Source organism: Misgurnus anguillicaudatus, chromosome 22 (assembly GCF_027580225.2).
Source record: "Misgurnus anguillicaudatus chromosome 22, ASM2758022v2, whole genome shotgun sequence".
NCBI classification, from domain to species: Eukaryota; Metazoa; Chordata; class Actinopteri; order Cypriniformes; family Cobitidae; genus Misgurnus; species Misgurnus anguillicaudatus.
The window spans coordinates 31862364-31973176 of NC_073358.2; the positions used below are offsets into that span (position 1 = coordinate 31862364).

At 37.4% G+C, this 110813-nt stretch overlaps 3 protein-coding genes across 5 annotated transcripts; 2 read left to right on the top strand and 1 right to left on the bottom strand.

Moving 5' to 3' along the window:
• Positions 1-2133: 2133 nt before the first annotated feature.
• ntmt1 (N-terminal Xaa-Pro-Lys N-methyltransferase 1) lies at positions 2134-80917 on the top strand. 3 transcript variants are annotated; one of them, XM_055199527.2, is made up of 5 exons: positions 2134-2277; positions 57538-57739; positions 79557-79731; positions 79833-80085; positions 80183-80917. In XM_055199527.2, the coding sequence occupies exons 3-5, from the start codon at positions 79570-79572 to the stop codon at positions 80437-80439; spliced, it is 672 nt and encodes a 223-aa protein (XP_055055502.1). In that variant the 5' UTR covers positions 2134-2277; positions 57538-57739; positions 79557-79569; the 3' UTR covers positions 80440-80917. The 3 variants fall into 3 exon arrangements, with proteins under 3 accessions (XP_055055502.1, XP_055055500.1, XP_055055501.1); XM_055199525.2 differs by lacking the exons at positions 2134-2277; positions 57538-57739 and adding an exon at positions 61150-61308; XM_055199526.2 differs by lacking the exons at positions 2134-2277; positions 57538-57739 and adding an exon at positions 61339-61486.
• A 64-nt stretch (positions 80918-80981) lies between these two features.
• Positions 80982-88336, bottom strand: ndor1 (NADPH dependent diflavin oxidoreductase 1). The gene is made up of 15 exons (XM_073861017.1): positions 88122-88336; positions 87767-87908; positions 87435-87512; positions 87244-87341; positions 86952-87050; positions 86733-86834; positions 86360-86563; positions 86143-86270; positions 85792-86009; positions 84677-84784; positions 84389-84503; positions 84108-84258; positions 83221-83335; positions 82475-82569; positions 80982-82006 (listed from the first exon to the last, which is right to left on the bottom strand). The coding sequence occupies exons 2-15, from the start codon at positions 87899-87901 to the stop codon at positions 81862-81864; spliced, it is 1791 nt and encodes a 596-aa protein (XP_073717118.1). The 5' UTR covers positions 87902-87908; positions 88122-88336; the 3' UTR covers positions 80982-81861.
• A 497-nt stretch (positions 88337-88833) lies between these two features.
• On the top strand, positions 88834-105694 carry gpr107 (G protein-coupled receptor 107). The gene is made up of 18 exons (XM_055199524.2): positions 88834-88991; positions 89210-89332; positions 89546-89596; positions 89870-89961; positions 90154-90293; positions 93672-93700; positions 93812-93868; positions 93962-94084; positions 94494-94627; positions 95610-95685; positions 95913-95986; positions 96079-96196; positions 96529-96659; positions 96828-96871; positions 99813-99862; positions 100974-101057; positions 101627-101748; positions 104768-105694. The coding sequence occupies exons 1-18, from the start codon at positions 88893-88895 to the stop codon at positions 104856-104858; spliced, it is 1638 nt and encodes a 545-aa protein (XP_055055499.2). The 5' UTR covers positions 88834-88892; the 3' UTR covers positions 104859-105694.
• The last annotated feature ends 5119 nt before the right edge of the window (positions 105695-110813 follow it).

Here is a 110813-nt window from a genome sequence, read left to right on the forward strand (position 1 = left end):
CCTCATTTCCCCCTGAGAGGAGAGATATCTGCATTTTGGTTCTGCAAAAAAGTCCTCCGATGATGCAAAAATCGTCATATTACATCATCGGAGGACTTTTTTGCAGAACCAAAATGCAGATATCTCTCCTCTCAGGGGGAAATGAGGGAGGGAAACATGGTCATTCAGTAATACTGCCGGGTTTCTACAGATACAAAGCTGAATGCTAAATCGGTGAAGTATCCCTTTAAGATTTCAAATAAATCTTTTGTGTCCCCAGAGTACACAATTAGCACTTTATAGGTGTGAGCAAAGTGTGCTGTTTTGTGTGTGTCCTTTTAAATGGAAATGAGCTGATCTCTGCACTAAATGGCAGTGCTGTAGTTGGCTAGTGCAGATTAAGAGGCGGTATTATCCCCTTCTGACATCACAAGGGGAGCCAAATTTGAATGACCAATTTATTCACATGCTTGCAGGGAATGGTTTACCAAAACTAAGTTACTGGGTTGATCTTTTTTTACATTTTCTAGGTTGATAGAAGCACTGAGGACCCAATTATAGCACTTAAACATGAAGTCATGTTTAAGTGCATGAAGTCAGATTTTTATGATATTTCCTCTGTAATAGTGCATACAAATTTCCTGTATTTTCTGGTGTATTCTAAAAAAACTGAGAAATAATTATATATGATCACTATACCATTACAAAAACAAAAAATCTTATGGTGGCATGGTGGCCTAAGACGTTTGCGCAGAACTGTATACTCTGATCAGCTATAACGTTATGACCACCTGCCTAATATTGTGTAGGTCCCCCATTTGACACCAAAACAGTCCTGACCCATCGATGCTTGGACTCCACTAGACCTTTCTATCAGAACCAGCATTCAATTTTCAGCAATTTCAGCTACAGTAGCTCGTCTGTTAGATCGGACCACACGGGTCAGCCTTTGCTCCCCACGTGCATCAATAAGCCTTTACAACTTATGACCCTATTGCCGGTTCACTGTTTTTCCTTTTGTTGGACCACTTTTGATAGGTACTGACCACTGCAGACCGGGATCACCCCACAAGAGCTGCAGTTTTTGAGATGCTCTGACCAAGGTATTTAGCCATCACATTTTGGCCCCTGTCAAAGTCACCCAGATCCTTACGCTTGCACCATTTTTTCTGCTTCTAACACTTTAACTCATATGTCCTCAAAGTTGATGTGTTAGAAGCAACAGACGAGCTACTGTAGCTGAAATAGCTGATTCTGATAGAGAGGTCAAGTGGAGTCCTGTCTCGACAGGTCAAGGCTGTTTTGGTGGCAAAAGGGAGACCTAGACAATATTAGGCAGGTGGTCATAATGTTATGGCTGATTGATGTATATATTGTACATATATTTCCATCTAAATTTCTAGCATATTTAACATATTTTATTCTATAAATAAAAATTCTGTCTTAGGGTCGATTCACATTTCGCGTTTTTCCGCGCGCTTAAGTTCGTTATTTCAAATGTAGCCATGCGGTATGTGCATTTATAATGGATGCAACACGCTCGTTTTTTCCATGCGCGTCCGCACCGCATCGAGTTAAAAACATTTCAACTTTCTAGAATGCTGCAAGCACACCACAGGTCATGTGACAAGAACCAACAGACAGTCGCGTTTTCCGCATGGATTTAGACGCGAAATGTGAACCGCCCCTTAAGTAGATGCTAATATTATATTCCTAAAGTGATTTTAGTCTGTTATGAAATTAATTGTATTGCTGCCCATTTTGGCCAGGTCACTCCTGAAAAAGAGATTTTTAATCTCAGAAAGTCTATCTGGTTAAATAAAGGTTATATATGAAGAGTTTCGTTACAAAACTAGATAAATCCGTTTTTTTAATTGTTCAGAAATCTCGTTTTTTGGTTGTGCATTCCAATTAATATCAATTCAACTGCAGTTGGTTTGTTTTGATTTAAACCTTCATTACTTAAAAAATACAGCTAAGTAGCACCATAAAACAAAAATAATAACATGATAACATAATAATAAACATGTTTTGACAAAAATGTTACAAAATGGATTTATCTCGTTTTGCAACGAAACTCTTCATATATATTTTAGATAACAGGACTGAAGTATTGCACTGTACAGTAGTATTATATTCCTATTTTCTGGTTAGCCTTTGTCCGACGAGACCTGCAAGCAGAAGGCCGGAGAGGACAGCTATTGATTTGATCAGGAGGTCAGGGGGTAGACAGCTGCAGGGCAAGAATGGCGAGGGGAAAAACAATGCAAATGTGTTGGAGGATGGGAAGGCCTTCAGGTGAGCAATGTAAATGAATGGTTTCTTATTCAGACCTTATTGGATATATGAGCAGGTGTGGTTGTTAAAAACACTAAATAGTTTATTAAGTTGCTCTGGTGATTTAGGGTGCTTTCATACTTGGTTCATTTGCCTGGTCCGAACAAAAGTTTGATTGCTCCCCCGCTGGTCTCCGTTCACAGCATATTATTTGGTTCTGAACCGCGGTACATCTGCGTCATTAAGCTGCAGCCGTGTACAGATGTTGCAAGACAGCGGGTATGAGCGAGATGACGCCAAAATGGACGGAGTTGTTTGCATTCTCTTTGTTCTTGAACCTTTGGTTTTGTTATCCTACAGATACCCACTTGCATCTGTCTGCAGCAAAACTACTTAAATTGCACCACAAAAAGTAGGCTGTCCACCAATGTTTGCGGAGGCAAAATTATGTTTAAAACTTAAATTATGTTTAAATAGCAATAAATTTCTGGGGCGAAACCACACAGAGTTTTTCCCTCCTTTGTAAAACAAATCTCCGCATCCACACAAACACGCAAAAACCCGGGAATGAAGTGCTGTCAGGAGCATGCCAACGTTTGCCGATATATCCCTAACCTTAAAGTCATGTTGGACAATCAGAAGCCATGTCTCGTCTCGGCACGAACAACAACGTCAAAGGTCAAAAACTCCGGTTTCACCGGCTACACGACAACGCTGCGACTAGAGTTTCTAAAAATCTTAACCCTGGCAGGAGTTTTCATAAAAGTTTGGCACAGTCATCTGATACTGCGTCTGTGTGTGGACAAATGGCCAAACCACATAGAAAAAGCTACGGTTTTGAAAATAACTGTGTACGTGTGGACAGGGCGTTAATGAGTCACAAACATGCCTCCACGTGTCATTAATAGTGGTTCACTTCTGCAATGTAGTTTGATTGGGTTCATATCAGCATTGAACTGTACTGCAGTCCACACAAACCGCACCCCAGGCCACCCTTTTAGATGGACTCGGGTGCAGTTTGCTTGGCACTTGAGACGAACCAAACTCTGGCATCAATCAGACCCCAAAGTGCTAGTGTAAAACCCCCTTTAAACAACACACTATATTGTGTGAGAAGTCAACTGCTAATAGCCGTAAAGTCTCTTACCACCACAAATAACAGTTCAAGAGTTTACATTAAATAGTCTACATTGCAGGGTCTACATTAAATATTCTACACGGGCAACAAAAAGCCCATTACAATGAAGCACTCTGAGCCGTATGAGTGCCGGGTTGCCCCGGTCATGTGGTGGAACGGTAAGTGAGTAATGCATGGAGGGATGTCGTCTCAACCTTGAGCCAGCCCTTTTCTCCGTATTATTGGAATATTAATCCATGAAAGCTGGAAGGAAGGCTGACGTCATGCGTGGCATCTGCAATGGCTGCCAGCGTCATCCTGTGTGCTTTGCTGCGAATTCAGCTGTCATGGCTAACAGAACCATTTCTGTGATTAACGGTCTTGCCGACCCCATCAAACACCCAAGCGCACTACTTCCTGCCCAATATTCTGCCCTCCCCCTTTTTTCTCTCTTTTACTGAACGTCCCAGCTGGCTGGTATGTCATTTTAGATAGGCAGTCTATGTGCAGAGGTGTGTGTGTGTGTGTCTGTCTGTGTGATTTGTATGGAAGAGAGTAGATGGTTGTGTGTGTGCAGAAAATGAGCATGTGTTTGTCAAGGAGCATGATAGAAAGCAAGAAAGATAGAGAGAGAGAGAGCGTGTGTACGTGTGTTTTCTTGCATGCATAGTATGTCTGATTGGTGTTCAAGGAAGGTGCTATTCATTCTCTTGCGGTCTTTATGGAGACTTCTTATGTTTCTCTGGTCTTCGGTAAGTTGTCCTTGCCGAACCAGCACAATGGCTTGCTTACTTCCAGCCGTCACAACTTAACAATAAAAGTGCTTGCATATTCTTTTGTCTTTTGGAAAGACGGCAATATCAAGACTCCCACACAGTGTTGGGACAGTTACTTTGGAATTGTAGCTTCCCAAATTAAACTGTACTCTTGTACATGTAAAGTAGTAAAACTACAGTAATAACTTTGGAAAATATATATTTTTTTCTATCCGAGTTAAAATCATTTTGAAAAACCCAGTAAATTGTTTTAAACTAGTTCATTTACATAAATGACCTGAATAAACTGAATTACTAAAACGAATCACCTCTCAATGCTAAAAATAAATTACAGTTATTTTTTCTTTCTAGGCTGCCAAACTGTGTGCACAATAATACATTGCTACTTGTTGGCAAAAGTAGCTTTTTATTGTAATTTTATTCTAACTTAATTTTAGCTAAGATAGTAGTTTTTAAAGGGGTCATATTGTGAGATTTTTTTAATATGTAAAATAAGTCTTTGGTGTCCCCAGAATACATATTTGAAGTTATAGCTTAATAATAGTCAACAGATAATTAATTTTAACATGTTAAAATTGCCACTTTGTAGGCCTGAGCAAAATGTGCCGTTTTTGGGTGTGTCCTTTAAAATGCAAATGAGCCGATGAAACGCAAACACTGATCGCAATGATGGTGGTTTGTTGCAATTGAAACTCAGTTGTGCTGTCAAATATTTTTTCTCTCTCTCTCTTTCTCTATGCATTAAATGGCAGTGCCGTGGTTGGATAGTGCAGATTAAGCGGTGGTGTTATTGTAATTCGCCTTGCTACCTACCTCACAAACAGGCGAAATCCGAACTACCTATTTTTTCACATGCTTGCAGAGAATGGTTTACCAAAACTAAGTTACTGGGTTGTTCTTTTTCACGTTTTCTGGGTTGATAGAAGCACTGATTTTCACACTATGACCCCTTTAATTTTTACTCCGGAATACTTGTAGGTTATAGACTACAGTAATACTGGTGTTAAGGATATTCAGTTTCCTGGATTCTTTTCAATACTACTTCAATACAAAAAAATTTAATGCTAAAGGCAGGGTCCATGATCTCTGAAAGCCAATGTTGACATTTGAAATTAGGGCTGTGACGGTGGCAGTTTTTTACCACCGCGTATACAATGCTTAACAAACGTGCGTGTTCATATCCGCCAAATTCTTTCTCCGCCGGCGGGTGCTCGTCACAGCGTCAAGCAATGCTTATTACTTAGCAACGAAAGACGGTCTGAAGCGGCTACGTCCTTTGAGGTCATGGGATCGGCACCTATCTGCATGTTTATTGTAGCACTTCCATCCGTGAAACTGTCTGGTGGTGTACTGGTAGCGCAGATTGATACTTTTTTGCAACTTTAAGTGACCAAGAGAGAACGAACGTTTCTCAATCCGAAGGCTGCAGCCTCCGGAGGTCGCATATGCAGGCTGATTAACAAAGAATAATAGTCCAGGGCTCAAAATTAACTTTTTTATTTGGTAGCACTGGTGCTCCCAATTTTAAAGAGTTAGGAGCACCAGCAAACATTTAGGCGCATCCATCCAAAAATTATAAAACACCACAACTACAATGTAAATGTTAATAAATTTATTCTTTACACATCCAGGCTTTACACATCCTATGGCCAGCATTTAAAATGTGGTCTTCTATTTTATTTTTTTGCTGCATAGTTTCCTAAAATAATACCCAAATGCTGTTGAAATAGTATAGCAGCAATAATAATTTAACAATTACAGGTAACATGATTAAGATTACAATAGAAAATCTAGCAAACACGTAAAACACTGATTAATTGTGACATTACAAAAGTGACCTTAATATAGAAGGCTAATATATATTGGTATTGATAACTGCATACCAGGATGCTATTACTACTAAATAGGCAATGTTTTAAAAATACAACAAAAACATACCATCAGCATTGTCGTGTTCCACATCAACATGGGCCACAAGGATGTTTGTCGGATGTCCATTCACCAGCGCATGCGCACATACACTATCAAACACTCTTTGACAGACAGGTCGGTGTCTCGAACACATTTGTCACGACACGTCTTGAGTTTTTGGCACTTTCGGCATGTTTAATCAAGGTCTGGTGCTTAAAATATTTAGATTCCGCCACCAACACAGTTTTACAGGATTTACAATAAAACACAGTAAGTACAACGAGCCATTTTCATAGCGGAGCCACTCGTAATCTTTAAGCCACTCTCTCCGAAAGGTTTAACGTCAAGTCTTATCTTCCGGTGGTGGAGTCGCATTTGAATACGGATCGTCGTCATTAATTACAGTAGTAACATTGGCTGTAATCGGCTCGCTCTCGTCATGCTCGCGGTTCGTCTTTTCATATTTCCGCGCTTCACATACCAACGTAGCACGGCAACTAGGAATGACTGATGCTCATATTAGCCAATCTGCGGTCTTCATTAAACGCAAGAACTTAATGGTGAAATTTGATTGGTTATGTAACGTTGGAGAGAACACTGAACCTGGGACAGCACCAGCACGCAGCATCTCAATCTAAATCAAGTCGCACCACAACAAAATGGGCAGTCGCACAAATGCTCCCAAATATATTTTAAGATCGCACAGATTCAATTTCGGTCGCATATGCGACCAAAATGGTCGCAATTTCGAGCCCTGTAGTCAACTTTATAATTGTTAATGCCCTTACCACGCCCTTAACCTAATAGAATCTGGACCTTTTTTTATAAATTCGCCCCACACACATGCAACCCAGGCAACGATGTCAGTTAGTAGTCACGCTCCTTACTGCTGATTGGCTGAGGATTACTGCTGAAGTGTGTATTGGTAATTGGCTCGACTGTTTTCAAAAATCACGCACCTTGCCTTTAATGTGTTATTTTTAAACATGATGCCATGCATATCTGTTTTAGCCTGCAAATGTAATGTCCTTTAAGTGAAAGCTTTGTACACATTGATAAACGTGATGAAACCTTTTCCCCATTTGAGTGAAACTACAGCTCTTATGCAAATAGTAAACAACACAATTGAAAAAAATATAACATCCATCAATGTTTTCCCCACTGGCACAGAATGCCATTAAAGGAATATTCCATTTTCTTAAAAGAAAAATCCAGATAATTTACTCACCACCATGTCATCCAAAATATTGATGTCTTTCTTTGTTCAGTCCAGAAGAAATTATGTTTTTTGAGGAAAACATTGCAGGATTTTTCTCATTTTAATGGACTTTAATAGACACCAACAATTAACACTTAACTCAACACGTAACAGTTTTTTTCAACGGAGTTTCAAAGGACTATAAACTATCCCAAACGAGGTATCTAGCAAAACGATTGTCATTTTTGACAAGAAAAATAACAAATATACACTTTTAAAGCACAACTTCTGTTCTAGATCTGGTCGTGATGCGCCAGCTGACCCCACGCAATACGTCATGACGTCAAGAGGTCACAGAAGACGAACGCGAAACTCCGCCCCAGTGTTTACAAGTGTGTTGAAAGAGGACCGTTCCTAAGTTGTTGTATGTCAACTGATACTAATTAATGTCTTTGTGTCAGTTTATTGTTTACAATGGTCCGCAAATGTGCGTTTTATATATGTAACGCGTGACCTCCCTACGTCAATACGCATTTACGTTAGGTCGCGCTGGACCGGACCTAGACGAAAAGTTGTTGTTTAAAAGAGCATATTTTTTATTTTTCTTGACAAAAATGACAATCGTTTTGCTAGATAAGACCCTTATGGCTCGTTTGGGATTGTTTATAGTCCTTTGAAATTTTGTTGAAAAAACTGTTACGTGTTGAGTTAAGTGTTAAATGTCTATTAAAGTCCATTAAAATGAGAAAAATCCTGCAATGTTTTCCTCAAAAAACATAATTTCTTCTCGACTGAACGAAGAAAGACATCAACATTTTGGATGACATGGTGGTGAGTAAATTATCTGGATTTTTCTTTTAAGAAAATTTAATATTCCTTTAAGATAGCTGTCGAAAAAGTGGACTATTGCCCTCCTAAGGCAGGAGTGTGAACTGTAGCAGCATTTAAGTTACTAATAATTTTTACACAAAACTAAATTAGTCTTTCTGTACTATTATTAATACATCAGTAATAAATGTATAATATATGTATGTATAATATATAAACACAAACACCGAACAACACAATGCGAGGTTCTCTTGAATCCGTGACTGTATGCAGAGAGATCTACTAACTGAATTTTCTCACAAAAGCATTAGCATAATATTCATCATCAGAGAAGGGCAAAGCGGAAACAACTAAACGAAAAATGAAAACGAATGTGAAACTCAGTGACCCAAACATGACGGGGCTTATACTGTCAGCATTCATCTGTGCCAGCCTCATTCTGTGTGACAGCAAAAACATTAGCTGAGGTCTAGGTGTAAACAAATGTCCTAAAACGGTTTATTTCGATATTATCATTATTTGAAGTGATAAACCATGTGTAGGATATTTAAGAAGTTATTATCACGAGCAGTTGAGACTGCATTGGTAGACTATTCTCCGGAGATCTGGTATGCTGGTGGTATTGGATCTGCATTGCATTGGCTTTGCAACCAACATGTTTTTCATCATTGTGAGGTCTGTGAGATCTTTTAGAGGCGACTGTTGGGTTTAAAGGGTTCTTTCATTCAACCAGCCTGTGTGCAAAGCTCAACTTTTTTCCCCATTTCTTTCTTTCCACATCTATTCCAGCGCTCCTGCGTCCATCCTCCGTCTCTCCATCTCACACTCCTTTTGCGTGCTCTGTTCGTTATCTAACCAAACCCAGCGGATTCTCCTCAGTACTGCTAAGAGAAAATCAGTTTGCTTTTTTCCTTCTCTGCTTTTTCTTGTCTAGGTCCCCACTGCCTCGCTCTGCTGCTCACCAGTTCTCCCCCCTCCCTCTCGCACGCTCCCTTCCTCCGCCTCTCTCTGCTTTTGCTGGCTCCTCTTTCATTCTAACCTCCCCCTCCTCTTCCCTCAAGGGAATAAAGGTCATTGCGCAAATGATTACTCAGACCTCGGTAGCCATGGAAACGCGGTCATGTGACAGGGACAGGCATGCATCGAGCACAACAAAGGAGCCGATTAGTAAGCCAGCGATGGAAAGCTAGCGCCCGCCTTTGTATGCCCGCGTTCTCTGTATTTCGCTCTATCTCTCCCTTTCTCTCCCTCTGTGTTCGACTTGCTAGGGGAAGAAAGGAGGGAGGGAGGGAAGGAGAGCGCGAAAGAAAGACTAGCGGGCTGCTTCAGCCAGCGTATCGCTTTGTTTAAACTAGCAGTTTGTCTTTGGGGTTTGTTCATTAGAGATTAACACGGACATTTCGGTGTGTATGCACGTGTTTGACACATCCGTTGGACAAAGGAAGTGTGTCCTGACGTTTAGACCTGAATTGAGAGGATGCTTATTTGGCATTACCTACCCTTAAATGTGTTAACAAACTATATATTTTAATATGAAAGAAGGAGTCAACAACTACTCGTAATATATCCAAAAATTCAGAGTAGGCCTGTCGCAGCCCTCTGACGATTGTGATGGTTTGGTTAAAAGGTGTTTGTTAACATAGACCAACACCATCTCATAGCGAAAAAGTATCTCATAGCGAAAAGGTGGCTAATTTGTATACATTTTATTATGATCTTCTTTTGCTGCAGTGATTTTTGAGTTAGTATTGGTCATTAGTGCTTTTTTGGATAATCGTATCGTTTACTAGCGTCATACAAATTTATACAAAATCGCCACCATATAGGTTGATTTTCGAGTGAGATCATGTTGTATAGACAAAAGACTCAAACTATTATTGTAATGACATTCCTAGCTCTAAAGTCTTCTTAAAGGATTAGTCCATTTTCTTAAAAGAAAAATCCAGATAATTTACTCACCACCATGTCATCCAAAATGTTGATGTCTTTCTTTGTTCAGTCGAGAAGAAATTATGTTTTTTGAAGAAAACATTGCAGAATTTTTCTAATTTTAATGGACTATAATAGAGCCCAACATTTAATACTTAACTCAACACGTAACAGTTTTTTTCAACAGAGTTTCAAAGGACTATAAACAATCCCAAACGAGGCATTAAGGGTCTTATCTAGCGAAACGATTGTCATTTTTGACAATAAAAAAACAAATATACACTTTTAAAGCACAACTTCTCTTTACGTCAAGAGGTCACAGAGGACGAACGCGAAACTCCGCCCCAGTGTTTACAAGTGTTTACAATTGAAAGAGGACCGTTCCTACGTTGTTGTATGTCAACTGATACTAATTAATGTCTTTGTGGCAGTTTATTGTTTAAAATGGTCCGCAAATGTGCGTTTTATATATGTAACACGTGACCTCCCTACGTCACTACGCATTTATGTTAGGTCGCGCTGGACCGGACCTTGATGAAAAGTTGTGGTTTAAAAGTATATATTTTTTATTTTTCTTGTCAACAAGGACAATCGTTTCGCTAGATAGGACCCTTATGCCTCGTTTGGGATTGTTTATAGTCCTTTGAAACTCCGTTGAAAAAACTGTTAAGTGTTGAGTTAAGTATTAAATGTTGGGTTCTATTAAAGTCCATAAAAATTAGAAAAATTCTGCAATGTTTTCTTCAAAAAGCATAATTTCTTCTGGACTGAACAAAGAAAGACATCGGCATTTTGGATGACGTGGTGGTGAGTAAATTAACTGGATTTTTCTTTTAAGAAAATGGAATATTCCTTTAAGACATACAATGATAGCCAAATAATGGGTTTAAAGAACCTTTAACATTTGTACCAGATATACTCATTTGACTGTTCCTCTTTCTTGTTGAAGTGCCGATCCATACTTGACTTATTTAAAATGCATTCTGTTTAAAAGGTCACAATGCTTGAAAAAAATATCCAGAGTCAACTTAATATGCTACACAGTCTCAATAAGGTAATGGGGGCATTTTATATTGACTTCATAAGCATTTATATTCACTATTTCATATTATCCCATTATGTAAAATGTACAGAAAGTTAATGTGCTTGTTTTCTCGGCAGATTAACATGTCAAAAACAATCTGTTTAAAAAATACAGCAGGATGCCTTACCTTTGAATGGAACGCCACACTATATTTTCTGGTGGTTATGTTTAAAGAGCACCTATTTCTTTGCTAAAAAAACAACGTTATTTTGTGTATTTGGTATAATACAATGTGTTCGCGTGGTTTATGGTTAAAAAACTAATTATTTTCCACATACCACAAATTTTTTGTAGCTCGAGGTTTCACTCTCTTCCTGAAAAGCGGGAGGAATTATGATAATGTCGGTCTTGTCTCACCAATCCCAGGAAGTAAACCTTTGCCTACAATCTGTGTATTTGTTGTAGTCCAAGAAAAGAGATTTATGTTGGAGACGATAACTTGCATCATCGTTTAATTTGGTGTATGTTACTTTTGAATATCATTAACATGTACTAATACACACTTGCACAACACACGAAATGTAAAAACGTTAATCGGACAATAGGTGCGATTTAAATGAAACTGTCAGTGCTTTAAAACATCAGCACATGCTTATATAATCCAATCTGCTGTTAACATAAACCAATCAACACTGACACTACTTTTTTGAAAGAGAACTCATGTAAAGTCTAGTATAGCCTGTTTTTTACGTGTACACAAATGTATGTGCACAGTCGAATGCACAGCCTTGCTGGGCATAGTTTATTTGACTCATACGTGTACACAGACGTTAGACGCGTTCGCATTGCGATAAAATGCAATGCATCTACTGGGCTACATTCTTCACTTTTCTGTAAGGCGCTTGCTTGTATGCGGATCCTTGCATTGCAATGCAATGTTTTTACCTCAAGCTTAATTAATACATACCTATCTTTTTTCAATGCGTGCACTTTTAATATTTGTACCGCGCGTTGTGAATGTGTTAGCATTTAGCCTAGCCCCATTCATTCCTTAGGATCCAAAAAGGGATGAATTTAGAAGCCACCAAACACTTCCATGTTTTCCCTATTTTAAGATTTTTACATGAGTAGTTACACGAGTAAGTATGGTGGCACAAAATAAAACTTATAGCCATAGGAATGAATAGGGCTAGGCTAAATGCTAACACATTCAAGAAGCGCTGTACAAAGATTAAAAGTGCACGCATTGAATAAAGATAGGTATGTATTAATTAATCTAAGTTGAGGTAAAAACATAGTAAAATATTGAAAAACTGTGGTGTTTTCCTTTAAGCCTGTAAATGAATCGTATAGAAATGTGCACTTAAAATTTACTTAAAGTAAACTTACCACATATACACAATTTTCTTCTCATTTTAACATTTCAAGCATGTTGAATAATTCAAAATTTTCAATATGTCAACCCATAATGTTTTAGCACTATAAAGCAGACTCATAAAATAGGCCTTTTTTTAAATTAAGCATGTTTTCATTAGCAACATGATCACAGTCAGCAAAGTATGATTTAGTCTGCACCTGATTTTATATTTTGGCAAGACGCAAAAGTGGTATTCTAAACATTTCACAATAACACAGTTTGAGCACATTTTAAATGTACATGTGGGCATGCATATGTGTGTGCCTCAGTGTTTCTGAAGGGATGGTGTATCAGATTGCCTTTGAAGCATTAAAAACATGAGTTGAGTCTGGGCACATACTCTGTTATGACTGCACAGCTGTTTCCAAAGCTCAGCAGCAGACAGAAAGACCTGCTGGTTAGTCTGAAGGGGATATGGGTGGGGGCTGATTGGCACGGCTGTAGCCAACAGGCCCTCACATTTGGCCTTCTTAGTTAAGGACTTTGGCTGAGTTGGGACAACACTGGACGGACAATAAATGTGAACCGTGTACATGTGTTTGTAACAAAGTGCAATCAGATGTGGGGCTAGAGGTGACTGCATTTTAATATATTAAAAGTCTACCATGGTACTCGACAACAAACTGTGAGTGTGTGTGTGTGTGTGTGTGTGTGTGTGTATACTGAGTTTATTAACACTTCTCCTTTATTTTCTAGGGTCACTTGTAGTAATAAACCTACCTCATCATCGTTCATAAAAAAATATGCTTTCGCCATCTTAATTGTTCATGTTTATCGCTCTGTAGAAGAATACATATATGAACAGGCGCATATTGTTCCTCTACAAAGTTACATCGCCAACTACTGGCCCAGCATATGTAAACAGTGTTTTGGTCATTTTCACAGATCTGTGTAAACAGGGATCACTTTGACTATGTTGTGGCGTGTGTGTACATTTAGCAAAAACGCGAAATAATAGTTTTTTTTGTCATAGTCGTTGTCATGTAAACATATCCTCACTATCAAAATAGGATTTTACAAGGATACTTAATATGATGCCATTTTTGCTATCACTCAGAAAAGTAATTTGTGTAACATACCTGTATGAAATTATAGTAAAAAATGTTTTAGATATAACTAGAAACACCTAATAGCTTCAACAGTAATTTAGTATTTGTTTATTTTTACACGAAAGTATGGGCACGTCGAATGCATAGCCTTGCAAAGCATAGTTTATTTGACTCAAATTTTTACGCAGAAGTTAGAAGCATGCGCATTGCGACAAAATGAGCTTCAATATACATTACAAAAGTCTGGTGATGCACGTACTATTCTGATGACAAAAATTGCTATCACATGCACTGTATGCAAACCCTTGTGTATGCGTAAAAATGCAATTATACTTCTAGCTTAAGGATGTGTTACTGTGGGTTCACACCAGCCGCGTTTGAGGCGTCAAATTTGCGTGTACAGCGCCTAGTTTGGCGCTTGAACAGTTTGAGTTTACTCGCTTAAATCGCGCGTGAAAGCCGCGCAAGAAATTCTAGTCATCGAGACATTCATGCAGAAATTCACATCATGGGAGGGGCTTCTGTGACTCCGCTTGCTTCCTGTAATCACGTCACTACTAGAGCAAGCTCCTGATGGTTAATGCGCCAGGTTTTTCTGCCAAAGTTCAAATTTTTCAAATCATGCGTTTGACGCGGCAACGCTCAAATCACGCCATTTGTGCAAACTAGACACGCGAATGAGGCGGAAACGCATCTACCGCGCCGCACTAAACGCCTCATTCGCGCCGCGAGACCTCCAGACGCGCGTCAACGTGTCTTCACATTGACTTAACATTGAAATCACTCGCGCTTGACGCCTCTACCGCGCGGCTGGTCTGAACACAGCATTATGCAGCACACCTTTGCATTTCAAAGGGTGCAGTTCATGTTCATGGATCACTGGACTTTAGTGTCGGAATGATGCTGTACAGCCTCAGACAATCTTGGTAGTCTGCTGCATTCAGAATGGGAATTGCCCCTTGCAAGTTGCATGAAGTATAATTTCTTGGCCGTTGTTTGTGCTGTTAACTGATTGCAAATAAATTGCTCTTTCATTGGCCGCAATTCATTATTAATGATTTTTCTCTTAGTGTTTACAAAATGCCTAATCTGGCAAAATACAGGACATTGTGGTGGCCTATTTGAGTCAAAACACAGTGAAATGATGTTGCCTTTCTGTGCGTCTGTTTGTGCCATGAGGCAAACAAAGCAGACAGGCAGAGTCCCTTGGTGTCCCTGGTGAGTTCCCTGATTGACTGAGTGCTATAGTGACCGGTCTGAGATCGGGTCTTTTAGGGAAACAGGCAGGGGGAGGCTCAGCTGGGGTACAATCCATCTAAAAGCCAATTTACAAATGAAGTGACTGTAATAGGGGCACAGTGAAGGCCAACTGAATTTTGGCTGCAGAGTTTGGACCCCCGTTTGTTGGTTTGAGACGGTTTATCTGAAAAAGTCAGCAGTGGTACGGTAATCTAGGTTTAATTGGATGATGGGGAATTTATGTTAAGGACGGGGAGGCCAGATGAGGCTGGCTCCTGTGTCAGCTTTTGGTTGGTAGGACACTTAGAAAAGGTCACTATACACTGATACAGATATGCATAACAACAACTTCTAATGTACTTTTATGACCATTCATTTATAAAACCCTAAAATCTGCAATAGTTAATGCAATTATGGTGAATAATTTAATTCGACTTACACAAGGTAACACTATGTGTTGTCACATAGTCACGGCACTGGAGATGAATTGTGACCCTGCCTCTGAAAACCCAGTTAAACCATTGTTTGTGGTTTACTGTTTTCTACCAAAAATCATACATAATGTAAAGAATATTATGTGAAAATGAAAGCTGCGTCCCAATTCGTCTACTTATACTATGCCTTAATAGTAGGTAGGTTTTTGTGTTAGAATATTAGCCTACATACAGTTGAGTGTAGACACTGAGACATACTAATGCAAAATGGAAGTGACGACTGTTGGCTGGACGACCCTGTGATCCTTAAGAAACTCAAACATCACAATACAGTAACTCATCTTTGCATTTAAGCATTTCTTTATTCATTAGTTTACATGTAATGTTAAAGAGCCGTTCACATTATAACGTTAACTATAAAACATATAGGGGTGGTTTCCCGGACAGGGATTAGACTAGTCCTAGACTAAAACATGTCCAAACTGAAAACAACTTGAACTGACATATCTTAAAATACACCAGTGCCCATTGTTTTGCCTCAAAATGCACACAGGTAATGTTTTTAGTAAGGCATGTTTGTTAAAACTAGTTATATTTCCTAATTAAACTAAGGCCTAGTCCTGGATTAAGCTAATCCCTGTCCGGGAAATCGCCCCATTGTTTTGAAAATCGTTTTATATTAAAGAGAACCGCAGAGTTCACACCACAACTATAACGATAATGATACAATAAACGATATCGCGGAAATCACTTTCTGGGCGATTTTTTCCCAGCTGATGAGCGATAAACCATTGACAACCAATCAAATCTATTTGAACTTAAAGTGCATGCGCACTTGAATACCAGTGGAGAAGCTCATTGCTGAGGTCCATAACATAAAATTACCTCAGGTATCCAGCGCTGATGCAGTTGCTGTGTAATGTAATGCTTTTTTTCCTCCCACACTGACCAAGCCAAAAGTTAAGATATTATTACAGAAACTACTAGATTCACTGTTTAGAGAAGAAATATGCAATATTAGTTAATGCCATTAAAGGCAAGTGATTTGCCCGAGTGCGCCGCGCGTGAGCGAATTAGCATATAGTTATCGTTATGACGTGGATGCTAATATAATTATCGTTATAGTTATCGCTATAATGTGAATGGCCCTTAGGTCTGTAGTTTAATTTATTGGTTCAGTGACGCATTATTTATTTAATTTGTTAATTTTGTGTTGCACACTTAAACTCGGCCCTCTCGCAGTGAGTTGTGGCTAAAATCAACCGTTTGAGAGTCCATAGATCTATACTTTGAAGTTTCTAAAGCAGCAGACCATTTGGGAACTTTATGGATTTATTTTAAAATGCATATGATTTGGGACATTCTAATTCTAATTTCAAATACTATCAGGGCTCAAAATTGTGACCATTGCTCCTAAAATTCAATTGGTGCAACCTCAAAATATATTTGAGAGCATTTGTGCAGATGCAAATAATTGTTGTGGTGTGACCTGTTTTAATTTCTTTACGAAACGTTTGCATATGCTGTGGAATAATTAGCGAATGTCTCATAGAGATCAATGTTCATATTCAGAGCTGCAGTCAGAGTTCATGCGGATTTTATTGTTTCAATGAGAAATGTCGTCAAATGCACACTGACAACCCATCAAAATAAAAGTCATTTAAAAGTAATGAAGCTGACAGAAATTTATTACGATTGTATAATACAATCTACTTAAAAAAATTATTATTTTATAATTGTTTTTATTTCTTAAGTAATATAACCACACTCAAAATATTTATACTTTCATTTTATTTTAAATAAAGTTTTGTTATGCAGCACTTTGACTTAAAATAAAATGCAATGTTTTAAAAATATATATAATTTTTGTTTTTATTTGATTATTTTAGAAAATATTAATTATTACATTTTAGGAATACAGAATCCAGAAAAAGTTAAACAGAAAAAAATGGGATTTGTGAAAATAAATTTGTATGTAACTTAATTGAATTAAAAATAAATAATTAAAAATAACATTAAATGGTCTTTATAGGGCTCCATGAATCTACACATTTTAAGCATAAGAGCCAAGCGCAAGTCAAGTGTGTGACAAATAATTTAAAATCAAGTTTTAATTGTTCAAGCTTTTAATCTTGAAGCAGGATGATGAAGTTGTGGTGCTCCTGTAATTTTCAATGGATGCTCCATTGCTGGTGTTCCTTACTTTAAAATTTGGGAGCACCAGTGCTACCTACTAATGGCGCTTTTCCATTGCATAGTGCCCCACGGTTTGGTTTGGTTTGGGTCGGGTCAGCTTACTTTTGGGAGCTTTTCCATTAGGTGCAGTACGTAGTACCCGATACTTTTTCGTACCACCTCGGTTGGGGTTCCAAGCGACCCGAGCTTATAACAAACGTGACGCGAAAACACAGTAGATCACTGATTGGTCTGAGAAAATCGTCACTACAGCGTCATCGCTATAATATAGATTACCTTTACCTGTAGCTTGCGCTGTGTCGAGCAAACATGTTGTCATCTGTGCTCTGCTATAAGTTCCCAAACTCCCTTTTAGCGATGAAAAACATCCAGAGGTTGAGAAACAGGAACACCATAACAGTTTTTTCCAAACTTGCAGTTTGTAGCGGAACATTCGCGACGAGCACGTCAGCATTATATGCTTAAATGCAACTTCAATGAGGCTTAGCGGAGCGCCGTCGACTGATGCCGCGGTGTTAAACAGAAACTGTCATGTGAGACAGAGGTAAACGCGATGTGCAAACATCTATTTGTGGTGGCCAATTTTAATTTTGTGGCGGACTGAGAAATAAATAAATGTATGGGAATGTACAACAATGCTCTCACTTGTATGATGTCACAGCAGTATGCAGCGCAAATATAACGACACACCTATAATCCCTCCCACTGCGAAGTGATACCAAACTTGATGGAAAAGCTAACCACGCCAAAGTGAGGTGAGCTGACCCGACCCAAACCAAACTAAACCGTGGGGCACTATGCAATAGAAAAGCGCCATAAAAAAGTAAATTTTGAGCCCTGACTATTTAGGATGGATGGTACACAGATTGGGAAGCAGGGATATCTTTAATATTGACTGAGTAATAGAGGCCACCAAAGATTCAAGTCTATGGGAAATCAAACTTTGATGCTCCTCATCTCATATTTATAATAAATTGTGTGTTTATTATGTGCATGTGCTATGTTTGAGTTCATGTGATGTGTTTGTATGACACCTACTAAAATGGCCAATCACTAAAGAGATGAAATGTATGTGTGCGTGTGTGTGTGCAGCAGGCCATGGAGTGTGGGCCTATTTTGTGATCGGTTCAGAAGGTGATGGGGCAAAGGGTTCAGTTCAGTCGGCGAAAATGTTCCATTATGTTCCAATTACCGTTGCGGGCTGTGTGTGCGGCGGCATCAGACCTCGTCCAGGTGATAAAGTAAACGGGAGGTGGGTTGGGGGAGATGGTGGGGGTTTGCGTGGCAAGGAGAGTATTCATACTCCCTCATTTCTCAAGGGAACTCTCTCACTGTTTGGAGAGCAGGACACATAGGGGTCGTCCTGTCCCCCAGAATCGCTGCGGTATGTGTGCTCAGCATTCGCTCGTCTGTGTTGGGAGAGATAAAGAAAAGAGATGGAATTAGTGTGTGTGCGTTTTAAAATGTTGTGGTATTCAAAGTCACTTTTTGTCTGGGTCATAGATAAAGTTCAGTAGATCATATCCAAAGTTGAAGTCAACGGGGACGCTTCTTGTCTTTAAAAGCAGTGATTCCCTGCCTGGAATGTGTTTGTGCTTGAGAGGGGTTAGAAATTATGTGTTTCCCAGTAAGCAAGTGAGGGATTGTGGGAAAGACGAAACGAGATTCATTGTGACTTTCCCAGAGTTAGATGAAGAGTAAAGGAACGCTTGAGTCAATGGTCGACTGCCAGACGATGGCTGTCATTTCTGCCTGTTTGCGTCACATGACTAGACTGCTCATTAAGACCTGAAATAGATGGATTTAGTCTCTGGGCTATTTTTAGCCGAATTTAAATGCTGACGAGCAGTGCCAGGCCCTTGTGTCTGACTTTTAGACCTCGCTGTCTTTCTCTCTTCATACAATTTGCCAAAGCCAGAATTAGACCCGATTAGTTGGGAATAGCAAAAAGAAACGCTAGTCCCGGGTTAAAAACATTATGCCAAGTTGTCAATGTTGTAACTCTTTTTTAAAAGGTCAATAAAACTAGCCAAGAAAAATCTAAATTTTTACAACATTGTCCGGTTAAGGCAGTGATGTAAGCAATGAAGGGGAATGGAGTGAAATGAAAATATTAAAACAAAAGGGAAAGAAGGGAGTGAAACGGAGGAAAAATATTGGGTTCTGAAAAGTCCACCCACAGCTGCCTCTTTAAAAAAAACTTCATTCTGGTTTTCGGCCTATGCTGTGTGTGTGTGTGCGCGCGCGTGTGTGTGTGGCTCCGTCGGCTTTGTCCCTCAAAGAGCTTTTTTTCTTGCTTTGCTTTTTCCCCACTCTCTTTTTTTCCTGGAGAGAGAGGCTGGCGCCAGCAGTCTGGAACAGAGCTGACAGGATTTGAATTATAGAAGCTGAACGGGAGGGGTGGGGGGACGGGGGGTTGGTTTGGTGGATGGAAGAGAGAGAACGAGCAAGAAATAGGCGAGGAGGGGGAGCAGAGAGATTCGGTTTGTGTGTGTGTGTGCGCGTCTGTGTGTGTGGGTGATTGAGTGTAGCAGAAAAAGGGTTGTTATTTCAAAAGCGACAGCCACACAGGCGAATCGGGCGGAGGTGTCGGGTGTTTGCTAAGCTAGCTATCTCGCTTTATGGTCGGCATAAAAAATGTTTAATAAGTAAATAAAGAAGATACTTGTAGCTTTAATCATCACCAAAGCTAACATGCTCACACTGTGTTAAATAGTAATGAGATTTTGGATACCCCAGTCTAAGTTCATTTTTTTATTTCACGGAGAGTCTTTTCTGTTATGCGGCTTAACCAGCCCTCCTCGTGAAGCTCTGTATTTGTATACTGCAAAATCTTTTACATTTCAAAATGCTTGTAAGAAATTCAACCACAAACACAACGATAGGTTTCACCATTTAACTACCAAATGTTAAATCCACATTCACCCCGCTTCTCAGGCCATTCGTTCCTCTCCACCCTAAAATTGTTTCAGGCTGCAGAAGACATTCCAGACCCAAGCATCTGCTTTCCCCCCATTCATTTCATCACCCATCATGCACTGATGGAGCAAACATGAACACAGTGAACTCAAACTTCACTGCGAACCTCCAGCTTCTCTGTTATAACTGCACTAGAACTAGCATGCAGCTAACTTAGAGAGTCTTTTGAGCGAACAACATAAACAGAATAAAAACAGAGCTATGTGTGCTTGTGAGGATGTGTTTGTGAGAAATGGTACGAGAGAACAGCCTGTTCTGGTGAAGGGAAAGCACAGAGTGTTTTGAGTGTGAAACGCCCCGGACTGGAAGTGATTCCAAATGTTGGGCTCGGACCGAAGAAAACATCGATGTGGAGGGAGAAAAACACACAGGCTGACACACGGTGATTGAGACCAGAGAAGAAGTGTTCCTGTGGATCTGTTGATCGAGTATTGCGTTAGCAGTGCTAAAGGTCATGGGTTTGATTCCCAGGGAGAGCAGACATGGTGATGAAATGTATAAATGCATCTGCTAAACGCATAAGGGTACTTTAAGTGCCGGAGTTCCCGCTGTTACGGAAAACCTGGCAATATTTGGGGAATATTAAAATTGGGATTTCCAGGTCTGGAAAGTTACAGAATTTCATGGCAAAAAGTTTTTTAAATTGTTCATAGCAACTCTCTTAATTTTTTTCTTATTCAGTAAAGTCCAGTTTATAGTCGTGCGCAAGGTCTACGCCGTAGGTCTGCGTAGCCTGACGTGCACCTGGCTAAATTTTTAACAGGGTGTCAGTTCTACGCGGACCGCAAGCACTGTGATTGGTCCACTAGAACCAGTGTTGTTTTCGTCAACGATGACGATAACGAAATAATTTTGTTGACGCACCTTTTTTATGACAATAATGCGACGATGACTAGCTAAAAATAGCTCTAAGCTGACGAAAACATGACGAGGCGCTTTCGAGTTTTCGTTGACAAGACGGAACGAAAAGGATTATAAGTCTGACGTTCACATTTTGCCTATTTTGCGTGAAATCTGTCTGTTTTTAGCTAAAACGTATCAGCAATGCTGCCGCTTCCTATCCGTTTTTTTGGGTACGCCCACCACCCGGCTGCCAACATTGCTGCGCACGCGTGCACCAGATTTCACACAACAACAACACACCTGCGGCTGTGGCGAGTTCAAAGGACCGGTGACGCCAATAAACGTAAACGACGAGACTATCGTCGTTATATATAATCCATCAGAAAGAAAAACAGAATGCATATTGGGAGACGGCGGTAAACATGGCCACAAACTAGGTGGGAAGAATACCACCAACCTCAAGCGGCACCTGAAGCCTCATCACCCTGATATTTTTTTAAAGGTAACTAACAAGTCACGCTGTTAACATATCATATACATTCAATTTTACTCGATAAACGGTTTGTGACACATTTCATGGTAAGCTTAAGGTTATACATGTATCTACTTGTCAAACCTAAGCCCATTTCCAATACTTTTTTATTTGTTAAAGACTACTTCTTTTACTAAAATTTTTCTTAAACTTCACTAAAACCTTTTTGCGTTTTCATCGACTAAAACTTGATGAAAACCTTTTTGTGTTTTCGTCAACTAAAACTTGACTAAAACTATCAAGTTTATAAGTGACTAAAATGTGACTAAAACTAAAAAGCATTTTCGTCCAAAAGACTAAGACTAAAACTAAAAGGGCTGCCAAAAACAACAATGACTAGAACCCCTCCCGTCAGGTAAAAAACTGCGTCATTGGTATTTCCATTTGCGATGGTGAGAACAAAGATGGACCATGTTGAGGAATGAGCAACATTAGTCGCTGTTTATTTACTTTCATCACTGCTGGTCATCTCAAAACACACAATAAGTCTCCTTCATTTGTGGGTTAAACTTGCCAAGCTGCTTCTTCATTGACGTTCATGCTGCTACTGTGGTAACATGCGTAGATACTGCCGACCAGCGGTCTGCATGTATGTTTGCACACGGCGAAAAAGTATAAATGAAAACCGGCGCGTAACCTACGCCGTAGGACCTACGCACAACTATAATGAGCCCTTAATCTGTGACTAGAAAAGTCAAGGGAAGTCAATGGTCAAAATATATGGAGACTTCAAATAGACATAGAAAAATAGCAATAAAGGTTGATTCATAGTTACAACACAAAGACACATATGCAGATGTAGTTGTATGTATAGAGGAATTACACTTTATGCCTGTTCGCCTCTTTCTTTTTACTCTGATACCTTCACGTGCTAAATGCATGTATTTGCAATCCACATTACTCACTTATTATTGCCTTTCTTGTGTGGTGCACTGCTTGTGTGACAGATATGCATATTAAAATAGAGAGTTGGGAGGAAAAAACGAAAAGGGGCACCTGATGAAAAAAGAGAAAATAAAAACAACTGGGGACTTGGTGTTTATCTCTCTGCCACTAGACCTGCTGTGGGTTATATAGAGCTCTGGTGTGGCCGCTGTAACGGTCTTGTCATGGTTATTTCACTCTAATGAGACAATAAGCGGTCCCCTGTCCAAATCAAGGGTTGATGTCAAATGATCACCATTACTTGTGTGAAAAGGACTTCAGCAGGTCAAGTCTGGCTCCGTGCACCAAGGTCATATTTCAAAGATTAAGATGAAAGTTAATACAAGATAAAAATTTTATCTCGCTGGTGATTTAGGCCATGAAGTGCCTAATGCAAAGTTTAATCTTTTGAAGTTTACACCAGACTAAGTTAAATTAAATGCAGTATATTTTATACAATGCTAAAAATTAAGGTCAAAAGTGGTCTCTTGCTGCCACTGGGGCTGTACCCTTTCAACAAGTACACCTAATGGTGCTTTTCCATTGCATAGTACCCAACGGTTTGGTTTGGGTCAGGTCGGGTCAGCTCACCTCACTTTGGCTTTGTTAGCTTTTCCATCGCGTTTAGTAACACTTTAGAGTGGGATGGATTATAGGCGTGTCATTATATTTGCGTTGCCTACTGCTGTGATATCATACAAGTGAGTGTGTCGTTGTACATTCCCATACATTTATTTATTTCTCAGTCCGCCACAAAATAAAAATTGGCCACCACAAATAGATGTTTGCACATCGCTTTTATCACTACCTCTGTCTCACATGACAGTTTCTGTTCAAACACCCGTAAGTCGACGCATTTATGCGGACGTGCACATCACGAGTGTGCCACCACAAACGGCAAGTCTGGAAAAAAACAGTTATGGTGTTCCTGATTCTCAACTTGTGGATGTTTTTCATTGCTTAAAGGAAGTTTGGAACCTATAGCAGAGCACAGATGACAACAGGTTTGCTCGAGACAGCGCAAGCTAGCATGAAGGTAAAGCTAATCTTTTACATTATAGTGATGACGCTGGTAGTGACGATTCTCTCAGACCAATCAGTAATCTACAGTGTTTTCGCATCAGGTCTTGGTATCAGTCGCTTGGAACCCCGACCAAGGTGGTACTAAAAAAAGTATCGGGTACTATGTACTACACCCAGTGGAAAAGCTCCCAAAAGTACGCTGACCCAAACCAAACCGTGGGGTACTATGCAATGGAAAAACGCCATAAGGAGATCATACCATTCATGAATAATTTAAGGAAAATGTTATTTGTGTCTTTTTTCATTTATTAGTACCTCAGAAGTTTATATTGGTACCAAAGTGTAGATCTTAAGACTTTAAAGGCATATATTAGTACTAGTGCTGTCAAACAATTAATCGCATACAAAATAAAAGTTTGTGCTTGCATAATATATGTGTGTGTACTGTGTGTAATTTTTATGTATATATAAATACACACACATTCATGAATAATTTAAGGAAAATGTTATTTGTGTCTTTTTTCATTTACATAGAATATAAAATATAAATATATATATATATATATATATATATATATATATATATATATATATATATATATATATATATATATATATATATATATATATATATATATATATATATACATGTACATGTTTCTTAAATGCATACATGAATATGTGTGTATTTACATATATATATAATAATTATACACAGGACACACACATATATTATGCAAACACAAACTTTTATTTTGTATGCGATTAATCAAGATTAATCGTTTGACAGCCCTAGTACCTAAATGTACCTATCGGTACCAAATGAACAGTATACACTCTTAAAATGTCTGGGTTATTTTTGACCCATGCTGGGTAGATATTGGACAGAACACACCGCTGGGTTAAAAGTGACCCAGTGCTGGGTTGTGTTAACCCAAACCATGGGTTATCATAACCCATGGTTGTATAACAACAACCCAACTTTGGGTCATTTTAACCAAGCATGTGTTCTGTCCAATATTTACACAACATGGGTCAAAAATAACACGGCCATTTTTAGAGTGTACACAACTGTACCTAAATAGTACATTTTTGGACCTTTTAAAAGGGTGCTGCCCATATTACAGCTCGTGACCATTTTGGACCGTTTTTTTTTGGTAGTGTAGTTAGTACATATACATACATTTAGTACATACTTTTTTAAATTATATGTTTAAACTTATAAAACGCTGGCGTTATAACAAAACCAAAATATGCAATGTACAAAGATTTGTTATACAATTTATTTTTCATTATATTTACTGGAAGGTTAAAACATCTAAGCAAGTATTATATCATTTAGGTTATAATTTTGTTTGTTGTCATTTGTCATATTGCGTAATGTCTGAAGTCTGTGTCTACTGCCATTGATCTTCAACCTCTACAGCTGAAAATGTTGCAGTCATTTCCCTTGTCACACTGTGGTGCCAGAGACATAAATGTTTGTCCTTGTTTTATTCTTGACTAATTAGAAGAATGAAAAACTTATTCAATTCTTAATCTATGGTTATATATAAAGGGAATATAATGACAGCAGACTTGTCCCTCTCAAAGACTTTCTTTGCTCTCTGTGGGGTTAAAAGTTCTGAATCAAGAGTTTAACCATAACCCCCTGCTGTAAGAGTACAATGCCCCACGTCCACACACAATTGGAAGTAGTCTCACACACATGCATTTATGCTCTGCAGATCCAAAGTTTGGCCGCTCTCTAGGACCTTATTTAAACAGGAAATTTCCGTAAAATTCTGTGTAGACACAAACACGTCCCGTAAATGTCCTGGGATTGCTTCCGTAAAGAGGACTTAGTAACATTCCGTGAAAGCAGTCTGTGTGAACAAGACACAAAAACAATGCCGTAAGGGGCGTGCCGTAGTGAGGATGCGCGTGTTATTGCAACACAAAGTTATGGTTTAGCTCTTTAAAACGAGGCATTTACATGCAGATTAACATTCACAATGAGAAATGTCTGCAAACTGGACTGAAGCAGAGATCAGAGAGCTTGTCACTATCCGTGCTGAAGCTGAAATCATTCAGCAGCATAAAATAATAGCGCGTTATATGCTCATATGAATAATAAACAAAAAGGCACATGCGTCATTGCAACAAGATAAATCTCTCAGCTCTTTAAAACGGGGGTTTTAAATACACATTGTTGTACTGTTTTCATTTAATTTGAGGTGAATCAGTCTCCAAATGCAATAAAATATAATTGTATCAATTTTAATTATTATTGGATGATTGACTTTATTTCGGTAACACCTGGAGAAAACGTAAAAAAAACATTATGAAGAATATTCATGACACTGTTATAAAACTATTTGACAGAGTATTGACACTTAATGACATTTTAATGACAAATAATATTTGTACAACTGTAGTTGAGGTCAAGAAAAATATTCATGATGTTGTTATAAAACTATATGATAGATAGAGTATTAACACCTAATGACATTTTAATGACAAGTTCAATTTGTATCACTGGTAAAAAGTGGTCAGTTATGTTGTCTTGGTAATGTCAAGTTGTCATGACAAGTTATGATGTATTGGTTAAAGCTACCGTTCTGTCTGTGATTTTGAAGCTTTAATTGTGTTTATAGTGGGCAATATAACATGTGTTCATGTTTCACGTGTAAAAAAACACGGTATTTTTCACACAATTGACTTATCTGTGTAGGGCTGTTTTCACTGTCCTCAAAACAGGCTGATGTCTTCCTTGTTCTGTGAAGTCCCTCCTTCAGTAATACGTATCAAGTTCTGATTGTGTAGTTTGTTTAGTGTGCTGTGATTCGATAGCAGCTTAGCTTAGCAGAGCCGTTTGAGCCAAAGCTGGTGACTGACGTATTCTTGTGAGCGGAGTTTAGTCAACGAACCGTTCTAGTGACGTCATTAAAGCAGGAAATAGAGGGCTGTTGTCCAAACCGGCCGTTCGTTGTACGCTTTTAAAGAGGAATTCTATTGAAGAAAATATATCGCCTGGCAGTGAACTTTGAGCTTTATCATTTTACAGGTATTATTTATGCTATTATAGCAACATTACACACTAACTAGGGTTTAAAAAATGGTATCAGGAAGAACGTGACCTTTAATGTCAAGTTGTCATACCGAAGACATCTCAAACAATGTCATCTTTGCATTAAAAATGACATAACTGAACAAATGACACTTAGGGCCCTATCTTGCACCCAGCGCAATTGACTTTGTCAGTGACGCATGTATCATTTCGTATTTTGCACCAGCGCACAGCGGGTTTTTCCCTCCACAGACGCACGTCGGCAAACTAGGGAATGAACTTGCGCTCCCTGGGCGGTTCAGCGCAAAAAAAGGAGGCGTGCTCCGGCGCAAACCATCTCTTATGCTATTTTGCAGTTTCAAAAAACAATTGGGCTACTAACCAAAAAAACTAGTCTAAAGCGTAGTTCATTATGCTATTTTAAGGGCGCATGCTTGACCATAATGTATACCGTGCACAAGGCGCATTGCTTATCTAATCTACACAGATGCAACAGTTATTTTTGCAAATCATAAATTGCTACAATAAAAAAATATTAATACATGAGATAAGGGAAATCATTAAATCTTAAATTGTTACAATAAAAAAATATTAATACATGAGATAAGGGAAATCATTGTGTGAGCATTGTGGTTTTTATTTATTTTGTGTGGCAGCGTTAAAAAAATTCTCATGCAAATAACGATTAAAATATTTTCAGAAGTTTGTTGTGTGGCTGTATTACGTTTATTTTATCTAAATGATAATTAAATTGTTTTCATAAGAAACCTTAATGTATATGAACTTGATTTGTAAGTGTACTTTGGGGTTGGACCTTGCTTGCGTTTCTTGGGTCTGATTTCAAAGCCCCCAAACCCTTTCAGCGGTGAGGGTGGACGCAGCGATGTCCTCCTGTGTGCCCGGCGTGCCCGATTTATGCTGGCAAGCTTGGGATCCCCCCGTCTCCTGACATCATTGTAGTGCTTGGCGCAGCTGATGAGACAATTGTGGCTATATTTCCTCTCACGCCTGTTTAACCGATGCTGATTCGGGCGGGTTTCTCCCATCCCCATACAAAACAACTTCTCTGTCTTTGACTGCTCTTACAAGAACGTCGGCCTCCTCAGCTGTGTACCGCACCTGGCATGCGTCTGGTAAATTCGTCATAATAATAGCAACCCGCCATGGAACTTGCGCCCTTGTGTTTAAAGGGAATGTTGGATAGCGTTCTGATTGGTTTATTTGTAAAAAGTTTGTGTTTACGTAACGCCCAAACCACACCTATGAATAATGAACCTACTTCAGACCAACCCCTTATTGATTTGCGCCTGGCGCAAGAGTTATTTCTCCCGCCGGGAAAATAGCAACAGCGCCCAAGATCCGCCCACAAAGTCCCTTGCGCTTTGCGCTTCGCACTTGCGTTTCAGATCGTTAAAATAGGGCCCTTTATGACAGTTGTCATAAACATGCATAATATCTCCTTTATGTTCATGACACGTGTCAACACCCCTTCAAGTAAAGTGTTACCAAAATGACACACTAATAATTTAACTCAATAGACTTTGAGTATCATTGATAAGTTTGAGAACAGCTTTACCACACAACTTAAACTTACAGCCTTTGACACACTTAATATGCAGTGGCACGTGATAAACCTTCAGCACTACTGGGTCTGTCATTGATCCTCATTAATGACTGAACTGGCCTTTGGGCCCGAGTCTTAATTGCTGTTGGTGCATCAAAAACTGTTTTTTGGGGAAGCAAAAGTGGGTCAAACAAGTTACCTTGACTGCAGGCAGCAAAAGGTCTTGCCAAGAGCGAAGCCACCATCCCATAATGATTGGGTTTGAGTAAGAGAAGAATGAAAAGATGCTTGGAGGAATGCAGAGTCTTTGACATGGCATACATTTTAGATGATTAAATGTTCCCTGGAAGCATTATGTCCAAAAATGTTCAATGAGTGTATAGCTGTAAGTGCTGAGCGTATTTTTTGAATTTACCAGATTTACCAAATTAATTTAAGCTCTGAGGTTCGTTTGATAAGTTGTTTACTAAAAGATATGCATCATTTGTTAATAAGTATGAGGGTTCAAAATAATTTCTACTGTGCTTCAAGGATCGTAGAAGCAGGAAGTCTTGTAAGATCAGAATGGTAAAGGTGAGTGGAGTGACCTGTACTGCTTTTAGCTTTACTTTAGGCAAAGAAAAATAAGATAAGACTAAAACTAATAATTATAGTACATCTCAGTGTGTTTGCAATATTTTTAATAAAAAAAGTGAAACAAAATTAGTTCCACATTGGGGGCAAGCTGTGTCATGTCAAAGGATAAGTCGAATCAACTGGGAATGCATTAAAAATATGATAAATGAGAAAAAAATAACCTGCAAGGGCACAGTCCCATTTCAAAGTCATATTACTCGCAATTTCATAAACCAGCTAGGAAATATTCAGTATAGCTATTTGAATGTAGTGAAATCCATTTTCATCTTTTTCTGAGAGTTTGTGTAATAATGTTTATAGATGCATTTTCTGAATAAATAAATATATTTGCAGGCAAAGCTCATCTCTCAATCACAAGATGCTCTACATAATGGGCCCTTTCTAAATATCTGGTCATGTGACAATAAATGTGCACAGATACCTAAATAAAGAGATTGAATATCCTTATACTATTTATATTGCATGTTTTTATGTTATCATCTTGTTTTTGATTGTGTCTTCTGTTTTTTTTAGAATTCGGCAAATAAATTTGTGTGTGTATGTGTGTGTGCGTATGTATGCATTTTTTCTTCATGCACGTGCGTGTGTGTGTGTATGTGTGTGTGTGTGTGTATGTGTGTGTGCATGTTTGAGGGCAAGAGGCTCTGGGAAAAGGAGGGAGTTCGAGAGCAAGCAGAAGGAGAGAGCATTCTTTCCCGCTGAAGTCACTCTGTCTGTGGCGATGGGAGAGCAATGTTGTCCACACACACACACAGCCGTCTCTGCATGTCAGTGTCGGTGCGAGTGGGTGGGAGAATACCACTGCAGGGGTTTTGGGTTGAGATAGAGAAAGGGTGAAAAGGATGGATAGGGAGAAGGAAACACAAATAAGAGTAAAATGAGAGATAGTGGCAGTGAGAGGCTAAAACAAGTGCAGGTGAGAGGACTGAAAATAGAAAGGGCTGAATGGGAGAGAGAGAGAGAGAGAGAGGGAGAGCATGTTCCTGTCTTACAACAAGAAAATAGGGATAAGGCATTCAACATAAATGAGGGTGATAGTGAGAACATGAGAGATAAGAATAGGTACCAGTGTGACTTTTTCTTTACACATGTATATTTAGTAGGTCTAAATAAAGTCTGAGACATAATTCGGTGGAGAATCATGAATATTTTTTTGCATGATCTGAACTCTTAAACTAAATATTACAGTATATCTAAAAAAAAAAAAACATGTACTTGAGTAAAAAAAAAATTGGTCACAGATTGCACAAATTTGGTACATTTTTGTTAGTATCTTACACTAGAAGAAAAGATTAGTTACCTGGTTCAAATTTTGAGTCAACCTAAAAATAGAATTGTTGTCTCAACTAATATTTTTAAGTTCAAGTAACTCAAAATTTTAAAGAGCACCTATTTCATTGCTAAAAGGTTATTTTGTGTATTTGGTATAATACAATGTGTTTGCGTGTTTTAAGGTTAAAAAACACATTATTTTCCACATACCGTACATTTGTGTAGCTCAAGATTTCACGCACTGAAACGCATAGATTTGAAAAGCGCTGTGTCCCTGATTGGCCAGATAATCTGTACGTTGTGATTGGCCTGAATACCTCTGATGTCAGCCGGAAATGTGATGCTCTTTACCATGTTTGAAAGATTCGCTCACAATACAATGCTATCAGGAGTTAATTTACAGGCTGTGAGTCCAAGCGGAGGAATTATGATAATGTCGGTCTTTACTACATCACCAATCCCAGGAAGTAAACTGTTGCCTACAATCCGTGTGTTCATTGTAGTCCCCAAAAAATTTTTGTTGGAGAAATAACTCGCGATATAGTTTACTTTGGGGTATGTACCATTAACATGTACTAATACACACTTACACACCAAAGAAAATGTGAATCGGACAATAGGGTGATTCTCACGAAATCCAGATTTAGAAGATGCACAACATCAGAATTTTTAAAAAGCCCTTGAAGCCATTCTTTTTTTGCACATATAAGATTAAGGTCTGAACTTACTATAACCATTATTTTTACAGGATTTAAAACATATTTCCTATAGAATTATTTAAATTTTTTAGATTATCATTGTCAAAAATTATCATTACCGCAACATGATATTACATCAAATATATGCATTAACAAACTCATGTTTCGGTAATGAGAACTAAAAAATTGTCTAGGTACTATGGCAAACAAAATGTCAACTTTTATCTGGAGAGAAAAAATAGCCATCTTGATTGTCACAGTCAATTATGTCCCTTCCAACAAATAAAACATTTTTTTAGTTCCTTTAGGGCTTAAACAATGATTGAAAATTGTTGCAGAGGATGAGAACACATTTATATTCCTTATTATTGACTCTACATTTACCAATTATCACCAAATACCACATGTTGGTACATGCACTAAAGCTTTTTATTTTTTATTTTTTTTAATTATAAATATTTCCATGTCAAAGAACCCAAATCCAGTAATGGACACGTTGCGGTAATGAAAATTTTCCCCTTAAATGTTGAAAAAAAACCAAAGTTGGTTTTTATGATGTCATTTGAAATCATGTGCAAAATAGTACATGAAGAGATGTTTGTAACTGTATTCTTCTTATTTTGATAGCATTTACTTTTTTATCAAAATGTTTCATGACACCTCATAAGTCTAATTTCACGAGAATCACCCAATAGGTGCTCTTTAAGGCAACCAGGCAACTTACTTTTTTAAGTTGAACCAACTTTTTTACAGTGTAGTATTACAGTATGATTTGGTTAAATATATTGAATGGACAAAAGTTTGCATGTCCTGAATGCAACATGTTGCATAAAGATCTCAAAGATAATTTCGTCTCATCAATAAAATGTAATTTTTTTTACATTTCAGGAGGGCAAACATGTGAACCTTAAAATAATGTACTCTTCATTTTCTTTTGTATTTGTAATTAACACCTTTGTCTTTCTGAACCCCCATGATGCATTAAAAAGTAACATACACCATAAAAAGACCCCTTATGATTTCAATGTCTAGCATAACTTTAGCCACAGTTAGCCTTCCAAGTAGATGATTTATAGAACAATGAGAAGCTTTTCTTCCAACCATACGAGAGAAATTAGAGGTTTGGGTGATAAGGCCTTCCAGTAAAATGCTTCACCTTTTCCTCTCTCTCTTTCTACTGTCCGCTGCTAGGACAGTCCCAGGGCCTTCAAACGTCAGGCCGCGGCAAGGCGCTCAAGCGCTGTCTGTAATTGCTTCGGTCTAGACGTTGTCTGGTATGGGAAACCGACACGCACATTGCGCATGGGGGGGAGTGTGAGGGGGACCGAGATAGAAATGCAATGGGATTAAAACGCATTGCAAACGCCTGGAAGCCTCTAGTGAAATAAAGGATGTCAGAGGCTGATTGCAGTGGGTGGATGATTTACAGTATGGTAGCTGTATTAGATGGACATGTTTCATTCAGCTTTGGCTCTAATGTGGTCTATGATGCGGATAAAATCAATTCTTCTAGCCTGTTAACCTACAACCAGCATTGTTTACACCTAGATAAATTTAGTGTCTGGGAATTGAACTGGGAATAATGGTTCTTAATCAGTCTACTGCAGCATTTTATATAACTTCCAACAGTCATGGTTACCCTTATTGATCACTCCTTTTTTAGTTTTGAATAGGCATGTATATGTAAAGTATTTATATAGTCATGTATATATAGTTTATTTAACATAATTAACTATTTACTCAAGTAGACACACCTGTTAAAGACAAAGGAAAACAGCTTTCTTATATACTTGTAAGTGTGCCAGTTTTTCGGACAATGCGTGCCTTGCAGTGCTACACTGTACTAACCTCGTAGTGGGTGGCTGAAGTGGTGGATCTCAGACATTAGAAGTATTTCAGGGACAATAACTTATAGCTTTTCCTTTGCATCTTTTTGTAACTCTTTCATTTTCTCTCACTCTTTTATAGAGGAAGACAGCCAGAATGAAATATTGTTCAAGAGTCCATCTATTTCATATTAAGTTCAACTTGTTTACACTGACACTGCACTTCCCCATGAGTGCACACAGTTTATTTTTGGTTTGCCAAGTCTTTTGAAGTTTCCAAGTCCCACCAGAATTTAACAGTGTTCTTGTACTGAGTGGGCAGGAGTGGGAAGGGCGTGGTTTTGTCATGGGATTGAATAGCAGGGATGTGCAATTGAGATTGACTTTTAAATCCCAATTCAGTTTGAAATAAGGTAGCAGAATGAAAAATTCTAATATAAATTTGGAATTTAATTTAACTTTATTGAATGGGAGATGGTAGATGAACAATTTATTTCACGAAATACTGTTACATTTTACTGAAATTATTGTATTATGTATGTTATTCCAATTCAAATTTTAATGCAGCTTTTTATGTGGTGTGTCCAATTTGATTCAAGTTAATTCACATTAATTTAAAGATACTCCATACTGATTTTTGATATACATTGAGCATGTATAGTACATATATTGTATGCCTGGATTTATAAATGTCATCATTGCCAAGATCTGTAGGATCAAATGGTCAGTTTATGTGTTGGTGGTTGTCTATCTTTTGCACAGATGTTGATAATTTCATGGAAGGGTGTGAGAATATTAGAACATATCCACAAGTACATTTGGTCCACATTGCAGCTCATACTGGCCAAAAGCCACCCACTTACACCATTGTGCCAGTTAGGGGTGGGTGAATCTTACAGTATATCAATAATATCAAAATAGTAGTCCAGTTCTTAAAATTGTATTAAAAAATGCACTCTTTAGGTGGTTGACCAGAGAAGTATTAATTATTTCATATACATGAAGGCAAATGCTTTAATCCAAAGCAATTTACAAAGCTTATAAGCTATACATTTAGAAATTGGGAATATACAATTGGGAATTGAAGCCTGTGACTCAAAACTTAATACAACTTAACCTTTACTTTAAGGTATATCATTCCATGTCATCAAATACCTCTCAAATCTAAAAAAAAACTTATACCAGTATTATCTGGGCACAAAGTGTATATAAAAGAAATGTCAAAAAAAGTAAGGTCATATTATACTATTTAAGAAAATAATTGTTTTTTTAATACGCTTTTGTTTCAAACCTGTGCACTTCCATAAGTAATGTTGCAATAGAACAATCTAGTTGGAGCTTGAGATTTTAACAAGTACTTGTTTGTTTTGTGTATAATACAGGTATGGATCAGGCTTTGTCAACACTAATAAAAAAACCATTTTCTACATTTTGGCCTTTCGTCCATGCTGAGATTCAGTTTTTGTCAACAAAAAAGCTTTTTAAAAACACTCTCCAAAGTGTGTAGATTTCCTTATTCTAGTGTGGACTGTAAAAATTGACTTTTTTGAAAACGATGACATCTTTTTATGCTGCGCCAATGCTACGAATTTGTACATATTTTACGAGTTGGCTAATTCGTATGAATTCATATAGTTTTTGTACGATTTCCCTTGACCCCTGTGACATTGGCGTTAGTTGCTTTGTTTGGGGTTGGGTTTTGTTGTTGTTTTATTCAGGAGAATCGTACGTTTTTGCACGATTAACTTCGTATTAACTCATACTAATTAGCCACCTCATAAAATATGTACGAATTCTTGTGAAATCAGGCTGTGCGTACACACCAAATGCAAAGAAACGCATTCCTCGCTCTAGCTTACTCACTGGAATTTAACTCCGCGCCATGCAAATTTTCCACTTGAGGTGAATATTTTTGACTAGCGCAGTAAACAGTATTGTCATTTTCCCGATCGGGCCAGTGCCTCACCCTCAGTCACTAAAATATATTTTCTGCCTGTGGCCATTTGTCCGTATGGATTCTTATGCAATGTAACCATCTAGACGCATTTTAAGCGTTGTGAATGTTTACTTCTCAGCAATGTCATGAGGTTTCTCCTACCTTATTGGTTGTTGCGTGTTACGTTAACTGGTAGAGCAAAAAGTTAAGACGGCGACTACCTTTAATTATGGGGCCAAACGAAAACATAATAATGAAACATCTTAAAGGCAGACATTAATCTGGGTAAAACACGATGAAAGAAACAATGCGATGTTTTGTACCGTTTGCCATCAGTTTCCAAGTAAAGCAGACAAGTCAGGAGTTTTTTTTTTACGTTGTAAAAAGCAAATACCGTAAACAAAACGAGAAACTCACAAGAAAAGCCGACAGCACATAGCTTGCATGGTGTCAAAAGGGTTGCTGATAACCCTTTATCTGGTTCACTGAACTTAATGGCAAAACGTATAAATGAAGAAAATTTTAAGCGCATTGAAAGATATTAACAGCATATTAATAACACTTTCAAATGATTAATAAAATGTATAGTTATACTTGACTATATTTTACTTTTGAGTTATTATTTTAAATGTGTGACATTGTAATATTTTTTGGTGGGGCCAGTAAACATTTTGGCAGAGCAAGTAAAACCCTGAACCACTGGCCTGACTGGGCCAGTATTAAAAAAAATTTATGTCGAGCCCTGCGCGGGCAACATGTTTGAGGCGAATTCTGCCCACTTTGCGTCACTCACATTGCCCAGAGCATTATACGCATCTTTTTGCGTCTTTACATTGACTTTGTATGTAATCTTTTCGCGCAGATAGTTAAATTCGCTTTTGGTGCCTACGCCCGATAAGACATGTGACCCATTTAGCTCAAAGGACGATGTTGGACGACAGTGCACCCAAGCTGTTTTGGCTGCTGTCCAGTATTATAGCATCGTCGCTACGTGTCGCCCAGATCTTTCAATGAGGTCATTAGGAGGCATTTCTTTAGATAGTTTCATCAGAGGCACCTCCGGTCTATTTTTGTTATTTCTGGCAAGTGGCTAAACTGACCCCTGGAATATATTTCTTCGGTTTCCTAAAGATGAGGGAAGGCGGCGAGCATGGATCACTGCGTGAAGAGAGGTTTGGCAGCCAGGCAAGAATACAAGGGTCTGCTGCTTACATTGTATGCATTAATTCTACACAATAATGTTAGCTCAGTGTAGTAGTTGATACGCTTTAGCTATGATTTGAACTAAGGTAATTTACTTGTTATTTATTGTCCTTGCTATCAGAAATAATCTACTCTGAGGGACTGTTGATGCTTTGCGAAAGTCTACCGGAAGTTAAGTTCGGGACACAAAAGCCGTTGTTGCCGAAACCATGTATTTCTGCAGTAACTTGGAAGACATGAGCTTCACTGCTTCACTCTCATTGGTAGTCAATCCTGAAATTCACTCATCATTTGCATAAAGTTAAACTTTTCTCCACTTTGTCAGTTTGTTGGACACGCCCACTTTCTGTCACCAACTGTCACTGGAATGAATGATTGGGTCTCTCTGCAGTTGCGTGTGAAGTAAATAAAATATCTTTTTTTTCGCCACTGGATCATCATTCCCAACCAACTAATGAAAAAAGTCTAACTGACGTATGTAGTCAGTTGTGTTTGTGAAGTAGGCCTTACTTTGCTAAATAGTCTTTTTACCTAATCACTGACCAATTTTGCTATGCAGACACTATTTTTTATCTCTATCTTTCTATCTCTGTCTGTATTGTTGCTCTATGTTCTGCTATACACGTGAACCAAAACAAATACACTCCCCTATTCCCAAAACCAGCCAGGCAGCTTTTGCCACTCACACTTTAACACATTAACTCATACATTACCAATGCATACATGAACATACACACCTATACACACCAACTTCAAGTGGGCCAGATTCAAACAACCTCCTGTGGCCCTTAGCTAGCCTCCCAGAAGCCTGTTTATTTCACAAACGCATGGATGGGAGAAAACGGAGGGAAAATGCAGCTCGCGAGGAGGAGGGGGCCGATGCGGGGGAGGGACCGAGGGGGCGTGGGGAGGATGGGGTGTTAGGCAGCATTGTAATGATGGAGAGCAACTCGATACTCTTGCATGCTGAATATTCCCCTGGAGGGCTTTTTCCATTACCCGAGCACAGCAGAATGGTGGAGTCGTTTAGTTTAGCCCAAGCTGCCTAACGCTCTCTCAAGCTCCCCCTCCCTTTCTCTCACCCTATCTGTTCCCCTGCCGCCCCTCCTCTCTCTGCTCGCTCCCTCTCTCGCGTTCTCTCCCCGCTCTGTGTTTTTCCATAGGCACATTGTGCAAATGTAACCTTTCAGTAAGCCCCTCCCCTCCAGGAAGTTGGCTGGCCCCTTCGCTGCCAGGAAATATGAAAAACTGGCAGGATGCCCATTTAATCTCCAAACAGAGATGGAGAGAAAGAAAGAGAGCGAGAAACGGCGAAGTTGAGACTGAGAGGGAAATGTTACAGTTTGACTCACCACAATGGAGAAAGGGAGGGGGAGAGAGAGGACAATTTTACTTTAGAGAGTCACATTAACTAGATAACTTAAATGAGAATGCTAAATCAGAAGAAACAGATTAACAAACGCAAAACACGCTAGCACTGCTACGCCCTCAAGAGTCAATTATAATAGTTAACATGTCACACCCTTCACGGAAGATGATATTGTCGTAGTTGGCCTACGACAAGCAGGTTCTTACAGATTGCTCCATACAGCTTTTTGTGAAAGATGGAATAAATCTTATGTAACGGCCCACGTCTTCTCTTCTGGTAAACGAGGATTGTGCTGCTGTAAAGATACAGCTGTGGAGCCAAAGAGGTTTTCACAGCACACGTCAATGGTAACTCACAGTGGCTATTTTGCCTATAAAAAATAGCCATCAAGTTGTTCCTCATCATGACTTTGCATGAATGGCACCTTTAAGTTGAAGACAGAGAAACAAGGAGAAATAACGTGATGGTTTGAGCTGACCTTCTACTTTAAGGCTTGCGTTCATAAAGTTCCTCTGAGAAAATAGTTTGAACAAAACAGCCTACTTGGCTCAAACTACTTGCGTGAACTGAACCCTTTGGTAAAGCATTAATCGATGGTTCCCAAAACTAATGCTATTCATGCTAGACAGTTTCAGCTGGTTAATGGGAAAAACTCTGTTTTTTTTTCCACAACATGTACTGATCTACTCGATGATAAAAGCATGAGTAGGCTCCAGAGTCCTGCTGAGGCAGATGAGGTTGACTCACCTCCACTCTCTGCCCTATCTCCTTTGCCATTTCCAGTCAGTGAACTCAGCCCGTGTACTTTTATGGGCCAAATAATCCACTTCATCTCTTCCTGTGCAAGCAGCATTGAGTACCTTGCTAGGGCTGGGTCAAGCATACTGGGAAGTGCCCTAACTAACAGTGCCACCTGATGGCTAATGGTTGCTACTGCGCCGATCACATGACAGTAAATAGAGCACTCCAGAGGCTAATTGCCACAACTGCACAATTGAGATTTCGCTAGACTTAACCTTTACTTCACAGTAGGCCATTGCATGTCATCAAAAGTATTCAACTCAGTTTTTCTTTTTGACATTTGGTACGAGATGTAATCTAAATGTAGTACAAATTTGACTGAGGTAGGCCTGAAGATTTGTATTCTAAAGTGGAGCAGCAAAATAAATGGTAATTTAATAAGAGTAAAAGCATGTTTACTCTTATATGAAATAAATAAGCAAAAAAGAAGATCATCTTTAGCATATTTATATCCTCTATCCTTTTTTGTGCTTCTGGTCCATTTCCCGGAAGTGTTTCCTTGGTTATGACGCACTTCCTATTGGTTGCAGTAGAGGAAAATGGTGGGTGGAGGAGAGAAATCGTGGAAGGAGATGACTGTTTTCCTGACTTACATTTTCAGACTCCATTACTATTATGTGATGGGAGAGACGGTTAGTCTCAGAACAATAGGTGACATGAACGTATCTTGCAAGATGTAACTCCCAGGTCCCCAACAATGAACTCTTTGTGGTGTCTCATCTCGGCATTGAGATCAGACCTAGATATATGCTGTACCATTCATGGCTATACCAATATATTCAGCTTTCATATATTTATGGGCTGATTATGAAGGTTATTTTAATCTAAGAGACATTTTAACAATTTGTTTTTGTGCACCTTGATTTAACTTTCTTAAACCTTAAGTGTAATACAGATTTTAAAATAATTCAAGACCAGTAAATTGATTTATTACCAATGTGAATGGTTGGCATTCCTGTTTTGTAGGAAAGACTCTTCATTGAAGGTCATTTCTTTCATGGAATGGAGTGAAAAGCTCTTCTTCCATGTAGTTCACCAGTCATCGTATCCGTATAAAAAGGATAAACACCATTTTGCTCATTAAACAGAGCCTGCAGTCAGATGTACCCGTAAGACTTTTTTTTTTTACGGAGCTGGATGCCAGAAGTTAATTTTTATTCTTAGTTAGCCATGAGAGCAGCTCACCTACTTGGAACTTGGTTATAGGTTTACCATATTGGAATTTAGGGCTCTAATGGACTTTACACCAAACATGCAGGTTTCACTATATTATAACGGACATCCTTTTGTCCATTTGTTTATATCCAAAGCAATTTTTACAGTGACTCATACTATAGTATGCTTACTAAGCCATTTGCGTTGCCAGGAACAGTTGGGATGCAACTGAACAAACTATGCTATGAGGGAGGTTCCAGGAAAGGTTCTTTTTCCATTTGGGAGAGCAAGTGGGGGATCCCCTTTCGCCAACGTTATAGTGTAAACATGCCGTTCGCCTCACCACGTCGCTCTCGTCATGACCCTAACACACCCTCATACCACATCCAAACATGCCTGGTGAAGACCCTTATCTTACCACACCCCCTCTAAAGCCAGGCCACATGCAGCCCCCGCATGGCAGAGCCCTGACAGATGCGTTGAAAGGCGGGGGCTGGGAGGCCCTTTGGCTGAGGGATTTCAAACAGGGGGAGAGAGAGGGGAGGAGGTTGAGGGGTTCCATTTAAATTCCTGCTTTGTTCCCGTGTGCTCCACCAACCCCCTTTACTAGTCCCGCTCCTTCTGTTTCTCTTCCTGAAACTCCTTTTCCCAGCCTGGTAAGATCAGAACAGACTCCGGTGAGTTGGAGAGTATGCAGAAAGAATGGGGAGGCCTGTGCCTTAATTGACCTGAGGTGACTACTTTCTGACTATATAAGCTCTGGTGTTTCTCTGTGGGGTCTGCCTTAAAATGGGACCAAAACTGGACGGGACGATCTCTAATATACCTTCGTAGCCCAGTGCCCCTCATGCCATTATGAGCCAATTTTTTGTTCATTGCACTGAACACTTTATATGCCTCTAAGACACTTTATATATATATATATATATATATATATATATATATATATATATACATATATATATATATATATATATATATATATATATATGGGTTAGGGATGCATATCAATTAATCGCGATTAATCTATAGCAGAATAAAGGTTTTTGTTTACATCATATATGTGTGTGAACTGTGTATAATAATTATGTATATATAAATATGCACACATGCATGTATAATTTTAAGAAAAAAATATATTTATATACTAAGTATTTATATTTATATATATATAAATTATACATAAATATACAAATGTATATACATATGTAAACATTGCTTAAATATATACATGCATGTGTGTGCATTTAACTATACAAAGTTATTATACACAGTACACACACATATATGATGTAAACAAAAACTTTTATTCTGCTATAGATTAATCGCGATTAATTGATATGCATCCCTAATATGGGTTTATACTGGGTTTATATGTATATATATCTTACATTTTTGTATGTATCTTATAACTATGCATATGTATGCATATACTGCCAACCCATTTTCAAACCATGTTTACTGTACACTTTTTTCTATATTCACCCTTTGCATATGCACACATTTGCAACTAAGTAATTTAGTACTGTGTACACTAAAAACAACCGGTGCTAAATAGCACTAAAAGTGGCTTATTATAGAAGAACCATTTTTAGTGCTATATAGCATCGGTGAAGACGCAAATGTGGGTCATATAGCACAACTATAGCACCACATATGGTTCTACATAGCACTATATGGTTCTACACAGGTGCTTCACCGGTGCTATATAGCACTAAAAATGGTTCTTATATGATTACGAGCAAAGAAACACTTTTAGTGCTATTTAGCACTGTTTGTTTTTAGAGTGTACTTTTGCGTTTTGTGTTCTCATTTATATATATATTTCTGTAAAACACACACCTAAACAGCCTTAAAATATAGATCTTAAAATAAACAAAAGAGCAATGTTTGTGGCATAAGCGCAATAATTGACTCTGGTCCTTGAATTATTTAAAAATTATGCACACTCAAGGTGTAAAGGTGTGCATTATTTTTGAATAATTAAATGGCCCATCGTCAATTATTCTTTACATAGATAAAATATGATGGCACGCCAATAATGTTGAATCTCATTGGTTTTGTTGTGTGTCTGTGACATTGATAACGTACAATGTCATTGGTTCTTGCTTGTGTAACTAGTTGCCGTATAGCCTATGTTTAATCACAATATGCAAACAGTGACATTTTATGACGTCACATGCTCCAGCAGCACCGTCGTTTTGGACAGCATACGTGCGTCCGCTTCTGCGCTTTTAATTAAAGTCAGGCACTGTTTTTTACAGCGCGAGCTGCATGCTCATAAAGTCATCCCTAAAGATAACAGCTCAATATATTTTGTTTATTTATAATATGACATTTATAGATGTTTTACTATTTAAAAGCTGCACAAACATTTTTATTTGAGGCTTAAAATAAAAAATATTATATTAGTAAAAGTCAATGTGTGGCTTTTGCACTTTTGAAAGTACACTTCTACATGTAAATACCCTAATTTAGGGTTTTATTAAGTTAGAAATATGTAGATATGTAGGTTTTTATCCGATTAGTTGACTAATAAAAAAAAATATACAGATTAAAGGTAGGGTAACACATTTTGAAAAATGCTAACGGTAGCCACCTAGCAATGAAAACACGATCCCACCCTCAAGTCAAATCGCCATCCAAAGTCACGCCTCTTTCAAAACACATGAACACGCACAGATCAGACGGTCACATCTCATGTCTCATTCACCAGTGAGAAAACTTTGCAGTACAAAGTAAATAACACTTCCAAAATAACCAACATAAACAACTGGTTTACATCAGAATTAGTTTAAGCACACGTTCGGTTGTGTAGACGTAGTAACTATATCGTTACGCTAATCCGTAAACGAGCACAAATTTCATAAGCAACACAATGTTTCATCAAAGTAGAATATCTGAATCCATCTCAATACAAACATATCGCATACCTACCTTACCAAAATAAACAGTGCAACGACCCTTTCAGACCCTTTGCCTCCTGCAGCTGTTTGCATCTCGTGATAAAGCAGTAAAGTTACCGATGTTCATTTGGGTTTGGGACAAAAAAGGAAACGTCCGTTCGGACCGAAATCTATGATTGGTTTAACATTTTTTGATCCTACGCCTTTCATAGATAAAATAAATTGCTACAAATACATTTAAACAACTTAACACAGTGATTGCTATCAGGATGTGAGGAGACTTTTAACCAGCATAACTAAAAATGTTTCAGGATCAAATCTGTTACCCTACCTTTAAACAGTTATGAAAATAAAAAATAATCGTTCGTTGCAGCCATACTTCTAAGAACAGTTACAGGTATTTTCACTTGAGCCTGGTTTGGCACGGCAAGATAACAAACCGTTCTCGGCCCGAAATTGTCAGTGCGGTTATCTAACCAAATTGTAGAATGCGTGTAGTGACGTCACTGCTTAGGGTTGGTCGCTTGTCTGTTGCGTAGCTACAAGTTTCTCTCTGTAGCTGTTATGAACAATACTTGAACAAAAAAAACCCCGATCAGGTAAAAAGTAGTCCTAAAAAACAAAAATAAATGATCGTCTTTCATAATGCACTCGCTATTTACATTGCATACTATCTGTAAACTCTTGTGTTACCAAGGCAACGCCTTGGCTTGGCTTGTAGGTTATTACATTCCATAGGATGCTATTATCAACTCCACAGTGGAAAATGAAACTATAACTGTACTAACTCAATTGGATCGACTGGAATATAAATATAAAACAAGAACAGATTGCCACAGTAATGGATAAGTGCTATACTGTTTCACTACACAAGATGTATATTAACCTAACAAAGTCATGTTAATTACTTAATATTGGATGTATGTGGTTATGTGTATGTGGCATAATTGCATTGTTAACATGACAGCAATTTAATACAAAATGCTTGTGTGATTAAAGAAGGGATAGGATGGCATGAGAGTAAAATAGTGAAATATGAGATAATTTTCATGTTCCATTAATGGGCATACAGCACAAGAAATATGTCTGAGTGTTATAAGTATTCAAATAAAGGGACATTTCCAGTCAATAGTTGAAATTACTAATAAACAACTGGTTTGAATATCTTAAATTTCAGTTTTTGAATCTAGGCTTAAAACACTTATATTTATTGGCTTTTCCAGCATCTTAACCTGATGCTAATGTCTTTTTGTTCTATTTATATTGGTGGATATGTAATTTTATTATGGGTTGTCTACAGCACTTTGGACAGTGTAAGCTGAATGTTAAATGTGCTTACCTATTTAAACATGCAATTACAGCCTGACTGATTGGACAGCTGTTTTGATGACCAGATGCATATGACAAGGTCATTTGAGTTGAGATTTTGGGGCATTCCTCTGATGAAATATGAATCAAAGGAAAGCCAAAGAAACAGGTTAAAATGCTGCCATTTGTGTTCAGATTCAGCTAAGGTTGTTTATTTCAAAACTGATGAGTGTTCATTGACAATAATACAGGGAGAAGTTTAACTGAGACCGATGTCATGAATTGTGACAGAGGACTATTGGACTTCTTGAAAGAGAGGGATTCAATTCTTAGGGGCAAAACGAATTAAAAAGGTTGTCTTTTTGTTTGGTTGTACACGTACAGCCGAGTTGTGCAGTACAACGTTTTCCTTTGATTTTGATCCCTGACAAGCTTGAATAGACTGTTGCTTTTTTTCAGAGCATTATGGATTTCGTACCCAAATGGCAGTAGCAGGATAAATGAGCCGATCCCTGACTGAATCACCTTTAAGGGATAGTTCACCCCAAAAAAAATGAAAATTCTGTTATCATTTATTCACCCTCAAGTTGTTACAGACCTATGAATTTCTTTCTTCCTTTGTGTTCCACAGAACAGAGAAATTTATACAGGTTTGTAACAACCTGACGGTGAGTAAATAATGACATAATTTTCATTTTTTGGGGTGAACTACCCCTTTATTTTTTATGGTACATTTTTGACACTTTTATCCAAAGCAGCTTAATGGATTTACAAGGTACATTTTTAACATTGTGTGTGTGATCGAACCCACAACCTTTTGTGCTGCTAACGTAATGCTGTAAACTACAGGAACACTAATTTTCTGATGTAAATGACTAATTGTAATTACTCCCAGTTCTTTTTGAACTATATGATGTGAATTGAAAAAGAAGTGCAATCTGTGAACTTAAGACAGAAACTTTGGGTTGGAATCTTCTGATGTGTAGTTTCGAGCTAATCATGGTGCCGGATGTAATTATTGGTTTAGTGTTCTCTGGTTCAATGGTGATGTTCATGTGACTGAAGGAATGTCTGTTGAAGTCATGTGAGTGCTTTTCTCAGTTCCACAAAGAGAAGTAAAATAAAGTTAAAAAAAGGAAAGAGAGAAAAACAGATATAGGGTTCTATCTTACACCCGGTGCAATGCGCAACGCAAGTGTCTTTTGCTAGTTTTCACTCTGCGCAATTATCATTTTCACGTTTAGCGCCACGTTGTTTAAATAGCGAATGCATTTGCGTCCCCTTTTGCGCCCATGGGTGTTCTGCTCTGAAAATTAGGTGTGTTCAGGCGCGTTGTTGGCGCGTTGCTATTTTGAGGCAACTAAAATAGACTACGCCATTGACCAACAAAAACCTGGTCTAAAGTCAATGGCGCAATATGTTTTTTGTTATTTAAAGAGCGCATTAGTAATATGCACCTATAAATGGGACGACAACACGGGTTTGCTTATCACATACATACATGAATGCGCAGCAGCACAAAAACGCTTTTAAATATGAAAGATTAAAGGATTGAATGTAAAAGATTATTATTGAGTCTCTTGGACATAAATGAGCATCGATTATGAGACGTTAGAAGGCACAAAGAGCTGCTTCACCTGTAGCCTGGTAAGTAAATAAATGCTTTGCTTTAAACAAATGCATCTGTTTTTAAATGTTTTTTTAACAGCTACCTCACGGATTTATTGTATATGATAACTGACTCTGTACCTGTGGATATGGTGAGATGAGAAACATTTTTAAGTAATGCTTAAAAAAATCATGAAATCAAGTGCCGAAACGTGCGGAGAGCTGTTTGTAAATTCTTTATTTCCTGTTTGTTACAAATAAAGTATTTTTAGAGTACAAACGTTTTCTTACATACTTGTAAATTATTTTTTTAAGATATTGCATAGCCATACATTTAAAGCAGTTAAAAGCCTGCTTTTTACTTCCATGACTAAAAGAAAACGGGTTTTAATAAAAAAAAAACAATTTCAATACAAGTGAAAAACAACACAATTATTTAACATTAATCTTAAACTGGGGATCTTCTTTCTCCGCTTAGTTTTTCAGTTTAACAAAGTCCGTCATCTAAATAGGGATTAGACATAGCTCCAGCACAACTAGCTTTTAAAGGGGACGAGAGCTGAGACTCTCATTGGTTTATTGCACGTTATGCCCAGAATACTCCCATTACTCATTAAAAAAATAAGACCAACCCTTTTCGACCATGCGCTCGACGCACAAAACATTTTTCCTGTTTGTGGGACCAAAGTGCTGTGTAAATGGGGTATATTTGAGTACCAAAGCACACTTGTAGCCAATCAGCAGTAAGGGGTGTGTCTACTAACCGACATTGTTGCTTGGGTTGCGTATGTGTGGGGCGGGTCTATCAACAAAAGGTCCAGATTCTATTGGGGTAGGGGTGTGTTTGTTTAGGTGATTTAAAATATCAACATTGGCTTTAAGAAATCATGCACCCCGCCTTTAATTCAATTCTGCTTTAACATACTGTATTAAATGCACAACTAAAAATCAGATTAAAAGTAGTACAACAGAATTTGACTAGGCTTTTAACATGTACCATTATTTGTTTTGTACTGAAAGATACAGATAATAAATAATTTCATAGCTCATGAGACACGATGAAATTACAGTGTTTTTTTTTGCATCTATTTAGCTATTTATAGTGTCTTCACACTACAAAGCTGGGTATTGCGTGATTCTTGGCTGTGTATTCTCACACACAGCCTAAAGATAAGGAGACACACACTTGTCTTGACTCGTGTGACAACTGCACCGCAGTTCAGACACAACATTTTATTTATACGGAAACCAAAGGTTACCTTAAAATGTAACAAGAGTAGTGCAATGTAAATGTAATCGTGATATTTTCTTCATCTAGTGTTTATTTCAGTCTTGGGCCATAATTTTATATTTGTATACAAGATGCTACACAAATAGTATTTTTGCTTGTAATTGTGTATTGTGTGTGTGTGTTAGTATAAGAATGCAGATTTTTTTGTGTAAAATGTGTTTATTTTCTGTTTTGGGATTATGCCGTAACCATTATAGCACATTTTGCCGTTCTTTTCACCTCACTGCACCAATTACATCTCCATTTATTCATCTCTCACTCTCCTTTAAATTATAACTAGTGTGTGCAGCTGACTGCAAAATTGATGCATCTGAGCAAAAGAAGGTGAAGACGGGAAATAAAAAGAGAGCAATGAAAGAGAAAGGGGCACTGGTGGATGACAAATAACAATGACAGAAAGATGGCAAGAAGTTGTAGAAGAACGGCATGGGCAAGAAAACATTTAAAAATAAATAGTGATGGGTAGGCAAAGGAAGAACAGAAGTTTAGGAGAAAGAGAGACAGTGAGGGACAGTAATGTGTTGAAGGTTAACCAATCAAGAAGCCACAGACGAGAGAGAGAGAGAGGGAACCGATCAAAATATACTGGAAGGCTAGTTCCAGGAAACAAAGGACTGCCACCGTAAAACGTGGATGAATGTATGGTACGAAAAGAGGAGAGAGCCAGGGAAGGAACGAGAGAGGTGAACAAATGAAAAAGAGCAGGAATCAGCAGAAGAAGGTTTTGCGGTCCCAAAGCGGAGGGTGGGGGAGGGCGCTCGGTGATGGGGAGGCAAGATCAATAACTAATTTCAGTGCTGAGCTTCAGTTGGACTGTTTTCCAATAAGCCCTGGACATAACGAGTTAGCTTGAATAGCACTGCTGCTGCTATTGCTGCTCTCTCTCTCTTTCTCTCTCTCTCCTTCCTCCCTCCATCCCCCTCTCTCTCTTACTGCCTCATGTCTCACAGGGTTCTGGTGCTAGCGATGACTGGATCAATTCTCTCTACACACACACACACACACAGGCCTGCGTTTTGCAATAGGATGCCAAGGCATGTCCCTACCACCGCTGTATAACCTCTGTTTCTTTATGTTTGTGTGTGTGTTTTTTAAAATTATGTTATAAACAAATATTATAATACTTAACTAAGTCATTCATCCGAACTAACTTGAGAAGCTGCTTGCAGGACAGCAGGAAGCGGCAGCTAGCATGTGAGGTTATTGTTATGGCAACCGGCTACATTGCGAGGTGATATGCTGAAAGTCGTTTTAGAATGAAAGTTTCAGCAAATCTTTCATGGAAAAGAAACAGCTTGTAAAAACCACAAATGATGATTGGGATCAAGGGCATTTGGGTGATTCTCACGAAAACTTGGTTTTAAAAATGTCAAGCATGAAAATGTAAAAATTGCTTAAATTTACTTTTTTTCCCACCAGACATTGAAAAACAAAGTCTGGAGTAAATGGGAACATTAATTTAAAAACTTTTACTTATCATTTAACACTTTTTGTAACATAATTTAAAAAAAAATTGTCCCTAAAAAATCTCATTACCGCAACAGTCAGAAAACATCAACACTGACATATTTTCAAAATGACATGACAAACCTGAAAGAACATAATTTGGAGATTCTGCACATGCATTTAAAATCAAAGTATTATGCTTCTATTAATTAAATTAACATTTAATAAGCATCTGTTGCGGTAATGATAATCAAAATGTCGTGTAAGCATTCTGACAAGACAATATTTCAAATTAACTGTAAAAAAAATGATCTTACCTGGTAGCCATCTTGAAGTAACTGGTCCATGTGCTTGATCACTCAAAATCAAACTTTATTAAAATTCTGTATGTGTGCTTAAACTGTTCTCAAAAAGTGTTGCGGAGGATGAGAACATCAGGCATGCACACATCATTTTCCTAATTTTTCTTCATTATTATTATACATGAATATTCAGTAAATATTTTTTCTGTCATCTAAAGTAGTCTAGCAAAACATCCATTTATTTTTTTTCTTAATATTTTGTGTTAATTTGATTAAATTACAACATAACGCATGTTCAAACACAGCCGGACACATTGCGGTAATGAGAATTTCAGCAGAAAATGAGATAAAATTTACAATTATAAATTCTTATGTTGAAATCACACATTGTGCAAGGTAGAACACAGTATTGTGTTAATTCTGATACTTTTTAATGTTACTATATTACACATTTTAAAGCTAAAATCATTAGTACCGTGGTGTTTCAATGGTTTCGTGAGAATCACCCATTTAGTTTTCAAGTCTATGAGCTTAACCCATAGGAAAATGTGATGTTTCAGAGGTTACTCTTTCAAGGTTGACTCGGTTATGTCAACACAGCCTACTCTCAAAATTGCTCCTGAGAAATGATGTATCGATGTATAGAGCTGTGATAGTTATGTTCACCACATATCGGGTTCATTTTGAAGTTCGGTCAAAGATTTTGATTGTAGTTATCCTAGCAAATAGTTGAGACAATGTTGAGTCTTTAGCAAGTGTCTGTTTGTCTAAATCAGTGAGATATTGAATAGATCTCATTGTCATTTATATTTACATTTTGCCTTCTAAAGTCAGTTTTGTTGTTGACCACTAGATGTCCCTGGGTCATTGAATTTCACTCAGACCCAAATAAGTAGAGTGTGATGTCATGTGTTTATTATATATATATAATACTGATACTAAAACTGTGTTTGACCCCTTTTCGCCTTCAGAACTGCCTGAATTATTTGTGGCATTGATTCAACAAGGTGCTGAAAGCATTCTTTAGAAATGTTGGCCCATATTGATAGAAGAGCATCTTGCAGTTGATGAAGATTTCCAGGGCCGAAGCTCCCATTCCACCACATCCCAAAGATGCGCTATTGGGTTGAGATCGGGTGACTGTGGGGGCCATTTTAGTACAGTGAACTCATTGTCATGTTCAAGAAACCAATTTGACATGATTCGAGCTTTGTCACATGGTGCATTATCCTGCTGGAAGTAGCCATCAGAGGATAGGTACATGGTGGTCATAAAGGGGTGGACATGGTCAGAAACAATGCTCAGGTAGGTTGTTTAAACGATGCCCAATTGGCACTAAGGGGCCTAAAGTGTGCCAAGAAAACATCCCCCACACCATTGCACCATTGCATTAATGAGAAATTGAACAGGTGTTACTAATTATCCTTTAGGTGAGTGTGTGTGTGTGTGTGTGTGTGTGTGTGTGTGTGTGTGTGTGTGTGTGTGTGTGTGTGTGTGTGTGTGTGTGTGTGTGTGTGTGTGTATGTTGAATGCTTCATTCTGATTGGTTGAGAAATGTTTCACGGGTGTTGATTCTTTTTCAGTAAACCACACACCTAACTTGTCAAATGTCTTTAAAATAGGCACCAGCGCAATGTTTGTGGTAACAGTGGTATAAGAGAAATAATTGACTCTGGTCCTTTGAATTATTTGAAAATAATGCACACCGGAGGTGAATTACCGCCTTGTGTGTGCATTATTTTCTTATAATTCAACAGCCCGTTGTCAATTATTCCTTACATTAGAGATGCGCGGTTGGCAGTTACAGGCGCGGATAAACTGCGGATTGGGCGGATGACGTGACGAAAAATTTTATTTTAATTCAATTCGGGCGGGTGGCGGATCGACTGCTTGTTATTAGCTGTGTCCTTCTAAGCATGCAACCTCAAAAGGTGAGCACTCTGTCTTTTAAAGTGGCAGCCTCAGAATTTCGCAAAGAGAAATGAAATGAGACGGTCTAGCCTTCTGAGGGCCCACTGTGCCTGTCAGCAAAAAACAGCGGAGGCATTTCTGACTTATTAACATCAATATGGAACCAGAAAAATATGTATTTTATTTTACAAAATATGACACATTGATGTAGATTAAACTATTTAACAGTATATCAAATTAATCAACCTTAGAAATATACACAACATAAACAGAATAATATTAACACAAAACATAACTTATAATACTAAAACAGTGACAAGAAAAAGTTTTCTAATAAATACACACTTTTATTTAATAAAGGTTTTAATAGTTTGGGATAGCATCGGCTGTTAAGGATCCATTCGTTGTATCATTAACAGCACGGAAAAATGAGGATGCATTTTGAGGCTTCATTCTAAGCACCCTTTGAATTGGGAAACAGCTCTTCTCAACGCTGGTGAAGGAGGTACGTGGCGTGGCAAACTCGAATAAAAACGAAGGAATTAGAAGGTCAGAAAAGGGTTGCCTGGAATAAGTTTTACAAAGTGGTAAATCAGGATGACACCAGTGCATGCTATGTAATTTTTGCATTTAATTTAGGCTATTTATTTATTTATTTTTGTCCCTGTTCACCGATCGGAGACCACTGCTGATATTCTGAGAGCTTTCTAGTCTCATGGCTGTCAACAGCAGCGCCTTGCATCGCCCAGTCAGCGGATGGCGGGCGGGTGCGGTTTTGAAAACTGGTCAAAAACGTTGGTGCAGATGGATGGCGGACAGATGATGAGTTTTGTGATGCGGTTGCGGATGAAATAATAGCCCATCCGCGCATCTCTACCTTACATATAGTAGCATATATGCTTAGATATAGCACTTTCTATCAGACTCTTATGTTTATGTCCAGTAATTTCACTTTAATGGCAATGAAAAGGTTATTAGGGCACACTCACACTTAACCGCGCCTCGGCGTGTTTGACCACTAAGCCTGGTTCGTTTGACTAGTGTGATGGCTCTGTACTGTGCCCAGGCCCTGGACGGCTTGCAGAGGTGGGCTCGAGCGCGGTTTACTTGGGCTCAGGCACGAATTGCGCAGTGTGATCGGAAATCGCATCAGAGCTCGGTTCAAAAGGAGAGATGTCAATTGCGCGACCACCCAACTTTATTTGCCTTTGGAAAACCTTCTGATGCTCGCAGCAGGGTTACTTGAATGTCCGAGCTGCGCACGTGACAGATCAACTAGGCAATATGATGGCATATAAGAGGCTGTGTGTGTCATCATTCACCAAACAACTTCGAATAAAAAACACAGACTTAACATTACGATGGGTTCCAGTTTTAAGAGAGCGCTTTACTTCCTGCTTTCTTCAAACAATCACATCCTAATGACGAAAGCGTGCCCGGGCTTGGATTGATAAAAGTACAGTGTGAGTGCGTGCTTCTGGGGGAGTAGGGAGGGGGACAATCGCGCTGGGGCACGGTTTGGTTTGGATAGTATGAGTGCGCCCTAAGTGCCCTTAAGCACTATTTGGATGGGATTAGTTTTCCAAATGGCGTTTGTCCCCCACAACGTCTGTGATTTTATGTACCGATTTGGACGGGACTCAAATTCTCAAGCTATTCCAGAGATGGTAGTGTCTGTTTTGTGTGTTTGGCCATTGCAGAAGATCACATGCTCTTTATATAACTGTCTGCTTATAATAAACCCAAAGAAATTAAGAAATCATGATTAATATTAATGTAGGAGCCATTTTGTTGATGTCCACTAGATGGCACTTGGTGAGCTATATAATTAAGCACAAGTCTAATGACTGACAGGTGTGTAGTTGGGGAGGAAGCATACGGTTTTTTACCGTGACAACTGGTAGCGTGCGTGGGAGATAAGTTGCATTGTTTGTCTTTGTTGAGATGGCGTTTTTGAAGATATGGATTATAAATGGCTGTTCTTAAAGAATGTTTGGATGAAGCAATAAAGACTTTAATCTTATTCCCGATTGCATGGACCTTTTAATCACGCGTTAAATACCTTCTACATTCCCCAACGTTACAGCTTATTGGAAGCCGTATCAATTAATATAAAATGTATTATCTTTATTAAATAACATTACCATTTCAGAGTGAAACAAAATAAGATTGAGTTTCTTACCTTGACTCTTAACAGTGTTTGATATTCGGCTCGTCTTGATTTAATGATTTTATTCCGCCGAATGGAAAAAAACATCCATGTCTGAATAAATGTGACTCAGTAAGTAAAATATGCGCGCATTAGTAAGACCTTACGGCAGATCATGTTAGCCAAAACACAAAAGAACCGCGTTTTCAAAAGATATGGCTTGCAAACCAGGCGGGATTAAATTTCTCAGAGGATCTCTGAGTTCAGCGAAAACAGAAGGTAAATTGCTCTGGAATTTTTATGGAGGTCATCAGAGAAAAACACAGACATGGCTGATTCGGAAGGGATTAAAAACACAGAGGACCTCTGAGAGACACGATTTTCTCAGAGGTCCCCCTCTAAAACGAATTCCATCCTAATAGGGCTTTAGACAGTATTTGAAATGCCTTATTATCACAATTCTCACTTTAGTAATTTAACTTCAAAACCCTCTCAGTGGATACAAGACAATTGCAAAATCACTAAAGATGCAACTAGAAACAATGCAAATAATGAGTAATATAAAAAATTACTAATTACAGTAATGTCCAAATACTCACAAGAATGTGATCCGTGCACTAAGAGGACTTTGCTGAAAATTCATTTAACGGATTCTACCAACAAAGCAGTATTTCTGAATTGCCTGAAGCCGGGATTTAAAGCAAAGGTATTCGATGAACAGAGAGCATTCGTTAAATAACATTATTTTTTATTTTTGACAGGGGAGGTGTTTAGTGGCTTTTGCATCTGAGCTTCTCATCCTGTATAAATAAACACATTTTCTTTCCTCACATTGTTTGTGTGCCTGGTAGCAACATGCTTTTGTTATCTGTGTAAACTTTATGCAACTACTGGCTAACTACAATTACTGCAATTAATGGCAGTATTACTATGATGCAATACAATGCAAACATTAAAATGCAGGAAATGTATTCACGATTATGACAAAGATTTGGCTCTGTTGTATCATAATACATTTTAATTTGCTTGTTATTTAAATGTATTGTGGTGAGATAACTGAGACTATTTACAATTTTCAACAAGATTCACCATTCAGAATATGTGCAATTATATTTGACCCACAGTATACGTTTTAACGCCATCCTTGTCCATTTTTTCCTTCTCCTTTATATTCCCTTAGCCTCTTTCTCTCCTTATCTCTCTTTCTCTCTGTAGTGCCTGCATGGTTACAGCTGCACTGTTGATAGGATGCTTACTTGTGTGAAATATTAATAAGAAAATGGCTTATGCATTTTTAACAATGTGCCAGCCAGGCATAGTCTCGCACTAGAACCAGATTGTAAATTCTCCTCCAGACCGGATGAGGAGCTCCTCAAAATCGAAATCATACTGTCTGAATGACACCGCACTGTTTAGCCTGTTATTTTACACATGTATTATAATTATTCAGAAGTATAATTAGCATTTCTTCCCACTTTACTTTTACATTATATTTACATTTATGCATTTGGCAGAACCTTGTATCCAAAGCGGGATGGAACTTTTTACGCTGCTAATACAATGCTACCAGTTGAGGTACAGAAACACTACATTTATCCATAACTCATATTTATTATCTCACTTATTTGTTCATTTATAGCTGACATCAGGTATGGTGACAGACCTTTAAAGCAAACTGTCCTCATAACAACATCTGGCATCAGTGAAATGCACATATCTAATATAATATACTCTATATACGGTACTATAGATACTGTATGGTATATTGATATACCTATATACACTTTAAAAATGTGGGGTTGTTTTGGGTAAATATATATATATATATAAATATATATAAATATATATATATATATATATATATATATATATATATATATATATATATATATATATATATATATATATATATATATATATATATATATATATGTATATATGTATATGTATATATATATGTATATATGTATATGTATATATATATATATATATATATATAATCTATCTATCTATCCAGCAAAATCACTAGTGTTAAATGTACACTGCTGGTGTTTATATATGAGTACCACCAGACCTGGTGACACCTATATATACACCGGCATTGTACATTTAACACTGGTGATTTTGCTGTGTATCTGTCTGTTCATCCATCAATCTGCCCATCTCTCCGTCTGTCTGTCTGTCTATTTATCTACACATGCACTAAGTTTGAAAGTTTTTTATTGACATGATGCTTTAACGCAGTTTAATGACATTTTATAAAATACATTAATTTATCATAAATTATGTGTAATTAACTCTTTCCGTGCCATTGACGAGTTCTCTCGTCAATTAAGAGAAAACATTTGCATAAAAACTTAATCCTGATGAATTTTTATGTTAATCTGTAATACCGCGATCTTTCACTAGATGGCTTACCCAATTTATAAAAAAACTGAAGCAAAAAAGTTATTTACTAATTTTAAACTCTGTGTTGATAATCATTCTGAATCTGATCTCTAACAAAATTCCTTCACAGAAATGCAATTATTCCAGCTTTTTGCTAAAAAATTTTTTTTAAAGAAAAATAGTCCTCCCCAGAAAAAATATAGATAGGATGAAACGTTTTTTCCCCCGTTTTGTTTGTTTGTTTATTTTTTACAGAGGGTCTGTTCTTTCATTTGATATATTTGTATGTTTATACATTTTTAGAAGAAACATTTCCTGGAAGGCATTTTGTAAAACTTGTGAAAATCACAAAAATGCTTGCGGTCAACTTTAAAAAAAGGCTGGCGGGGAATGAGTTAAACCTCATAAAAATAAGGCTACTAACCAACAGCACTACCTTGTATAATTTAATTTCAAATTCTACGTTTTGAAATATTTTATGTCATAAATTTTTTTGGGGAGGGGCCATGAAGGGATGCACCGTAAAAAAACGGGGCTGCACGCCGAAATAGTTTTAGAACCACTGTTTAACGTACTATTTTAGGACATACAAAAGCATAAGAAAGCATTAAAGGGTGTTTTTTACACCTAGTTCGTTTGAGCCCTCCAAATGCTTTCGGAGCAGTGTGTATATACAAACCCCCCCTAAAAGGACCCTAAAGCGAACCATACTCAGACCACCTCTGGATGTGGTGTGAGTACGGTTTGCTTTTGGGTCTTTTGTGGTTCGATTTCTTTTTGAGATGTGAAATCAACGAGGTCCCAGTCCGCTTTGCATGACGTTTGGACACTGTATCAAAATCAACTGCTGCACAGAAAGCTGGGGTCTGAGTTCTTATGAAGTTGCGATGTGAATAAGAAAGGGTCTGAGATCACATTAATTCTGAAGAGGACCAAAAAAAGAACTGGGTCCTCTTTTGAGTCCACTATATTGTGAACACCAAAAAGACTGGTCTTTCGGCGTGTCCCTTTTTTGGTTCACTTTAAGTGAACTGAATTTGGTTCTTTTAAAATAAACTATATGTGAAAACACCCACAAATGCCTTCTATAAAATAGCAAGACAGAAAACAAACAGTAAAATGTATATTTAAGCAAAGTGACTGTAGTAATAACAAAAGAACTCTTTCTGTTTCTTTCTGACTCTCTGTTTCTAGGTCAGGGATTAGGCAGAGAGTCAGTAGAGAGAGCATGTGCTCATGCTGTCCACCTCAATCTACCCAGCCAGGGCTGATCTCACAAAATATAGATACCATGAGAGAGAGTTGCTGTTGGTGTTGACGTGGGGGGGGGGGGTTGTCATAGAGAGAAACAGTAAGTGTTTGGGAAGCACATATGGGGGAAAACGGAAAGAAGAGAGGAAAAGGAAGAGAAAAGTTCTGCTGGGTTATTTTTAACCCAATGCTCAGTAAATATAGGACAGAACACATGTTGGGTTAATAAATAAACCTATGCTTGGTTGTTTCAATGCATGGTTGGGTTAACAACAACAACCCAGCATAGGTTTATTTGTAACCCAACATGTGACCAATATTTACCCAGTTTTGGTTTATAAATAACCCAGCCGAATTTAGAGATTGTGTAACATTCTGTCGCTTTGTTCTGTAAACACAAATGCAACAATCCACAAATGCAATGCAGTGCTTTGGAACCAGAAACCACATCAGACCTTCAAAGACTGAACTAATCCTGCTCTCGCCCAAACCTGATTGTAATTCAGTCATTAACCATTCAGCTTGACGCCCCGCAGTGCTCTGGCTTCGATTAAGATCCTGGCGTGGACTGAAGCTTTATACAATTGAAGTTTGCTGCGTTTTACAACAAGGTCTATAATGATGAATAAAAGGTCAGATTTCAAGATATTGCCTGCTAAAATATTCCAGTTTATATCAAAAACTGCATACCCAGATCTTTCAATTCTAGTGTGTTACCCAAAAATATCGATGATTTATATAACCGTATGAAAACACCCAGCAGAACAATCATTTTGATACAGCCTCATAATGCGCTGGTATGTTGCAAATTGAAATTCGTGAGAATCATAACTTCATGCCATTCTGAGTTAACATCTAGATGGCAACCACAAAACAAACAAAACACTTTTATGATACGAGGACATTCAGGACGGATATTTTTACACCACACAGTCTTAAGGGGAAATCTTAAAACAAGTGTGTCTTTTAATTTCCTTCTGCTTCCAGGAGACCTCAGTCCAGCTGTCTTTTCATGTGTATTGTAGCGTTTTTTTATTTTTTATATCACAATACAGGTGCTCCTATCCACGGTACCATGATGTAATTCAACCGTAATCCCAAACATCAAAGAGCCGTACAGCTGTCATATGTCACAAACGCATATTCCCTTTAAAGACATTGAGATTTGTTTTAGTGTGGCTAAGTTTTTATCTTTTCTTTTTTTCAAAAATTATTTGTTTTTAAACATTTGTTAGTGATCTTGTTTATTTTTGCCTTTTGGCACTGTGACAGTCAGTCTGACCATATGGGTCAGTTCTTATAAGACAACCCTCTTGTGACCTTTGCATACCCATATAGCCAAAACACAATATGAATGCTTAGCACATGGGAGAAAGGAATGAGAGTTTGTCTTTATTTTACTCTCTGTAATTATACAAATACATGTACACACACAAATGCAGAAACAATGCTTGTTTTATTTATTTATCAATCTCAAAAGCACCCATTACAGTTACTATTGATCCAATGCTGAATAGACACTAAGAGTAGCCAAAACCAAACATTACATCATGCATCCAATACTGGTTATTATTATAGTGTAAACTTGCATTATCATCCATCTGCTGAAAAATCCCTTATAAAGCTGTACGATGCAGGCTTGACATTTTAGTCGTCACAGTTAACTTGTGTGTAGCATATAAACTCTGTGGTGACAGAAACTTAATAGCAGTCTCGATAGTGTGCAAGCCATTCATTGCGCATTCAATGATATTTAAAGTGTTAACTTGTTTTTTGTTTTCTTTCTCTTCAAGGTACCAATGCAGAATACAAGTAGGAAGAAAATGTGCTAATGTTGTATCTGAAAGTCTCCAGTCAGTCATCCACTGTGTTGTGCACCTCTGACCACTGTGTGGCATCGTCTTTATTGCTGCTTTTGGTTGGCAGCTTTTGCTTGATAAGACTACAAGATTCCCAAGTGCCTGAAAGTTCACACCTGGAGAAGTGAGTGAGGGGGTGAGTAAATGAATTAACGAACAAACAAATGTATGGATGAATGAATGAATAATCTTAACATGAAGCTTTCATGCTTAGACACTCGTGCAGTACAACAGTGCCATCACATGGCTACATTCATTAATGCACAAGTGCTCCATTCTTTCACATGTGGTGGTAAAGTGGTATATTTTGAAATTATAATAGTGCAACTGAAATGACTCTAGGTACATTTATGCTTTTATATTGCTTTTATATGTACAAAATACCCTAACATACTGTAGGCCAGTTGTTACAAGGGCTAAATCTCCATAACTATAAGGTTTGGAGTCAAAACCTCTCTATCAGTGCTTTTATATGTTGATATCAAACACCCAGTTTAAAACCCTCTTTAAATAGAGTAATTTCCTCCTAATTTAAATAGAATCACACATTTTCTATTTGGCCAAGGTCAACAATACAATGAAAGCAGAATTGACTGAAAAGTTGAACTGCATGGACTTTTTTTATGGTATATACAGTAACAAAATTACTTCAATTTGTAACGCCTAAAATCTAAAAGTGAGAAAATTTATTTTAGGCGTTACCAATTGAAGTTATTTTTAAGATCCAACTTTTACCTTTTACAGTGTATTTTTTGTAATATATAAAAAATAATTGTAAAAATGTTAAAAAGTGCATTTAAAAGGGACATTCCACTTTTTTTGAAAATATGCTCATTTTCCAGCTAGAGTTAAACATTTGATTTTTACTGTTTTGGAATCCATCCAGCTGATCTCTGGGTCTGGCGCTACCACTTTTAGCATAGCTTAGCATAATCCATTGAATCTGATTAGACCATTAGCATCGCGCTAAAAATAACCAAAGTGTTGCAATATTTTTCCTATGTAAAACTTGTACTAAGACCGACAGAAAATTAAAAGTTGTGATTTTCTAGGCAGATATGGCTAGGAACTATACTCTCATTCTGGCGTAATAATCAAGGACTTTGCTGCCATAATATTGCTGCAGCAAGCGTGATATAACGCAGTGCCCGAAAATAGTACCCTGCCATTGAAAGTTACTAAGGGGACTATTTTCGCAACTTTTAATTTTCTGTCATGATGTAACTACAGAAAAGTAAAGTTTTAAATTGGAAAAATATTGAAACTCTTTGGTTATTTTTAGCGCAATGCTATTGGTCTAATCAGATTCAATTGATTATGCTAAGCTATGCTAAAAGTGGTACCGCCAGACCCGGAGATCAGCTGAATGGATTCCAAAAATGTAAAAATCACATGTTTAACTCTAGGGGAGCTTGAAAATGAGCATATTTTCAAAAAAATGAAACGTCCCATTAAATGTATGGCCATTCACTGTCCATTTCTTTCTCAGGCTGTCTGTATACTCCCAACTCTTGTGTAACTTATAGATCTGTTATTGTTTAATGAAGGTCTACATGTCATGATTAGGGTAATTTCCACATCATGCAAGTGTCATCTATGCACACCTTTCCCTCAACCACCCTTCTCTGATCCAGCTGAAAAACACAATAGAAACCCAAGCATAAGTCTTTAGTCACTGCAATCATTCATATGTTCATTGTAATTATATTCTGTTATCATTGCTGTATATTTTAATACAGTGTGTAGATGTAATTGTTAAAGTGTAAGAATTATGCAGAAGATAGATATCCTTAAACAAAGGGTAAGAGAGGTCCACACAGGCATAGACAAGGAGGAGAGCCGGCCATTCCTGCTGACTCTGCACTGTTCAGAAGTGTTGATTTCCGCTCCATTTCTCCGGCCTCTTTGTAATTCTAATGAGAGCGTAAAAGGTGTCAGGAGCCAGAAAGGGAGTAAGACAGAAGAAGATAGGGTGAAGGAGAGCAGATCAGATTGAATATCGACTGACTGCAGGCTGTCCGATGCAGGCAGACAGTATACTGAGTCATCATCTGTATACCCTGCCAGCCTGGCTCAGAATGAGATACTGAAGCAGACAGAGTCTGAAGGAAAAGCGAGGAGGTGCCCAGGGGAGAACAGTGATGTTGAAGTTGAGAGGGAGGAGAAACGAGTATAAACAGAAGAGGCAGCAGCCGGAACGTTGTCAGGTAATGAAGGGAGTAAAAATAAAGAAAGAAAAGCTGGAAACAAGAATCAGCACAGAATACTGAATATAGAAGCACCGGGTTGAAATTTATAAACTGTTCCATTGAATATTTATTAAAGGGGATATCAAGAAAATGTGGTTGAAGATTTTAATGTATACCAATGCAGACATATAGATTCTGTATAGACAAACTAAACATGATAATGTGATTGATTGTGAAAATAAAGGACACAAAATCCTGCTTTGAGACCAATATTAGTGGGAACAATCATCTAACTTTATTTTTGCATTCTCCAGTCATTTTTGCATTGATGGTGTCACTTCCACTCTGCAAGCTCTGGCAATTCAGTAAAAACAGATGTTTGATGTCTGAGAGACTCTCAAAGATGTTTCTGTTCCAGCAATAAATAGTTTAGTGCATGGTTTTTCGTTTAGGGAGATTATGGATGGTTTTACTATTGCCTTTTTTTGCATATTGAGTACCATTACCATAGTTACAAATATATAGTATGATTACTATAGATATATACATTTGTGGTTACTAAGGTTTTACCGATGAGCAACATTCCGATCTCTCTGATCACGGAAATCACGTAAGTGATTTAAACTGCAATTCATCGACTGGCCGCTAGAGGCTGGCTCCAAAAGGGAGTCAATTCCCATAGACCTCCGTGTTTAAATGGTCATTTTTACAGTGGAAAATAATATGTTTACAGCCTGGTACAAAAATGGTTTTTAGTCTGTATAGCTACCTTTGCCCTTCATGACAACTGTGAGGGGGGTGAATTTTTTTGTAACTCATCCTTTTAAATAATATTAAGCCTTAAAGTTATGCATAATTAAGGGCGTGGCCACTTAAGTGACGGTTGAACAGACACTGCTGTCACTAGAGTCGAGCTAGGCGGGCGTGGTTTCAGCAACCAGTCACCTCAGCTTCACCCGCCACATCCCGCCTTTTTACCCATTTTCGGATATCCGCACCGCCTACTTTAAGCTTCAAAAACGATCTTTATGGGTGATGTCACGGACACTATGTCCATCTCTTTTTTTTTACAGTCTATTGGTTTTACACAAATACCATAGTTAAACCATGCTTAATATTTGTGAGGGTATGGGTCCCATTGCTGTGGGGTCAAAGGATGCTTTGCTAACATGTGTCTGAAATATAAAAAGGAACATTGGTTATGGTGTCTACAACAATAAAATAAAAATAACTTATACGGTTAAAATGTATTTTGAACAAATAAGAGCATTTGATTTGGTCTCATAGGTACAATCGGGTACAATGAACTATCGTCCACCAGGTGGAGACAAAGCAAACAAAACTCTTTGAAAGGATATGGTACTTAAATAAGGAAATGACGTATAATTTGTAGCATGTATGTGATGGCCAAGTGAAGCCTACAGAAATGCTTTCATGGGGCATTTGTGTGACAGTTGTTTAACCGTGATATGACCGATTGTAGGACAGGCCGTTCAGCCAGGGCACGAAATCAAAGGTAAGTCGGTGTTACTTTAATCTTGAAACAGTGGAGGCTCAGTGGGAGCGAGTGGTTTGGAGCTGGCCGTCTGTCAACACGTGTTACTTGTCATCACCAAATATAGTTAAACGACACGACCGCACTTAAATAACTCGGTAGAAGGATCACATTTATGTCCACGTAAAGCTTAAGTCCGGTAAGTAATGCGATTAAAACTTTATTATTCGTCTTCCATTATTGTTATACTTACTATACTTTTTTTAACTTACTATACATGCTTAAAAATACTTTTGTTGTAAATGGTTGTGGGTCCGCAGATTATTATCGTCTCTGATTTGGTAGAAGATTATAAGATGTAGTAATTTACAATGTATGTATCGGTTATGTCTACATCCTCATTAAAAATACTATAGTATATTAAATTACTTCACTTTATTAATATGTAGTACAGTTTTCTGTAGCATTAACTGTAGTGAATTGATAAACAGTTCATATTGTAGTATAATTTACTGCGGTCAAGCCAGCCGCCACTCCGAAAAAGACGGTCAAACTAGCCCCCCGTTTTTTTTCTGTGTGCACATAAATTAGACATTACGGTAAATGCACGAGAGGAATGATTTCAAAATAAAAGTTTCTCACTTAATCTGTTGATATTTCTGTTGCATTATGTGTCTGTTTTAAGTCATTGCTAGGGTATTATGGGTGGTTGCTAGGCTGTTTCTCTTGCATTCTGTGTGGTTGCTAGGGTTCTATAAGTGGTTGCTAGGCTGTTTCTGTTGCATTCTGTTTGGTTGCTAGGCTGTTTCTGTTGCATTATGTGTCTGTTTTAAGTCATTGCTAGGGTATTATGGGTGGTTGCTAGGCGGTTTCTCTTGCATTCAGTGTGGTTGCTAGGGTTCTATAAGTGGTTGCTAGGCTGTTTCTGTTGCATTCTGTTTGGTTGCTAGGCTGTTTCTGTTGCATTATGTGTCTGTTGTCATTGCTAGGGTATTATGGGTGGTTGCTAGGGTGTTTCTCTTGCATTCTGTGTGGTTGCTAGGGTTATATAAGTGGTTGCTAGGCTGTTTCTGTTGCATTCTGTTTGGTTGCTTGGCTGTTTCTGTTGCATTTTGTGTCTGTTTTAAGTCATTGCTATGGTTTTATGGGTGGTTGCTAGGCGGTCTCTCTTGCATTCTGTGTGGTTGCTAGGCTGTTGCTAGGGTTCTTTAAGTTGTTGCTATGGTATTATGGGTGGTTGCTAGGTGGTCTCTCTTGCAATCTGTGTGGTTGCTAGGCTGTTGCTAGGGTTCTTTAAGTTGTTGCTAGGGTATTATGGGTGGTTGCTAGGTTGTTTCTCTTGCATTCTGTGTGGTTGCTAGGCTGTTACTAGGGTTTTATGCGTGGTTGCTAGGTTGTTTGTGTTGAATTCTGGTTGCTTGCTATGCTATTGCTAGGGCTTTCTAAGTGGTTGCTAGGGTATAGCTTTGGTTTTCTGTGATCGCTAGACTGTTGCTAGGGTTTATGGGTGGTTGCTAGTCCGCCTCTGTTGCACTCTGTGTCTGTTTAAGTCGTTGCTAGGGTATTATTGGTGGCTGATAGGCTGCTTCTATTGCATCCCGTCTGTCAAAAGTCATTGCTAGGGTATTATGGGTGGTTCCTAGGCTGTTTCTGTTGCATTCTGCATGGTTGCTAGGCTGTTTCTATTGCATTCTATGTCTGTTTTAATTCATTGCTAGGGTATTATGGGTGATTGCTAGGCTATTTCTGTTGCAGTATGTGTCTGCTTAAGTCGTTGCTAGGGTATTATGGGGGGTTGCTATGATGTTTCTGTTGCATTCTGTGTCTGTTTTAAATCATTGCTAGGGTATTGTGGGTGGTTGCTAGGCTATTTCTATTGCATTCTAAGTCGTTGCTAGGGTATTGTAGGTGGTTGCTAGGCTATTTCTATTGCATTCTGTGTCAGTTTAAAGTCATTGCTAGGGTATTATGGGTGGTTGCTAGGCTGTTTCTGTTGCATTCTGTGTCTGTTTTAAATCATTGTTAAGGTATTGTCGTTGTTTGCTAGGCTATTTCTATTGCATTATGTGTGGTTGCTAGGCTGTAACAAATTTATTTTTAAATGGTAGCTAGGGTATAGCTTTGGTTTTCTCTGTGATTGCTAAACTGTTGCTAGGCTATATGGGTGGTTGCTAGGCTGTTGATCTGGCGTTCTTTGTGGTTGCTAGGGAATTATGGCAGTTGCTAGGCTGTTGCTCTGGGGTTCTGTGTAGTTGCTAGGTTGTTGTTGTGGAATTCTGGTTGGTTGCTATGCTATTGCTCTTGTTTTCTGGGTGATTGCTAGACTGTTGATAGGGTTTTATTGGTTATTGCTAGGCTTTTGTTGAGATATTACGGTGGATTACTATGAAGTTGCTAGCATATTAAGGGTGGTTGTTAGGCTGTTGCTAGGCTATGGTATTTAAATTGGTTGCTAGGATATTTCCTGCAAGTAAGCCTACGAAGGCCCTGTATAGGCATAGCCTAAAGGCCCAGTGCAGGTTTGCTATTTCTATAAGATCAAATACATGTTTATTTCTATAAGATCAAAGAGGTGCTTAAAGGAAACGACCTGTTTGCACAGAATAATTTCATCTGAGAGTGACAGTATACCACCACAAGGTGTCACTCACGCAATATCAAGTTAATCTGACATAGAGTTTGTAAAATACAGCCCTCCAAAATATCATAAATACTTGATTGTTTCTATAAGATCAAATAGGTGCTTAAAGGAAACTTCCTGTTTGCACAGAATGATTTTACCTCAGAGTGACAGTATACCACCTTAATTTGTCACTCACAGAATATCAAGTCAATCTGATATGGTGTTTGTAAAATACAGCACTCCAAAATATCATAAATAATTGATTGTTTCTATAAGATCAAATAGGTGCTTAAAGAAAACTACCTGTTTGCACAGAATGGTTTTACCTCAGAGTGACAGTATACCATCTGAGGATGTCACTTACACCATATCAGGCCAATCTGATATGGAGTTCGTAAAATATAACTCTTCAAAATAACCTAAATACACGTTTATTTCTATAAAATCAAATCAATGTTTAAAAGAAACTACTTGTTTGCACATAATGATTTTACCTCAGAGTGACAGTATACCACCTCAATATGTCACTTACACAATATCAAGTCAATCTAATATGGAGTTTGTAAAATACAGCTCTCCAAAATAACCTAAATATATGTTTATTTCTATAAGATCAAATACATGTTTAAAGGAAACTACCTGTTTGCACAAATAATTTCACTTCAGAGTGACAGTATACCACCTTAATGTGTCACTCACACAGTATCAGGCCATTCTGACATGGAGTTTGTAAAATACAGCTCTCCAAAATAACCTAAAAACATGTTTATGTCTATGAGATCAAATACATGTTTAAAGGAAACTACCTGTTTGCACAAAATAATTTCACTTCAGAGTGACAGTATACCATCTGAAGGTGTCACTTACACCATATCAGGCCATTCTGATATGGAATTTGTAAAATATAGCTCTCCAAAATAATCTAAATACACGTTTATTTCTATAAAATCAAATAGATGTTTAAAGGAAACTATCTGTTTGCACAGAATAATTTCACCTCAGATTGACAGTATACCACCTCAATGTGTCACTCACACAATATCAAGTAAATCTGATATGGAGTTTGTAAAATACAGCACTCCAAAATATCATACATACTTTATTGTTTCTATAAGATCAAATAGGTGCCTAAAGGAAACTACCTGTTTGCACAGAATGATTTTACCTCAGAGTGACAATATACCACCTCAATGTGTCACTCACACCATACCAGGCCAATCTGATATGGATTTTGTAAAATACAGCTCTCCAAAATAACCTAAATACACGTCTATTTCTATAAAATCAAATAGATGTTAAAAGGAAACTACCTGTTTGCACAGAATGATTTTACCTAAGAGTGACAGTATACCACCTCAAGGTGTCACTCACACAATATCAAGTCAATCTGATATGGAGTTTGTAAAATACAGCTCTCCAAAATATCATGAATACTTGGTTGTTTCTATAAGATCAAATAGTTTTTGTTAAGATCAAATAGATGTTTAAAGGAAACTACCTGTTTGCACAGAATGATTTTACCTCAGAGTGACAGTATCCCACCTCAAGGTGTCACTCACAACATATCAGGCCAATCTGTTATGGAGTTTGTAAAATACAGCTTTCCAAAATAACCTAAATACATGTTTATTTCTATAAGATCAAATAGGTGCTTAAAGGAAACTACCTGTTTGCACAGAATGATTTTACCTCAGAGTGACAGTATACCATCTGAGGATGTCACTTACACCATATCAGGCCAATCTGATATGGAGTTCGTAAAATATAACTCCTCAAAATAACCTAAATACACGTTTATTTCTATAAAATCAAATCAATGTTTAAAAGAAACTACTTGTTTGCACAGAATGATTTTACCTCAGAGTGACAGTATACCACCTCAATATGTCACTTACACAATATCAAGTCAATCTGATATGGAGTTTGTAAAATACAGCTCTCCAAAATAACCTAAATATATGTTTATTTCTATAAGATCAAATAGATTTCCAAAGGAAACTACCTGTCTGCACAGAATAATTTCACCTCAGATTGACAGCATACCACCTCAAGGCGTCACTCACACAATATAAAGTCAATCTGATACAGAGTTTGTAAAATAAAATGTGTATTTAAATTCTTTTGAAGAGCTGTATTTGACAAATTCCATATCAGATTGTCCTGATATGTTGTGAGTGACACCTTCGGATGATATGCTGTCACTCTGAGGTGGGATCGTTCTGTGCAAACAAGTAGTTTCTTTTGGGCACCTATTTGATCCCATAGAAACAATCAAGTATTTGTGATATTTTGGAGGGCTGTAATCCACAAACTACACATCAGATTGACCTGATATTGTGTGAGTGACACATTGAGGTGGTATATTGTCACTTTGAGGTAAAATCATTCTGTGCAAACAGGTAGTTTCCTTTAAGCACCTATTTGATCTTTTAGAAACAATCAAGTATTTATGATATTTTGGAGGGCTGTAATTTACAAACTATATATCAGATTGACTTGATATTGTGTGAGTGACACCTTGAGGTGGTATACTGTCAATCTGAGGTGAAATTATTCTGTGCAAACAGGTAGTTTCCTTTAAACATCTATTTGATTTTAGAGAAATAAACATGTATTTAGGTTATTTTGGAGAGCTATATTTCACAAACTCCACATCAGACCGGCCCGATACGGTGCAAGCGGCACCCCCAGATGGCACACTGCCACTCTGAAGTGAAATGATTTTGTGCAAACAAGCAGTGTCCTTTAAACATGTATTTAATCTTATAGAAATAACATGTATTTAGGTTATTTTGGAGAGCTGTATTTTACAAACTCCATATCAGATTGGCCTGATACGGTGTGAGTGACACCCCGAGATGGTACACTGTCACTCCGAGGCAAAACCACTCTGTGCAAACAGGCAGTTTCCTTTAAACATGTATTTGATCTCATAGAAACAATCATGTATTTATGATATTTTGGAGAGCTGTATTTTACAAACTCCATATCAGATTGGTCTGATATGGTTTGAGTGACACATTGAGGTGGTATACTGTCAATCTGAGGTGAAATTATTCTGTGCAAACAGGTAGTTTCCTTTAAACATGTATTTGATCTTATAAAATAACATGTATTTAGGTTATTTTGGAGAGCTGTATTTTACAAACTCCATATCAGATTGGCCTGATAAGGTGTGAGTGACACCCTGAGATGGTATACTGTCACTCTGAGGTAAAATCATTCTGTGCAAACAGGTAGTTTCCTTTAAGCACCTATTTGATCATATAGAAACAATCATGTATTTATGATATTTTGGAGAGCTGTATTTTACAAACTCCATATCAGATTGGCCTGATATGGTTTGAGTGACACATTGAGGTGGTATACTGTCACTCTGTGGTAAAATCATTCTGTGCAAACAGGTAGTTTCCTTTGAACATCTGTTTGATTTTGGGGAAGTAATTGAGTTTTCGTGCTATTTTGGAGAGCTGTGTTTTGCAGGCTCCGTGTCAGATTGACTTGATGTTGTGTGGGTGGCACCTTGAGGTGGTATGCTGTCAGTCTGAGGTGAAATTATTCTGTGCAAACAGGTAGTTTCCTTTAAACATGTATTTGATCCCATAGAAACAACATGTATCTAGGTTATTTTGGAGAGCTGCACTTTACAAACTCCATATCAGATTGACTTGATATTGTGTGAGTGACACATTGAGGTGGTATATTGTCACTTTGAGGTAAAATCATTCTGTGCAAACAGGTAGTTTCCTTTAAATATCTATTGGATTTTATAGAAATAATTGAGTATTCATGCTATTTTGCAGAGCTATATTTTACAAACTCCATATCAGATTGGCCTGATACGGTGTGAGTGACACCCTGAGATGGTATACTGTCACTCTGACGTAAAATCATTCTGTGCAAACAGGTAGTTTCCTTTAAGCACCTATTTGATCTCATAGAAACAATCAAGTATTTATGATATTTTGGAGAGCTGTATTTAACAAACTCCATATCAGATTGGCCTGATATGGTTTGAGTGACAGGTTGAGGTGGTGTGCTGTCGATCTGAGGTGAAGTTATTCTGTGCAAACGGGTAGTTTCCTTTGGACATGTATTTGATCTTATAAAATAACATGTGTTTAGGTTATTTTGGAGAGCTGTGTTTTACAAACTCCATATCAGATTGACTTGATATTGTGTGAGTGACACATTGAGGGGGTATATTGTCACTTTAAGGTAAAATCATTCTGTGCAAACAGGTGGTTTCCTTTGGGCACCTATTTGATCTTGTAGAAGCGATCAGGTGTTTATGATATTTTGGAGAGCTGTATTTTACAAACTCCATATCAGATTGGCTTGATATGGTTTGAGTGACACATTGAGGTGGTATACTGTCAATCTGAGGTGAAATTATTCTGTGCAAACAGGTAGTTTTCTTTAAACATGTATTTGATCTTATAAAATAACATGTAATTAGGTTATTTTGGAGAGCTGTATTTTACAAACTCTATATCAGATTGGCCTGATACGGTGTGAGTGACACCCTGAGATGGTATACTGTCACTCTGAGGTAAAATCATTCTGTGCAAACAGGTAGTTTCCTTTAAGCACCTATTTGATCTTATAGAAATAAACGTGTATTTAGGTTATTTTGGAGAGCTATATTTTACAAACTCCATATCAGATTGGCCTGATATGTTGTAAGTGGCACCCTCAGATGGTATACTGTCACTCTGAAGTGAAATAATTTTGTGCAAACAGGCAGTTTCCTTTAAACATGTATTTGATCTTATAGAAATAACATGTATTTAGGTTATTTTGGAGAGCTGTATTTTACAAACTCCTTATCAGATTGGCCTGATACGGTGTGAGTGACACCCTGACATGGTATACTGTCACTCTGAGGTAAAATCATTCTGTGCAAACAGGTAGTTTCCTTTAAGCACCTATTTGATCTCATAGAAACAATCATGTATTTATGATATTTTGGAGAGCTGTATTTTACAAACTCCATATCAGATTGGCCTGATACGGTGTGAGTGACACCCTGAGATGGTATACTGTCACTCTGACGTAAAATCATTCTGTGCAAACAGGTAGTTTCCTTTAAGCACCTATTTGATCTTATAGAAACAATCAAGTATTTATGATATTTTGGAGAGCTGTATTTAACAAACTCCATATCAGATTGGCCTGATATGGTTTGAGTGACATGTTGAGGTGGTATACTGTCAATCTGGGGTGAAGTTATTCTGTGCGGACGGGTGGTTTCCTTTAAACATGTATTTGATCTTATAAAATAACATGTATTTAGGTTATTTTGGAGAGCTGTATTTTACAAACTCCATATCAGATTGACTTGATATTGTGTGAGTGACACATTGAGGGGGTATATTGTCACTTTAAGGTAAAATCATTCTGTGCAAACAGGTAGTTTCCTTTAAGCACCTATTTGATCTTATAGAAACAATCAAGTATTTATGATATTTTGGAGAGCTGTATTTTACAAACTCCATATCAGATTGGCTTGATATGGTTTGAGTGACACATTGAGGTGGTATACTGTCAATCTGAGGTGAAATTATTCTGTGCAAACAGGTAGTTTTCTTTAAACATGTATTTGATCTTATAAAATAACATGTAATTAGGTTATTTTGGAGAGCTGTATTTTACAAACTCTATATCAGATTGGCCTGATACGGTGTGAGTGACACCCTGAGATGGTATACTGTCACTCTGAGGTAAAATCATTCTGTGCAAACAGGTAGTTTCCTTTAAGCACCTATTTGATCTTATAGAAATAAACGTGTATTTAGGTTATTTTGGAGAGCTATATTTTACAAACTCCATATCAGATTGGCCTGATATGTTGTAAGTGACACCCTCAGATGGTATACTGTCACTCTGACGTAAAATCATTCTGTGCAAACAGGTAGTTTCCTTTAAGCACCTATTTGATCTTATAGAAACAATCAAGTATTTATGATATTTTGGAGAGCTGTATTTAACAAACTCCATATCAGATTGGCCTGATATGGTTTGAGTGACATGTTGAGGTGGTATACTGTCAATCTGAGGTGAAATTATTCTGTGCAAACAGGTAGTTTCCTTTAAACATGTATTTGATCTTATAAAATAACATGTATTTAGGTTATTTTGGAGAGCTGTATTTTACAAACTCCATATCAGATTGACTTGATATTGTGTGAGTGACACATTGAGGGGGTATATTGTCACTTTAAGGTAAAATCATTCTGTGCAAACAGGTAGTTTCCTTTAAGCACCTATTTGATCTTATAGAAACAATCAAGTATTTATGATATTTTGGAGAGCTGTATTTTACAAACTCCATATCAGATTGGCCTGATATGGTTTGAGTGACACGTTGAGGTGGTATACTGTCAATCTGAGGTGAAATTATTCTGTGCAAACAGGTAGTTTCCTTTAAACATGTATTTGATCTTATAAAATAACATGTAATTAGGTTATTTTGGAGAGCTGTATTTTACAAACTCTATATCAGATTGGCCTGATACGGTGTGAGTTACACCCTGAGATGGTATACTGTCACTCTGAGGTAAAATCATTCTGTGCAAACAGGTAGTTTCCTTTAAGCACCTATTTGATCTTATAGAAATAAACGTGTATTTAGGTTATTTTGGAGAGCTATATTTTACAAACTCCATATCAGATTGGCCTGATATGATGTAAGTGACACCCTCAGATGGTATACTGTCACTCTGAAGTGAAATTACTTTGTGCAAACAGGCAGTTTCCTTTAAACATGTATTTGATCTTATAGAAATAACATGTATTTAGGTTAATTTGGAGAGCTGTATTTTACAAATTCCATATCAGATTGGCCTGATACGGTGTGAGTGACACCCTGAGATGGTATACTGTCACTCTGAGGTAAAATCATTCTGTGTAAACAGGTAGTTTCCTTTAAGCACCTATTTGATCATATAGAAACAATCATGTATTTATGATATTTTGGAGAGCTGTATTTTACAAACTCCATATCAGATTGGCCTGATATGGTTTGAGTGACACATTGAGGTGGTATACTGTCACTCTGTGGTAAAATCATTCTGTGCAAACAGGTAGTTTCCTTTAAACATTTATTTGATTTTAGAGAAATAATTGAGTTTTCATGCTATTCTGGAGAGCTGTATTTTACAAACTCCATATCAGATTGACTTGATATTGTGTGAGTGACACCTTGAGGTGGTATACTGTCAATCTGAGGTGAAATTATTCTGTGCAAACAAGTAGTTTCCTTTAAACATGTATTTGATCTTATAGAAATAACATGTATTTAGGTTATTTTGGAGAGCTGTATTTTACAAACTCCATATCAGATTGACTTGATATTGTGTGAGTGACACATTGAGGTGGTATATTTTCACTTTGAGGTAAAATCATTCTGTGCAAACAGGTAGTTTCCTTTAAGCACCTATTTGATCTTATAGAAACAATCAAGTATTTATGATATTTTGGAGAGCTGTATTTTACAAACTCCATATCAGATTGGCCTGATATGGTTTGAGTGACACATTGAGGTGGTATACTGTCAATCTGAGGTGAAATTATTCTGTGCAAACAGGTAGTTTCCTTTAAACATGTATTTGATCTTATAAAATAACATGTAATTAGGTTATTTTGGAGAGCTGTATTTTACAAACTCTATATCAGATTGGCCTGATACGGTGTGAGTGACACCCTGAGATGGTATACTGTCACTCTGAGGTAAAATCATTCTGTGCAAACAGGTAGTTTCCTTTAAGCACCTATTTGATCTTATAGAAATAAACGTGTATTTAGGTTATTTTGGAGAGCTATATTTTACAAACTCCATATCAGATTGGCCTGATATGATGTAAGTGACACCCTGAGATGGTATACTGTCACTCTGAGGTAAAATAATTCTGTGTAAACAGGTAGTTTCCTTTAAGCACCTATTTGATCATATAGAAACAATCATGTATTTATGATATTTTGGAGAGCTGTATTTTACAAACTCCATATCAGATTGGCCTGATATGGTTTGAGTGACACATTGAGGTGGTATACTGTCACTCTGTGGTAAAATCATTCTGTGCAAACAGGTAGTTTCCTTTAAACATGTATTTGATCTTATAGAAATAACATGTATTTAGGTTATTTTGGAGAGCTGTATTTTACAAACTCCATATCAGATTGACTTGATATTGTGTGAGTGACACCTTGAGGTGGTATACTGTCAATCTGAGGTGAAATTATTCTGTGCAAACAGGTAGTTTCCTTTAAACATGTATTTGATCTTATAGAAATAACATGTATTTAGGTTATTTTGGAGAGCTGTATTTTACAAACTCCATATCAGATTGACTTGATATTGTGTGAGTGACACATTGAGGTGGTATATTTTCACTTTGAGGTAAAATCATTCTGTGCAAACAGGTAGTTTCCTTTAAGCACCTATTTGATCTTATAGAAACAATCAAGTATTTATGATATTTTGGAGAGCTGTATTTTACAAACTCCATATCAGATTGGCCTGATATGGTTTGAGTGACACATTGAGGTGGTATACTGTCAATCTGAGGTGAAATTATTCTGTGCAAACAGGTAGTTTCCTTTAAACATGTATTTGATCTTATAAAATAACATGTAATTAGGTTATTTTAGAGAGCTGTATTTTACAAACTCTATATCAGATTGGCCTGATACGGTGTGAGTGACACCCTGAGATGGTATACTGTCACTCTGAGGTAAAATCATTCTGTGCAAACAGGTAGTTTCCTTTAAGCACCTATTTGATCTTATAGAAATAAACGTGTATTTAGGTTATTTTGGAGAGCTATATTTTACAAACTCCATATCAGATTGGCCTGATATGATGTAAGTGACACCCTCAGATGGTATACTGTCACTCTGAAGTGAAATTACTTTGTGCAAACAGGCAGTTTCCTTTAAACATGTATTTGATCTTATAGAAATAACATGTATTTAGGTTATTTTGGAGAGCTGTATTTTACAAATTCCATATCAGATTGGCCTGATACGTTGTGAGTGACACCCTGAGATGGTATACTGTCACTCTGAGGTAAAATCATTCTGTGCAAACAGGTAGTTTTCTTTAAACATCTACTTGATCTTATAAGAACAATCAAATATTTATGATGTTTTGGAGAGCTGTGTTTTGCAAGCTCCATGTCAGATTGGCCTGATATGGTTTGGGTGGCACATTGAGGTGGTGTGCTGTCGCTCTGAGGTGAAATCGTTCTGTGCAGACAGGTAGTTTTCTTTAAACATCTATTTGATTTGAAGAAAACTATTTTATCTTGTAGAGGCAGTCAGGTATTTATGATATTTTGGAGAGCTGTGTTTTCCAGTCTCCGTGTCAGATTGACTTGATGTTGTGTGAGTGACACCTTGAGGTGGTATACTGTCACTCTGAGGTAAAATCATTCTGTGCAAACAGGTAGTTTCCTTTAAGCACCTATTTGATCTTATAGAAATAAACATGTATTTAGGTTATTTTGGAGAGCTGCATTTTACAAACTCCATATCAGATTGGGCTGATACAGTGTGAGTGACACATTGAGGTGGTATACTGTCATTCTGAGGTGAAATTATTCTGCGCAAACAGGAAGTTTCCTTTGCACATGTGTTTGATCTTATAGAAATAAACATGTATTTGATCTTATAAATATGTATTTAGGTTATTTTGGAAAGCTGTATTTTACAACAGCCTAATAACCACCTTAATATGCTAGCAACTTCATAGTAATCCACCATAATATCTCAACAACAGCCTAGCAATAACCAATAAAACCCCATCAACAGTCTAGCAATCACCCAGAAAACAAGAGCAATAGCATAGCAACCAACCAGAATTCCACAACAACAACCTAGCAACCACACAGAACCTCAGAGCAACAGCCTAGCAACCGCCATAATTCCCTAGCAACCACAAAGAACGCCAGAACAACAGCCTAGCAACCACCAATATAGCCTAGCAACAGTCTAGCAATCACAGAGAAAACCAAAGCTATAACCTAGCTACCATTTAAAAAAAACTTAGTAACAGCCTAGCAACCACACAATGCAATAGAAATAGCCTAGCAAACAACGACAATACCTTAGCAATGATTTAAAACAGACACAGAATGCAACAGAAACAGCCTAGCAACCACCCATAATACCCTAGCAACCACCCATAAATCCCTAGCTACGATTTAAAACAGACACAGAATGCAATAGAAACAGCCTAGCAACCACCCATAATACCCTAGCAACCACCCATAATACCCTAGCAATGACTTTAAACTGACACAGAATGTAATAGAAACAGCCTAGCAAGCACCCACAATACCCTAGCCACGACTTAAACTGACACAGAATGCAATAGAAACAGCCTAGCAACCACACAGAATGCTACAGGAACAGCCTAGCAACCACCCATAATACCCTAGCAATGACTTTAAACAGACACAGAATGCAATAGAAACAGCCTAGCAACCACCCACAACACCCTAGCAACGACTTAACATGCAATAGAAATAGCCTAGCAACCACCCACAATACCCTAGCAATGATTTAAAACAGACACAGAATGCAACAGAAACATCATAGCGGCCACCCATAATACCCTAGCAACGACTTAAACAGACACATAATGCAACAGAAGTAGCCTAGCAACCACCCATAATACCCTAGCGATGATTTTTAACAGACATAGAATGCAAAAGAAACAGCCTAGCAGCCACCAATAATACCCTAGCAACGACTTGAGCAGACACAGAATGCAGCGGAGGCAGACTGGCAGCCACCCATGTGCCCTAGCAACAGTCTAGCAATTACATAGAGGGCCAGATCTATACCCTGGCGACCACTTGGAAAGCCCTAGCAATAGCCTAGGAAGCAACCAGAATGCAACAAAAACAACATAGCAACCACGCATAAAACCCTAGTAACAGCCCAGCAACCACACAGAACGCAAATGAAACAACCTAGCAACCACCCATAATACCCTAGCAACGACTTAAAACACACACAGGAAGCAAAGAAAACAGCCTAGAAACCACCCATAATACCCTTGCAACGACTTGCAGTGTGCAACAGAAACATCCTAGCAACAGTATGCAAAAGAAACAGCCTAGCAACCACACAGAATGCATCATAAACCGCCTAGCAACCACCCATAATACCTTAGCAATGACTTAAAGAACCCTAGCAACAGCCTAGCAACCACACAGAATGCAAGAGAAACCGCCTAGCAACCACCCACAATACCCTAGCAACAACTTAAAGAACCCTAGCAACAGCCTAGCAACCACACAGAATGCAAGAGAAACCGCCTAGCAACCACCCATAATACCATAGCAATGACTTAAAACAGACACATAATGCAACAGAAACAGCCTAGCAACCAAACAGTATGCAAAAGAAACAGCCTAGCAACCACACAGAATGCATCATAAACCGCCTAGCAACCACCCATAATACCTTAGCAACGACTTAAAGAACCCTAGCAACAGCCTAGCAACAACACAGAATGCAAGAGACACCGCCTAGCAACCACCCATAATACCCTAGCAACAACTTAAAGAACCCTAGCAACAGCCTAGCAACAACACAGAATGCATCATAAACCGCCTAGCAACCACCAATAATACCTTAGAAATGACTTAAAGATCCCTAGAAACAGCCTAGCAACCACACAGAATGCAAGAGAAACCGCCTAGCAACCACCCACAATACCCTAGCAACAACTTAAAGAACCCTAGCAACAGCCTAGCAACCACACAGAATGCAAGAGAAACCGCCTAGCAACCACCCATAATACCATAGCAATGACTTAAAACAGACACATAATGCAACAGAAACAGCCTAGCAACCAAACAGTATGCAAAAGAAACAGCCTAGCAACCACACAGAATGCATCATAAACCGCCTAGCAACCACCCATAATACCTTAGCAACGACTTAAAGAACCCTAGCAACAGCCTAGCAACAACACAGAATGCAAGAGAAACCGCCCAGCAACCACCCACAATACCCCAGCAATAACTTAAAGAACCCTAGCAACAGCCTAGCAACCACACAGAATGCAAGAAAAACCGCCTAGCAACCACCCATAATACCCTAGCAATGACTTAAAACAGACACATAATGCAACAGAAACAGCCTAGCAACCAAACAGAATGCAACAGAAACAGCCTAGCAACCACTTATAGAACCCTAGCAACCACACAGAATGCAAGAGAAACAGCCTAGCAACCACCCATAATGCCCTAGCAATGACTTAAAACAGACACATAATGCAACAGAAATATCAACAGATTAAGTGAGAAACTTTTATTTTGAAATCATTCCTCTCGTGCATTTACCGTAATGTCTAATTTATGTGCACACAGAAAAAAAACGGGGGGCTGGTTTGACCGTCTGTTTCGGAGTGGCGGCTGGCTTGACCGCAGTTATAATTTAGTATGGCAAGGTTCCAAAAACACTATCCAGGAATTTTAATATAGTAAATATTTAAATATAACTTACTACAGTTACAGTCGTTTTCATGTGAGCTCTGCTGTGCTTTCCATGAATCTTTCTGACACCTGAGCTACATTTGGATCTAGTGTGTTACGCTGTTTGCGCTTCAGCTTGGGTTTTCTGTTATCTAGAGCTAAGATTAAAGGGATAGTTCACCCAAAAATGTACATTTTGTCATGATTTACTCACCTTCGTGTCGTTTAAGACCCCATTGTCTGTCTTTGTTCTTTAGAACCCAAAAGCGTTCTCTTGCACATTCTCCGTGTGTCTGAGCTGTTATTTAGGCAATTTTAAGATATTTACTTTAAAATCGTGTAACTTAAACAACAGTGATATCCACAACAAGAAAGCAGAGGAGTAAATGTCTTAAAACCCACGAGTGAAAGGTTTGGGTTATTTTGAAGCTTGAAGGGTTTTCTGGTTTCTACCACCTCAGTCACCATTCACCCCTATAGACCGTTTCAGCAGTAACAACATAAACATGCAGCTGTCGCGGTCCGCACGTACCTTCCGGTAAACTCCGGTATGAATAAATAACAAAAAAGTTATTTAAACGTAGTTTATTTATTTAACAAGCAAAAAAAGCACGTAGATTACCTAGGAGACCAAAACATTTGTTATTTTCGACGAGGCATTTGTTCAAGAGATCAGTTTAGCAACTAGTCAGACCATTAAAAAACTAAACCGGAAGTAAGGTTCGGATCCAGATGTGTATCACGTGCGTCCGATGAAACTGTCTATAGTAACCAGAAAATCCCAAACAACACTTTAATCTTATCCTCAAGCAACTTTTCTTTAGTTTAAAAACTTGGTTCCCTTCATCTCAGTGGAATATGATTTTGAGACTTTTCCAGATTATCTGTCAAGATTCATATAAAAAAACTGCGCTTGATTCAGTCGTTCTAAAGAGATGTGTAAATTCTTTTCCAAAAGAGGCCCTTTGGGGGTAAAAATGACCCCAATTGAAATGAATGAGAAATGCAAAAAAAAAAAAATTGTAAAAAAAATCAATGCATCCAGAATAAATCAGAAAATTTTAACACAGAAAGGTAGGCCTGGTACTAGAGCACAAATGCAATATAGAAAAGACATGCTCAAACACACACAAACACACAAAGTTATGACTGCCACTGAGAGCATTTTTTTACAGAATTTGGCAAAAATCAGCCACAGATGCAAAACAATGATGTACACACACGCACAAACACACAGAGACTCTCACACACACAAAGACACAGTAAAACTTGCACACACAGAAAGACAAAGTCACAAATGCGCACACACACAGATACACACACACTTACATTCATTCAAATTTCTGTGCCATTTTATTACAACAGACATTTTTGAAATACATTTAAAACTACAAAAAAATCTACTATTTGAAATATTTCTTTTTAATGTCCTTTCTAATGTTTATATATACATGAATTCACAAAATGTTTCACTAAAGTACTGATGTTGAGCAGTTGGTCATTACCAGTAAAATGAATGGGTCTCTGTGGGCATCTGCTGGTCGAAATGTTTTATTTTCCAAACTGTAATTCTTTTGTTTTTTTCTAAACACCAAATGACCGAATTCAACACATAACTTCTAGATTAATATCTAAAAACAATTTAAATTAAATTTAGATCATAATTTATGTAAATTTTTCATTAAAATTTTATATTTTATAGGTAAGTAAGCTAATGGTGTAGTTGAGGAATTGAGTGGTAAACTATAAATTATTTGTATCATTAAAAATTTATATATTTTTTGTAATCACTCTTTTAATTTCTGGGGTCATTTTTACCCACATATACAGGAAAATATGGGCTTATGAGGGTTAAAGGTGCACTATGTAACTTTCAGAACGATCTCTATACATAATATGCAATGTAATATAATATATGCATAACTATAATATCCGTAATTATAAAGATCTTACAAAATAATCTTTTTATTACCTTAGTATAAGTTGTTTTTATCTTCATATACACCACGGGTCTCCTTACATGGAAGTGGCCATTTTGCACTGTCATGTTTCTACAGTAGCCCTAAATGGACAAACTGTTCTATAGAGCACATTTTGTCACTACGTTGTCTCAGACGATAACGTATTTGTCCTGTGGTGACTAACGTAGCTTCACGATGCTTGAAAAGGAGGGTGAGCTGTGGACTGAGCTGTTGGTTGCAATACACAGTCTCACCGCTAGATGCCGGAAGGAAATTTACACACTGGACCTTTAAAGCCCCCCAACCTAGAAAATGCACTTTTAAATGTGTTTCTAGCAGAAAATGAGTCACCTGTGTGTGTGTGTGTAGAAACATCCTGTTTTATACAAATCCGTCTATTCTTCTTTGTGTAATCTTACACAAAACAGGCTGTTTCCCTATCAATGTGATGTCATATTGATTACGCCCCACCTATGGCCACTCACAGACTCCGTCTTATGAGCGTGTAGTTCAACCTTCTGCCAGAGACGCATGTTTTGATGTAGTCCAAACACATTTGTAATCGCTCTACCACCTACTTTGCATACTGGGAGGGGAACAGAAGCTTTCTTTGCATTTAAAGAAACACACACAAAAACAGTGCATTATTTATTGCAGCCACAAGTGGCCATGTTCAATATCATATAATGAAAGATCTGTGGTGTATTTTGAGCTAAAACTTTACAGACAAATTCTGGGGATACCAGAGACTGATTTCTATATTGCTGAAAACAGCTCGGTTAGCGGCCCTTTAAATGCATTTGGGTTTTGAAGCACGAAGTAAGGGGGTTCAAAAAATATAAGTTTGAGTCATACTGACAAAAGTTTCATTTTGGGGTGAACTTTACTTTAAAATTGTAATATTGTTGCAATTTATTGAAGTGTAACAGTTGGTGGTGTGTATGTGTGTGCGCAACTGATTCAATGATTTAGTAAGGTACAATATTAATATTTCTACCTGTTAAACGGGTAGTTGCCAAGCAGCATTCTTTTAAAATTGTCATAAATGTTGTTTTATGAAATCAGATAAATTGATATACAAACTATACTGAATAGACGCTTACAATTAATTTACTGCAGTACATTGCAAAAACCCCATGATAGCTTTTCCATTATTAAACAACTAATCAGAGGTCTTCTTTCCTCTATGGTCAGGAGTTGCACAAAGATGGAAAACCATTTGGTAGAGAACGAGACAGCCTTTTACTCAAAGGCAGAGCACTACTGGAAGGAAGTCCCGCCTACTGTGGATGGAATGCTGGGGGGATATGGCGGCATTTCAAGCATTGACATTAACGGTTCAAAAAAGTTTCTTAAAAACTTTCTTGGGGTGAGCAAGCACTCTACATTTGCTTTTCTATTGTGTTATTTTGACTTATTGACTGATCGATTGAGTACGTGTTTTGGTTTTCTCTTTTGCTCTGTCATAAGGAAGGACAGGGCAAGACTGGCACAGGCTGTGCTCTGGATTGCGGAGCTGGAATTGGCCGTATCACCAAACGTCTGCTCTTGCCGCTCTTCCGTACAGTGGACCTTGTGGATGTGACGCAGGAGTTCCTGGATAAAGCTCGTACCTACTTGGGTGAGGATGGCAAGCGGGTAGAGAACTACTTTTGCTGTGGCCTGCAGGACTTCCAACCCCAGCCAGAGCGCTATGATGTTATATGGATTCAGTGGGTTATTGGTAAGGCATTGATGCTCAGTTAAAGCAACTTGGAAATCCAGATAAATATGTTTTATTGTTTTACAAACACAACAAATCGCTGTTTGTCCATCTCTAGGTCACTTGACTGACAGTCACCTAGTGGAATTTTTGAGGCGTTGCCGGAGCGGTCTGCGTCCAAATGGCCTTATTGTGGTGAAGGACAACGTTGCGTATGAAGGTGTAGTACCTGATGAGGTGGACAGCAGTGTATGTCGGGACCTGAATCTACTACGCCGCATAGTGGACAGGGCTGGACTCAGCATCGTCTATGAGGAACAGCAGGAGAACTTCCCGGAGGAGATCTATCAGGTTCACACTTTAGCTCTCAGATAACTGTAAGCATTGAACATTGAAGGTTCAATGTTAGCCACAAAAAGCTACTTGGTACTGCCAATGTTTCTGCTGTTTTAAGACTGAAACCTGACAATGGAACTTTGGGATTTTAAGGAGGGGGATTTGTAACTTTCAACTTGGTAATGTTACAGCTAGCGTTCATCGCTGGCAGGTATGTGAGTAAATAAGTGGCTAATGGTTTCCACGTGGTAGCTTTACACTCCGATTTATAGTTTTGAATCTGTCCGAGCAGCTTTATGATAGACGAGTGGAAACAGCCGCTGTACTGAAGACTTCAGATTATTTAAAACTGAGTTTAGCATGTGTCTGTGAGACTAAATGATGTGGGTTGAACCTTTTAATAAATTATTTGAGAATTCAAGTCTATACCTGTTCATGTTACGTTTAAGTTTTACAGCTGTTGACACACTGAAGTTAGCTGTGCTTTATCTTGAATAAACAAATATTTTGGAACAGACCTTGTGTGAGATGTTATTGTGTATATACTGTAGTTGTACAATGTAATTGAACAGAATCAGTGCCTCCATTTCAGTAAAGATTTATTTTTATTCCTATAATTTTTAATGACTATAACCATGTTCATCTGTGGTGTATTATTAATATTAAAGGAATAATTCAGCTAAATAATGAAAAGGACCCCATGATTTACTCACACTCAAGCCATCCTCGATGTGTTTGTCTTGTTAAAGATAATTATATACAATCATAGTTATATTAGAAAATATCCTGGCTGTTCAAAGCTCCATAATTGTAGCAAACGGTGCTCCTGATTTTGAAGCCCAAAAAAGTCCATCCATCCCCCACGGAAGCAATCCACATGGCTCCAATGGGCTAATAAATGCTGTAGGATGTAGTGTATGAGACGAGACGAAATGCGCTCTCTTGTGAATGTGAGTCAAACTTTGCTAAAAGCTAGTCATTTTGGTTTGTTTTACATATTGATATTTTCTTTAAAAAAATCACATTGATTGCCCTCAGAAGGCCTTTATTAACCCACTGGAGCCATGTGGACCACCTCCGTGAAGGACGGACGGACCTCCCTAGGCCCCAAATCAAAAGCACCATTCACCACCACCACAAAGCCCGGAACAGCCAAGACATTTTCCAAGATATCTCAAGTTCGTCAAAAACAAAAAAGATAACAGATGTAATCAGATAATGGATGGCTTGAGGGTGAGTAAATCATTCGGTCATTTTCATTTTGGGCTGAACAATTCTTTTAAATACAATTCTTGGTCTTGCATTGATTTAAACTTTTTAAATACCTAAGTTGCATATGCAGCTATACTATATAAGGCAGTTTGGAAACTCCAAGTCCTTTTAAATAGAATCAAAGCACAGCACCATTCAAGCTTTCGTCCATGCTGGCTATTGAGCCAATGAAGGGGGTGTAAGGAGAGATCAGGACCAGGTTTCACTCTGAAAACGCCCGACTTTCTCCATTGTGTCCAGCATTTCCTGCGCCTGGCTTTCAGACATGCCACCATCTTTCTGAAACATTTCCTTGAGGGCATCGCATACACCTGTGGGCATCTGCTTGGCATTCCTGATAGAAAGAAAAGGGAGCTTATCTGCACTGTTCATATGTAACACAGTTGAGATAGATTTATATAAAGTTTGTCGAAGGTGTTTGTTTAATTCCTCAGCTTTTGTTGTATTACAAAATAATACTTTTTTTTTGACTGAACGAGTTAGGGTACATTCACACGGAGCATCAGCGTTAATGCTTGACGGAGGATGTGTCTGAAGTGTGGCCCTTCTTTGTGTTCTACAGTCTTGCATAAACGTAATTGGCTAGCGTTTGCAGTAGGTCACTTGCAGCAGAGGATCTGATTGGTTGAGGCCTGCGTTGGCGCTTGAGAAATGTTCAACTTCTGTTGTGAGCAACACCAGTGACACGACACCAACGGATCCACAATTAAATTTGGCAACGGATGACGTCACCCATTCAGAGTAAACGAGAAGCCCTAACGCCCCGTGTGAATGTACCGTAACAGTAAAAACGTAGACTCACCCTGCTATGTAGAAGTTGGCATTCTTATTCGCTATCAGGTCCCATAAAAGTTTGCTTTGTTCCTTAACACGATGCTGCACATAGATTTTATCCTCCTGCAAATCAATCATGTTAAAATGGGCATTTTATAAGACCTTTTAAAGATGTAATAAATCTTTGGTGTCCACAGCTCAAAATACCATATAGATAATTTATTACAGCATGTTAAAATTGCCACTTTATAGGTGTGAGCAAAAATTTGTTGTTTTGGGTGTGTCCTGTAATAAGTTGGATAGTGCAGATTAAGGGGTGGTATTATCCCCTTCTGACATCACAAAGGGAGCCAAATTTAAATTTTTTCACATGCTTGCAGAGAATGGTTTACCAAAACAAAGTTACTGAGTTGATCTTTTTCATACTTTCTAGGTTGATGGAAGCACTGGGGACCCAATTATAGCACTTAAACATAGCACTTTAAGCCTGAAGGAAACAAACTAAACAGTAACTAATAAATACTACACCGATTTAAAAATATATATTCTATTATTAGTTAAAATGACATTAGTGCTAAATGTAAAGGTGGTGAGAGGAACACCTTGTGATTGGCAGGACTGTATTAACATGCTTCTCTACAGCTTTGGACGATACACAACCATATTACAATGTAGTTTGGAGACATAGTAGTCTGTTTAAATGATAAACCATCAGAGACACACCCCTTCTGTTCAGGGTTCTATGGAAGTAAGATAAGAGTCCTGTTGTCTGACCTGGTCTCTAGAGAAGGCTGTGAAGAGGGTCATCTGTCCGGCCTGCACCTTCTTTTCCCATTCTGATTGACAGTAGAAGTCTTTTGTCTCAGATCGACAGCCAAAGAACAGGACGTTAGCTGAAACAGGTTATGATAGTTAGAACATGACTGTGTAACAGCTTGCATACCATAATAGTTTAGGAAAGTAACTCACAAAAGTCTATTTCAAGCATTTATAACCTTTTAAAAGGTATAAATGGAAAATAACAAATGAATTGATAATTGAAGAATAAGGGGTCAGTCAGACTCACACCAAAAGCGTTTATGGCAGTTGCAGGCGCCTTTTTTGAATGATATTCTATGGGCAGGGCGCGTTTGCGCACTGTTTATGGGCGCCTAGCGCCTTGCGGTTTTTTTGCCGCCTGCCGCGCACGCGTTTTTGAAGGAGCGCTGAGAGCGGAGAAGCGGCCGACGTCATTCGCGTCTTTCAATTGTCCGATCGAATGAGGGGAGAGGCAGGCCTTGTGGTAAGGGAAGTTTACAGTTGCTTTGAAGAACCGGACTCCACTCGCTCACTCTCTCCTGCGTGTTTGTGCACCTCTCACCCTTAAACAAGGTCAGAGCAAGCACCCTCTTTTTAAAGTTTCTGCTAATATGACAGTTAACAGCAAAAGAGCGCTCACGGTTCAATATTTGATTGACAAGACAGCTGACTCGGTGGTTGCTTAGCAATATGAAAAGCCGCGTCGCACTGCTCTTTTTTTTTAAAGGCCTTGCGTTTGCAAGCGTTTAAAGCGCTTTTGGTGTGTCTGGCCCCTAAGGCTATTTTCAACCCGAACCCAACCAAAATATTTTTTCTAAATAGAGGTCACTTCAAAGAAACAATAAAAATCACTACACTAAATCTTAGCCATCTTTCCTTCAGCAGCCCTCTCCTCTATGGCTGATCTGAAGGGAGCCACACCTGTCCCTGGTCCCACCATTATCACAGGGGTGTTTTGGTCCTTAGGAAACTTTAAACTTCCTTTCTTAACCCACAGGGGTACGTAAATCTCTCCTAAGAAGTATTGAGGAAACAGATTGTTAGAACTTGTTTTCATATATAGTATCATTTGTTGGACTGTACTACATCACTGACGGTTTCTACATTAATTCACTGTTAACTTTTACATATAGATCAGATCCACCTTTAGAAGGGTCTAGAGATGCCAACCAGGAAGAGCAGAGACCCTTGCGTGGCTTGAAAAGCTTGGTTTTATATCTCACCACTGCAAGTAAGATCTGGATACGGTTAGGATGTACCTATGGGTCAGAGGGCAGAATTAATTTTATTTGTTGGGTTAAAGATAACTTTAATACACACTTTTTTCAGCCAGTGTATCATTTTGTACTACTCATTAAAAAAACTTTTATACGTTTTAGCAGTAAGTCAAATCACAGATTACAAGGATGACTTGGCAATGCTTTGTCTTTACCAAGAGTGAAGAGGCAATGGAAAATGAACGAGGTTGGATTTCAGGAAAAAGATCCAATAGGTAGTCAACACTCAGCTCAGCTGTGGTATGAGGGAAGTCTGCCAACACCTGATAAAGAAGAATATTACATTTAAATAGCATGGAAATGATCCTTTCATCCTAAAAAACTATACAGGGTAAAATCTTAAAACCTGTCTGAAAATCAGCAGCTCTAACAGATGTTACTTTAAAGGGACACACGCTCATTTTCCAGATCCCCATAGAGTTAAACGCTAGATTTTTAGATCGCCGTGTCTGGTTGTAGCAATTTTAGCATAGCTTAGCATAATCCATTGAATCTGATTAGACCATTGGCATCACACTCAAAAATAACCAAAGAGTTTCAATATTTTACTTATTTAAAACTTGACTCTTCTGTAGTTACATCTGTAGTTACATCGTGTACTAAGACCGACGTAAAATTAAAAGTTGCGATTTTCTAGGCTGATATATGGCTAGTAGGAACTATACTCTCATTTCCGGCGTAATACTCAAGGACATGGCTGCAGCAGGCGTAATGATATTGCGCAGCGCCTGAAAATAGTCCCCAGCTATTGAAAGTTACCAAGGGGACTTTATGGGTGCAATAACATTACAGAACTACAGAAGAGTCACGTTTTAAATGTAAAAATATCAAAACTCTTTGGTTATTTTTTAGCGTGATTCTAATGGTCTAATCAGATTCAATGAACTACGCTAAGCTATGCCAAAAGTGGTGCCGCCAGATCGGCTGAATGGATTCCAAAACTGCCAAAATCAAATGTTTCACTCTAGGGGAGCTGAAAATGAGCCCATTTTCCAAAAAAATTGGAGTGTCCCTTTAAGTCTAAGTGGTCTATGTTTAATTTCCTATTGTTTAACTTAAAGAAATATACATTACGCTTAAGGCTTGTTCAACCATTTAACATTAAAACCACATAGAAAGTGAGACTTTGTAAGCTACAATACTATAGAAAACCAGGAAGCAAAAGAGCACAACAGTGCATGAAATGGTTTTCATTCCCAACAGAATGAAAAAAAAAGTTACACAGAATGTGTAACACATTTCACATCGACAGGTCGCCGTGATCTCTCACCTCCAGGGCTGTTCGACGGGGCCGGTTGCAGTAAGCGTGAAGAGCGTCCTGACCTGGAGCTGAGCTGAACTCCAGCAGTTTTTCACGCTCCAACTCATTAGTGGCAAAAGTGGCCAACAGCTCAAAGAAGGAGCGACGTGGAACAGCAGAAATGTCCAGAAACTGCTCCACCAGAAAGCGAATGGAGCAGGGCTGAGGCAGTCGTGCAGGAACCATTGCTAGAAAATAAAAAACACAGACTTAAATTCAATGTGTTCTCACTGTTACAGGAAATAGATGCACATAAATCTCTAACATACGTATATGGATAATCTTATACGTTACAGTATATAAAGCAGTTACAGGCGTCACCTATGCTGCTGTCAGTTGGGGTTAACGTAAAGTAGCACTCAGGATCAAGTCTTAACAGTTGGCAGAACTGCTCCACGTCCTCTGGAGCGTTACAGGGTCTCATCATTACAACATCGCCTGCACTGTACCTATCAGATAATGACTTAGTCAGTAACACTTCCAAGTGATGACATTCAATCTATACTTATTATGGTTTTAAACATTTCATACTGCTTACTGGATGTTAGAGCCTGTGATGTCAAACTCAATATGCCTCACATCCTGAAAGTGTGAAGGATGAGTCACTCTCTCATTGAAAACCACTTGAGCTGGGAAAGGCTGAAGTGAGGTGGGAGGGGCGTCGTTGTCGGGTCTCTGGAAATGCTCAACCTGCTTGTTTGGGACTTCATCTAGGATGTGGAAAACGTATCGAGGTGGAAGTCTGAAAAATAAATATATAGACACTGCATTGTCACTTCTAATAAATTTAATAAAGTTAAATTCACATTTATGCCTTTGATAGATGCTTTTATCCAATGGGGTGCAAAGTGATTTTAATCTATACATTTTCTCATCAGTATAAGTGATAAGTGTTAGGTTATGTGACATACTTGTCTTCTTCACGGAGTGGAACGAGGCCAGTTGGAGGTGGGTAGAGAGACAGAGTTTTTTGCCAAAACGAAACCAACCAGGGATCAATCACACCATCTGGCCTGATAAGAAAGATGGGAGATTTCGGAACATTAATGCAGATAAAAGGGATGTCTTTCCTTTCCATATATCAATGTTATACATCACGACTAGATACGAGTAAAACAGATCCGTCTCACCCCAGATCGTGCTGATCGTCGGCCAGCCCAATATGCACCAGCATATTAGCTCCAAGCTGAAGCAAACGCTTATAGAGCTTCTTGGCAACAAAGTTGAACCTGAAAAGTAGCAAAGAAGTTCAGACATAATACATAGCCTGACGTCACATTGAAATGGCACAGCAGGCTCTTATGCATTGTGAATTAAGCTGAACGGGAAAAACACTCCCTTTGAAGTTCAATAAAATGTCCAAATCAGACAAACGACAGATATCAGTACTTTGTAAGCAGAGGAACTGTTCACTCATCTTACTTTGGATAGGAGGAGTCTCCAAGGCCCAAAACAGCACAGTCAAGACGACAAAGAGAATCAGCGGGCAATGACTTTCTGAACAGGAATCTCCAAAATTTCTGCATGAATTAAAGGAAACCGTTTTAACTTGCTGAAAATTTTAATGTGTTAAATTTTGGGTGGGAGATGCAGTATGCTGTATATGATCTGACCTTCATATTGTCTGGCGGGTCACCCTGTCCAGTTGTGGCACAGACGAACACAACCAGAGACTCTGAGATAAGGTTGACCTAATAAGTATAGATTTATTAGCATGATGCAAATATTACAACGTTAAAATAATTACATTTATGCATTTGGCAAACATTTCATACAAAGTACATTTAATTTATACATTTTATCAGTATGTGTGTTTCTGGAATCGAACCCATGACCTTTGCATTGCTACAGGAACATTACATTCTTGTCAATTACAGTGTTAACTGTACTGTAATGCAATGTTCATGTGCAGATATATCTTTGCATCTAGCATGCACTGACTGACCACATTGTAAGTGTCCAGGGCTTCCACTTTGACTCTCATCCGCCGCCTTTGTGCTTGACGACCGATTCGCTCGGCTGTGTCCTGCGCTGTCCCTGTCTGACTTCCGTACAGAACCAGGAGGCTGTGGGTGTTCATTTTGTCACTGTAATCACAGAAATTCCTGTAACGTTAGCCTACATTTTGACATAGCAGTTGTTGTTGTACAACTGATAAGTATGAACCTACGAATTCAAGAATGTGTTGGTACTCGTAATGCTGATGTACAACATCTTGATAAACTTTAGGATCCGCTGTCTACGTGACACTGCTCGTGTGTCTAATTAAGATTTAAGAAGATTTATGTCATGCATCTTACCTGAAAATGTAAAGACGTATCTGATACTCTGCCTCTCATTAACATATATTCTAATAGCAAAGACTTAAACAGTTCAGTATGACACCAGCACGTTCACTCGGTTGACTTTGGCAAAGACTGTAGATATAAACAAACACCACAGTTCTATTATGAATGGAGGAAAGTGCCGCTCTAGCAAAGGAAGTCCCGCCTTCCGGTAGAAAGAACCAATCATCAATCACCAATAAAAAGACTAACCATTCCCTGAGTGGGGGGATTTGACCTTAAGGAAAAAAATGACCTTAAGAAAAAACAATTATATGGTAACGTTGATGTCAGATCTAAGTGTTGTTTTACTGCGAATTTTGGGGCGATAAAGGTCGGTCTTACGTCAGTCAAGTAGATTTTGTATGGTTTTGTATGACTGAAAAAGCTGCCGGGAGGTGTTGCAAATATGACTGCCGAGTCGGAAAACTTTTCTTCTTTGGATCTTTGGCTTTACTTAAACTGCTGAAATGTCTTTACGACGTCTGGGAAATGTAGTCACGACACTTGCGCCTGTTTACCTTTAAAAAATATAAGATATAACAGAAAGTAAAAAAAAAAATGTTAAACAAGGATTTTAATTAGGTAAAATAAACGTATTTACTAAAAACGTATTAATAACAGAATAAACATTATATTTTAAGTACGTGCCAAACAATTCCCTCTATCTACCACTGGTTTATTACTACTTTGAACCGGAAATAATTGTACGATTGACCTGCTGTTATTTTTGAAGCGGTTTTAAAAATGGCGTCAGTGAAAAGATGTATGTTTACAGTTATTAATACGATTATTTCAGTTTTTATCATAGAAATTCAATGTCGACGTCATCATCTCATACTTAAGGTGAGTGCGTGTGCCAGTTTTATAAGGTATTTGGTCTTAATATAGTTGCTGCTATTAATTAATTAATGCTATTAACTGTTTTTATAGACCCTCTCTTCTGATTTATATTAATCATAATCGTTTTGTTTGGATAAAGCGAACACGTTTAAGCAAATGATTCAGATGGATCGAGGCAGCTAATGACTCGTGCGTCTCTAAACACATTTGTTATGTTTAAGGATGACATCCGTCAACGGGTCCATCTCAACACATTCGGTTTTTATAAAGATGGTTATATGAATATAAATATGAGCAGCCTGAGTTTCCCTGGTGGAATGCCGAACAACATGGACAGCTCCACGGTAACCGTTTGACATATTATCGGCTTTAAGATTTATGCAATGCACCACATCTCTCACCGTACTGATGTCTTGCAGTATCTCTCTGCCCTTATGCAAGACATGATTGCTCCTTTTTTAACAATAAACCTAATCCGTATGACAATCACTTTAGTATGTTGATAATAATTGATTTGTTTATTATTTATCAACTTCTTAACTGCTGCTTTTTTACAGATTGGGTTCAGCTTAGATCGCGTAAGCAGTAATGAATTCTCCACATATCTGGTTAGCATCTTTTTTTCTGATGTCCATCTGAATAAAAATACTGAATATAGTTTTGTTTATGTTTAATTATCAGTTTTGGGCACGTATTTCAGGATGTAGAAGCCTTAATGGCGTACAATATAAATGAATAAAAAATAGTCACCTTGTTGCAATAAAGGATCTTTTAGCATGTCACAGTTATACAGGATTACAATGAAAGTAGTATAAAATGAGTAATTAATTGGAAAATCTTTAAACTAAACTGTGTTAGGTTATCTTTCTATGAACATACAGGGTGGGGAAGGTCTTGAGTATTGTCCTCTGAAGAAAGATCCAAGCAGTAATTTCGCAGGGGTGCTTCTCTTGATGGACTTCAAAAAGAACCAGTGAGTTATGTCTTTAAACATAAATGACCTCTGGTATAGAATATTTTGGTGTATTTACTTACTTTTTTCATATTTGTCATTCCTTTTTTTCTTGCATATTTTTTCATATTTTCTTAATTTTAAAGTGTGATGTAATTTTGAGTGGTTTTCCCATTACTTAAATCATGATTCCCATGATGATTAAATCCACAGAGTGAGGAAAAAGACCTCGGCAGAGACTGGTCTGTTTCCCAACATCAAACCCATCTTGCCAAAAACCACAGAAAATGAACTGCCGGTTGAAAATGGGGCAGATAAAGTCAAGAAGCCAAATGAGAAAGATCAGCCAGCAGGTAAATATTTGAAATGTCATATGTTATGTCATCAGTCCATAATCTAAGTAAGGAATAATTGACGACGGGCTGTTGAAATATTTGAAAATAATGCACACCCAAGATGGTAATACTGCGCCCTATTTTCAATTATACTATGGGGCTGTTGAATGCTTTATTCTGATCGTTTGAGAGATGTTCCACAGGTATGCATTTTTTCGATAAACACACATCTTACCTGTCAAATGTCTTAAAAAAACCACCAGGGCAATGGTATAACCGTGTTATAAGCAGAATAATTGACTCGGGTCCTTTGAATTATTTGAAAATAATAAAACAATCTGGAGGGCTACTTTTTTGATATAGTCTAATCATTTTTGGTTTATTTGGTGATCTTATTTAGTTTTACTTGTTGATGTTTTATCATTGTTTATAATGTTAACATACATAAAAGAAGCCAAGCCAAACCTTTAGGAACCATAATCAAAACTTTAAAATGTAATCTGAATTCAACTGTAAGCCAATGCATGGAAGCCAAGACCGGAGAGATGTTGGTCCATTTTCTAGACCCTGTTAATAGTGTAGCTGCTGCATTTTGCACCATCTACAGTCTAGAAAGCAAGGACCTGGATAAACCCAGATATAACGTTACAATAGTATAGTCCAGTCTAGATGTAATAAAGGCATCACAATTGATCACAATTTCCATGTGCTGGAAAGACAACATTTTATTCAACTAGGCCAGTGTTTCTCAAACTTTTTCAGCCCAAGGACCACTTTATCTTCCAATTTTTTTCTGAGGACCACCTAACAGAAACCCACTCTAACACTCCCCCCCAAAAAACAACAAAATAGGAAGAATTAGCTAAGTTTAAGTTTAATATGCAACCGTTTCAAGTCAAAAACTAATTTTTTTTAAAAACAAATGCAATGATATGTTCAGAAATTATTATATGAATTTTATTTTATTTTATTTGAAAAAGTAAATCTGAAATGAGTTGCAGCTTATACTGCACATGTGAAAAAAAACTGCAATTAAACATACTATAACAGCCTAGGTCCCACTTAATGTCATTCCAAAGAGCCATTAGTTTAAAACTGAGGTGGTGGGTGTATGAAGTCTATGGTTGTAACTATGGTAACAATAAAATACTGGGAAAAAAATGTTCCCCTTAATGTCCAAAATCACTGAAATTACAGGGATTTTACACATGAAACAAAAACTAGTACATTACAAAACTAATAGATCTGTGAATTTTACCTGCTTTCAGTTGACGCTTGATCTTTTCTTTTGACTCCTCTTTGGTTTAGCCACCGATCCATTTTTATGTTATTAAAACAGAAAGGCAAGAACTGATATCACAGTTTTGCAAGTGCATTAAAAATCTACTTAAATAAGTGACGATTGTATAAACACTTGCCTAGTTTAGGTCATCTTTTGGCGGACCACTGGGGGGGTTTGGACCACACTTTGAGAATTACTGAACTAGGCAATGCTCCTTAATTGATATAAACTACTTTTAACTACAGCATTGACTTGTTTGTCAAATTTCAAGTCAAAAACTACACCCAAATTCTTGCTTGAGGGTTTACATTAGTGACTAGAGGGCTTAAAGTGTAATTTGTAGTTGTGGGTTCTACGCCGTAGGCTGACGCTCCCCTTGCCAGAAATGTAACAACGCGTCTAGTTCTAAGCGGAGCGCAAGTGCTGTCATTGGTCCAATAGAACCCCTTCCATCCGATAAATAAATTGGCGTCAAATTTCTTCATAGGCATTTACGCTTGCGACAGTAAGAACAAAGATAGACCATATATAGAGGAGTGATTTAACTGAATCTGCAACAAGACACTGTTCTCCATCACTGCTGGTCTTCTCTAATCATACCCCATTACCTGGTCCTTTTTTTCATTTCTGTGTTTACTGGCCAAGCTGCTGCGTCTTTGGCTGTTGCACTGCTACTTTGGGGTACCAAAATTGGGGTCATCATTACATCTTAAGGGCAAATATACAACCCCAAATCAGAAAAAGTTGGGACACTTTAATAATTGTGAGTAAAAAAGTAATGGAATAATTTACTAATCTTATAAACTTATATTTTACTCACAGTAGAATATAGATAACAAATCAAATGTTAAAAGTGAGATATTTTGAAATGTTCTGACAAAAATTGCCTAATTTTAGCTTAAGGACTGATTTGCAACTTATTAGGTCAATTGGCAACACGATTCACTATAAAAAAGCCTTTCAGAGTGGCAGTGTCTGTCAGAAGTCAAGATGGGCAGAGAATCACCAATTCCCCCAATGCTGCGGCGAAAAATAGTTTTCTGAGTTTCTCAGAGAAAAATCGCAAAGAGTTTGAAGTTATCATCATCTACAGTGCATAACATCATCCAAAGATTCAAAGAATCTGGAACAATCTCTGTGCGTAAGAGTCAAGGCTGGAAAACCAAACTGGATGCCCGTGATCTTCGGGCTCTTAGACGGCACCGCATCACATACAGGAACACTACTGTAATGGAAATCATAACATGGGCTCAGAAATACTTCCAGAAAACATTGTCAGTGAACACAATTAGGGTTGTAACGGTATACCGGTAAACCATGATATTAACATATACGATTATCATACCGTAAACATTTGCTTATTCCCGGTTTTGGAAAAATTATAATAAAGGAGATCTCACTTGCGCTGCTGCGCATATGCAACTTCATTCCACGTGACTGTTAGACGCCACTCGCTTATGTACAGCAGAGAAAATTTCAGAGCCAGACACTACAAATTCTAACCACTATCTGCCGCAGAGAAAAAGTTAAAATCTGCAGTATTGGAATACTCTTTGGGTATCCGAAAAACGAGCGCGGGGTTGTCCTTAAAGATGGATATCCAGTTTGCAAGAAATGTGGAATAAAAGTGGCCGCAAAATGAGGAAATACGTCGAACATGTGCTACCATATTCACGAACACATCCCTCTGTGCAGATAAAGGTGTGTTTTGTTTATAATTTAAAGCAGTATTCTGTGATGCAGAGGGAATCCCGAAATCCAGTCATGGAATCGGCCATAAATCGAAAACGGATGTGTGTTTAATATTCGACCGATCTTTTTTCAGACACAAAGCTGTTATATAAATGCACCTCGAAAGGGAACTGTCTTGAGAAAAGTCTCGGTGGCATTTTCTTTTCGTTTAATCTCAGTACAATGCCTGATAAAGCGCTGTTTATAAGCGCACATGTCTGCTTTGTTTACATGTTAACGCTGGTAACCTGTTAATTACTTTTTGTAAATAATGTTGACTTTTTCATAGCATACAATAAATCCTGTTAGGTAGGGTCATTTTATGCTGGGCTCTAGTTTGATTCATTTAAGTTTGTGTATTCATTTTTCCAATTTATTTGCAGCTGGTCCTGAAGTCAAAAGAGATGTTCAGGTAAGTTCTGTCTAGAATGCCTAAAATCTTTTTGCTACACTATTAATCACATAACTGTACAAAGATTTTGTTATCTTAATTTGCATTAATGGATTTGTTGCTGTACTCCAGAACAAGGCAGAAGAGACCTATCCTCTTCAACTCAACAACCAGGTCTACTCTTTTCAGGTGGGTCATAAATCAGCCTTGTAATTTATTCAATTGAAAAGATTTTTGCAGCTTCTTATTTCTAATATGACTAATTTACCTGTTCTTTTTTAGTTTTATTTTAATGTCACAAAGGATGAGCAGCAAGGCCTTTATAACTTTTATTTCTACAACTGCTACTCCATGCCAGTCAATCAGGACAGCTCTGTGACAGACCTGCGGCGTTTCAGCATTGAGGTGAGTGTTGTAATAAAATTGTCATGTAGTTTGCAAACATTATAACTCTATACTTAATAATTGATATGAAACCGTTTTTACTCTGTTTATAGTTTTTAATCAAGTGAACCCAAGCATGGTTTTAAGATTTCTAGAGGAAATAAATTTGAAACATCTTTTTTAATCTTTCTTTTATTTAATTATACTTTATTCTCGCCATGAATATAGCCTTTGAAGCTGGTATGGCGTTAAAAAAGAAATAAAGAAAGAAAGAATAATTGATATGAAACTATCAATTTTATAATGCAAATTTTTAACAGTGATTTTTGGACTTTGATTTAAAACTTTTTGTTTTTTAGTAGGTAAAAATGAAAGTTAATGTGATATTGTTGTGAAATTGTTACAGATTGATATGATGATGTGATTTCAGATCAACATAGAGGAGAAGAATCCAGACAGCTACCTGTCTGCTGGAGAGATTCCTTTACCTAAACTTTACATCGGCATGTCCTTATTCTTCTTTCTCATTGGTACCATGTGGGTTCATGTTTTGCGTACTCATAGGTGAGTGCTAATATAATCGTCATCTTTACTTAAGCAGTCATTTTAGGGGTGAGCAGGGCACAGACACGGATACTTTACATATTTATACAGGGACGGGCAATCTGTGCTTTTGGTCATTTTCTCTTAATGTCAGAAGATGATCTCCAGTGAATTTGTGAAAAGTTTTGATGTGTTTTCGTTAAATTATTGAACAAAGAGTGTTTTGGAGACATGGAAGTAAATTTCTTCATCTTATATTATTTTTTTCGATTTCTGAGTTGGGTGTGTAAGTTACCAAATCCAGCCTTATATAATTTTAATCACTGTCTTCTTACCCATAACATAACACCATTTTGAAACATGTCAGCAGCTCCTCGTAACTGATAGCTGGGATTGAAAACATTTTTACAGTGTTACAATTAAGCCTTAGTTATATAATGATAATGAAATTAAAACGATGCAAGTACTATTAATTAAAATGATAATACAATATCAGGGGAAATAACTGACAATTATGTTTTTTTTTTGTCTTGATGGTGCAGCCTTTAAAAAAAAATCTATTTATATGCATTGATGCACAAAGATGGTTAGATGAAGGATCATGGAAAGATGAAAGTGTGGATATCTATCTATTATAGGCGGATATATTAACAATATCCACCTTTAGTATTTAGGCAGAATTTTATTGAATTGTTTGTGTTTAAAATAAATTTTCTAGCAGGTGTTACAAACCCTCTGTTTGTTAAAAATAACCCCACCAATGGGGGTAGTTGTAACATTTGCACTCCTGTGTTTTCGGTGTAATTGTACGATAACAATTGGTGTTCATTTGTAGCAAAGATGCGGGTTGATTTGTGTAAAAAGCCGCCGAAAAGCATTACTTTGTGCCCCGCTCTCCCCTATTGTTTTCAGCTCATTTTTATTTGTGCCGGTTTCATACTTGTTTTACAAAAAATTGATTGATGGAGAGCAGCATTAACATGCCTTGTATTTTGTATTTTAGTGCTGATGTTTACAAGATTCATTGGCTGATGGCGGCTCTTCCATTCACAAAGTCACTTTCCCTTGTTTTTCATGCGGTGAGTTTTGCCTCTGGACCTCTTGTATTTTTATATGTCAGCAGATAAGGATTTTTGTGCGAGGCAGCTCTTGTATCAAAAATCCATTGAATTTTAGGTTTTGTATGACAAGCTATTTAAAGCGTGTTGTGAAATGCTAAAAATAGTTGCAGTTTAATAAAGCTTATAAAACAGTAAGCTTATATTGTGTTATGATGCTTTTATTAAATTATTATCTTGTGTTACAGATCGACTACTACTACATTTCGAATCAGGGCTTTCCTATGGAAGCCTTGGCTGTGGTCTATTACATAACACACCTGTATGTTTTTAAACAATTTCATATGTGATTTATAGCTGTTATTCGGCAAGAGTGAAATATTTGACATTTTGAGATGTTATGTTTGTGTGCAGACTGAAGGGGGCGCTGTTGTTCATTACTATAGCATTAATAGGAACTGGCTGGGCGTTTGTCAAGCATATTCTCTCAGATAAAGACAAGAAGATCTTCATGATCGTGATTCCTCTGCAGGTACTAATATTATTGTTTATTTATTTTTTAAAGCACAGTGATAATCACATGTTATTTTTTAGTAGACAGTTTATATCCCTATTATTTAAATCATATCTCCCGTTTTTAAGGGTCAAACTATGAACATTACAATTTAATCTAAATCATTTATGATGTTGCCGTTTCTAACAAAGTAAATTCTTGCCCATAGCACTTACAGTGTTCATTGTAGACTTTAGTTAATTTTATAGGGAGTGCAATTCATGTGTGTCCTATGAGTTTTTTGCTGTCCTATGAGTATTACATGTATAATTAGTGTTTGCAGTGTTATAATATTGGCCTTGTGATATCAGGTTCTGGCCAATGTGGCGTACATTATTATTGAGTCTACTGAGGAGGGCTCCAGTGAGTACAGTCTGTGGATGGAGATCCTGTTTTTGGTGGATCTGCTGTGCTGTGGGGCTATTCTCTTCCCTGTTGTCTGGTAAGTGCTGTCCTTGTGTGTCTTTTGTTCAAAAAGATCAAGATGGCATAAATTATATAACTTCTAGCTTTTTATGCAAGTAAATGGTAAATTTTTTGTAATTTTAGTAGTTGACTGTGGTGGCTTTTTGATATCTGATGTTGTCTTATGCGTTTTTTTGATTGGAAGGTCTATTAGACATTTACAAGAGGCATCAGCGACAGACGGGAAAGGTATGTTGAAATAACACTATCTTTTTTAGTTGGCATTGCTTCAAACCTACCAGAGGGGTCAGTTGACTGAAACAAAATTTGATTATCATCATGGCTAAATTTTTTTAGACCAGTTTGAAAATATGCAGTTAAAAAAATGCTAGTAGTACTTAGTTTGGCAACCTGTTCCTGTAGCTATTCTCTACATACATTATTCATAAGACACAGTGTTTACAACATGAAATTTAATTGGGCTGTCTCCCAGAATGCAGCTCTTGTAGATGTGCTGCTGAAAACTTTAGTAAAAAAACTTTTTTCACTTGAATAATATGGGAGTTCATTCCAACAACTTGCTCATTTTAACACCAACAAAAGAGACTTTGGTTTATTTGTGGTGTCATGATGTTATTAATCAAATGATTGGAAGATCTAAGCCTAACCCTTCATTTTCTCACACAGACAGCTTATGTCAACCTTTAGGCTTCTCATCTAACTGCAAACTTTTGTTACGAATATAAAATAACTAAGATGGGGATAAAATGTTCCTTCGTTGTGGCTTGATGATTTTGTGGTGGAAAAACGGATCCTGTTAGAAATGCTCTGGCATAAGCTTGCCACTTTGCACTGCTGCCTGTTGTGAAAGCAGATGCCAGGCAGCTAGTAAATGTCATAGCTCAGCTATCACTTTATCCTTGCCGCAAATCCAGGGAATGGATGGACAGTTTCTACCCTGCAGCGAGAGATCTGTGAAAATTCCATCATCTTGGAGGAAGTTGCCAAAACTCCTATTTTCTGTGGGTCTGTTTTGTTTACATAATCTATAGACGGTTTCAGCAGTAACAACATAAACAAGCGACTGTCGCGGTCCGCACGTAACTTCCGGTAAACTCCGCTAATAATAAATAACAACAAAGTACTTTAAACGTAGTTTATTTATATAACAAGCAAAAAAACAACAGATAGATTACCTAGGAAACCAAAACATTTGTTATTTTCGACGAGGCATTTGTTCAAGAGATCAGTTTAGCAACTAGTCAGACCATTAAAAAAACAAAACCGGAAGTAAAGTTCGGATCCAGACGTGTATCACGTGCATCCGATGAAACCGTCTATAAAGAGCAATATATATTTTTTAACCCAAACACAAATATTTCATTCATCTTAATATTTCTATTATTTCTGCCTCGATTTATATTTCTTTGCCTATAAAATATATTATGGTTTTTATGGTGCAATGCACTCACACAATCTTATATAGCCCATTTCTCATCTCTGGGAGCTGGAGGATATATAAATGTACCCAAGATATGAAATTACAGAATATAGAGGAGTGTTAAAAAGTCAGATTAATGTGCCTAATATAACACCAAAAGGCAATTTTACTCAAAAACGCACACTCGAAATGGCAACAGCAAGGCATTTGTTTTTTATATATAAACACACACGTATTTATGTATGTAGAATATATGAAGGTTTTACACAAATGTTCTGTAGAGTTTTGCTTTAGATAAAGATATATTTGTTGGTTAAAGGAGAAGTTCGGTATTTTAGACTTAAAGCCCTGTTTTTAGATTGTTTATGGTGAAATAGAACGGTTTTGAGTGAAATTTCGACATATGCGGCTGCCCTGAGAATTTTCTGGTGTTTGTGTTTCACCTCACACCTCTACAATGGGTGGGTTTAATGGTGCACTGGAACAATCCTTCCTAAAATGCATTAAACTTTCGTTTACAAAGACGTGAAACTCACCGAGTGGTCGGGGGTGTTCGCTGATGTGCTCACACAAAAATCGCTGCAGAAGATGCTTTCCAACAGCTGTTTTAACCTTCGTTGTAAATTTGTGGACCTATTTTTCCAAACGCCTCACACCCGTACATTCTTCCGCTTAGAGCTTGAATAATAGACACTCCAGCCCAGGTGGTGGCGCTAATCCACCTTTGCCAATTGCAAGAATACAAACAACGTTCCGGGCGCGGAGTAATACCGTACCTCACAGCACATCTAATACAAGTCAATGGAGTCGGCAAAAACTACGATAAAACCTGTTGGAATGCGTATTTTGCGGCGATTTTTGTGTGGGCATGTCCGTGAACACCCCTAACCACTCGGTGAGTTTCACGTCTTTGTAAACGAAAGTTTAATGCATTTTGGGAGGGATTGTTCCAGTGCACCATTGGACCCATTGTGGAGGTGGGAGGTGAGGCACAGACACCTGAGGGTTCTCGGGGTAGCCGCATGTGTCGAAATTTCACTCAAAACCTTCTATTTCATCATAAACTATCTGAAAAAAGGGCTTTAAGTGTAAAATACCGAACTTGTCCTTTAAGGCTTAATTGGATTGGAGGCTTGAAATAAATGTCTAGTATACTGTCTTCATTTTTATATCTTTGATGTTCATGTTCTTTGATGTACAACATGTTAAATTGCTTACATTGATCTTTTCTACTAGGATAGCCGGGTTTATGATCAGGAGCAGGTGTGCATTTGTGTCAGAGAGCGGTCAGTGCTTAGAATGAAGCAGGTTATTCCCAAAGCTCCACAGTTCGGGTCCAAATTTTTGTCATTGCAGATAATGTTTCCTCAAAAGCATTTATGGAAATGGACAAAGAAAATCACATTTAATTATAATTAAATAATAGAGAAAAGCATAGGCACAATGCTAAAGCATACATACGTGTATACAGTAGCACACCTATACTTTCTTTGATATACTGTCATATGAAAGGTAATGTTATTATTTCTCTCAGACAGTCGATGTTTTAGTGCTGCCAAGCATTTTTTTTCCTCCTTTCATCTTGTGCCTCTCTCATGCAGTGCACAAAGATTTTGAGTTTGATTGCCTTCTGATTTTAACCATTTCACAGCAGGAGCGAGAAGTAATTGAAGCATGAAAGGTGAAGGGACAGCACATCCACTGTCTCTCAGTTTTAATCATAATGCTTTGTCTTCTTTTTTTTTAAAGCTGCCATCAATCTGGCTCAGCTGAAACTTTTTAGGCACTACTATGTGATGGTATGTATTCATTTCACGTCCTGCAGACATTCAAACTTACTTTAAATGAAAACCTACCGACCTGCTTTAACAATGACCGTCTCCTTTTTAATCCATTAATTTTAAAGAGACTGAATGAAAACGACAACTTATGCGGAAGATTATTGCATTATTATTGCCACTGAGAATCTCAATGAGCATGAGGAAAATGCTTTGTAATTTAATTTAAAGTAATTTCATTTATTTTTTATACAAATTATGTGATCAGATTTTTTTCTTGGAAAAGTAAACATGAATTTTAGATGTGGATTTGCTCATTAGTATTACTATAAGTATGTATTTGTTAACTTTAGGTAATACAGTAGCTACCATGAAATAACAATGAACAATACTTCTAAAGCATTTGTTAGTCTTAATTTCAGCTTTTACAAATCTATTTATAAATTCAAAAGTTATAACTTTTAAAGGGATAGTTCACTTTAAAATTTAAATTCTGTCATCATTTACTCATCCTCATGTTGTTATAAACCTGTATGAATTCCTTTTTTCTGATGAACACAAAAGAAGATATATTGAGAAATGATGGTAAACACACAGCAGTAAGTGACCATAGACTTCCATAGTAGGAATAAAAAAATATGATGGAATTTAATGTGTACCATCAACTGTGTCCTTACCAACATTTATTAAAATATTTTCTTAGTCATTTATCACAATACTTCCAAAATATTATTTTCCTACTATGGAAGTCTATGGTCACTTACTGCTGTGTGTTTACCATCATTTCTCAAAATATCTTCTTTTGTGTTAATCAGAAAAAAGGAATTCATACAGGTTTAGAACAACATGAGGATGAGTAAATTATGACAGAATTTTCATTTTAAAGTGAACTATCCCTTTAACATTAGTTAATGCACAATGAGCTAACATGAACAACTGTTTTGACATTAACTAACATCAAGATTAATACAGGTTACAAATCTATATTCCACATTGTTAGATCTTGTTAGCTATTGTATTTACTAATGTTAACAAATACAATCTTATTGTAAAGCATTACTGTTACTTTTGCACTTTCTTATAACTTTAAATTCATCAAAATGTATTAATTTTCTGTATCTCTCCATCATAGATTGTTTGCTATATTTATTTCACCCGCATCATTGCAAGTCTCATCAAGGTCGTTGTCCCCTTCCAGTGGACGTGGCTTTACCAGGTAAGGGATTTTAACAGCTGCAACAAAAGTTATTATTGGAAAAGAAAAATTACACACATGCTTTTTTTTAAATAAAACTATTCATTTCTGGACCGTTGTGGAAGTTCATACAGACATAGCCTTATTATTTTTGTAATGGATAATAACTTACATTTACATCACAAGTGTTTTTTTTGTTTTTGTTTACATAAACATTTCCAATAGGCTGTAAACATTTATAACCATTGCAATTTTCCATGTAAATGTATCAGATTTAATAAATCAAAGTATTAAAGCAGTGTACATTTGGTTTCAATATTAATCAGTAAAAAAAGTTTAATATCAGTAAAAGTAACAAAAATTAGGATACGGTTTACACTTTATTTATTATGACTCAACTTGTATACTTAAATGTTCTGATTTCTTTGTATGAATTCAATATTTGGCTTGATGGCTACATCTGGTAGAAATTTTGTGTCAATAGCCCACTAAGAAATCCCCTTACTGATAAAAATGCGTCAAATACTTATTTTCCTCGCTGTGTTTACCACAAAAATATTTTTTTAAATATTACTTTGTTTTACATTCAGCTATTGGATGAGCTGGCCACTCTGACATTCTTCTTCTTAACCGGACACAAGTTTCGTCCGGCCTCCTATAACCCATATTTACTGCTGTCTGTGGAGGAAGAAGACATGGAGATGGATGATGTGTAAGAAATTATATTTACTTTAAACATTCACATGTAAATCCACATCTACAGTAGGTTATGAATATGCTGTACAAGGAGTCATGGCAGACTTTTTCCATGTTTACGTGCTATAATTGGCTTTCCGGTGCTTCCATCAACCTAAAAAATATGAAAAAGATCAACCCAGTAACTTAGTTTTGATAAACCATTCTCCGCAATCATGTTCAATTGCAACAAACCACCATCATTGCATTCAGTGTTTGAATTTTATCAGCTCATTTGCATTTTAAAGGACACACCCAAAACGCCACATTTTGCTTGCACCTACAAAGTGTCAATTTTAACATGCTATAATAAATTATCTATATGGTATTTTGCGCTAAAACTTCACATTTGTACTCTGGGGACACCAAAGATTTATTTATCATCTTAAAAAGTTATTGTGACATGGCCCCTTTAAAAGTCAGTTTTCCTTTAAGAAACTCCCACTTTGCATACAAGATTAGCAAAAATGCTAAGCACTTTCACATATAAAACCAATGCCAAGTGACAATAACAACACGACAGATGATGGAAAGAGATGATCTGAGAAAATATTATACAAAGCTTATTGATATCTCTATCAGACCATCTTTGTCTGTGTGTGTGCTGTGCACAGCTCTTTCAAATACCACAACACAGTTACTCACTCATACCAGCTGCGACCTGGTAACACATGCAGACTTACAATGATCCGGCCACCTGTCACGGCTCAAGGAGGAGCCCAGAGGGGTTTCTCCCGATTGAAGGACCTGGTGCCGTCCTCATTACTTGCCCTTGCTGAGTGCACCTGTCTTGTCCCCTGTTTATTTACACACGCGCACGCTGCCATCTATGCTGGTCATTGTCTCCTTATGTTATAGTTTTACCTCTCACTTACTTCATTAGATCAAGTATGTTATGAGCGTAATGTCAAATCTTTTTCCATCCTCCTGATTTTCCTGCAAGGGACTTGTGAATTGCATTTCTAGGTCTTGTTCTCTTCCCCGATGGCCCCAACTCCCATTCACCTCTCATTCAGCATCCCCTCAGGCAACGTGTGCTCTGTCCAACTCCCGCATTCCCCCACCCCACCAGCACTTCCCAAAATAGCCCAGTGACTCCATATGTCCTTGTCCCTTGCTTTCTCTTTCCCCCACATCTCCTCCTTCTCCTCTGTGTTTCTCCCACCTGCTTTAGACAGGTTCACTTCCTCCCAGGCTAAATGGGCAAAATTTTAAATGGCCTATTTTTCCAAAACTTTTTCGTGAGACTTCGCCGTGGCCTGATTCGTCTGGCCTCATTGAGTCTTACAAAGAACACAGAAAAGATGGATGAGAGAAAGCACAAAAATAGAAATCACTGCTCTCATGAGCATTGAGTCCAAACTACCTGGTTTTATTTATATGTATCTTAAGTCACCGCTGTGAATGTGCTTGACACCATTAACAATTTGCCTTATCTTTTACAAATCTCCTGCCACTTTCGATTGCACATTGTTAACTTAAAGCAGGTTTTAACCTATAAAATGATCTAAATGTAAATCAGACCTTTAGGGGAACCTGTTGCAGATTGCTGGCATTTTCTGCCATTTCAGTCTTGCTCGGTTGTGTGCTTCGTGTGTCAGTGGTCAAAGGCTGTTGCTCAGTAAAGACCAGTACTGGGGATGCCGTCAAAAAAAAGCATGAGTTTTGGATGACTTGAACCCCAGTGAAAAATATGGCTTTTGTCCAAAGCTTATAGTCAATCTGCAAATAAATCACTAAAACAGTTTAAATTAAATGATTATGAACTTTCCTTGACATGTTTGTGCCAAATTTAATATTTGTATGACTCTTTGTGCTTTTAATGTTGTCACTTAAACCAAACCAACCATGCTTTGGTCCCTAATCTGCTCGTAATAGTTTGTGTAATCCTCAGGGTTCCCACGTAACAATTGAACTGTAACAATGTATCTTTAAAGGTAACACAATGTAACCTTGCTCTCACTTGAAATGTGTCCCCACATTTAGTCCTTGAATTTGAGTGTATTGGACCTGGAAAGTCCTTGAAAGGTCCTTGAATTTGAAGTTAACTAAGGTGTGGGGAACCCTGAATCCTGACCTTTCTTTCCCATTATAGAATTTAAGGTTGAATGACCTAAATTAAAACCTAAATCTTCACATGGGAAGCCTGTGTTGCTTCAACAACAGTAGGTCCAGATCAGAGCTCAACACCGAACAGTTTGCTGGTACTAATGCGGCCATATGCAGTTCAATCTGTGCTTAAATTATTATCAGGAACATAGGGGCGTTGAGTTTGCAGGGGAGTTTATCTGTGTGTGGCTCTCGGTCTCCGTTTCTGCTCAAAATATTATGTACATATTTACCCATCATGTATAATGCTTACCAAGTGAAATTATGGTCACATTTTAATGCAAATGCTGCTAAATAGTACTAAAAGCTTGTAATCTTATTAAGGAGGCTTTTTATCACTTTAGAGAACCTGTATAGCACCTCTAGAACCATAAGTGGTGCTAAAGCATGACTATAGCACCACTTATGGTTCTACATAGGTGATGTTTAGCACTAAAAATGGTTTCCCTGTATACGAGCTGATGATTTTGGTGGTAACTACTTAAAAAATAATGGCACTTATCGCATTTTGGAACCAAACTCTTCAAATATACATTGATAAATTACGCATTTGTTTAGCTTTTCCCAGGAATCGAGATATTGTTTAGATCTTTAAAGAAACAGATTCTGTCTTTTATGAATAAAACATGAGTTTTATGTAAGCTAATAGCTGAAGGGCTTTCTTTAAAATTAGGACAGGCTGAATTTGATTTATTTATGTATTTTCGGTGAGCTTTTTCAGAACATTACATGTGATCATCTCAACCACAAAAGAAACCAAACTTGGTCTAGTCTAGAAACCGTTTTAGCTCTACAGCTCATGTTAAGGTTATTTAATAGTTTGACTTAAATTGGTTCCCACATGTTGTCTTACCCTTGACCCATTTCTTCTCTTCATTTCATTGCAGCGTAACTACCTCAACAGCCATGGGAGAGGGCGTTAAGAAAGTGAATAGGTTATCAAACGGGCTGTCAGAGGAGAGGGAGAGCGTGGCATGAAGGGAGATAAAATTCCCAGTGGGTTTTGCTGGGCCATTGGACTTTGTGGCCAGCTACTGACATTCTTGAAGAAGAGCTCAATAACTTGATGTGCAAAATTCCGAGTGGACCTTTTCTCGTGATCACATGTGAAGACAGCGTTCCTGATCCATTTATATATCTCTCCCTCTCTCTGTAAATGTTGCACAGATGGTTTGGAGTCTTTACACTACATCATTCCATGATTCCTTTTGCCACCGTGGTTTTAAATGAATTGCTTGGTGCTGCGCTTTATTCTTATTTTACTTTAATAATGTAAGTATGTTTTTTGCTCCATTTGGTTATTATTTATTTATTTATTTCCTTCATACGCATTGCTTGATCTTAGAGACTCTGTGGCACTTTAATCGGGACACTCCAGTCACATCTTTCATGTGTGCTCACTGGGCCTCGATGATGTCTCTTCCTGCTTATTTATGTGATTGTTTCCTACTCTTAAGTTTTGAAAATTAATATTTTATTTAAAGGCAGGGCCCAAAAAAATTAATCTGATTAATGCATTATGAAGAATGAAATGTATAGTACAAGGTTCAGCGTCAGGATCTGACGACAGGTTCTAAATATATCCTCAGTATTTCTTTAAATACAGATGACTGTGAATATTAATAAAATGGATCCAGGGTGTCCGGAAATCGTGTATATCAGTTGTGTCAAACGTGGATTTAAAATGATTTCAGGGATCTTGTAAATTATGGTTATTGGTAATGCAATGGAGGATTTTATTTTGATGCTTAACATTTAGCTTATTTGAACAAGCTTTATGAAATTGTGTTACAGTATTAAATTGTGCAATGGTTTTTATTTGTACGTGTTCATATTTGATTTAAAATGTGTGTATATATAATCGAAAATCATATGTAGGTTGTATATAATAAGAAGCTAACTAGAAAATGCCCTCATTCCTAAGATCCTTATTGGTTCTTTCAAAAAGTGTTATTCTGGTTAACAGCTATAGATTTCACAGCAAAAGTAATTATTTATATAATATAATATTAATATATATATATTTTTATCACATAGCCAATATTAATTTCTTATGAATATGAATTAAATATAATTTTTTTTATGAATCTTTAGGTTTTATGATAAAATCTCCAAACATCAAACTAGTATTATGTAGTATCCTATCATTTCTGAATAGCCAACATTTGACAGCCTTGATGCGAATGGATGTCTTAAAATTAATTCCCAAGTGTTCAAGAGCGCTGCTCACTTCAGCTTAAGTGCAGTTAAAATCATCTGATGTTGACAAAATGTCAGTGAGGGAGTAATGATGAGCGAATCCTAAAGGATGAGAGAATCACAAATGCAAATTCAGTCCATCTTGTATGCGCTTTAAAGTAGTTTTTGTCTGTAAAAAAAAGTAGTTCTCAAATACACTTGTTTTTATCCTTTATTGTCCTTTAATACAAATGTATGGGGTCAAATGCAAGCATATTTTATACATATTTCAGAGATAGCATGAAACAGAAAATAATGACATATGTTGGATGTTCTGGCAGGTGAAGAGACATGCTAGTATTTTGCTGATGTTAAAGTAAAGACTTTATAGTGTTTAATGTTCCATTAGACTCAATAAAGAGAGAGAGAGAGAGCAAATGTTTGCTCTATCCCCCAGCCAAACCCAGCAAAATACTTGTTTGGAAATATGTGCATTGCTATTTAAAAATTAGACCGATCTCACGGAAAGGTGTGTTATAGTCACGAAAAATGTGATCAATTTTTTTTCATGTCCATGGCACGAAATTCAGCTTTTTTCATGCCTTGAGCATGAATGTCTTTTTCGTGTCACTCGCACAAATTTCTATTAATAGTTTTTTGTGTCCATGGCATGACTTTCTTTTTTGTGTCATTTTATGTGGAAGAAAAACATGTAGAAACCGATACATAAAAGTACATCCTAACTCCAAACTCCAAATCTAACTCCAAGCGACAATGATTTAAAAATAGTAGAAAAATGAGAAAAGGATACATAAAATGACATGAAAAAGAAAGTCGTGCCACGGACACGAAAATATTTGACAGAAATTCGTACTGAGTGACACGAAAAAGACATTCGTGCTCAAGGCATAAAAAAGTTAATATTTCGTGCCATAGACACAAATAAATTAACAAAATACATTTTGTGACTATAATACGACTTGCAGTGAGATCATGTTGAAAATAATATATCTCGTACCGCCGGTATTACAGAGGCTTCAGGCTAGTCCAAGACAGCCCTGTTAAAAATTTCTGTAGAAATTACAGTATTACTGGCAGGCAGCTGTTTGCCAGTAACTTACTGTAGATTTACATTTATATTATTTACTGACAACAGTTTGTTCAAAGTTAAATGAACATTAAACATTAAAACGTCTTTATTTTTACCGAATAAAACTAAAATAACACCCTTTTTCAAAGCATTACTGTAAAAAAAATCAGTAGAAATTGCAGCTGGGTTGCCAGTAACCCACCGCAGATCCAAATTCATGTTATTCACTGGCAACATCCTGTTCAAAGTTAAACGAACATTTAAAATTTACAAGTCTTCGTCTTTACAGAGTAAAACTAAAAAAAACAGAATCAAGCAAAACATTTTGGGAAACAAAATCTGAAGCAAAAAACAGAAAAAGGTTGATGATTTTGGGTTCCCAGAATGCTTTGCATGAGGCTGTTATTGTATAGTTTTATCCTGTAAAGATAAAGACTTGTTATTATTTAAAATTTATTTAACTTTGAACAAACTCTTGCCAGTAAATAACATAAATTTAAATCTACGGTAAATTACCGGCAACCCAGCTGCAATAACATTGTAATTTCTACAGAATTTTTTTACAGTGTGTGAACCAAAATCGAAGGGAGAAAACAGAACGTGGTTGATGAGGTTTTTTGGTTCCCAGAATGCTTTGCATGAGGCTGTTATTTTATAGTTTTATTCTGTAAAGTCAAAGACTTGTTAATGTTCATTTAACTGCCTATTTCCAATAAATAACATACACTTAAATCTACAGTAAATTACTGGCAAACAGCCGCCTAACTACAGCAATGTATTTACAGCGTAAAAAACAATGTTTGAGCTGTCTCAACTGAAAATAACTTGCACTGACACATCTTAAAATATGCCAGGGCCACTAATTTGTCTTAAGATACACACAGTAATGTCTTTTTCTAAGGCGTGTTTATACAAGATGCTTAAACATCTTAATTTAAATAAGGCCTACAGTTCTGGCTTCAGCTAGCCTTGTCGATAAAACCAGGCCATACATTTTTTTCTAGCACTCTTCAGTGGAGACCCATGACATTGTGGTGGTAAGAGTATTGTTGTTTATATGATTACATAAAACAGTACTGTAAAGAATTTTAATGCAATTAATCAATTATTTAATATATAATGTGTGAATGACATAAAGCTTTTTAAAATACAGGAGTACATTTTAAGAGATCAGATGCAAGACTCTCTAAGTGTGTCTGATATGTTTTCTTGTAAATTTGCCGGGATTAATTGAAGCGAAAGTATTTAATGAACATATAATACATGCCGAGCACATTTTTGACTGAAGTGCCGTCTAGCGGCTTTTGCCCCTGAGCTATTCATTTTATACATTCACTGCTGTTTACCCCAGCTGATCTAAGAAGTCACTGTTGTATGTTGCTGTTTAGGCTTCATTCTCTTACTATTTAAAGTTCATGGTGTGTTTATCATATTGAAAGGCTAATTACAGTGTTAAACTACATCAACACGGGAAGAGATCAGAGGTTAGCCGGCTTTATGATGGTGTAAGTTGCTCTATACAGCACAGTCTGTGAGTAAAAGCAGGTTTAGATAGCAGTTGACCCTGTTTGACATATTAGCCAGTGCTCAGGGTGAATGGAGCCCATTAAAGATTACTTGTCTGGCTGAAAACATTGATACTGTGTAGCATAGACAAGAGTCTAATGGTTTGAGGGTTGTTTAAAACTGTCTGCAAACATAATTTAGTTCATTTTTCCATCAGTGAAACAAAAAGGAGTGTGTGTTTATGCGAAGCTCATATATGTTCTGTTTGTTCCCCATAAATTGTAAAGCAATCTATTAGCAATACAACCTTGTTTGACTTTCATATTTGGCAAGGACGCTAAATGTATCTGTAAGTAAACATCTGCCAAATGTATGTGCTTAGATTGCATCTATACAAGGACAAATCACATTAAATAAGATCCATCTTTGATGTGACAATTCTAAACAACCGTCATAATCCTAATGTACAGTAATATCAACCAATTGAAATTGTTGATTTAACTCAGAGGACGTTTAGGAAGCACACTGGCTTCCATCATTGTAAGCTTGGCCAGGAAAGCTTTACCCTGAAAAAATGTCTCCTGTGTCCCAGCCATAACCTTTTATACAAATAATGCATTGTTTCTTTTGAGATACTACAGTTTTATGAGCTTTTATAAATCTTCCCAAATATAGTATACATCATTTTTGAAAGCGGTGTTGCAAACCAAATCCTTGCCATAATATGTCATCTTACGATATGAACTGTCTTTCTAAAGTTAGAAAAATACTCAAAAGTGTCTCTCAACTCTTGGATACTTTCCAGCCTGATCTTCTGCTGTGCGTTATCCCACAAGTCAATCCGTAAATTGATTCCCTTTCTCTCCCTCTCTGTATGCTATTTATAAACCTCTTTCACCTTCCAAAAGATTTTTGTCTGCAAAATTTTTCCATCTCCAATTTTCCTTGATCCTCTTGTGGATTCGTTATTTAAGGTCTAATAAAAAATACAGTGTCATGGTGACCACAGACAATCCATGAGTCTTTATTGAGTCTAATGTAACTTTTACTATGGTGCATGTCAAAAATTGTGGTACAAACCGGGTACTTAATCAGTAAGCTTTCTAGAGCACAGCTTATAAGATGGATAAAATACAAGGCAAACTAAATTGGCTAAAACTAAATTGGCTAAAACTAGTCTGTAACATGATGTACCCAAGGGTTATTATGATGTCTACACTGCTGTTTAAAATGTTTTCTAGCTGGTGGTGGCCTCTGGGTGTTTATGGAGAAAACTGATGCTGACTCAGTGTCCTTTCTTCTGTTTCTGCCTTCCACAGTTTGAGGCAAATCTCTGTCTGAAATCTTCAACACCGTTTGAATCAAACTTCCCTTGTGGAGCGCATTGCCTTAAACTAGGCCAACAGATTCTAGCCATAATTATATCAGGAACATACGCACCCTTACACTGAAAAAAATGATTCATTGAATTTAATCAATTTTTTTAAGGTAAGTGGTTGCAATCAATTTATTTAAGCTACATTTAAACAAAAGTTTTATATTTTGTTTTACGTTACTAATCTTTTTTGTTTAAATGTAGGTTAAATAAATTGATTGCAACCACTTACCTTAAAAAAATTGATTAAATTCAATGAATCATTTTTTTCAGTGCACTGAAAAAAATGATTCATTGAATTTAATAAATTTTTTTAAGGTAAGTGGTTGCAATCAATTTATTTAAGCTACATTTAAACAAAAGTTTTACATTTTATTTTACGTTACTAATCTTTTTTGTTTAAATGTAGCTTAAATAAATTGATTGCAACCACTTACCTTAAAAAAATTGATTAAATTCAATGAATCATTTTTTTCAGTGAATGGGGTTGTAATATAATTGAGATTTGGAGCATCTTTGTCAGCCTTATTCAGTCAATATTAAAGATATCAAGATTATAATTACATTATGTAGGATGATTTTATGTAGAAAACATTAAATCACAAAAATAACTTTTCAGAGTGTATAGTTCACACAGACCTTTGGTCCCAGAAAATACCTGTAAAAAGCCTTTGTGTGAACGCAAACACGTCCCATAAATCTTCTGGGACCGTTGCTGGAAAGAGGACCTAGTAAAGCCCTTTTCACACACTGAAAAAAATGATTCATTGAATTTAATCATTTT

Excerpts from the sequence above, each read along its gene's own strand:
- ntmt1 (XM_055199525.2), top strand. The coding sequence starts at position 61,262 with ATGACCGATTGTAGGACAGGCCGTTCAGCCAGGGCACGAAATCAAAG. Across the intron at positions 79,732-79,832 it reads TTCTTAAAAACTTTCTTGGG|GAAGGACAGGGCAAGACTGG; the intron begins GTGAGCAAGCAC and ends CTCTGTCATAAG. Across the intron at positions 80,086-80,182 it reads ATGGATTCAGTGGGTTATTG|GTCACTTGACTGACAGTCAC; the intron begins GTAAGGCATTGA and ends GTCCATCTCTAG.
- ndor1 (XM_073861017.1), bottom strand. The coding sequence starts at position 87,901 with ATGAACACCCACAGCCTCCTGGTTCTGTACGGAAGTCAGACAGGGACA. Across the intron at positions 87,513-87,766 it reads CCCTGGACACTTACAATGTG|GTCAACCTTATCTCAGAGTC; the intron begins GTCAGTCAGTGC and ends TATACTTATTAG. Across the intron at positions 82,570-83,220 it reads CAGCCTTCTCTAGAGACCAG|GAGGATAAAATCTATGTGCA; the intron begins GTCAGACAACAG and ends ATTGATTTGCAG.
- gpr107 (XM_055199524.2), top strand. The coding sequence starts at position 88,893 with ATGGCGTCAGTGAAAAGATGTATGTTTACAGTTATTAATACGATTATT. Across the intron at positions 88,992-89,209 it reads GTCATCATCTCATACTTAAG|GATGACATCCGTCAACGGGT; the intron begins GTGAGTGCGTGT and ends GTTATGTTTAAG. Across the intron at positions 96,872-99,812 it reads ATCAGCGACAGACGGGAAAG|CTGCCATCAATCTGGCTCAG; the intron begins GTATGTTGAAAT and ends TTTTTTTTAAAG.